The sequence below is a fragment of the Lichenostomus cassidix genome, chromosome 2 (assembly GCF_008360975.1).
Source record: "Lichenostomus cassidix isolate B80296 chromosome 2, HeHo_3.0, whole genome shotgun sequence".
NCBI lineage: Eukaryota > Metazoa > Chordata > Aves > Passeriformes > Meliphagidae > Lichenostomus > Lichenostomus cassidix.
Window position 1 is genome coordinate 126,798,635 of NC_139482.1, and position 124,702 is coordinate 126,923,336.

At 39.8% G+C, this 124,702-nt stretch overlaps 3 protein-coding genes across 4 annotated transcripts; 1 reads left to right on the forward strand and 2 right to left on the reverse strand.

The window, feature by feature from the left end:
* Window positions 1-5,462: 5,462 nt before the first annotated feature.
* TMEM64 (transmembrane protein 64) lies at window positions 5,463-17,453 on the reverse strand. Its single transcript, XM_085053169.1, has 3 exons — window positions 16,189-17,453; window positions 10,464-10,619; window positions 5,463-8,074 (listed from the first exon to the last, which is right to left on the reverse strand). The coding sequence occupies exons 1-3, from the start codon at window positions 16,954-16,956 to the stop codon at window positions 7,880-7,882; spliced, it is 1,119 nt and encodes a 372-aa protein (XP_084909295.1). The 5' UTR covers window positions 16,957-17,453; the 3' UTR covers window positions 5,463-7,879.
* Window positions 17,454-47,263: 29,810 nt separating this feature from the next.
* NECAB1 (N-terminal EF-hand calcium binding protein 1) lies at window positions 47,264-101,882 on the forward strand. Its single transcript, XM_085053170.1, has 13 exons — window positions 47,264-47,328; window positions 50,686-50,710; window positions 59,490-59,598; window positions 72,273-72,298; window positions 74,591-74,688; window positions 85,823-85,959; window positions 87,212-87,324; window positions 89,714-89,790; window positions 93,879-93,932; window positions 95,353-95,465; window positions 97,461-97,538; window positions 98,550-98,641; window positions 101,513-101,882. The coding sequence occupies exons 1-13, from the start codon at window positions 47,287-47,289 to the stop codon at window positions 101,539-101,541; spliced, it is 993 nt and encodes a 330-aa protein (XP_084909296.1). The 5' UTR covers window positions 47,264-47,286; the 3' UTR covers window positions 101,542-101,882.
* Window positions 101,883-105,424: 3,542 nt separating this feature from the next.
* C2H8orf88 (chromosome 2 C8orf88 homolog) lies at window positions 105,425-115,802 on the reverse strand. 2 transcript variants are annotated; one of them, XM_085053171.1, is made up of 6 exons: window positions 115,647-115,802; window positions 113,492-113,597; window positions 112,618-112,694; window positions 110,901-110,985; window positions 107,340-107,446; window positions 105,425-105,687 (listed from the first exon to the last, which is right to left on the reverse strand). In XM_085053171.1, exons 2-6 carry the CDS (start codon window positions 113,577-113,579, stop codon window positions 105,649-105,651), a joined length of 396 nt encoding a protein of 131 aa, XP_084909297.1. In that variant the 5' UTR covers window positions 113,580-113,597; window positions 115,647-115,802; the 3' UTR covers window positions 105,425-105,648. The 2 variants fall into 2 exon arrangements, with proteins under 2 accessions (XP_084909297.1, XP_084909298.1); XM_085053172.1 differs by having other exon boundaries at window positions 113,492-113,583; window positions 115,647-115,780.
* Between the last annotated feature and the right edge of the window lie 8,900 nt (window positions 115,803-124,702).

Here is a 124,702-nt window from a genome sequence, read left to right on the forward strand (position 1 = left end):
CATTTGGAGATGCCTTTCTCCTCATCCGTGATATTCATGCACAAATAACTCTTTTGCAATATAAATATGCACAGTGCATGTATTTCATTACAACCACAGCAAAACAACAAACCCAAGGAATTGTGTACTTCTTTGACCTGCAGGGCTGAATGTAAGAACATGACCTTTTGCACCTCTGCTCTCTGCCCAGTCAAATGTCCTAGTGGCTGTGCCAAGCCCCCAGCACCAGTCATCCACCAGCATCTCCTGCTCGTTCCTGCTGAGCTCTTGCATAGCAGAAGGGCCTCTGAGGCAGCTGTAGTCCCCAGCTTCCATTCAGCTGCTGCCTTTGACTACCTCATGGGCAGGAAGAGAAGACAGAGCCAGAATCTTCCCAGAGGTGTTCAGTGACAGAAGCAATGGGCACAGTCTGCAACATGAGAATTGCCAACCAAGTATGAGGAAAAAAAGTAATCTTTCACCATAAGGTTGGTCAAAGATTGGACCAGGTCACCCAGGCCTGTGGATCCTCCACCCTTGGAGATATTTAAGCCTCACCCAGATATTGCCCTCAGGAGAGCTGATCTAACTGGATATGACCTCAGCAAGACTAGTTGACATCCTTTCCAATCTTCATTACTCTATAATGCTATGACCTAGGGACAAACTGCTCTTCTGGAGCTTCAGCTGGTCAAAATGATCTCATTTGTTCAAGGCAGAAGTTCTCAACTTGGATATGATAATTTTTAAGTATTGGGGAAAATAAGAGGGTTTTTTTTTCCTAGGAGAAAACTAATCTTTTACTTAGGCAAATGTAAACACACATTACATCTGTACAGGGCTTCCATCAGAGGTACATCAAATATTGTAAATATCATTAAGGGCAACGGTATCCATTATCAAAAAATGCAGGTGCATCTCCCATCTTTCCTTTATCAAGTTCCAAGCTGGTTAGAGCTGCTGCTAAGAGGGAGGGATTTGCTCAGGCTCATGCCATGTTACTGCAGCTGCACCTTTGGCCAGTTCTGAGACACTTAAGTGGCTCATACACAGCACAGAGCATAGGAAGAGAACAGCAGACACTTCTGTAGTACACATAACTCAAAAAACTGAATACTCAAGGACTTTTCCCCAAGAGAATACAATCCATGTGATACAAATCTACCCATGCTTCACTACATGGCTGCCTTTCCTTTACTTACAAAAGCAAATTTCTGCCTTGTCTCAAGGTTAATATTCAGTAATCCTTATGAGTGTGCATTTTCTGCATTGTTAATACATTTTTCTGTGACTCCCTTTCCTTTTCCTATTCAGGTTTTAGCAAGTAAAAAGGATGATAAAAAATACATTTAATCCATACTTTATGGAATGACTCACTGAAAAGGAGAGAATGTCCTCTAATTATAGCTGCCAGGGTTTTTACCTCCTGCTAAGTACACTAATACTCTTTTCACTAATTGCAACTTTCCCCTTCCTCCTCCAAATTTTCAATTCTCAAACTGCTTCTTCATGGAAACATTTTTTAAACTCATTACCATAAGACTTTTCTCCATTGCAAATACCAAAGCCTGAGGAGTCCAGAGTTCTTTCTCCAGATCCTGCCATTTTCCCACCTCCAAGCTCGTTTGCAAGAACACTATCATACCCAACTTAATTTAAGGAAGCATCCATTGCAAGAAGACAGAATGTCTGTCATTAGACTGACTGATGTAGGTGGAAAGAAGACAGATCGATTTCTCAGCTGAAAGGAGATAGCCACAGAAAAAATCTGCTCAATGATGGACAAGCATTTATACAGAGCAGAATCCTCTATTTGCCTGCAAACCAAACAAAAACCATACAACATCTGATAAACTGCTGTAGCTGCAGTGGGGGGGGAACGAGCATGCTGTAGTCAGAGGAATACATTTCAACTCTGCACAAAAATCAGCTATGCTGTGGCTAAAACCTGGAAAGACACACGTCATGTTACAACCACTTCAGCCTTCCTGTAAAACACAACACAAATGCAACACAAAGCGCTTGTAAAGCATCAATTTATATGACCTTGGAGCTGCACATGTGCATATGGCTATGGTTTCCACAGTGGTGAAACCCTAAAATTCAGCACCACATGAAAAAGGTTGGAAATCAGTGATTTAGTGCAATGTCAGCTGCAAGGAAATCCCTGCATGGCTACCACAGCACTGGTCCCTCACAAATTCACTGACTGGAGAACCCCATGTCACACAGGAGTTGCTGATTACTACAGCTGTCTGAACAGAAAAGGCATCATTTTTGTACCTCAATTTACATCCATGGGAGAATATATAGAATATTAATTTACTGGTATGAATTTTACCAGCTATGAAGTTTTCTTGGGTGGCAATGTCTGGGGGCTTCTTTTGTTATTATTTATTTTGGCTTGGTTTTATCATCTTTTTTTTTTTTTTTTTTTTTTTTTTTTAGCTCACAGGGAAAGGAAGCTACTGATGGTGGTTTGAGGATGAAAGACAGAGCAACCTCTGGCTTCAGCTCAGCAATCTCTGCCTCCCCAGCTGGTGGAAAAGCAAATAGCAAGTGCACAGCTCTTCCTCCCCAGCCACCACCTGCGCCAGGCAAAGCAGAGCAAGGCAAAAAGGAAGCCTTTCAGGCAGGCAAACCATCTGCCATATGCTGCTGCTGCATAAGATATCAAAAGGGCAGCAATAAATGTTCCACTTTTGATGAGATCAAGCCACTGCTTCTGGTTTGGACTTCTCTAGCTCAAGTTTAAAAAGCAGGCCCTGGAGGCAGAGGTGTGCAGAGCAGCAGCTCTCCAGCATCTGAGATGCTCTTTCTTTGAGTGTTTACTCCAGCTGCTTCCAAGGCACCATCCCCCATAGCTGTAAAAGACATCTAAAACATTCATAAAAAGTCAAGGTTTAAAGCTGCATACTGTTGCCATTTCAGCATTATTTGCTTCCATTAGTACCACCCCCACCCCTCTTCACCCCTAAAAATCCAACCATAAAAACAACCCTCTATTATCTGGGTACTTCATCGTCTATTCAAGCAAACTGTTACTCCCTCACAAAAATCAGAGAATTCATTAGTCCATTCCCCTCACCACCTACCATTTCACACATTAAATGGAGAATATTTGTGGTCTCAAGCAATCAAGTTTCTAAAGCACAGTGAAAATTTGTTATTAGAATAGTTCATCACCACAGGCCTTTCCATCCTTCCTCCCAACCGCCCACCCACAGACTTTAAGGGAAACAGTTGTAGCTCACTGGGAACAGAGGGAAACACCTCACATTCTGCAAAGGGAGCTCAAAACACCACTTGGTACACAGATTTGTATCCCAGGTGATCTTGCCCTGTTGCTGGGACAAACTAAACCATTCTAATTTACAGAAGTTAAGAGGTCTAAAAGTCAAAGCACGCTATAATTCTCTAGGAGAGAAAATGCTAACCTGCCTCTAGGTGAGGCTACCCAGGTGCCCTGCCCTGGAAAGAAACAGAAGTTGTCAAAGGATTTGACAATTACAAAACCAAGGCACTTAGATGTATTCAAAGTTCTGTCAACTGTTATGGTTAATTTAACTCTTCAAACTGTGTCTGCTGTGCCCAGGCGATTATTTCTCCTCCTTCCGCTTGAACACCTTGCAGCTCTCTAAATTCTTCCTCCTGCAGAGGAGGGATGGGGAGCAATGCACTGCAGTCACCAATGCCAAACTCTGCTGGGCTGGAGACTGTATCATGAAAAAAGACTTGTCATACTGACTGGATGATCCAAGTTCTACATCTGCTTCACCAAAGCCAGTGCTTAATTACCTTAACTGACATAAGGTTATGTGTGCTACATCTTGGAAACACTGTGTCCCAAAAAGGATGACACCCAATTTAGTCAAGTCTAAGGATCAGGCAGAACAAACCCTTCTGATGTCTTGCTAATGACCTTTCTTCTAAAACAAAGCAAATCCCCGGCACATTAAGCCTGTTCTGATTTCTTTAGCAATGCATCTCAAGTTCTAAATCATTAGAAGGAGAGTTAGAGGATTTTTCACTCTCACAACAGCAAATCTGGCCCAAGTAATTTTCCAAATGAGTTGAGAAGCCAGAGCCAACCACCCCACATTAGTCACTTGGCTAGCAAGGAGGACTTGACTTACACTAATGAACTTAGGACTTCATTAAAATGTAATTTTAAGTTTAGCAATATACCAGGATGATCTATTGTATTAAGGGGACAGGATTGACACCACGGACTCAGCGTCGTGCTACTTATCACTAATAAATTAATATAAATTAAAAATCAATACAGCAGGGTAGTGGAAGACAAATGCTAATGTCCATGAAGAGAGAATTTGTTAGACTCATCATCCCTGTGCTGCCAGGCACATCACTAATTCTCCAGGACTGGAGAGCACAGAGAGAAGCTGCTTTGCACAGCAGAGCCAGAATTTGCATCAGCTTTCCCTCTGCAATCAATTCCTATCCCCTCATGCCCAAACCATTATCTTATGCAGACAGGAGTACCAACTTTGAATTATTGTGAGGAAGCCTGTCCCAGAGCTACTTGAGCTCTTTACTTCTGACATTATAAATAACCACAATGTGAATGGGAACACTGTTAGATTTCCTTATGCATCATATCCTAGATTATTTGCAAGGTAACTGATGACTCCAGTTATCTCAGTGAGTCAAAATCCAAATTGTATCAGCCTCAGATGGAAAGCTGAAAATGAATGCAAAGAATCCGGTATGTGACAAAAGCCACACAGCATCCAACAGCAGCTTTTCCATTCTTCAGACTTGTCCTCAGCAATGCTTGCTCAAGATATTGTGCAAAAATCAGTATGAAAATAGTATATAAAGCTCTTGTAAAAAAAAAGGTTTTTCTCACAGATGCTTAGTCTAAAGTTAAATTTTGACAAATTTACTGCACAGTTGCACTTACCACAAGGAGGAAGGAAAACTAATGACATGTAGCTGGGATTCCTTATATTTGACCTGCCCTTTCAGTATCTTTCATAGACAAAATGCAGAAATTTCACCATCATGACAATGCAGAAAATATTCTTGAACGTGACTTGCCACATATTGTTGAAACTACATTCACAACCTTGTGGGTTTTGACTGCACTAGGTAGCGAGCCTATCTTAAAAGAAAATAATAACCACATCACTTTTACCACTGCTCAGAAATATCAATCCTCTTGCAATTTAGTGGCAGGTTTCTTGTAAGCACGTGTATGCCTATTCTTCTATCAAAAAGGCAGCTGCAAATACCAAACCCTTAAAGTATTAATAGAATTAAGCTTGTATTTAATAAACAAATTAAAAATCAAGTCTATTTCCCTTGTCAGTGACTCCCCACTCATGGAATTCATCCTTGAAGTCCAACTCTTTTCTCCTTTGATGCAGACAATTATCTTTGTATGCACGCATAAAGATGAGACTCCACTGCACCTGCTTTCCAACTACATCACAGTAACTTAAACATTTAATACATATTCCTTTAAAGAAATTTGAGTGAATTTATTGTATAAAATTATGATTGGCATGGTACAGAAAAGTTCCTTTTAATGCACATTTCCCATTAACTTGTACACAAATATTACAAGTATCAAGCAAAATGCAAAAGTCTTAAGAACTAATTCCATACTACAAAAGTGTTCACATAGTGAAGTTACTCTGGTTACAAAATGTCATGGAAATAAAAGCACTTCAAAATACATATTTGGGAAATGTTTTGAATAATCAACGCAACCTTAAGTTAGTTAAAAAATGCAAAGAAAGAGAGATCTTCTTCAAAACACTATTGTTCATTTGGCAAGATGGAGCAAAGTTCAGGTCAGTTCACTGAAGGACTGCTCTTCCCAAGAAACAAAAAAAAAAAAAAAGAAAACAAAAGAAAAAGAAAGAACCCTTTAGTTAAGAAAGGACTCAATTATACTATGATGACAAATAACGCCATCAAAAAGTTATCTGGCTCTCTTGTTTTCACACAGGAGCTGTCAGAGGCAAAGATGTGTAAATGAACACTTCCAGGTATATACAGATTGCCTTTTCAAAAACCAACCAATCAAAACAAAACCCAAATGAAACCAAAATAAAAACAAACAAACAAACAAAAAAAAAAACCCCAAGCCCCCAAAACAACAGAAAGGAGACAATCTGAACTTTGTAGTTTTCATTGAACTAGTTCAGTTCTTTAGGTTGCAGAACCCAAGAACATCAATCTGCAAAGGATACATATTTAGGGAACAAAAGGGAACTCCCACTACGAAGGAACGCGCAGGTGTTTGGTTCCGCGAGTGCTGCACATCCTCTCAGTAAGACTGTTAGAGGGTCTCATTTCTCTGCTTCCCAATGGCCTTGAAGACCCACTATTCTCAAGAAGACAAAAATACTTGGACCTTAGAAACAACCTTACAAAAAGGAGGCAGAGTCATACTGTTAGAAAATAACACAACATTTTGAAGACTGAAAACATCCTTAAAAATCACACAAAATAACTACAAAATAAGCAATACTTTACATTATTTTTGTATCAGATGACTTGCGTGTGTTTGAGCTGTTGAATATTGGTATGTATATCTACATGGAACTCACACATACAGAACATTGTGTTCAGGCATAATTATTGTTTTTCTTTTGGACACACACAAAAGTTACTGTCAGGGTATCCAGTCTATTCAAATGCAGTGAAAAACAGTCCACAGCAGGCGTAAAAGGAGCAGTGTCCAATACAGTGTTGTCTTGCAAAAATGGAGTCAGAATTCCTGAGTCTCAGAGACATTGCTGTCCTCTCTGTTACTGGATTATTTCTTTTTCCAAGGAGAACCTCTAATTTTCATTTCTTCACTCTCATGAAATTTGTAAGAGATTGTGTCTTTTAAAAAATGTAAAACTAGTACAAAAGATGTGCCAACCAAAGTGAATTTTTAAAGCTTTTTAAAGGGAGAGGGGATTCACTTACAAAATAAAGGCCACCTTCTTGTAAAATTAGTACTGCCAATATCCCATCATTCTGTTTAGAGGAGACATTTAGCTCCTGGTTCTAGAAGCCTTACCACATGCAGCCATGTGAGCTGAAAAACTTCATCCTTTTAACAATTAAAAACATCATATATAGGACTAACTAGCCCTTTGTTACAATCACCACGGTGGCAAAACCAATTAAGTGTCATTCAAATAGTCACTGCAATCTAACTTCTGCATTTTCCCTTGTACTTTGCATATTACACAGTGTAACTTAAAATGTAATTTAAGAGCACTTCAGTCCCACAATGTAGGATTTAAGCTTGTGTGAATACATTTGCATGGCTCTGCAACATTTGTAATGACTTAGAAAAATACATTCAACCAAACTTTATATAGGGTTCTATTTTTGTTTTAAATCAAAAATGAAGGAAAAGCCAAATGGTCCCATCATTAGCTAAATAACACACCCCAAGTTCTGGAAGCAATTCCAAAGCAAAAGCACATTCAAGAATAACATACACTGAATCACATACTTTCTCATTCACCTTTATCAGTAATAAAATTCTACTGCATATAATTATTCAGCCTTATAAATAATGCTAAGCAGAAAAATATTTACCTCTGTGCTACTTTTTTGTTTATAGAAGCATTTCTCAGTTTATAGGAGCAAAGGAAAAAAACTAAAGTGCAGACTACAGGCCATGACAGGCATAATAAATGACCAAAGGTGCAGCCAAATTTGCATTTACATCTTAAGTTACTTTGCCATCTTCCTTGTCTTGCTAGAAGTCACCCCATGTGCAATTAAAGAGCTGGTCGGTTGGTTTGTGCCACAGTACAACCTGTAATCACTTGTAATTTTTTTAAAATCTGTTTCAATTGTCCATAGATATTTCTAGGCAATAGCTCAGGTTTAGAAAACCTTACTTAGTTATTAATACTTGAAATTACACAATATTGACACCTCCTCCAGAGAATGCCACTGTCCTCTTGTTGCAGTATGTGGTTGAGCCACTGATGCTTGGCTGACTGTCTTTAACAAGTGATGTCTTCATTTCCATCTCACACGCTACAATAGCTGCATTGAGTTCCACTTGAGCCCGGTGAACGACATAAAACGTGAGTCCTATGCTTATGACAATCTGCAAATAAAACAAGAGTGTTGTAGGCTGCATAGGCTGTGGGAATGAATACAAAGCAACTTGATCTGAACGAAACAAAATGTTATCAATGCAAAGATTCATGAAGGCATCTGTTTTGACTCAAAGCTTCACAGGCAAGACACTGGAAGGGAGATGAATTTAGCCTCTGAGTAGCTCTAAATCTACATATGCTAACAATGTAACCAGCATATCAGAACACAGACATTACACAGAACTTAAAATATTTACATAAATTGAAAAGATAGTTTCTTTCTTTCTGTTGAAATCCATACACTTGTCATAAAGCAATTCTTTCACTTTCTCTCCTCAATATAACACCAGTGAAATTTTTACCTGAGAACTTCCTTAAAAAAAAAGAGATAAAATTTTCAAATAAAAATCAAGGTGCCTCATAGTGAGAGTCCCTTTGAAAGAAGCACATTCCTCTGCCTCTTTTTAAGAATAATAATTAGCTGGAATTTGCAACTTCCTTTCAAAAAACAAAAAAAGTTATATTACCTACAACAGAACCTGAAGTTCTAAGTCTAAAACCTGAACTTCATTACTAACTGCTAGGGCCATATTTTGTTTAACATTGAGGACTATCACTTAAAACACCTGTCAGCATGGCATAATAAGATGATGGAATATTACTGAGTAAGACAATTGACAAGTATGAGCACAGGACAATTGCAGCTGGAAGTCCTGGCAGTCTCTAGCCCAACCTGCTGCTCAGAGCAGGGCTCAGAGCAGTCAGATCAGAACAGGTTGCTCAGAACTTTTGTCCAGTCAGGTCTTGAAAACTGTAAAAGGATAGAAATTTCACCACTTCTCTGGGCACTCTGCTCCAATGCTTGACTACCCTTGTGGTGGAAAAGATGTTCCTCACTAATTTAAGTCACAGATTTCAAAAGCTGGCCAATATACGAGTCATAATGATACTAAAAACACTAAGTTTTGAATAGATAGAAAAAATGATATTCTAAAAGCTTACACAAATATTTGAATTTGATTTGGTTTAGAAATATTACTATTACCAGTAACCTAGCTCCCCAGACAAGTAACTAAAAAAGTATATATACATAGACAACCATGAAATGCGAAGGATTTTCAGAGGTATTTACTAAATCAAAGTTCCATCAAAGCTCAGCCAGGCAAAGCACTCAGCAGACACCCAAGAGACGGTGGGAGAATGCAAATAATTTCTCCACTAAAGGCCTCCCCTTCACTTATTCAGTCACGTCCCAAGGACTCGTCTCAAGAAGGTTAGTACTCCTTTTAAAACATTCAGCCTATCCAGCTATCACTTACCTGAGCAACAGTTAGGTTAAAAACTACATAATCTGCAAAGGGGAGTCAATGTCAATTAAAATAAATAAATATATAAATGGGGGGGGGAAAAAGGAAAAGACCACTAAAAACTACTAGCCTGGAAAAAACATTTAATGACTAAAATAATACTTCATCAAGAAACCATTTATTTTCTCTTTGATCTATCAAGACTATCTGCCCCACACTTACTCATAACTTACTCATAACATATACTCATAACCCTGTTCCATGGAAGCCATAAATTATATGCTTTCTTTAAGAGCACACAAATTCTGGGACAAGGGGGGAAGGTATGTTTAAAATGGTCCTAGACTTAGTTTTCTATGTTAGCACTGTTAAACACCAGTGCTGACTGTAAAAACTGAGGAACAGAAATTACTGTTCTGCTAAATAATGACCTGCTGAAAGTCTGCAAACCATGGTAACTGCTAGTCAAACACATCTTGAAGTATTGTCACTGTCAGATGAGGTTTTAATATATAATATAATTCTGACATATCCATAACCTCTACACTCATAATGCTCCTACACTTAAGGCTTACACCCAAGATTTACTGACAAATTATTTCAAGAGCTAAGGTCATGTAAAGGTACTTGATATACTTCTCATTAATTTACTCACTTGTAAACTTAGAATATTCAGATTCAGGAATCAGGAAAATGGTATTTCTACAGCATTTTTAATCCTGAATACCTATGCAAAATGGAGATGCTGAGTACTAACAGTGAACATTGCACAGCTGCTGGGTCTACACACACATAAGCTTTTGTGCAGGGGTGGTTTGACAAGTCTAAAATTCAGCAGCAGATTACCCTAGAAGGCAAGAGAAGAAAACTTAACAAAAACTGTGTCAGAAAAAGAGAGCACTGAGTAAGTTTTACTTTGTGTTATGGTGAGGTGTGAGAGAATTACACTTTGCTAACAGCATAAAACTGTTTTCTAAAGAAAACGGTACACTGGGAACCCATTTTTCTAGGTATCTGGCAGTCAACAAAAATCACAGAGAGACAGACAATACCATTACCAAGGTCTGTGAAAGCAATTATTTTAACTGACCTGTAAACCGAATAAAAAATAGCCACTAACACTTTGTTCTGCAATCACATCCTCCATGGTGCGCAAGGTAGAGCCCAAGTACGAGTTCAGGAGCTGAGTAGGAAGCAGCCCAAGTGAAGAAGCCATCAGGTAGTTGGGTAGTGACAAATCTGTAATCTGAGTAAAAAAACAGAGTAAGAAATCAAACGCAGCGCCAACACAATCTATGTGTACAACCAACCAGACTACCACTTCCCGCAACCATCCTGGCAAAATCATGAACGAATATCCTACATTCCTTCACTGGAACTTTGATTCACACACAGAGGGAAGATAATACAACAAAAAACTATGTGTCTAGTTTTTGTCTGGCCTTTTTGAAGCTACTAGGTTTTGTTTCAGCTTACATTATGCAACATATCTCTGCAAAAGTCATTATCTAGGGATGCAATTACACTCTTCATGGAAGATACTTATTTTTACCTGGTGAACAGAGCCCTTGGATTTATGACAATTTACTTGTAAGAAGAAATTACTTTATCAAATGTGAAGGTCTAATGCAAGAATCTGTTTTGCACTTTATGTGTGTGGCAAAAAATACGAGAGGTAATTGTTCAAAATGTCACCGATCATTAGATATGATCCAGGTAAAAGAACAGCAGATAGATACAATTTTTCTGTGCCAGGCAAGTTAAGTAGCTTATTAAGATACACATGTCTATCAGTGATCCCTATGAGCAATATCCATGTATATCTGTACTAACATATATGGGTATCATTAAGATGGTCTACCATCTATATTTTGCATCACACTTCAATTAGTGAACAAAATAGTACACATGGCTATATATTTTATCAATTTCTCTGGAACAAACACTGATAATACTTTGGTATTTTCTTCTCTTTGCTGTGAAATTTCTGTTTTGCGTCAATATGTGGGCATATAAGTTTACATGGGAACAAAGCACACAGTATCAGCTAAATTAGTATCAGCACCCATTGGGAAATACTAAAGGCAAACGTCACGAGGTCAAAAGATATTTACACAAGCAAAATGAAAACAAGAGGAAACTGGTTAAATATGAGTATGAAAAGGATGATTTTGAAATAAAGAAGTCTAACAAATTTTCCAGACAATTCAGTTGATAATAAGAGAGAACTAATTAAGAACAGCCCTAACACTGAGAGCCTACATGGAAATTATTGACCTTGCCAGTTTTGTACAATGTTGAAGACCAAAGAATAGCAGCAATGTTACTCATTTCATCATTCTATTCTTAAAATAAACTTTAGTTACTGTGAAAGTCACAGTGCTGAATTCTCAGAGCTCTAAGCTTCATCAGTGGAAAGTTTTTGAGAGGAAGGGCAATGGAGGAGCAGAATGCAATGAAGCATGAAGATTAAGAATAATTCACTGGAACAAGATCCAATAAACCATTTCCAAACTTCACACTGCATATGATACTTCCCACAGACTGAACTATATACCAGCACCACAAATATTATATTTCCCTCTTTACACAAGATTAGATTTATAATGAAAAAGCATTACATAATTATGTCAGAACTTCACATTTGACCAATTCTTTCAAAAGACTTTTTTATTTTTAAACATTATTGTAATCTAGGCCATGTAATAAGAATGCACAGTCCAAACTTCCCATATCACCAAGGGAATGAAGAAGCTGCTATTAAAAGTTTCTGAAATACTAATGCAGAGGGGCAAGATTTGCTAAGTAGGACACTATCATTAAATGTAATGGAGCTGGGAAACTTCCCAAAGATTGCTATAACACTCCTGGCACCTCTCTCATTTCTGTAGATTTATTAAGGACACTTCAGTTGCAGAGCAACAGGTCTGCGCACCTGGATGTGTCCTGAAACAACTAGACCTCCTGAGCCATGAGAGAGATTGTTTCCAAGTGAAGGGGAGACTGCCAGGGGATACACTGAATTGCAGCTTGTGCTTCTCACTGCAATGAAAGCTAAGGAGAGGGTGAAAAAACTTTTAACTAAACTCTGGGTTTAGACCTACAGCTGCATCCCTTTACCCAGAATGCACAGGAAGTGGACAGCATCCCTGCCTAAGAAACCTGAGAAATCATCAATAAAACTTACAGCTTTCCATAGTTTTTTTTCTAGGAACTTTACCTGTTCTATGAACCTGCCACACTGGCACCTGCATAGCCAGGGTGCCCAACAGAGCCCACCAGGGCTCTGGTTTTGGCAAAAGCTCAAGCCAACAAAAATTATCAGTGAAATCCCAAAGCAAGCATGGATGCAACTATGTTATGGGCCACAAGAGAAATGCATTTAAATTGTATTTAAATTCAATTAAGAACTACCTAATTGCTCTGATAACAATAGCCAGAAGCTCCCCCACTAAGCCTTGGACAGGCTTTGTTCTGTGGAACTTTTGTGTATTCTTTGTGCCTGACACCTTTGGTTCAGCACTGTCAAAGAATAAATGCTTCTGTCAGGACTTCGCTGGGAGCTCCCATGCTTTTAGGGACTGTAGCACAGCTTCTCTTCCCTTAACTTATGGATCCCTGTTCAGATCATGTAGGCTTAGTGACCAAGAGCAAAGGATAACTCTGATGCTCTTTTTTTCTCAAAAGAAAACCCAAAACAAAGCTGCCCCCCCCAAATGCCCTCCCCCCCAAAAAAACCCCAACACCACATCCCCAAAAAAAACCAGTAAGTAAAAAAACCAAAGCAGCTGTCAGCTTTCCAACAACTGGAGTAGGCAGTGTGCATGTTCTTGCAAAGCAGGTACCATTTCTTCAACCCTAACTTCATTGTATGCATTTCTGAACCCAGAGATGCGCACTTGAACACTCAGATTTTTTAGTCAGATTGTTTCTTTCATGTAATATTCCTCTCAAAGAGGAGGGGAAAAGTATGGAATCACATCTAACCTATAATCTGGCACTACTAATAGCCAGTTTGCACAAATCTCATTGCAAGAACACACTCGTGGGAAGGAGATGATAACCTGCATACCAGGCCTCCTTACAGACTTGCCTTCAAAACACTCAAAGAGTTGCCAAGGTGAGAGAGCTGTGCGTGGGCAAACACATCAGCAAGAGCTATCAACCCACCCCAGCAGCCCAGGCCACCCTGGCATCAGCAGTGACAATTGAGCAAAACTCACTCAAAAGAGAAATGCAAACATGCTTTCAGTTAATAAGTTCCAAGTGTTCCAGAAAGGCAAGCAAATGCATTACCTCACCCCTCTACTATCAGTAGAACAACCTTTTAAGATGCAAGATCTTCATGTCTGGCTGGTGAGACGCTGAGGAATTTGTATTAATTTTCTTCTTGTGCTGTTTCAATTAATATTATTCCCTCACTAATCAAATCCTAATAAGCTCTTCCATCTTCCTCTGTACCCCCTACAAGTCGACCTCCTGAAAACCCTCAGCAGATGGTACATGCCACTGAACAAGTGCTTGTAGAAATCATTTAATCCCAGCCCTGCACATGACCCTGCTCACATCAAGGTTATGTCTTTCCCTGAACCTCATGTGTCACTTCCTTCCTTCTCTCATTTAAGTATTCTTAGTATCTCCAGTTTACTAATAAATATGCACATAGAAAACATGCATAGACCAGACCACTGGAAAATTAAAGCTGTGTACTCTTTCTTAAGCTCACTGTTCTTTAAAAACTAATCTTTTTCAAATTCATTGCTGAAGTTGCTAGCATGGGGAAATGCATTTTAAACTTTAAAAGAGTGTTAAGTTTTCAAGTGAGATTACAAGAGAATGACAGCTTGGTCTGTGTAGATAGAAAACTGTATTCTTTATATAACTTAAACTTGACTCAAAGTGAGAAAATGTCTTGAATTCCTAGATTTGTATGCAACACTTTTCAGTGATCTAGTAGCTCAAATTAAATGTTCTCAGTGAAAAACTGAGCACGCTGTGCTTTATTTGACAATGCTACAAAGTAGTAAATCAGGAGTAATAAACATAACTAAACTAAAATTAGCAGAAAACATCCAAGTTACTTGGCATAACTCAAGACTCTGGTTTCATCTCATTTCCCATCTATTATTTTAACACTGAAACCATCCACTTGGAAAGAAATTTATTTTGCCTGCAGAACATAAGGATACAAACCACAATGATTTACAGCATCATTTTAATATTGAACTGGCCCAAATACTCTGCTGGATCGCATTTCCAACAGAATGGTTATGCCAGGAAGGAAATAATTTTAACTTGGTAATTCTATGGTCTGTTCTTCAGATCCAATATTATTCTGTATCATCCACTGACTACTTTAAGTGACTTGCTGAAGCTGTGAACAACCAGAGCACAACAGCTCTCCCCACTTTAAGAGGCTCACAGAAGCTTCATCTGCTACACTGGGACCTTGGGCTCCAGGAGGGACTCTGCTCCCAGCTGGACAGGTCTAAGCCTCTTCAATCCCACAGTAATATAGGTTAACAAACAAAACAGCAGAGGTTCTGCTGCTCAGCTTCTCATTCTTAACAAGGAAATGGTTAAAGGATCTGCTTAAAAAGAAATTATAAGTTGCTACAGCTCTTATGGACAGAGATTATAGCTCTGGAGATGAATGCTCCAGTACAAACAGTTTTATACATAGCAATTTAAAATATTTGGTGTGGATGTTATGCCCCAAAAATAGCATGGATTAAATTTTACTTAAAAAACAAATTTGGTATTCAGTGACCTATTAATTGCAGCCAGATGATTCTGTCAAAATTAAGCAAGTGCTTCAGAAAGGTGCAGGAGCAGGACTGCAGACAGGGAAAGGAAGGTGTGCTATAAGAAAGTAGCAGACCAAAACACTTGTTTAGACAGTTACTTATGTTAAAGAACGTGTAAATAACTGATAACAAAGTATTTCACAATGCAGTTTGCTTTGTTTTGATTTCACCGAGTTAGCAGATACAACTGAAGCATAACACAGCCAAAATCAGATCCTCCAGTCACAGCACTTGGGAAGCAATGAGGGTCATGAAGCAATGAAATTGTCATCAGCAGCATGATAATACTCAAAAAGACCACCGTCCATGTTCTTTATTTTTCATCCTTTCAGATGATCAATGAGACCAAATGAATGTTGCAATCTTCACCTAAAAGTAGAAAGAACAGCAAGACTAACCCTTTTCCAGAATCAAGATTACACTTTCAGTGCCACTCAGTGTAGAGTCCCTTTTCAGGTCTGAGGCTACATACTGCTCTGCCCAAAACCTGCAACCTCTCGTGTGCATGGACTTAACACCCTGTATGGAGTTGCCAGATGCATGCTACAAACACCAACCACGACGAGAAAAATTTTAATCTGTCCACTTCTCTTTCCAATATGATTAATTATATTAAGTAGTTTACGAAGATCTGGCAAGAGTTTTCCTCAACTCTTGCCAGGTTTTAAAGTGGATCACTTTAAAAACACAGACACCTCATAACTGTTCTCCACAGATTTTGCTACGCAGCATCTTGGTGATTCTAACACCATAACACAGTCTTGAAAAACAAGAGAGCAACTCTAACGCAATGCCAGTGAGCAAGGTATCTCAAAAATGTGCCTGCTGTCCCTCTGCATGCACAGAGGAGCAGGCAGAGAGGGTTGTTTTTACTGCTGTTAAAAGAGAGAAACCATGACTTGTTCCCAGGGAAGGAGGCAACCTCCACCACTAACAGCAGCCACTATGCCGAAAGACATCCTTCCAGCACTTCTCTTCCTTGGCCGCACAGCCCATGCAGGGACTCACCGCGAAGACGGCGTTCTGCAGCCCGAAAGGGATCGGCGTCAGCCGCGCCAGGGCCACCACCTTGAGGCCGCTGCCGCCCTCCACGACACGGACGATGGCACTGAGCGTCCCGCTGCCCTGGATCCTGGTCCGTGCCCAGCGGGACAACAGCCGCTTGCAGGCCACGTGGGCGACAACGGTGCCGACGAGGACGCCGAACACCATCAGCCCTATGCCCAGCACGAAGCCGTAGAGGAAGCCGGCGGCCACGTTGAGCAGGATGTAGCCCCAGCCGCAGGGGAAGGACACGACGATGAAGCCCACGGTGAAGAGCAGCACGCCGGCCAGGCTGTCCAGGCTCTCGGCCCAGAGCAGCAGGTCCCGCAGGTACTGGCGCACCAGGGCCAGCGAGGCGAAGCAGAGGGCGGCCAGGACGCACAGGCTGAGGCAGCTCTTGCACCAGCAGGTGCCCAGCAGGCAGCAAGAGCAGCGCCAGCCCCGGGTCTCGGCCAGCCCGTGCCCGCCGCCGCCCGGCTCGGGCAGCTGGCAGAGCAGCAGCTCCGCGGGCGGCAGCCCGTCCTGCTCCGCGCAGGGCCCCAGCAGCAGCCCGCCGGCCCCCGCCGCCTCCGCCGGGACGAAGCCGACGGTGTCCTCGCCGCCGCCGCCTCCCGCCGCCGTCCCGGCGGCTCGGGACAGCCAGCGGCCCAGGTCCTGCCGGGCGCCCTGCGCCGCCGCCTGCTTCACGGCTCGGGAGAGGAGCTGCAGCGCCGCGGCCCCCGCGCCCCGCATCCCCCCGCGCCGGCACCCGGCTCCAGCGCCGCCGAGCCGCGCAGCCCCTTCGCTCCTCGCCTCCCCACGCAGCCTGCGGGCAGGGGCGGCCGTTCGCTCATCGCCCCGCCATGGCCCGGCTGCCGAGCCCGGCCGAGGGCCGGGCGGGGGCGGGGAAGCGGCAGCGGGGAGGGCGGGGAGGAGGGGGCCGCGCTTCGCCGCCGGCCGGCGGGCGGAGGGGCCGCGGCAGCCTCCGCGCCGCCTCCCGCCTCGGCCGCGCCGCCGGGGCTGCGGCGTTAGACGGCGACGGGGCCGCTCTCTCCGTCCCGGCAGTGGCAGCGGCGGCCCTGGCGGAGCGCGAGTCCCGGGGGGCGGCGGCAGCGGTGGCGGCAGCAGCGGGGCTCCATCTCCCCGCGCGCTGGGCTCCCGCTCCGCGCCGGGAAGCGGCGGTGCCGATGTGGCAACCCGGGGAGGGAGGAGGCGAGGCGAGGCGAGGCTCCGGCTGCAGCAGCGCCCGGCCCCGCTGCGGGGCTCGGCGGCGGCGCCGAGGCTCCGCCTCCCGCCCCGCCCCGGGAGCGCCGCGCCGCGCCGGCCGGGTGTGCCCCAGCGGGGCCCCGCCGCCCCGAGCCTCCTCGTGCTGCGCGCCCCGCTCGGCTCCGCTGCCCGCCGCCCGCAGGCCTGGCAGAGCCGGAGCCCGCAGGCTTCGGAGGAGCCGTGCTGGAAAGCGAGTTATTTTCCGTCAGGGGGGCGCGGGGTTCAAGCATCACTGGCTGTGCTGTTACTCTTGCGCTCCCCTGGCATGTCGGTGACCCTCCCTCTTACGTGAGACTTTGTATCGCAAACACCCCGGCTTTCCCCTCACCACGAGCGAGACGAGTCTCGCTGCCAGCGGCCGGGGTTTGAGCCGAGGGGCGATAGCCGATGCGCCCGGGCTCCGCGGCACATCCACCTCGGGTCAGCTTGGCTCACATGCCTGAAGGCTCGGACCCACTTTGGGGTGGTTTGAGCTTGAATTTTGAGCCATTGCTAGAAAGAAAGAAACAGCCTGGATACGCAGCGAGGGCTCCCTTTAGAGGCATGTTTTCTCGGGAGCCTCGCCGAGGCTCGATAGCTTCGTAGGTCGCTTTTGCTCTGGCGTTACTAATGGCAAGGTGCAGAAAGGGGCTTGTTTTCTTCACGACGCTTACATATACAATGTGCTCCAGTGGAGCGAAATTCCCCTGCTGGGAAATTTGCAAGCGTATATAAAACGAGAATGCATGTAGGTTGTAAAGGTTAAAGGGTGGTTGGAAACAAACTAACAAACAAATCTCAAAATGAAGAACACATCTTTAAGTACTGCGATTATGCACTTGCAAAATGCACCGTTAGAAACAGTATAACCTGGGCAATCCAACAAATCAGCCTAAGAAAATGACAGATGTCTTTGAGAACCGACAGCAGAATAAAAAAATCCTGCGGGACTCTGTACAGCAGGGAAATTGCAGATAAATGTCTCCAGCATAATCTGCTTTCTTGCTGTTACCTGTAACTGAATGTGAACATTTGATTTTGCATGTGCTCTTTGCTTACAATGCAAACACAGGCAGGGTGTATATCCAGAATTATAATAATGTCAAGAAAGCCCTGCATTAGAGTTTGTAAAGGATGATGGGCATGCTTGTACATTCAGTAAGGCATTTCAACAAACCGGGGGCAGCTGGAAATTCAGTAGAACAAGAAGACAAAATATTAATTTGTGGTTTTATACTAAGTTCCCGTATGTCTTTGATGTTGATTCAGCTTGTGTATATTTTTGTTCAATGCAGTTACTTTCATAAAACAGGAAAAAGCCTGGGTGGAAATGTCTATCAGAGTTGCATGCTTTATGCTGCTCCTCCATTGCTGCACTTAAAGTGCAGAACCTTGTACTCCGAGCTAGAATGGGTCTCTGGCTGCCAATCTAAAAGCTACAGGGTTCTGTGTTTATAATCAAAGAAAATGTACTTGAAAAGTGACCATGAAAGAGTATGAAGAACATAATGGTCTATCTAAGTGACAGTTTTGACATTGCACTCGAACCTACAAAAAAAAAAAATTAACTAGTTAGAGGATATGTTTTTCCAGTCTCTAGGAATGTGCAGGCTGAAGCTCTTTGACCTTATCCATCACCTGGGCTCCCTAAAATAGCTAATCCTGGCATTCTTCTGTCCCCTGGAGCAATAGCTCAGGAAGGAAAGACAACAAACAGATTTTGAATGACACAAAGCATGGTCATGGAGCATCTTTGGATAAACCTCCAAGCAAGGCCGCAGGAATTTAGCAGGACTTGGGTGGAGCTGGTTACTGCTCCCACACACACAGAGGATACAGCTACAGGGATGAGAGGCAGTGTCAGCTGGCTCCTGAGAGCCTTCCCGGCATGCTCTTACCATCTGAAGGGAAAAAAACAACCTCACACACCCTTGAAAATATGCCAAATTGGCACATCGCTAGACAAAATGCCAGACAAAATGGTCTGCCTGTCAGACTTACTAGTCAGTGAATCATAGGATATTCCTGTACCATGGATGATGCAGTTACAACGATGATATAAGCAAGGCAAGATCTGTAAGGAAAAGCAGTTATCTTTCTATAGACCAATCACTACACTTAAAAAACTAGGTAAGCTCTTGGGCACACAGCCCCTGAACATTTTGTCCTCCAAAAAAAGATAGTGCTTTTTGTTTGGCTTTTTTCCCCCAGGTAGATTAGTTGATTTAGTGAATAATTTGCAGCAAATGCTGTCTAACCTGTTCTTTTAAAAAGCACAACTGGCTTTGTTACCTTTGGAGATTATTTGAAGAAACAGTAATAAAAAATACAGCTTCAGTTCATATGGGCTCAAAGTATTGCATCAACGAATACTGCTTCTACACTTCCTTAGACTGATCTAATTACGTAGATTCTCATTATTGCATCTGTCATTTGAGCTGATTTCTTAACTTTCTTTATAATTAATTTTGGTATTTTTCAGCAAATACATGTAAAACCCGAGAGGCACAGGGTAACAGCTGGAGTATTCTTCTTCAAGAAAAGGAGTTTCTGTAGAAAGATGCTCTCACAATGAAGTAGATTGTAGTGGATATTGAAGAAATTTTTCCGGACAGGTGATTTTTCCAGGCCTACAATGTAGGCCGAGGATATTTCCTTGTCCTGGCACAAGCAACTGAGAAATGAGATTTGGGTTTTGAAACTATGATTTGTCTCATTTTATATTTGAAGGTCCATTAGCATGCAAACACACCCAACTAAGCATGTGAGTCATATTGAAATGAAAGACATGACTCATTTAGGTCCATGCAAATGGTCCACACTGAATGAGGACCCTGAAGATGTGGAGCAGGATACATTAAGCCACAAAACAGGAGCTAAAATAATCCCGAGGCTCCTGAAAACTTGCCATAGTTATTTCTGAATTGCTCTTTGGGAGTGAGAAGCAGGACTTTTTTGAGAAAATGATATTAAGAAAAATAACACCAGTGTACTTCTAAATGTCTGTTAGTTCTGCCACCATTACTGTGAGGATCCTTTGGTGCGAACTGCAATTTTGACTAATTTATGTCAGGAGTAACTATTCTTAGGCCACAGCAGGCTCACTGGAAGTGCCTTCATCTGGCCTGCAGTCTTCCTGGCCATACATTCCTTTACATCTATTTGATGGAAGGTGGATGTAAACTGTGATCTTGCAGGGAATACATTTTTGCTCTTAACAGAGTATGAGTTGCAATGATATGGAGGGAGGTATTAGCAGGGGTAAGTCATGACTAGTGAAATTATTCTGTAGACCAAGTCAGGTCTGCAAGCCATAGCTTGGGCCCCACTGATTTGGACTGATGTATTTCAAATACATGTGCATTCACAGTTTTGTCAAAGTGAATGACAAGAGTGCTGAAGGAAAACAAGTTATCATGTAGCATTATATGACATTGCTTGAATTCTCAGTGAAAGGTGATAGTTCTGAAGTTACTGCATCAGGAACAGGAGGTGTAAGAGGAGAAATGGCACTATTAGAAACTTAGGATCATGCAGTGTTTTAATTTTTTGGACCAATATCTATCTAGATGTAACAAATTTTGTATTACTTTCACCAGGAGCTACCTAGAAAAGATCTTTAAATAAAAGATACAAACATAAAAAATGAAATACCCATAAACCTCATTTAATGTATCCCTGAAAGAGTTTTTAAGTCTTGGGGTGAGAATCCAGATTGTGTTATTTTGCAGCTTGATTTATTAGGTGTCTACAGAAACTTTATTACTTGACATATAAGCGCAGCCTCCCAGATAACATGATATAATAGTGTTAAAAACACTGAAGAATTTGATATACTATCATAAACTCATATAATTCAGAAAATGTGTGTTTATTTTCATACATGCTTCTAGTTAAGAAATATGATTTATACAATGATTTTACAAGAAACATTTCAAACCAATTTGATTACAACTCTATGAAAGACATGAATAAAAATTAAATGCAGTAAGCAATGTGCTGAAATATTTACATTGAAAATTCCGAGACATCGCTCTGATATTACTTATTATGTAAGTAGTGACACATCTAAAACAAGTCTATTTTAGTAGAACCGAGGATTTTTGGTATTCCTTAGAGTGTCCTAGCCCAGACAGAGCACATGAGAAACTTTACACAGCCTTGCACATAAGGCAAAAGTAACAGGTGTATATTTGGTATATCTTTGGCTGCCTTCACCTGTTGCAGTAATAGAAAACTTAAGCTAATTAATCTTAAAGACTCACATGGAATTCTTCCTTGGAAAAGGATATCTTCAGGTTGGCAGAAGAAACTTCTGCCAATTTTCATTCCATGAAATGAAATTACTATTTTGTTGCCAAAAAAAATGCATTAGTCAGAGGCTATTGGTGTAATGCAGAATAGCCCAAAGACTGTAAGTTACAAAATTTCTCATGAGGACTAGATTAACATAGGCAGCCCTAGGAAATGGCAAGCTATGGAAAAAAACCCCAAGTCTTAAATTAATTGTGTCTTCCTGAACTGCACAATGCAATTAGATGTACCTCAAAACATCAGCTGAGTAATTACTTCCTTCTACCAGGACCACAAATTAGGAATCTAGATTTTCATGCAACAGAATACTCGAGCCAATTCTTGGGAGCACTAAGATCTAGAAGGTGTGTTTTCAAAATGAATTTTGAGTATTATGAAATAAGGCACAGTGAGAAAAGCATATCTGGGGAACAGGGAACTCTCTTGGTGGACTAATTTATTGAGGCTGTTTACTCCCAGATTCTCCTCCACTTTGAAGTGACTAAAAGAAGAACTGTAAATATATTCCATGCTCAGGGTGCTTTTACTGGGAGCGGTGTAAGCAAATGGGAATGCTAGCATATCCTTAATGTCATGCTTTCATCAGTTCCCACACATCTGTGTCTTTTTAGCAATATAGTTTGATATTCTCCAGCAAGTTATCACATTCCATTTGATACATCTGCAGTCCCATATGTAAAAGCTATATCTATCTATTTTATATATTTAATTTTAAAGTATATTACAGTAAGTTGCAAAGCAGAGAAAAGTAGCCTGCATTTTCACTTTTGTCCATGGCAAGGGTACAGTCCTAGCAGGTTATGGATTGGAGGTCAGTTTCTCCTAATATTTTTGGCTCAATGATTTCATAAAAGTATTTAGCATGAAAGGTTAACCCAAGATCCAAAGAGTCTGTTTTAACAGCACAGTAACATTTGACTGAGTTTTACTATTAAGCTTTATTAAGCAGCTTTAAGGTTAGCTTCAAGTCCGCACTGAAGCAGACAATCAAGTTTGTGGGTTGGATAAACAAACATGTATTTAAGTTTGAGGGTATAAAGCAGGCCATCAATTACAGCAGTCTTAGATCAGAAAAAAAAGGTTATGGATTTATTTCTTCATGTTGTCTTGGTTTATAATTGATTTTTACTCAGGAAGGTTTTAGCAGCCCTTCTTCATCTTTGTTGTTATTTCTTTGTTTGGGAAACCACAATATGGTAACTGCTGGCAGGCATTGAGCATAGCAGGGGTTTATGCCTCTGTAGAAGCATGAGAACTGAAAAAAATCTCAGCTTCTAAAATCAAAGGCAGAGCTTGTCTGAGTGTTACCCTGTATCAGGCGCTGTTTATATCAGTCTGCATGTTTATAATCCATATAACATATCTACTGAGTTATTTATTTTTCATAGTTTCCAGATAGACTAACTGATGAGTTACAAATCTCTTCTGAGAGAACATTCACATTTTACATTAAACACTGATGAAAACATTATTTGAAGCCTAATTTGCCTCCCATTCTAACTGTTATGACCCTAGCCCCAGGCAAAAGAGCATTTTAATTAGAAGCTCCAAAAATCAAGAGTTCAGTAGACAGCCTGGCTCTTCTTTACTGTGTAGTTTAAAGGAGAGGTAGATTATGACTGGGCTTGGTTAAGCCTCTTCTTAAAGGTCTCACCTCCTACGTGCCAAGACTGTGAAGTGGAAACTCCACTTCTTGCCTGCTTTTTCTAGGCTCTGGTGTCTACACCCCTGCTCCAGCAGCTGAGACTAGGAAGACAGTGTGGGTACAAGAGCAGCAATCCATTGAATTTGCAGCAAAGACTTTGCCAAAGGCTTGGAGTGTCCTGTCTTTCTTTTGAAGCATTCAGTTGTCCTCAGCAGGCTTAGTGGGCACTCAGGAACTTGTAAGAGGTGCTCGTCATCAAGCATCTTGGGAGACAGACACAGAATACAAATAAAGGAATGATCAGATGAGACAGAGAGGACTGACAGGACTTAAAGAATGTTAGTGTTGGTAGGAAACCACATGAAAAAGGGCTGTGTGTTCTTTTCAGTTTTGTTCCCCCTCTTCTCCAGTCACAAGAGATCCTGTAAACATAAAAATGCCTTCTAGTTCTACTTGAGTGGAGTTATACAGAAGAAAGAACAAGAAACAGGACTGAGGGTCTGGGTCTGTGCATGAAAGAGTCTGCTCCCTCAGGCCCCAAACCCACTCCATCCAGCACAACCTCCAGGCACCCTTTCCGGCACTTGAGGGCAGCTTTTCTATAGCAGGAAGAAGGAACATATGATGCTGGAAGAGACAACTTTGCACACAGTAATAAAGATTAGTGTGTTTGCTAAATACAAAGCCTGTGTAAAGAGCAGATCTCTATTACAGGGCACACGGCTCAGGCAAGTAGGAGTCCAGGTACGTGGCATTTTGGACTTTTGAAAACAAATATTTCAAAATTGTACCTATTAGTGGGCTCAACAGAGGAAAAATAGCTGTGTTTAAAAATATTTAGACATGTTGAAACTGTTTACTGACTTTGAGACTGGCTTAAAATGCTCATATATTGATACCCAAATGCATATGTTTAAACTGAAGTTATTTAGTAAACCTGGTTCGAATGATCTCGTTAGATAAAAGCAGAGGTTTCCAAACATGGTCTTTCAAAGACTTAGCAGCACTCAGATTTTGGTCACGTAAGTAGATACATTGGTCTGCCATCTTTTGATGGTATTGTGGTCAAAATTGTTCTCTCTACAGCCAATAAACCCCAGAGGAATATTGTAAACAGTTGCATACAGCATTATTAAACACACAGAAAAGGCAGACATGTCACTGATAGACATTTTCAGTTGAAGACATCCACAAAACCTGAAAATATAGAGAGATTTCCATGGATATGCTCTACAGCTCATCTCTTCTTCAGTTCTTTACCTGGATTTAGAGTTTATTTCTGAAGATGGTTGTCTGGGGATTTGAGCCATCTATACCATTGCTTCTTAGTCTTTATTATAACAGTTTCAATTTTGCCAGTTTTCACTGGGCACAATATTTTTTTTCAACTGTCTGGCTTTTGCATTCTCAAAACACTGTATAAGCATTTTGTGTTGGATATATTGCCTCCATCTGTGCCTTGAAGCACTTAAAATTACCTTTATAAAATATGCATACATTAAATCAAGCATATAGTCCATTTGAATGAATCTGCTCTAAAGTGCTTTCCAAGTCATCAGGCAAAACAGATAGCCTGAAAACCCAGGCGTGGCCTTAGAAAATAAACACATGGGCAGCATATCAAAGATAGTCCAGGAAGATGTTCTCAGCCTCAAATGCAGTCTTTCCCCATTATTACTCCCAAAGTAACAGAGATGATGATGTGAACCATTGCATTGTGCTACTCGTTCCCTTGGTGTGCAGCACCAATTCACACATCAAGGTGAGGTATTTCAATTTTTTTTTTTTTAGTTTGCATAAAGTAGGAAGCTCAGTGATGATCCACAAAAGGCTGGCTCCCTGTACATCAAGACTATTTATACATGTTAACAAATAAAGGCATCAGCACTCACTGGTTATAGATTACATAACTTTTTTTGTAATTCCTATAATTTTTTGTAAAACAACATATTGTTATAAAAATTTTTTGCAAAACAACATAATTTTTTGTAAAACAACAAATTCCTATTATTATTATTGTATCTCTTGCTCATCATGCTAATTAGTGTGCATGTGCATAACTGCTGTGCATAACTTCCCTCTAGTCGAGTTTGGGGTCTGTTTTGAGTAGATGCAATGAGTCAATGGTCACGATCTGCTACTTCCAGAATTGCCTTTCCCCCAGTTACTGCTCAGTTCTGCTGATTTCACTCCTGGTGGCTCTCATCCAGAGAGCCCATTCATCTTGGGATTGTCTTCCTTTTTTATTAAAAGATTAGCCAAGCACATAACATTCACAATGCAATTGCTTAATCATAACTGTCTAGCTAGAGCTACTAGGTAACAACTAAAAAAGAAATTGCAAAGTTTGATTCAAATCTTGAGGGGCTTGATATCATTTGTAGAAGTCCTGACTTAAGCAAAGAATTTCTTCTTCATTGAAAGAGCACCTTAAAAGCTTTCTACAGCATTGAACTTGATATCTTCATAAAACCTGCAAACGTTTGCTTTCTTCACACCTCTTGTGATCACAAATAAAACAAAAGGTTTAAATACAGGGAACTAGTACCACATCTGGGATGAAAATCAGTTATTTTTTCCTGTTATACAAATTTCTATTTTTGTGAGTCCTTTTCTTCCCTTGAAAGATGTAAAGAAGACTTTTTTAAGTTAGTTTGTGCAATGGGAGGGATTCCCAAAATTTTCTTAATGTTTTTCACAGTTGTATTAACATACTCTGAAATCACTCTTTTCATGTTGTTTGTATTCCTTTGTGAAACAACTTGGGTTTTGGATATATAAACACCTTATACTGCTCCATGTTTAGGAAACTGTTAGCTCTGTCATTCTGTATGGTCTCAGTGGTAACACTTAATATCATCCTTTATTCTGTTTCCAGTCAATTAGAGCAGGAGGTTCACCCCCATTTCCCTTCTTCCCCTGTCTCCTTCCTGGCATTTTGCCCATGGCCATGGAGTAGCAGGCGTGTGTTATCAAGCAGTTACACCAGTTGCTTCAGGCATGCAGGTCTCTTCAAATTAACTTCTTCATGCCCCTCAGCAGCTGTTGCTGCTTTATCACTTTACTGTCAGATGGGCAGCTCGCACCAGTCCTAATCCAGGACCAGCTGAGATGCCATTCCATCCTTACAGCAGCACCCCCATAATATTCCTTACTGGAAACTGGATAACTTAATCAACTGTGATTTTTTTCAGCAAAATTTAGTTTAGTTCTTCATTATGTGTGTTATTATTTGTCAAATAATACAGGAATCATTTAATAAAAAAGGAAATATTGAAGAGCTATTATGTAAATATGTATGCACAATTTTTAATGAGTTCTGAATGAAACTCCACACCACTCCAGCTGAAGACTTGATCTGATTCAATAGGGCATTAAAGTAGCTATAGAAGAAATTATCCTCCTTGACAGCAGAGATTTTGCATGAGCAGAATAGGGAGACACGGAAGCAGTCAGGCTTACTTAGCCTTCAGTGTAACAGAAGGCTGCTTCAACAACAGAGGTGACAAAGTAGTTGTAACTGTGCTGCATCCAATTACAAAGTGTCTAATCATGAAGAATTATTTAGGAGTTCCCCAAGGAGTTAATTTTAGAGAGTACTGGAGATTTTCTCTAAAGACCTCTTCTAACCTGTCACACTTAAAAGCATTCCAGCTTCTCAGATGTGCTGCTCAAGGGAGCTCTTTCTATTTTATTGGTACCCACTAGAGAAAAATAAGCAACAGCCAAGTCATAAAAAGGTTGGGGTTTATTACTCAACATTGCAGAAATTTGCTGTTTCTAACCTCATTGGGAAATTGCAGGGAGGTGAAGATGAGTGGATGAGCTGATTCACAGGGGAGTATGACTGATTGATGGCAGGAAATAATGACAAGTCCTGGGGAAGCACATAGGAGAGAGAAATTTCAGTGAAAGGAGAGCTTTAAAGGGAAGCGTTCTATTTTTTTTTATTTTTTTTTTTAACAAAAGCACCCAATACCTTCATTATATGCTTTGATGTGCTCAATTTTGATGAGGTTATTTTCAGAACACAGGAAGCTCTCCTTTCTTTGGGAATGTGAAAAGGCTGTTCTTGCCACCCCTGGAAACAGCAGTAGTATTCGCAATTCATCCAGAACTCCTGAGGAAGTAGATTCACATATGTAGCTTATATTTCCTTTTTGACAACATAAAACCAGCTGGTTTCATGCAGTTTGCCAAGATGAGTGTAGACTTGGTCACCTGTGGCTGGAGAAGGTGGATGTATAGCCCACCTGACTGGATGATAAACTGTTCCTCTTCAGGCCAGCATTTAGTTCAGAGCAAAGCACATGTAAAAAGCCTCAGAATACTTCCCCACATGTTTCCTACCCTCTCACAGACTGTAACTGTCTCCGTGGTTTGGAAGCAAAGTTGAAGAGGGAAGCTGTGATTTCAAAGCAACACAACATGAGGGAAATTATCAGTGTGGCAATGGGGTCTGCTGTGCCTGCTGTCCTGAGGAAGAGTGATAGAATTGCTCTGCCAGGGTAAAATACATTCAGATACAGCACATGTTTGGAAGAGATCTCCACTTTGTGGTCTGCAACAGCATCTCTGCTTTACTCTGAAGTGAGAGGAAAAGAAGGAAAATTTGGTCAACTGAGGGGACAAACTACAGAGCCAAGAGATTTCTTTCTCAGAGCTTGAGCAAGAGGAAACTAGAAAGGGATGATGAAAATGCTTCACACAGAGATGAAGGAGAAGGAGGAGATGGAGACGAGGGAGAGGGAGAGGGAGAGGGAGAGGGAGAGGGAGAGGGAGAGGGAGAGGGGCAAACATGGGTAAACTTTCTGGCTCTTCCTCACTGCTGACATATATATGCAGTACTGCACTAAGTCCTATCCTTTAAGATATGGATTATCAAATAATCATAGATTCTCCATTTTCATATTTTTTGCATTAAATTTAAACATACACTGTAATAGTACAGCTAGTGTTGCTAACACAGTGGTTATCTTTTATTTCCTATATTTCTGCAGCAACACAGTTAAAAATTAAAAGAATTAACCTGACTTTAAAACAGAAGATCCTCCTGTAAAGGAAAGAATCTCATCAGGCTTCTGAACTGAACAGTCCTATTTAAGTGCAGAGGAGACCAAAATTAGTATGTGCAAAAGAGCCTGTACTGCTTATGCAGCTTCAGAAAAGGGGAGTTGCAGCAATGGGATTACTCCTGGTGCTTACTTCAGATATCACTTTTCAGCTGATGCAAAAAAGAAATAAAAAGAAGAAAAAGAAAATAAGGACTGTATCATCATTAAGATTTTAGTTAGGGAATTGGAAGGGCTAAAAATAAAACAGGAAATTCTTCTTTTTTTTACTTCCTGAGCATTTGTTAGGTAGCCAACACAGCTCCTGGAAAAACACTTGTTTAATACTTGGACAAAAATCAAAAGATACATTTGAAGGCCATGTCTTTGGCAGCTCTCTTCAACATGCAGGAAGGCTCCTTCAAAAATGTTACAAGCCAGTCAATCTAAAGATGCCATGTATCTTTTTGGAGAGATTCAAAGTGAAACTAATCTGCTTAGGGCCATCATGACCCAGCAATAATGTATATTGTCTGTCCTCATCTCATGTTCAGAATACCAGCATGACAATCAGATTTTCCCAGAGAGCATATTATTAATCTTTGCCCTTTGTAATAAACTCTTGGTTTTAGCTGTATTGGACACAATATGAGCCCAGGATCCTGTCAAATACTCATCCTTTATGGAACTCACACAGCCCAGCAAACTGGGAGTCTCTTTTGAGACTGAAAAGATGTGCATTGTGCTTTCCTTTAGCTTAGGAGAAGGAAAATGCTAATAATGCTACAGAAAGAAGTGTGAATTGCACAGATTACTGAACCCTGTATGTGAGCAGCTCTGTGCTGGCTTCAGGCTTGTGGTTGGATGGATGCACACACTGCAGCAGGTGAGACTCCCTCCCACTTGGCTCTGCTGGTGGAGCTCATGAATTCCTGAATTAGGCCAGGTTCCCTCTTGGGAAAAACCTCCAAAATTAGCAACTTTAATTGCATTACTCAGGGAGATTGTGGCCATGGTGAGCAGGACAGTCATAGCCATGAGTGAAACCTTGATAAAATCTCTCAGTCTTTTGCCCACCTCCAGGTACTTCTTAGAAAGCTTACCCACTCCAAGTAGCTATAATTAAGGAGAGTTACAGTTTTGTATAGCATTAGACGTCCAGCTTTAGGGCTGGGGACTGAAGGAAAAGGCAATAGGGATACTTAGACTTGGGGAGCCTAGAGAAAGAGCAGTAGAAATACAGCCATCGAATAAAAGAAGTGCTTGTGTTTTATCTAGATTCTGTTGCCATTTATATTTAAAATAATCTGATTAGTTCAGATTATTCAGCACCTGGCATGTTCCCTCTGCTGCTTGCAAAATATGAATTATTAAGCTTTATTCTTTGTGCTAAAGGACATTGGAAAGGGAAGCCATGGAGAAAAAAAGCCAAGAGAGTAGGCTTTTCTCTATTGGGAAATACTCAGAATACTCAGCAATGTGTTTATAATTTCTAAGTACACCTGAAGTCTACCAGAGATCTGAATTTCTGGCCCACAAACATGACATATTTTAGGAACTGCTCAGTCAGAAATGATGGGCAGAGCAGATCTCACAGGAGGGCCAAAAGGTGAGGATGGCTGCACCCTGGTCATATCCTTAGCAAGGGAGAAAATTAATGTTTCTGTAATTTTGCTCCTGATTAAGTATGAAGTCCTAAGGGAAACAGAGTGTTTTAATGCTGTTTCCCTGCTCACAGAAGATGTTTCCATGCATAGTTCTGTTCATATTCTGCTGTGCCAACAAATGTGTATCAAATGTCTTTCCACTGATGCTTTTTTTTTCAGAACCTCTGCCAAACCTTACAAACCATGGGTTTTTTCTGTGTTGACAGACAGTTTGAGAGACTATAAACTGTAGTGCCTGCAAGATACACACAAAAGCAAAGTGAAGAGAGGAATAAAAATCTCTTGCCTGCTTTGATGGCAAAATTGTCTGTACAACAAGGAAGAATAAATTCTTTTGTTCTTTTCTTTCAAGTTTCTACAGCTGCCAAACTCATCCTCCGCTAAACTTCAGTGTTTAAAAAATGCAATGACTAAACTCCAAGGGATTTTGATGGTGAATTGAAGTCCTATCTCTCTAGTTCTGAAGCTAAATTTTCCAAACCAGCATATACAGCCCATTTTGTATCTGGGTGTAGAGGTTCTCCCAGTCCCAACCTCAGACCTTGTCTTCTGTATGTAATGATTTTTCCTCATATTTGCTTTCTTATCCAACCAAGAACGACCTCCATCCTTCAAACTAAAGATGGAGATGTTAACTAGTACTAGTTGAAGTTATATGTATCTTTTAGTTAGACAAAGGACTTGCCAGTGGAACCTGGGAAAAGGAAGGGGGAAGGAAGAAGAGGAAAGGAGAAGAAAGAGTTTATTTGTGGAAACCACCTCATAAGCACCAAGGATACCTCTGATTGCTATTTCTGAAGTACAAATCCAAAGGAAAAACTTCCATTTAGACCTAAAAGTCTGAGTGAAATCAGTACAGCTCCCAAATCATTAGGCCGTTCTAGAAAAATTTCACTAGGCAATACTCTCCATCATAGTGTTGTTTCCTTATGTAAGTTATATTACTCAGCAAAGTGAGCAGAAGGAAAGGGTCCCTGAGTTAAGAAGAGAGAAAAGGGAGAACTCAGTTCCCACTAATACTGTTAATTGATATATAATATATGATAACAAGTAAACAGTTACCATCTTGGTAATTAAAAGGTAATTGTCTAAACCTATGGCTGTAGTGTAAATGGAGATGTGCTAACCCAACTGAAATTTGTGCAAGTATCATCAGCAACTAATCATACCCTTCTTCTCTATAGGTTTGCTTGAATTTGCTTATTTTGGAAACAAAGCAAAGCTTTAACCTCATTTGTGAAAACTGTATACACAGCAGAACTAGCCAGTATTTTACTCTGTCCCATGACCTACTAGTAAAGTTCCCAGAATCAGCAGATTTCCAGGTGCAGACGTTTTGACTGGTGGCAATATACATGACAGAAATGACTCATGGATTGTAAGATTAATAATAAACTTACTAGCTGTGATGTGTGCCCCAGTAATGTATTCCAGGGGTACATATTTACTATTTTACACCAGCACATTTCTGTGAGGTGCCCTGAAGGTCACCAGCATTAAACATAAGACCACAGTCAGGTTCAGTCATCATTTACAACTCTACAGATCTAGACTGATGTCAACTTATCTGAAAAAAATACATCAACAAAAGAGAGAGAGAGACCGAGAGCACTTGGCTTTTCTTCTGGAAAGACACAGAACAAAAAACATTAGTATTATCTTTCCCATAAGATTTTACACAAGCAGAAGTGATGGAAACATATAGCTACTAATTCATCATCCTAGGAATTAATTTCTAAATTTTACTATTTTATCCACTGAGACTCTCAAATTATTTTTGTTATAACATCAATCCAATTAGAGTTTGTAGAGAAGTTCTGACTCCATGAAAGTTGTGCTCATTCTGAATGGGAACAAAATCAACTTTTTATAGTTTCTTAAAAGACAGTTTCTGGAAGAGATGCTGTTTCAGGATATTTGAAATGCATTACCCTAAGATAATTAACTAGTAAAGAGGTTTGAGTTTCAATCATGGAACAATTTATTCTGAAAAGGATCCAAATTAATCACAATGACATTGTTAAAATGCTTTTCAGTTCTTTTCATCACAGAATTTCATGAAAAGCAGTACATTTTTCAGATAGTTCATTTTCTAATGAAGCTTCATTTCCCAAGGGAGAAATTTTCCTACAGGAAATTTCTTACCTTTTATCTTTATCCTTTGTTTTCTATGCTCTGTTCATCTGACACCGTTATACAAATGCTGGACAGACACTTGCACCACTACCACTAGCACAGTTTCTAGGTATGAGTCTCTTTCTCCATCTGTCAGTATGAAAGTGTATTACAACACCGACATTATAGCTCAACGTATTTCACAGATGGAAGATTGTCCAAGGGTTAAATATTGATACCAAACTATACTGGTAAATGCTATAAACCTACCACACAGCCCAGCTGTAATCCAGTTTTTTCATGTTGGAAGTGAGTGCTGGCTAAATGAGGCCCTTCTGCTTTTAAAGAGCTGATCAGAGAGAAATGGGTAGATTAGGAAAAGAAGCTTATCTAAAAAAATTAGAAGGGAGGAGTAAGGCCTGAAGTTGAAAAATACATATGCAGTATCTCAATTAACAAGAAAAAGCTTTCCAAAGAATGCATGTACTTGAAGCACGGTAAAAAAATTAATTGGTTCTCTTGAGGTTAATAGGGAATTAGAGAGAGGATGGAGTTGCAATGCAGACCTGTTGTGTAATTTCCCTGCCTGCTTTTACAATTGAAGTGGATGGAGATTTGCTTTAGCTGGAAGCCCATTTTCCCAAACACAAGGAAAAGAACTGAGAAATAATTCTCAGCTTTCAGAACAGGCAGGACACAGCAGAGCCAAAGGGAATTGAAGTAAAAGGTTTGTGGGTGGGAAACTGTCAGAGGTAACCACTGACAAATATTTGCCAGTCTGGTTTTAGTAGATTCTAAAGTAACAACTGTTCTGAAGGACAAGGGAAAAAATTGTTACGCAAATACCAACACAAGTATCAAGGCTTATTTGCCAGAGATTACTGACCTTTACTACTGAGCACACATATGAAAACCTGACCTTTGGCAAGGAGATGTAATTAGACAGTGTGCACACTGCCAGCAGTGTGGCTTTCGCCCTGAAGAACAGCATGAGGAGCAGCAGCAGCTGGAGTGCTCTGTGGTTACAGCGTGGAGAACAGCACATTCTGGGCATGTGTCACCTATGCAACAAATAATGCCCATTGTCCTCGGGCAGAGAAGAGGGTGCACACAATCTGTGCAGCTCAGGAACCTCGCCACTGGGTCACTGGGAGGCTACAGCTCCCAGTGTAGGAGCTGTAGGCTCTGGTCTTCTGCAGATGCACCTTTGCCCTTACTCTAGGTAGTCCGGAGGTGGCAGAGGAGTTATTCCCAGGCTGCAATGGGCAGTGGTAATGCTCCTTTACTAAGGGCTGCTTCAGATTCTTTGAAATGTCTTACACTTAACTTGCTCCCTTTTCAAGTGAGATCCATCCTTTTCAAGTGAGATAAATACTTCTGTTTACTGCTCTACTGCCTTATGTTCCTCATCGGTGGCAGCATAAAGGAAGTAAGGATGGTAAATCTTAGCTGTTAATTAAGGCTATGCTGAGAGTCAAGGACTCTGCCATAAATGCCCATTTTATTGCCCCATGCAAGAAGCAAGAAGCGAGTGTTTGAGTGTAAGCTGCAAAACAGGAAAGGAGAATTTATATAACTCATCCCTCAGTTATCCTTAAATTCAGCACAGATTTTCCTCTAGTGCTTGCCACCTCCCAGGCAGACTCCTGATTTCCATTTATGTCTGCTGAGCAGATATACAGGACAGTGAGGACCAGGATGGACCCTACAGTGCTTTGCAAAGTGCAAAGCAAGAAGGTTTGTGGGAAGGAAGCTGGAGTGGAAATAACATGACTGCAGAGGCAGCTGAAGGAAGAGACTCCTCTGGACCAAGACCCTGGGGCTATGAGGATCTTGTCTGTAATAGATAAGAGACATCAGTTGGGATCCTGTGAATATTTACAAAAATAATAATAAAAAGAAAAAAATATGTCTGCCACATATCTCCATAAACTTTCTCATCTCTGCAAAGGTCACAGTCATTAAATCCTCTCTCAGTCAAGAAACTGGAATTATCTAAGAATAATCATATTGACAAATCAAATAGCTGAGAAAAGACAAATGGGGAAATTATTAAATCTGCCATATTTTTAATTTTTTATGCATTGTATCCATCACAGTCTCTCATCTTGTATTCATCAAAATTAAAGCTCCCTCATTGTAATCTCTTCTGAAAATAAATCACTTTGTACCTTCAGAAACAGAATCAGGAGCTAACAGCTCTGAGTTATTAAAAATGCTGCAGTTAAACAGAGTGCTTTTCAGCAGGGAGGAGTGTTCAACAGACCGTGCCAGCTTCTGCAAACACTGCCTGTGTCTCTCTCCCTCTGTAAGCACTTTCCCTGCTTTAATTTGTGGCTTGTAGAAATTGATAGCCCATTAGTAGGTATCTTAGGTCATCATCCTGTTAATAGCTTCCATGGTTTAATCAAATACATGACAAATACTGCTAACCCTTGTTAATTCCCAAATTCTTATCCATGAGAAAGGCTTAGTGTGGGCAATGCTCTTTGTGCAGATGGAGTTTGTACATGTATGCATTTTATTTCTGCTGCTCTCATTTAACCTGTTCACACCCTTCAAATTGTAGGAATTGAAATACAAAATGGAGGGAAAGAAAATAAGATGGGAACCAGATGTGACTGATAAACCTCTTTCCATGTACCACAGCTTTCTAAGGACTAAACAAAATTGCTGAATGTCATGCAGAGGGAAATAGGAGACTAGCTTTGCACAGCTTTAACTCTCTTGTTTTAATGACTGGTTAGGCAAGATTCAGAATTTCTGAAATGTTCCATGTCAGAACCTCACTGGCCAAGACAAAGCAAATAAAACAAAGTTATTCAACAAACAAACAAACAAGGTTTGTTATTCAAACCACCTTCATGCTGTTTCATCATATGACAATTTTGATTTTTATTTAACTATGATAAGATCAAAATGAGTTAAAATTAAGATAGGCATCATTTTTATTTCACAAAATATAAATAATAGATTTATAAACTCTGTTTTCTGAAATAGTAACATACATTTTCTGTCCCTTTTACATGTTAAGGTAGAGTATTTGCCAATGTCATTTTAACATTTTACAACTTTTGTCAAATCATTATTCACAAACATGTTTGATGGTTTACTTGTTGAGTTCTGAGCAAACACTTTAATGGGGAAAATTGGAATGATTATTCAAATATTTATTCTATTCAACTAATTCTGGTTGAGAGCCAGCAGAAGGCACATTTGCTGAAAATATACTGTTCTAGCACTTTAATTCAGAGAGACTGGAGAAAAAGTACCTAAAGCTTTTGGCTAGATAATATTAGGCTGCAGTGTAAAAAATAAGATCTCAAATGAAGGAAGAGTGTTTGTCTCATGGCAGATTTGTGTTCAAAGTGAAGACCAGAGCATGCCTGCAGCCTGGGTCATTTTCCTTAAAAGGTGAAAACCATTTGGATTTTGTATGCTTTTTACAGCAAAATTGCACTGGATGAGAAGAGAAAAATAGCAGATCCGTGAAAGTTAAGAAAAAGAGTTGACTACTGAAAATAAAAACCTTAGAGGCATGTGCTATTCAGAGACTCCATAGCAGGGCCCACTGTGGGCACAGCTCTTGCCCCAGAGCACCTTAGCTCTAGACCTTTGCATGAGCTATACCTGTCCTGGCTTCTCCAGAGCAGCAGCATTTCCTAAGGCTGTAGCTTGTGCTGTACCTGATCTGTAGATTAATAGAGTTCAGCAATCTCAGCTGGTAATCTCCTGCTTTTCAGGAACATGATATGGATACTTATTTACACTTGCATTGCTGCTCATGAATGTAAAAGCAACTGTGAAGGGAACGAAAATAAAAATAAAAAATGAGACTCGTGGGAACTCTGATTTCTAATTAGAAACACTGCACATCTCTTATAATTTTGGCTCACAGAAGTTAATAGAAAATGACATCAAAGGCAGCATGTGTTTACCAATGGCAGATCATGCCAAACCAAGCTTCTTTGATGTGCTGAGAGATCTGAATAGGAAATGCAGATCTCATCTATCTGAATTTCAAAAAAAACATTTAATGTGCTGTCACTTGGGACCATATCTGCTAGATAAATGGTAAAGGAACCCACAAAAGAACTGGAAAAATGCATGAAGTTTGGAACAGGACAGATGACAAACTGATTCTGTTAAAAAGAAAATTACTGCATTGGAAAGAGGTTAGTAGAAGAGATTCTTGTGGGATTGTGGTGGGCTATTCATCATCTCTAACAGCACTTTGTTCCTACCCCCTCAACCCCATAGATTCCTGAGGGATTTTCTTACCCTCAGCTGCTCCAGGGCTGCACAGCAAATGAATGCTATGCTGCCCTGGACACCGAGCTGCATCACCCAGCAGGTGGGAATCAGTGTTGCAAGGCAGTTCCCTTCCTGCTGGGGAAATCCTCCCCTGGGCTGCACCTGTGTGCTCCAGGGAGGGCTTCAGTACCCAGCAAGAGCAGGGAAGGAGATGCCTCCCACTTTCCTTGAGCATGGGCACTTTCAGAAGACTTTTCAGGGCTGCACTAACACCACAAAACCTTCTGGACTCAAGTCCAATTGACAGCACTGCCAGGCCATCTTTCAGCTCATTAAGAAAATATGTTCTTGTGCTGGGCAGAGAAAAAGAATGAATGCAGAAAGGTAGCTTTCATCCCTACTTTAAAATTTTTTTTTTTAATTGAAATTGGCATGATATGACAAAGCATAAGGTTGCAATATCATTCAGGAGGAACTAGGGAACTTTAGGGCATGGAATCAAAGCAGTGTGATGAACTTTCATTAAACACATTGTAAGATCCTGCCCCTTGGACCTGCAGTGAGATTTGTTACAGACTGCAAGTGCATCATTTGGGGGGATGATGAATCAAGGATTTATTTTCAAAGAAACAAAGGTACCTCAAAAGTATTTTCTGAGCTCCTGGAGCAGTTCCAGCTGGGGGCTACAAAGATGATGAGGGGACTGGAGCATGTCTCTTTTGAGGAAAGACTGAGAGCTGGGCCTGTTCAGCCTCGAGAAGAGACACCTGAGAGGAGACTTCATCAATGTCAATCAGTATCTGAAGGGAGGGTGTCAAGAGGATGGAGCCAGGCTCTGCTCAGTGGTGCTGAGCAATAGGACAAGAGGTAATGGGCAGAAACTGGTGCACAGAACATTCCACCTGAATATTAAGAAGAAATTCTTTACTGTGCGGGTGACCTCACACTGGAACAGATTGCTCAGAGAGGCTGTGGAGTCTCCCTCACAGGATATACTCAGGAACCATCTGGACACAATCCAGTGCCGTGTGCTCTGGGATGACCCTGCTTGAGCAGGGAAGTTGGGCGAGATGATCCAATGTGGTCCTTTCCAATCTGACCTGCTCTGTGAATCTAAACTAATTTTAGCAAAGAGGACAGGATATGTAATGACATTTTCCTTGTGACCTTTTTCTGAAAGGTGGCGTAAAACCCTTGTCCCTTGCTTTGAAAACAAGAAGCATTTGAGAACCAGTGCACAGAAGCAGAAACAATGAGGGAACTGACAGCTTCTTTTAATGAGAGAAACACAAAAAAGTTTAGCTTAATTCATTTAGCAGAATCAAAGCTGAAAGAAGAAACAATTATTCTCGGTGAAGCTATCAAGACCAAACCTCAGGGAAGGAAAAGGACTTTTATCTGACACAGCAAGACATGGAAATAAATTGGCCATGAATACATGTTTAGGCTGGAACATTGTGGGGAAAATAACTACCAGGAAGCAGGGTTGTCCCCCAGTAAAGGCAAGAAAAAGCATATGCAATTTTAGGACAGCAGCTACTATGAATAGGGGAGGGCCACCTTGAACACCACCATTCTGGAGCAGGAAAAAGAAAGCATAAGAAGTCATAAGGCATTTCTGGTTTGCAGCTGGACATGCAGAAACCAAAGGGATACCAAACTGCATGGCAGTTAAACCACTTCATCTCTGAATGGGAGAGCATGCTCTCAAAGCAGTATGTTAATACTGGGATTAAAAGGCCCTTCCTACATCAGAGCAAGCAATTCCTTGGCTCTGGGGTTATAAGTGAAATTGGAATCACATCTATCTGGCTGGTTTAGACCCATCTGCTCCTGCTCCTAAAAGCAAAGAACAAAAGGAATGGCAAGAAGAGCAGCAAGCCCCCAGTAAGGTGCTTCAGCCAACACTCAGATCCACGGCTGAAGCTGAAATGCAATGTCAGAAAGTTGGCTGTAAATCCTCTGTGTTGGAAAAAAATGCAGGAATTAGTAGAAAAGCTTACATGCACTTTTGCTATGAATGATTGAAACTCCAGGTAGGAAATAAATGCAATTTGAAGATTAAAAGATCTCTGGACATTACCACAATGACATTCTGACATGCCTTGCTCTCTGTGCCTACCAAACCAGTAGCTAGCAGACTTGAAACTGTTTTGGACATGTGTCTGTCTGAGAGGCATCCTCTCCTTAACAGAGCTTACCTTATTGGTACCCCTGCTTAGGGGGTACCATTTGAGCAATCCCCCCTTGGCTGTGGCTGATGACAAGCTGTTGCACTTCTGATTAATTTCTCAGCTAAAAAACTTTACAAGCTTTGTGCAGACCACAAGATGGCACAGATGTAGTAGCTATATAGAATTGCATAAGGCAGCCCAGCATGACTAGATTAGAAATAAAAGTTAGCATACAATGAAATACCAATTAGGATTGGAGAGGAGAGAAAAATATCCAATTTTGGTGAAAAAACTTTATTTCTGCTTGAAGGACAGTGTTCTCTGAGCCTATAAACAACAAACAATACTGAAATCCTTTATTTTCAGTAAACAACTCCTTATGTATTTACAATTAAATAACTGAAAGCACAAATTATTTTTGAACAAGGTAATCAGTTTTGCCTGAGATCTATCAGAATCCTGTGATTTTAGATTATTTTCAGTCAAATGGTACAATCATTATGGAACAGCTTTTTAGTGATCTATTTTTTTTAAGCTGGAAAATCCTTTAATAACAACAAACTCTATCCTACAGACAACTCCATTTGCAACCATATTCAATTTTTGAATAGCAAAAGAGTTTGAGAGCAATCCCTAATTAGATGTCAGATACCAATGACCTTTTGAAAACAGCCTTTTTATGATATAACCACAAGGCAATGAAGGCACTCCATGATACAATAAAGTTAGTGATGTGAATTTATAGGTTTCAGATTCACTGCTCTGAAAGCATGCCACAAGGGACTGGACAGTATAGGTTTACTGTCTCCAGGATGTTTGCTTTTATTATCACTTAACTGCTGAGGAAATTATTTGAGGTAAAGAGAAGCAGACATATATCCAGAACTATGCAGGGAGGAGTAATTTAATTATATCTTTGTTATGGATTTTTTAAACAAAATATTATGTCATTTATGTCATTCACCACTGAGTTTTGCCACTTGTCTTGCAGCTGTTAAGCATCTAGCCTAACAGACTGATATTCCATAATTAAGATTTCTAGGAACGTCTGCAATAAAATATTAACTTTCTATTTGTATGCTGCCATGTTTGTCAATAATTGTCACAAATGTCAGGAATTTGGGGAGGTCCCTTTATGGCAGAATAATCAAAATCTAAATATACAGTAATGTAAATACTTATATATGTCCACCAGAAATATCTATATCTATACCTAAAGAGAAGAAAAATAATATCTTCTTTATTCAAGTCTGTAGCAAATCAGAATTCCTTATTAGCATTCAAATGAAAAACTGACTTTTCCAAATTTGCTACATTTCATCTAAGCAAACTGTTATCTGACTTGAATAATGAAAAGACTCACAGATGCTTTTTTTTTTGTTTTATGAGATCTGAAACTTTAATTAACAATTTTTTTTTTTGGGTTGACAACCTTCCTTATGTAAGTAACTGGGAAATGCCTGTGACTGTTCTTCCTATGCCTGAGATAATATTTATAAGGAATATCCTAGTAAGTAAGAATTTAAGTCACTGACATTCACTAATAATCACAGATACAGTTTACAAACAGCCTGAGGGATTTGAATACATAATGTTCTTCCTCCTCTAATTCTTCCCATACTTCTGTTATTATCATCCACTGTAGTATTGTACCTATTCAGGACTCAGTTCTCCAAATGCAGAATGCAGGTCCAGGAAGCCTGTAATGATGGGGGGACAGGGAAAGGGGACAAGGAAATAGAAAAAGGAAAATTAAAAGAAACTGAAAAAGAAGAGGGAAAGGGAAACAGAAAGGGGAAAAAGGAGAGAAGAAATGTTGATTCATTCCCTCAATTCTCATGATAAATGAAAAAAGTCAACTTCTTATCTCATACTGTTAGATCTTCCACTCACAACAAGTAGCATTGCTCCAGAGCTCAACAGACTTGACACCAAAGAATACAATCATTCTTTTCTTATGTTGATGTAACTCAGCACAGAAACAAATCAAGAAAATGTATAAACTGTCTGTTTGTTTTTTAAACTGAGGGTAATAAATAGTCTTTAAATTTTCTGAGAGGGTACATACCCCATATCGAAAACTCAATCCCACAATTCCCATTAATTTTGAAGTAATTTGTGCAATCAGTCTCTGAATGCTTAAAACACCTCTCACAGTGAAATACACACAATGTCCCTGTTGTTTTATTGCATCCTTTGGTGATTGCATTTTGGCTTTTGTAGAGAATACACATCCTAAAATCGTGTTTACCGTTGCCTGTTTATGTTGCTGTGAGTGACCACATTCTGAAATCATATGCCTATCTGTAGAATTTTGTTTCCCTGCCTCTGTCTTTATTGGTGAATGTACTGATGAGCCTTCTCCAGGCTGAAGAGCCACAGCTCTTTCAGCCTCTCCAGGCCAGCTGGAGGTCAGTCACCAAGTGATGCAGCACAGGGACTGATACTGGTACCAGTATGTCGCTGTTGAGCAGCTAGCAGAGTAATGAAGGCACCAGTTCTCAGTGGCAAGAAGGAATGACCTTTATTGTTTTGATTTCATCACACATATAGAGTTCTCAAAAGTCACCCAGATTGGTCAGTCAGAAGCCTTCCCCCAGGCCTGATTGGCCAGGCCTGCACTGTCCAAGTTCTGGGACACTGTTCCAATAACATCCAAACTTTATCTTTATTTATAAAACACAAGAAAATTTCTCATGGGAAAAACCTGTGCTAGCCACACCAGTACTATACAACATCTTCATTAAAGACAAGGATGATGGGACAGGGTGCACTCTTAGCAAGTTTGCAGATAATTTGTGGATGCAGAGGCTCCTAGGAATACCAGTGCTACTAAATTCTTTGTCTAGGACCCTATAGGATATGGCCAGCAATGTAACCTACTTGTCTTTGGGTTGGGCTAGCACTGAAACAACCCCCACAGGTTTGGGGCCAGGATAACGGCAGCATTAGTGGGATATGTTTGTCCAAATCACTTACTGCAATTCTCAGTCTCAAATCCCATCTCTAAGTAGAAATTCTCCAGGAATATTTTAGGTAGAATTTCTCCAAAGAAGCACAATATTCAGAAGCAGGCCAAAACTTTGACATTCATTACCAGAAATTATTTCAATTTCTAGTACAGAGTTGAATTTGGACAGAAATTGCTCCAAAGCTATACTCTGTTGGGATTAAAGTTTTTGTTTCTGCCAATTAGAAGAAGTGATTCTTTACTTCAAGTAGATATCTATTAATTATTATATTAATTATTGAACTACTAATCATATTAATTATTGTTAAAATCGGTAGGAGATAAAATCACACCTCTCCCACCTTTTTTTACATTTGGTTGCATAATTCTTCTTAGCCTAGGACAGAACATGATAACAGCTGGAGAGCAAACAGTCCTTGGCACTGAATTCTCTGGCAATATAAACTTGGTAAAGATTTTTTTAAAATAGATGATGCCATATTTGCTCTTTCTGCAAGAATTCAATTCCCCCCAAAAATCCACTGAAAGCCAAACAGAGTCTCATCTACAGTTGTAGCAATATGATCAAAACGTCAGTCAGAAAGACCTTGATGAGTCCTTGGCTTTCCTTGAGGTGAGAAGTACCAGGAGATGTTCCACAAGGCTGAGAGCATTGCCTGACTGGGGAGAGGGTTTTGCCTGCAGATTCTGAGCTGTCAGCATGGCTGCAAGAGATGAAGTCACTGAATTGGTATAAGCCAGGAGGTAATTTCAGACAGCTTCAACAACTGCCAGGGATTTTCAAACTGACAAGCAAAGAAAAGAGGTGGAATCATCACATGAGGTTCTGTTTCACAGGAGATGTATACCTGAGCATCAGCCTGGGAGAGGTAGAAAGAAAATTCTTCATTTCACAAAACCATTGGAATAATACAATTTTTCTTAAAAAAAACCCTCAAATCCAGCTACAGAAATGAGTTTGGGATACTCTTCTCAGATCCATGATCTCTTTATTGGATTCATGTAATTAAATCTCAATTGAATCAGAAGGACAATGGACTACACCTCTGAAAATATTTGGGCACCTAAAGCAAGAGCTCAGGCCCTGAGGCTTTGCCAAAGTCAAAACTCTGACTCCATGTCACAGGTCCCAGACACTCTCCCAGATTGCTGTACTGTCTATAGTATGTGTATATATGCTCATTTCTGGCACAGGTGTGAGGCACAAGGCCTTTGCATTTTTCTCAGTGGCAGTCACAGTAACAAAATATGTTATGCATAGGTTGCCATTGGCAGGAGAGCACATAGACATGGAAAACACTGTAGTTATTTACGCACTCCAACAAGTCTCAAGCCTTTGAATAAGTTAACCAGACTCCTAAGAGTACTCTGTAGTCAATGGCTCCTTCTGAGCCCTTATAGACCAGGACCCTTAAGACTGGAATTAACTCTTTGGGGGAGTCTCATTTCCATGTTCAGCTGTGTGGGAAATTGTTCTCCTGGGTTTGACAAACAATTGGTGACTAAAGCTTTGCAGTACAAATAACCCTATGATCTCCCCTCTTAGGGGAACGGAGCAGGGGTGTGTGGACTGCCCAGGACCACTGCTTACATCTGAGCCTGACAGGTACTGTGAACTGACTGACTCTCTTTCAGTTTGGATTAAATATATGTCATGGTTCAGGAATGGTACTTCCCACTTCAGTGTCCCCTCCAAAGCTCTCCAAAACCACACACCCACTCCCCTTTCCCCTCCCTTATCCCGATTCAGTGGGATGGCATTGAGAATTGGAGACACAAAAGGCAAAGATCACAGGTTAAGACAAGAACAATTTACTGGAAAAGGAAATGAGATAAGAAAATGAACAGTAACAGGAGCAATACTAATGAAATAGGGTATAAGAAAAGAAATTATTCACAGAGAGATTAAAAAAAAATAGTCATAGAAAATACCAGTAATATAAAACACCATGTTTTCTTGATCAGGAGGAACCCCTTCTCCCTGGACAAGTGTCCCATTGCCCTGACCCCAGCAACGACATGAGGTGGTTTAGAATAACCTCCATGCCCTAGCCATGACCCCTCCCAACTACTGCAAAAAATTAACCCTGTCCTGGCTAGAACAAGGATATTATGAAATAATTTTTAGCTGCAGACTAACAACAGCAGTTTTCTGCTACCTTTTTTTTTCTGGAAATGTTGCAAATACAAAGAATAAAAGTACAATTTTTTCATTGTGATTTTTGTTTTGTTTTGCTTCTGACCCCTGTGCTTTGATCTTCTCCTTTATTCTTTCTCTTAGATCTTATAAGTAGATGTCTGCCTTATCCACCCAGTCTCACAGCAGGCTTTTTCTCAACATGAGCCAGAGTCTCTGCTGGATGCCCCTTTACACTCCCTCCTCCCCCTCAGCTAGTGCAAACCCAGCCCCAGCAAAGCACCCTGCTGCCTCCACAAATGTCCAATTGTTTTGAGTCATTAACCACTAACGCTGTCTCTCACAACAGCTTTACAGTATATTTATTTTCCTGGTGATTTAGGAAAGAGCTCCAATGCATGCAGACTGCATTCAGGCTCACCTGCTGGTGTTCAACCCTGTTGTCTGCACTGGCTTGCCATTGGACTGCCCTGGGGCTCCAGTACAGCCTGGTTTTGCTTCCCACCACCAAGTGGATGTGGGGCCAGAGGGAAAGGAGAAGTGCAGGAAAGGCATGGGAGAAGACTCAGGCCTTGTCCCAGGAGGGATCAGGATGAGGGTAAAGTGAACTCCCAGAGCTGGGCACTTTGAGGTGATTTTTATCTGATGAGCTATACGTAGCCACATACTCCTGTATGGGTGGCTGACCTAATGGTTTTCCAGGCACACCAATATTCCTTTTGACATTTAGCATATCTACCCTTGCTGTCACTGGCACAGTCATATGTTTAGGGAGGAGGACTCACTCTTTCATCATCAGAGCCTGATTCCTAGAAAAACAGAGCTGTAAAGATACTGGGTCCTCACCTGGGTCAGATTAGTCCATGTGAAAGACACAAAATGATGGAAAAGAGAGGAAAAGAAAGGTAGCCTCTTGCTTCCTCTGTTATTGCTCATATTACAAGCCATGGCCACAAACACAGTGAATCTGAATTTTCTCTGGTTTTACTTTATGACCAAGAAAAGTTACAAGGGAGCAAATACAGGGGCAGCATTGGAGTACTCAAACCGGAGGCTGATCTGGGGTTAGCCTACAGAGCACCAGACCAGATGGTCAAACCATGACAGAACAGAGGTTTTGAAAGCTGGAGGGAGACACCATGTAATGCTAACTCAGCCCTTTGGAGAAGTACCTGTCAGCTCCTGCAGTGAAAAGTAAAGGCCATAAAGCAGATCCACTCCCTTAGCCAAGTGCAAATAGTACTGATCTTCTGCTGGAAAGGTTATATTTTGACATAAGCATTACACAGAGTTTTTCCTGTCAGTTAGAGGCAACACACTTGGAGTGTGGAACCATGGAGTGATTTAATAACTCGATTAGACTCTTGGACAGCTTGCATTTCCTCAGTAAAAAGGAAGTTTTGATCTCTATCTATCTCAGCACTGATGGCTCTTGTTTCACATCACAGTCCACTGCACAGTAAGTGGAAGCTCTTGCTGCCAGCTTTCATTTGTTTGTTTTTCCCAGATTAAAGGGCAAAATCATTACACACTGGCTGACCACTTCATTTCACATGAGCAAAGATGCTGGTAAAGTAGGCTGGGTTTTCAATAAAAGTTTAATGATTTGACACACAGCTAGAAATATGCAAGCCCTATTAGGTTTTATCCTCAGACACACAGAGAGCAACTTTTATTTCTTGTAATAGATGGTGAGCAGCACAGCTCTGTGGCTGCAGAGGTGAGCATGTCACAGGGTGCTGACCTTTGCTGACCTCACCCGGGCAGGTCACAAAGCCATCATCCTCCTAGAAGGGCAGGACCTGTACTCCCTGCATTCCCCTCTCCTCACATCATCTTGCTCAGAGACAGAGGCAGATCATTGAATTAATATGGAACCTAGTAAAATTCAGAGCTATGGTCCTGCTTGTGTTGTTAAAACTGAGATTTATTATTATTATTATTATTATTATTATTATTTCAGGTAATTTTCAAGTAGTATAAAAAGTATCAGTAACTTACACATATACTCTACTCACATCTTCCTAATCTAATGAGAGTCCTATGAGTGATTTTTGATTCTTATGTTTTAATTTTTGACCTAAAAATATCAAGATTACACAATTTTTTCTTACAATTTTGAAGGAAGATTCCTCTAGACAAACAAAATATTCTCAGTGAATGTTAAGGTTAAACAAAAGGGAAAGATACTGGTTCTTCATCAAAAGTCTTTTTATTCCAAGATATAAATTAGTCAAAAAAGTTAATTATGTAAATTAATGTTGTTGTTATAAGAGTTACCAAAACCAAGCCTTCTATAGTCTAAAGAAACATTTTCGTATTTCCAGTCAGCCTTCTGGCTCTTGAGACAACCTTTGGAACTTTTTCTTCTTTCCTCTCTCTGGAAAAAAATACATTCCCATACTTCCATCATAAAAATCAGATTAAATAAAAGCCTTTCACCATTATTAAAAAGCAAAAATAGCCTGAGATGATCTTTCTATCTCTTTTTCAAGCCGTCCTTATGAATTGAGACAAAAATTGCTCACCCTGTGAAATGCTTTGTCTTTCCAACTGGGCAGTTCTCACTCCCTCTCTCAGGTTTTCCTCTGAAATGTAGAAAGGGAGGTGAAAGCAGCAGGAAGTCCCAAGGCACACCGTGGCTGAGGCTTTTCTTTCCTGAAGGTGTTTTAAAATAAAAACTTCACTCTAACATTTAAGAGTTAATATAGTATGTAGTAATCAATAAATGTCGTATATAAGATATACTATTATTGTAATTAATGATGTATAATCGCGATGCCATCTGCTTGTGCTGTGTGGTGGGAGCACAAAGTCAAAGCCCCTGTTACACGATGTCCATGCCATAACCTCTTGGCACGGGTCTGAAATAACACGAGGGAACTCCCCTCAGGACTCCTTTCCCGTCCCTGACCCCGGGACCTTCCCCACTGCCCTCACCCCGCTCCTGCCCCATCCCACAGCTCCCCGCTGGTTCCTTGAGGAGCACCAGCGCTCCCGTGTCCCCGCAGCCCCTGAACTTTGGCCAGGACCCTTGGAGGGATATTTTATGTTCTAGGATCTTATTATCAAGCCCGAGGGCTTTTGCAGAGCGCAGCTGTTGAGGTCTCCGCATGGCAGTGAGGAAGCACAGCGACTCCCCACCACCCTCCTGCTCTGCCGACACTTCATCCCAGTGCGCTCCATCCATCACCACATCATCGCTCTGGGGTCTTTCCTGAGAAAAACCTCCCCGAAAGCGACTGTGCTGAAGGGGAAAGCAGCCAAAACGATGGTGCAAACGTGGCCTGCCAGACTGCAAGACCCAAGTTTCTTTCATGGAGAGAAAGCGAGCGTGGCCGTGAGGGGCGTTAAGGATGCAACAGGGTGTGTTGGGTGTCCCTCCCGCCCCGCCCGGGAGCAGCAGCCACTGCCGGCCTGCTCCTGCCCTTCCCGGGGCGGGATCCAGGCCAGGCGGGGAGGGCTCGGTTCCCGCGGAGCTGGTTCAGCTGCGGGGGCTGAGTCGGGCGGATGGCGGCGGAGCGCGGAGAGGGGCTGCGCATCTTCCGCGATGTGAGTACGCGGCACCCCGGCATCAGCCCATCCTTCCGGACAGTGTCCGGGGAGGGGATACCTGGGTTGTTATGTTTTGCCTTTTTCTCTTGTCCTTTTTCTCTCCATCCTTTTATTTTTTCCCTTTTATTTCTTCTTTTCTTCTTTTTTTTTTTTTCCCTTGAGCTGTTATCTCGCCTCTCGGTGGAAGGGGGTGAAGCCCAGAGAGACTGTGGATTTTTCCCCATTCCCTTTCCTTTTTTCTTTCCCCTTCCTTTTTCCCTTTCCCTTTCCCCTTTCCCCTTCCTTTTTCCCTTTCCCTTTTCCTTTCCCCTTCCCCTTTCGCTTCTAATGGCTGCATGTGTGAGGAGAGCAGGTTAGTGTTTAGGGGTGGCTGGGAGAGGTTCTGGGTGAAAACAGTCACCTTTCAAAATTAGTTGCTTCAAGTTTTATTGTTTTAATTGGGATGGGGGAGGTGGGGTGGGGGGCTTTTCACTAAAGAGTTTCTCACCCTGTAAAAGGTTTTTCCCCCCCCCCCAAACTGTGCAGGCTCCTTCCCATCCCATTAGACCCTGATGAATTTGAGGTGCCCAAGGTCAATGGACAGAGAATCCTGAGCCCCTCAGCCCTTTGAGAGTGAGCCAGGGAGGTGCCCTGATGTGCATCTGGCCACACAACCCCCAAAGGTGCTGTGTTAGACTGTCACCACGGGCTCAGCATCTTGCAAGGTGCAGCTGAGAAGTTTTTTTGTCCAAACTTGTGCTGCACTCAGCATTTCTTTGTTCCAAGGCAAGTCCCGATAAAAGGCAAACTCCCACCCAATGGTCTTCATAGAATCCCCTGACCCTGGTGAGACTTATAAATCTTGAAACCAGCTCTACTACCAACTCTGATCTGCTTCTGACCAGCTCTTGTACTGCTGTTATTCCACAACATCAGCTGGAAAGGGCATGTTCTGTATTGAAGGACTCTTTATCTAGACGTTTTCTCTAATGTCCCCACTTTAACTTCGCTAACCTTCCCCAAAATTATTTCAAGCAACTCTCATCTGCTCATCTCCTGTTTTCTCTAGCCTCCACAGGAAATTATTTAAATAAGACTTTTTGTTGTCTTCTCTTATTTCAATCCAAATGTATATTGAAAGTGCGGGGGGGGGTTGTTTTGTGGTTTTTTGGGTTTTTTTAATCAGAGATACCACTTGTAAAAGAAATGGGAGAATTGCAGTCATACATCATAAAAACAGAAGAGAAATCTAAGTTGCCTGGAAAGAGCTAAAAAATATTAAATGGAGCCAACTCCCCAATTTAACTCAGCACTGGACAGGAAACTGCACATGGTCAGACAACCTGATAAACTGAAAATTTTTGATTTTGTTAAAGTAAAAAAAAAAATCAGAATACAATTATTGTTTAATTTTCAGCATTTTCTAAAACCAGCATCAGGTTCATATTCAAAGGAAAGCAGATACCTTTCACAAACCTGTGAATAGGAGGGAGGGAGGCTCTTTCTGTGATTCTACTCTTACATCTGGAGGAAAACCTTAAATCCAAACCAAGTCTCTGCCTGCTTTGAAGCAGGGATTGGACCCTGGGCCTCCTTCCCGCTGTGAGAGTACACTCCTGTCACAGATATTTTAGATATTTGGGGGTGTGTAGGTGTGTGATTGCTCCTCAGTGAAGTAGCCCCACTTATATAAACACTTATCTTTAAATTAGACTAGGCAGCAAGAGTTTTGTGGTAAGGCTGTACAGAAAGGGCAGGTACTGAGGTCCTGATCCCACTGGGGAATAGAATCATAAAATGGTCTGAGTTAGAAAGGACCTTAAAGATCGTCCAGTTCCAACCCTGCTGCCATTAACAGGGACATTTTCCACCAGACCAGGTTGCTCAGAGCCCCATCCAGCCTGGCCTTGAACACTTCCATCCACAACCTCCCTGGGCCACCTCTTCCAGTGCCTCAGCACCCATACAGTAAACATTTTTTTCCTAACATCTAATACGAATCTACTCTCTTTCAGTTTGAAGCCATTCCCCATTGTCCTGTCACTACATGCTCTTGTTAATAGTCTCTCTCCAGAGAGAGATCTAATGAGATTGATATATGATTTCTAAAGCAATGGTTCTCCCTGACCTTCTGTCAAAGTCCGTCTCATGAGTCTAAAGGATTATAATATTTCCTTAAGGTTTGGGGGGTGGTGGTGGCAGTGTAATTAATTAAAACAAATTAATACAGACTTTACATAATCATTAAAAAATAAAAAATACATAAACTACTTAATTTTAAACAAATGTTTTTAAATTACTTATGCAGAAACTTTTGCCACTCTTGACCCATGTTTATGGCATACTTCTATTTGATTGAACCTACACTGCTTCATCCCTTTAAAAGTCCAATCCTTATACTGAAAATTGAGTGTATGATTTATTTGGATATACAGGGAGGGAAAATGTCATTTTACTAAGTATACTTCATAATTTATGTGCTGTAAACTTGGTCTAATGCAAAGTTCAGCTCAACAATCACCTCTGAAGTCTTGGATGTGGGTCACAACTCTGTTAGTTCCCTGCCAACCCCACCCTATAGAAAATAGTCTCAAAGGTGCTCCAGCAGAGCTTGGCACTTGGATTCATCTTGCTTGGTTTCTGTTCTAGGAGCAGAGCAGTTATGGCATGTGCTGGAGAAGCTGCTTAAATGCTGCTAACGTTTTAATAAACCAGAGAATGTTTCCATTGCTGTCAGCTCTCAAAAATATGTGTGCCCATTTTGCAACACTACTGATATTCACAGCAACAATAGAAACTATATTTGGAATGTTTGCTTTCTTCCCTTGCCTACATTTGTAGCAGCATTGCCTGGATGACTCCCCATTGCAGTTCAGGCTGGAGTAGCCTGTGGCACTGGCTACTGAATCTGATCCCTTTATGCCATCCAGCTCCTCTCCTGACTTATCCCTTTGCTTCCTCCACACACACAAACCATGAGTCTTTCTCACCATCTCAGATGCTCAGCACATCCTCCCAGCCATCATTCTTTCTCTGCTTCTTTAAGCCACTTCTCTCAACCCTGAATCATCATGGTAGCCATATGGTATCAGGTTTTGTGCCTGAACATCATCCTTATAATCCATAAACAAACTAGAAAATGAAGCTGGTTCTTGTTATGTCTTGGTTTTTAGTGCACACAGCAAAGAAGGAGTTAAAGAAAGCAGTAAGCTGAGGGAAAGAGAGACACATTAAGAATTTTAAAATTTTATGCAGTCTTGTGAAAATGTGATGTAGAGCTCAAACTATAAATGTGCATTAAAAAGAGCATTGTTTGTTATTAACCCGTACACATTTTAAAAAGTGACTGTTCTCTCTGTCTTTCTTTTCGTTTAGATATTAAGAAGAGCAGACAAGAATGGTAAGATTGCTCACATGTCTTGCCTCCTCTCTTTTGAAAAAAGAATCCATCATTCATTCAGCATTTCAAGTCATTCTTTAAACATCCTAAGAGAAAAAACAGCCATCCCTCCTGTCATTTTATGTTTTCTGCAGGTTCAGTGTCATGTATTATGTTGTGCTCTGATTCTCCCTTCTTTAAGGATAGATCTTGTGCTTTCACAATTTGGCCATGTGTGTTTGATTTGCACTTTTTGGTGCATGTGGGTGGTTTCTTAATGACACTTTTTAAAGTGTAACTAAGAAAAGTGACACTACTTTTTAAAAACACCATAGGCTACATGCAGAAATCAGACTTGGTTTTGTATTTGTTCAGTGTGTCAGTAGGGAGAATAAAGCCTTGAATCCAACTATATTTATAGCACAGAAGTAATTATTTTTTTATCAACGAGAGAAGCACTGCACAGTGTCAAACTCCCAGATCAGACAGGTCCAATCCTGACAAGTAATTCCCAGCCCAGTCAATCCTCAGAAAACAGATATTGTGTGCATTCAATAAAGAGAAGGCAGATGGATACCACTGAGAAAATCAGTGATGATGACTTACAAGGAAGAAGTCTTGAACAGCAAGTGGCTACCGTATAGTTTGATGTTATAACTGAGCATGTTGAATAACCATTTACTGTTGCTGAGAGGGAAATCTCACCTCCACAGCCAACTTCTGGTTGCTATTTCTGCCCCAGCTCATATGCAGCAACTGGCACTTCCCACAAGACCACAGTAGGCTCCTTCAGAGAGCTCAGGAGCCACAGAATCCATCACTGTGAGAGTGTTTTGGTAGTGTTTTCTCTGTCATCTCTCTCAGTCGGCTTGCCAGTGGCCTGCATGGGCAGTGATGGTGCAAGAAGAATTCCACCATGAGGGCTGGGATGGGAAGGAGAAGGACTTCCCCTTACATAGTGCATTTCTAGCTTAGTTACCTGCCAAGCACAGCCAAGCTCTGCTGGCATCTCCCTCAGACCTCCTCGTGGTGTTTGGAATAAGCTGTGTGAATCTGCCTTCATGGCTGATGAGGCTCAGAGCACAAGGAGTACTGCAGAGCTCATCATCCCCCCGGAGTCTGAAAGAGACCCTAGAGCTTTGTGTCCCTGCCCTGGGCTTTGGGCTCATGATGTCCCAGTCCTGGTGGATCCACAGCACTTGGGTGGTTAGGAACACTTCCAGTCCTGATTTGGGTTTTCCCCAAAACTCAGCTCATTTCTATACATTGCTATGAAAACAGGGGAACAGCTCACAGGATCAGTGACAAACTTGCTTGTTCCAGAGCAATATGAAACTGTATCAGCCCCAGAGACTTTGGTCACTGGCATTCCTACCTGTATATGGTTTCTTTACATGATATTATTGGCAGAAAGTGACCAAGTTCAGTCACTTCAGTTCTATTAATTTAAGTCCATTAACTTGAAATTATTTCAGCTCTTAGGCCTTAATTGTGTTTGCTCAACCATCAATTGCCCATGGGACTTTTACTTTGCTAATCTAGCACTGCACAGGCTTGTGCCACACTGATAGAGAGATTTGTTTCAAGGCTGTAGAGTTAAATACATTTTCAGAAAGGTTATTGGATATGTGAACACTGACTGAACATATTTACACTGTTGTCAACATAGATTATTAGCTTTGGTTAATGACTCACACTTTCAGTGTCACTTTTCTACCACAGAAAACCAAGTTTTGCCTTTCAGTAACAAGTGTGACACTACTGTCCATGACACAGCCCTGTTAAGTTCTCCCATATCCTTTTCATAGAACTTTCTCTGCTGTATTCATTCTCTTTGTGAGATTAAAATACCTTCAGAGAAAATAAAATCAAAAACTTTGCTAGATTCTTGCTAGACAGCAAGGAAAAACTATATCCAAAAAAATGGATCAAGCTGATAAACAGGAGTATTGTAGAAGGTAGCCTTTTTTACTATGAATTCGTGGACTGTGGGACTTCAGGTAAGCCTTTCACAGCAATGAAAGACAACTATTCTTGCAAAGGCAATATAAAATAAGAGATCAAAAGAGCCAAGAAATTCTGCTGAACTGCTGCTACTTGGAAATACTACAATGATTTATGACATCTGTGTTTAATTGAGAACAACCTTTAACAAACAGTCGTGTGAAAGAAGTCATACAAATGGCTTCCTTCTTTGCCAGCCCAGGTACATATATCTTTCTGTTACTGTTCTGTTTCTGGAAATATCAGCTATGCAGAGAGTCCATGAAAGGATCAGCTTCCTAAACTCTATCTGTAGTTTCATATTTCATGGCTCTGCAGCTCTGCTTTGTGTGGAGCAGATCCTCCCATAACTGAAAAAGTCATATTTTTTTTAAGGGAGAACAAGGCATAGGGAAGGATTTTTAAGAACTATATGGTTCATAATATTGACAAAAGCAGCAGAAAATCCTGAGGGGAAAAAAGCAATTTCATAAAGGTGAGATGCTGCACTATGACCTTTTTGGAAAGGAGAAGTTTCAGGACTGTATGTCCTGAAATGAAATTTTGGTCAGGTTTACTTTGTAAAACTCCATGTGCTAAAATGATTTCACAAAGAATTAATTTAGGAAAATTCCAGCTAAAAGGAAAAATCTTCATTTGTTTAATTTCTTTTGCTGTTTAAAACAAAATCAATTCATTAAATTCCTCTCAAAGAGTAAAATCTTGTCCCTAGCCTGCAAGGGAGGGAGTGAAGAAATATAGACAACTGGAACTGCCAAATGCAGTCCTTTTTAACAAAGAAAATTTTTGCCTCCCTCATCTCACAGGCAACAGTGCTTGCCCCACATAGAGGTGAATGCAGCACTTGAATGTACTTGTCTGCATGAGGTGAATCTTTTATCTCCTGATGCACCAGGAGGAGCATGGTGCACCCTATTAGCCTTGCAGTGACCTGCAGCCGAGTGAAACAGTATCAGTTGTTGGTGAATGTCACCCAGGGGCCTCTTCTGACCATGCAGCAGTGACATGTGCCCAGTTAGAACTGCCTCCTGCTATGATTCCCTCCTCTTAGCACAGGAATGAAATCTCAAATATAAACTACATTGCAGAAATCCAATCACAAACTGTCTGTCAAAATGGATGGGAAAAAAGAGGTAATAATCTACTGAGAATGTAACTCTTGATCTTGCAAGGGTAACAGTCTTCCTTCAGCAGGGGGAAGGTGCCTCAACACTGATGGTTCAACACAGACCAAAGACAAGAAGCACCACAAAATAACTAGAGAACAGTGCCCTGCCTCTGCTGGCATCATGTTAGCGGTCATGTCTCTTCCCATCACTCTGAGGAAGAAGACCATTGCTTTTGCCTTTTACCAGAGTCTGTCTATTATCTCCTGCTCTGGATCTCCTCTCCTGTTCTGGAAACATGCCATGCTCTGGCATTTGAGATTCCCCTTGACACTTTTCAGTGTGGAAACATCCATCCAGTCAAACCTGAAGGCAGTGACCCCCAGCCATGTCCCCCAGGAGGAGAAGCTCAGCTGTCTCTCTACTCCACAAAATTCAAATTGGTGTTTGATTATGGCCTTGTTCCAAACTTAATAGCTCCTGACCCCAAGCTGGTGGATACCTCTAAGCCCTAAGGAGGGCAGCTCTAATATGAAAGGTTTAGAAAAGATGGCTTATATATAGATGTTTTCATTGGTTTGCAAATACAAGTCACCTATTCTGAAAAAAACACTGAGTATAACCTATATCTCAAACATTCCTAAAGTTCCTAAGAGGAAGATATTTGAAAACATCATTGGTAATATCTGCTACAGAAGCAGACATTTAAAAAAAAAACTGAAAAGCCTGAATCATAAGCAACACTGTAAACAGTATGCTGCAGGCAGTCAAGAATGACTGCAAACAAATGAGGGGAAATTTAAAAATTTGACTAAACAAAAGAAGACTAAAGCCCCATAGACTGACAAACATGAATATCAAACAACCAGCAGAATCTTATTAATGTCAAAATCAGTGCATTTATGTCTGGTTTAATTTTTTTTCTCTGACATTTCAAACAAGCACTCACTACAAGCATCCCCCCCCCCCCTAAAAATATATATTTTATAATGTATTTGAACTAAAATCTATAAAATGAAAAGTACAGTCAGATGAGACTAATTTTTGCATTGCCATATGTCTTCACTCAGTGCCCCTCTTGTCCATGATATAGAACAGGGACACCAGACTTTTAAATGTAGAATTCTCAAACTGTATAAAATATTGTGATAATGTATGCAGTATCAAAATTTTTGTTGATTACAATAATCTGCAGATTTCAGCCCAGCTCTAAAGCTGGGCAAACATTGGCCCAACAAAAAACTGTGGGACATAAATAAATGATTCTTTAAAATAGGGCAAATGCAGCAGTAGCACCCTGTCCCTTTCACTGGTGTCAGTGACCTAAGGGATTGATTCACAGATCACATGCTTTTGAGTGGCCCAAAAAGATTTCCACAGGATAACCAAAAAGCCACTAAACTTCACCTGTATGATCATCAGGAGGAAATCTTGCAACTCTTACTCCAGAGTCAGTTTTGCAGAGATCAGATTAGGTGAATAGAATCCTATTCATAATTTATTGGCAGTGCCTTTGCAGGATAAACACTGACTTTGTGGGTGAGCCTTCTGCCAGCTGTGTTGGCTCATGTGTCTGTAGGTGAGATTTAGCTGCTTGTCAGCTGCCTCACTGAAGCAGTCCTCAGACTGTGACTTCTCAGTGGCTCTAGCTTGTGTACCAGCGTGCCAGCCTACACCATGCCAGAAGATTAAGGGAATATGCCTCTGAGAGGCAGGGAAAGCACCTTGGGAAAGGGATCTCTTGAATTTTCCTTAAAGTGAACTGTCAGATTTGGCCTGCAGGCGCTCAAGATCGTTGATTTAGTGGAATAAACTTTTTTCAAGAAAAATTTTGGCATTATATCAAAGAATGAAATGCCCATTCCTGGTTTTCAGCTTTTTTTATCTAGGCCAATATCTCCTAACCTGGGGCAATAACATCCTGACATCTCATGAGGTCTTCAGCTAGCCCAGAGACTGCCTCAGAAGCTCTGCTCAGTGGCAGCTGCATCAGTGCATGGGCTGTCCCCTCCACACAGACTGGCCAGGTTGGTCACAGCATGACAGGGTGACCCATCTCTGCTGTGACCTTTCTGGAGAAAAACAGCAATGGTCAGGAATCCCTTTGGGAAGCTCTATGCACCATCATACCCAGAAGGGCCAGGTCTGACTGGTCCAAAGTGGACATGTTTGAGCTATAAATTGTACTCAATGACTTTGCAAAACACATACTCTGAACAGAAGCCAGAGGACAGAAATTCTCTGAATGTAGCATCCCTGATTTAAGCTCCCAAGTTACTCAGTGAATGGATTAGTAAGGAAAAACCCTTGCAGTACATCCCCCATGAACCCTCACCACACTGCTGTTTGCTTGCTGACCATCTGGATCCACTGCAGACATCACCTTGGCTCCTGTTTCAAAGCCTAGGCTCTGTCTGGAGTTCTTCAAGTGCTACAGGACTCTGTGCTTCAGATCCCCAAAAATATTTCTGTAGAGATAGTCTAAACCCTCTCCCTGTTAGCCTAGTCCCCTTGGAATCACTTGGTTACTTGTGGGAAATTTTTCTAGCACAACAGATGGAATAATGGCTAAAAATCCTTATTTCTGATTCTATCAACATACAATACAGATGAGAGTCAATAAAAGCTTAGTGCATTTGCCCAGACTCTTTAAAGCTTCAGCCTCTGTGTGCTTTTTCTGATGCAGCCCCTTATGACTGGGGCCTAGTGGATATTATTAGCATACTTGCTTTGGCACACTGAAATTTGTTATATTGGCAGCTCTTTCCTGGTCTGATTCCAGCCTATGTGCCGTGTGCCAATAAATCCTGTGGGTTTAATCTTTTTGCATCTGGTTCAGCCCATCTATGCCTGTTGTGATGTGTCCCCTCCACTACCTCGTTGTCTCTGTGTATATGGCAATACCTTACAGCACTCATCTGATCCAAACCTTTTACAGCAAGTGTGGACTGCCAGTTCCTTCCAAAGGGCAAGTCCCACAGCAGGTTCCCAGGAGCAGGTGAGCTGGGAGGAGCACTCATGTTTGCACTGCTTTCCCACTGTGTTTCCTTCAGCCACGCAGGCAGCTGCGGCTTCAGTGAGGCACTTGAAGGTTTTAGGTTCCTCAAAGGCAGATGGATCTCAAAAAGCCATGAAGAGCTGTCACAACACCCATAAGATATTTAGAAACTGAGCTCCCGTCAAGAACTGGGAGGGCCTGGATGGTGCTGTGTTTTGGCCCTTGGCTTTTCCATGGCAGAAGTGACTGCTTCATTTTGAGAACTGTCATTTCCTAGTCCCTGTTGAACCTTCCTGGTGAATAAATACTCTCTGCCACAGGGAATTTTTCTATTTATTAGTTTTAGTTGTAGCTATCTCTTCTTCCTTTGCTAACTGTTGGCCTATAAGGGCAGGGATTTGTGCTCATATAGCCCTAAACAATCTCACTGCTCTGATTGCATGTTACCAGCCTGGAGGCAGGCTGGGCACTGTCTGCTTGGGCCAAGACAGTGCTGTGGGCTCAGCTTTTCAAATCCCTTCCTTTTAAGGTGAATCCCATTATAAGCTTTAGCCAAGTGTGATTTTCCCCTCTGATTGCCATAATGTCTTACATGTGGCTCTTCAACAGACAGGTGAATTTTACTAAAATAAATGTGAGAATGCAATTGTAACCTGAAGGAAGGCTCCTCTGAGAGGACATTCAAACCACTGTGTGAATATATCTCTAAATTTGTAAGTACTATGTGGGGAGATGCATTTTATTGTTTATATTGTTGTCTGCCAGCTGGGAGACAAAGGAGAATAGAAAACTGTGTCTGTTTATGAAGCAACCCTTTTGAAAGATGTCAGAGAAGATAGACAAAAGCAAGCAAGTCTTGCAAAACAGCTTCTTAGATAACATTGCCAAGGCAAATACAGCTGAAGGTTGATTTCTCTGATGGATGCATAGCTTCAGAGAAGTTTGCCTTTCATGACTCATCCTTCCCCTGTCACTTTGCCAGTGGCAAGGATTGAAAGATCTCTAATAGAGGTTTCTGCTCAGCTACCCTGTAGCACTTAAACCAGATAGTCTTTATCTGAGCACTCCAAGGGCAGTGAGCTGTGCCCGGGGAGGTGGTGCTGAGGATATGTAACACAGCCTTTCAAATAAAAGCTATTCTTGATACCTGGGGGAAAAAGAACTGGCTGGGCAAATGTGTCTTGAATTTAACAGCACGTGGAGCACTTGTTCAGTGTTGGGTCTGAGCTTCATCTGAGCACTGAGGAAGCACAAGGGTCACTGGCAGCTGAGCCCTCCCCAGCTGCTATGGCAAAACAGTTACACTCACAAAAAATCAGAGCAATGCTCTGGATAATCAGAGGGGGTTTTTTTAGTAAAGGTAACTGTAAGAAGTCTGTAAGTACCAAATATGTTCCAAACTCCTTGTGTTTTGCCAGCAACAAGCTCAATGATTTGTCACTCAATGCCAATAACATTCAGAATGTTATTGAGAATAAATAGAAATGAACCAAAAGGCAACTTTTGTTTTTAGATTATAGAAATTTAAAGAAAATAGCTAAAGTATCTGATCTGGCTGATGGTGGATCACTGATTTTCTGGACTGCATTAAAGCCAATGATGCTGAAGGACTGAAATAGACTTGTTTCAGGTTTTGTGTCATACCCCAGGCCCTTCTATGGGTAAACTCATATGTTTATCTCAGGAAAGTTGCCAAAAGTCACTAGTTTCTTGACCATGTGTATAATTTGCATGCAAATCACCCTTCCCAGCAAAGGATAAACCTGCAGAGGTGGTTTGATTACGAAATTGATTGTATCTGGAAAATCAAAGGGAAGCAGAGATGTGAGAACACACAGCTCAACACACTCAACATTTGATATTCCTTCTCTGTAACCAGAGCCAAATGGCAAATGTCTTTAGATTCTCAGCTAGGTAATCATTGCAGTTTTGTGCCATCTTGGTTTCTGGCTCTTGTAGATCTTTACATTTTATTTTGATTGTAATGATGATAATCTCTAGCTACAATCTTTCTTTTCATACTAAATATTTCAAAATGGAGCAGACATTTAATTTGTACAATTTTGAAACCTCTTCAAGATATCTGAAGCCATATATTCCAGTCAAAGGAATTATGAAATAATAGCAAGTAAAAGAAGAAGGAAACTTCTCAGCTCTACTCTTCAAATCTGCCTGCTGTACTACAGCATGCAGTTACAGGATTTAGATACTGCCTTTATAATAGATTCTCCACCACTATAAAATTAAGCTACAATACATTGTAGGTTTGTCTGGTGCTTAGGACCTCTTAGTCTTACCCTCTATGGTCATTTAATGTCCCATAAGGGATTCAGTATGTTACTGAAGGAAGAGAAAGAAACATGGGAACTTAAATTTAGTGCTACCCAAAAAAGAGTTATGAAGTATTAGGCTATAAAAATATTCTTTATGCTTCGTAGAAAGGCTCAATCAATTTAGATAAATTATTACTTAACTACAGTTTAATCTTGCAATTTCTTCTAAATAACAGGAAAAGGTGGATCTTTATTTGGCTTTTGTTTGCTGATTATCACCCTTGCATTTAAAATGTAAAGTTTCCATATTTAAACTGAAGACCTAGAGGTTTTTAGCACTTTCCTCTTCTACTTCATGAAATAAACAAGAAAAAAATATGAATGAAACTAAAGCAATTTCCATTTCTTGATTGTTTCAGATGATGGAAAACTGTCCTTTGATGAATTCAAAGCTCACTTTGCTGATGGAGTTCTGAGTGGAGAAGAACTGCATGAACTTTTTCACACCATTGATACACACAATACTGAGTAAGTGTCCCCTTCTTACAACTCCAGTGCCACTCTCTGTACCTGAGAATGGAAAACAGACATCAGGCTGATTCTAGAAAACAAGTCTACATAGAAAACTGCTTGAAGGAAGCCAGCTGGCTTCCAGGATATGGCTATAAAATGTACAAGTGAAGCGTTTCAAAAACTTGCTGAAATATTTGCATGTTCCAATAAATATGATTTGGGTACTGAGAACACAGGGTGGAAATTGGATGCCTTCTGTATTCCCCCACCATGGAAAGAAAATGAGCTGTGGTCTCCTTTTCATTAAATATTCATTAAATATGAATTTCTCAATTCTTGATCCCACTGAGTCATACTGATGAATACTAGTAGCAGATGTTGAGAAGGAAATAAAATAAATGAAGCAATTACATATAGTAAAGGGCTGAAAAAGACATCCTGTCTGGTGGCATGGAACTTGTGTTGGTGCTGTCGCTTGGGCTGTTTGGATATTCCCATTATGGTTGGGTTTAACAAGGCCACAGGGAAATAAGCTGACAGGAACTTGATGAAGTTCAAAAAGGAGAAGTGCAAAGTTCTGCTTCTGGGGAGGAACAGCCCCATGCTTTTGTGGAAAATGGAACCAAATTAAATGTAGTTTTGTAGTAGAATTCACAAGATTTTAGAGTTTGTGCCAAAAGAATGTCCTGAAGGAAGCAGAAGAAGTGCTACTCAATCTGTTGGACTTGTGGGGAATGAAAAATACTACAGGATTTACAAGGTAATTAAGGAGTGGGGTGATGGAGACAGGGAGGTGGTGGACTCACCACCCTGGAGGTATTTGGGGGATTTGGGAGTGCTGGGTTAACAGTTGGACTTGATGGCTTTAGAGGTCATTTCTAACCTGAACAATTCTATGATTCTGTGGTTCTATGCACCAATATTTGCTGCCCCCCCCCCAGCTGGAAAGCAGCTTGGCAGAAAAGGGTATTGGGTGATCACCAAGTTGAACATGAGTTAACAATGTGCCCTTCTGACCAAAAAGGTCAATGGTATGAATGAAACAAAGTCAAAAACTCATTTCAGAGCCAGACTCATTTGTACAGCTTTGGGCTTCCTCATATGTACTACATATCTACATAAATTTGGTTTTATTTTGGTTTATTTGGCTTTATTTTACCATAATTCCATTTATCTGCATTTGTCAGGAAGCATCCTGATAAGGCAGAAATTCTTCATACTAAGCAAGATTTCTAAAAGAAAAAAGACAGATATTCTACATCTATTTTTCCTTTCTTTTTATTTGTAAAGCTTTTTTAATTCATAAAATATTTTAATTTGTATTATTATCATTTGTACACCATTTTCCCTTTAACAGAGAATATACAGATCTGAAAAATATGCAGAAAAGTGAGGATAACATTATGTTTTCCTCCTGGTAGGCAGGCACACCTGAAGAACAGGTACAATTGGCAAATGCTACTGCCATTAACTGAAAACAGGTAATAAAAACCAGATGCCATAGCAGCCATCTGAGAGAGAAATCATTCTCATTATCCAGGAAATGACTGGCAAAATCTGGGCACACAAGTCACAGAATATATACTGTGAAGGGTTCAGTTTTCATGTATTGCAGGGAATGGAGCAGGTGGAGGACTAAGATAAGCTACTAAGTTGTCTTTTCCAACTGGAAGAAAGGGTGCTTTGTATTCATGGCTTAATATTTGTTACAGAGGAGAACCTAGATATAGATAAGAAAACATACTTGAAGCTTGGATTTAAAACAGCAACAATTTAAAACAGCAACTCAATTTTTGAGTATTTTTTCATGAAGGTTTTAAGTGATAAAAGGCTTTAGAGTAATTTTGCAGCTGAAAATTATTCTACCAGGCTTGATCTTTGTCTTTAGCACAAGCAAATACATTTTAAAGGTTTTCCCTTTGTGAGCTTTTGAGAAACCTGTCAGCAAGATGTCACATGCCAGATATCAGATGGATATAGCAAAGAGAGACAGCTTGGACACTATAATAAAATTTCCTTGTTAGCATAGCTTTCAAAAAAAAAGTCACGTGAAGCAGATATAATGAGGCAAAACTTTTGTTCACTGGCATTTCCTGAAAAGGGCAGGTTATATAAAATGTCTCAAATTAACGAGCTGGCTAAGAAAAGTAGCAAAATGTTCATTGAACCTTGAGAAGTGTTGTAAGGTAAACACTAGGAGAATCATGTACGTATCAAATATTCCCTAAACCATCTATTTTGAGATGTTTTCACTTCCAAATTATCCAAGGGAATAAAATGAAAATTATGCAAATCAGAAGTAGTTTATGGCTGGTTTTTAGTAGGGGAAGGCAAAGAATTCTGCTCAATTTTGTGGGCAGTAGAAGGAGATTTGCACAGGAGATTAGTTTGTCTCTCTTATCCAATTAAAATGCAGATACTGTCAAACTCTGGGCAAATCTTTTATCTTCTCTCTGCATCACTTTGCTATTTACAAATTGCAGACAGATATTTCTATCCCAGAAATATTTGATAAGTGTTGAGATTATACAGCAATTTACACTACATGTAAATGACTAGGACAGACGTCTAGGGAAGCACAGCATGATCCCTTAGTTAGTTTCTTGGAGTATCTCAAGATTTTGTAACCAGCTTGTCACAAGAGCAAACTTTGGGTTGTTTCCACCTGCATTAAATCCTTTAGCTCTGCCAGCATTCAAAACCTCAGTCTGTGTGCATCAGCCTTTGTACTTCAAAGCTTGAAGATAAAAAAAGAGATATGGCCTTGGGGTGGTAGCCATGGACCACAAACTCAGGCAATTTGAATTCCCTTCTCAGCTATATGGTAGCAATCTTTCAATAAAATATTCAAAGCATGAAAGACTTACACTGGCTTAACACTTTTAAGGGAACTAAATTAAACAGGTGCTAAACCCCACTATTACACAGGCCCTAATGTCAGTCTTGCTGAAAAGAGATTTAGATTATTAACTTCTAAAAAGACCAATCCAAGCTAATGCAATATGCTTGTCACAAAGCAGATAGGCTGTGGAAGACTGCTAAAATCAGTAATTACCATTTCCAATGTGATAGCAGGGCAAGTAACAGAGGGTTTATGTTCCCAGTAATTCAGGTCATGTCTGCCTAACTATGATCTCTGCACCTTGGTATTTGAAGCAGTCAGGTGTTCTCTTTTTAAAAAGTAAAAGAAGAGTCAATTGGTGCATAATCACCAGGAAAAACAGATGAGTAAGAATTAGTTACTGCCACATGAAGTTTCCAAGCCATAGGTTGAGTAGGAGTTTATTTTGACAGGATGAATTTAAATGTACAATTTGTCTAGACCCTAAAGCACAGGTTATTCATTCAGGGTAGATCATTGCTTTTACTGAAAATTTGCATTAGCTAAGGGTATTTCCTCAGTCCATAATTTGGACCTCTATTTGGCAGTTTATGAATGCACTTACATGTGCATTTTATTTTTTCTTTCTATTTCAAAAAATCTACGTTAGCTTTTTGTAACATTTGAAATATTAAGTAAAAACCACTAAAGACACAGTGTACAAATTGGTTGCCTAAATTTTTTAACTTCTGTTCCTTTTTCCTTTGGATACAGCCAGAAACAAATGCATAAGACAACCAAATTAGGTGAAGTAGTGTATCCATGCAAAAAGGAATTTAATTTTTTTCCATCTTTTAGTGCTGCTATGATGTTTTACCTTTCTTGAAGTTATTTAAATTAATAAAAAAACCTATACATGTAGGTACTGACAATCAAAAAGATAAATTGTAAACAAGTAAATTTGTTGCAGGGTCTTCCTTTCACTGATCCATAAGCCAATATGATAATTTATAGGCCAACTACTAAGTACACAGAGTTACACAGAAATTGCCCCAATTGGCAGAGTAGCTTATTCCTATTTTCAAAGCCATAATGTGATTTTTCTTAAAAGCCGCCTATGACCACAAAGAAAGAACAGGACATTGGATCAATGAATGAGTCACTGTGGTGACCCAGTGAATGCCACTCCCCTGTTTGTTAATCAAGGCAGGGAGGTTATACCAAGAATTAATTAATACATTACATTGACTTTAACAGTCTTCAGGAAAAGAAGCAACTTCTGATTATTCAGAGACACTGTGCTTCAAAAGCTACATCAAGAGATGGTAGAATGCTTTGATTAGGCCATACAGTGAGCATTCCTGACATGTAATTAGCACAAGGTGACTGATTTATGGGATAGCAGTTAACCATTCTTCTGTAAATGCAGTTTCCAGTATTGCCATTACTTTGGATGGAAGCTGAAAGCCAATTAGGCATTTCACTTCCACTGAGAGTCTCTTCTATTTGTGCTTTCCAGGATCTCATGAAACCTTTGGGCAATCCTTATGTAATCACATGCCATTAATTAGTATAAAGAAGCAGCTGTGGAGAGTCCACACTCAGCTGTCCTCACTCTGCCAGTGTAAGGAAAGGCTTTGTGTTGATGCAGCAGTGATTAGGTTGGGGCTGTTATAGCCACATCTCCAGGTTCTTGTTTCCTACCATGCATTCCTACCTACTGCAAAGTAGTGTATTGTGTTTAAAGACCCTTAAAAAACCTCTACCAAACAAGTATAGGTGAGAAATCAAGGGCAGTGATTTAAGCTTCAGCCTGGAGTTGTACAGTGATCCTGCTCCCCATATTCATAATGGTTTAAGTGTTTTGCAGATAGCCCCAATATAAACACACTACAAAGATCTGGGCAACATCTTAACCTCATCTTAAGGTATCAAGAGGCCAAGGCAGATCCCCAGAGTTTCTTGAGCAGGAGGCAGGACCCCAGAGCAAGGGTTAGACCAACATGAGTACATGTCTGTGAGCAGGGAAGGGGCAAGAGGAAGAGCTTAACTTTGTGTTCTGAATTGACATGTATTTTGACATGGCATCAATGTTATACATCTGCAATGTCAGTTTGGACCTGGTCAGTGCTTGTCCTAAGACTTCAGAAAAATCTCAGTGCACTCTATTTGAGCTCTGAGTTAGCCATTCTGGAGGTCTGTGAGGGTGAAGGAAACCTAGTGTGGCTCCTCACCCCTCTCTTCTCCCCTGATCTCAGCTCCGAGCTACACAGTGCTCAGCAAGGCTCTGCAGGGCTGTTGGGAGCAATAGGGAAGGTGTTGGAGCAAATGCAAGTGCTGCAAAGGCACCAGAAGTCTTTCTGTGTTCTGACAAGGAGGGTGAAAACACACAGCTCGTGGAGGACGTGGTCTGCAGGTTGTAGTAATTTTGTTGCTGAAGTAATCATGGAACTGACTAGCCACATGCTCTGCTTTCTCGGAGCATTCTGGTTATTAACTGAATGCAAAACATCTTGCATGCAAAATACTGTTGAAGCACAGCTGGGTTTCAGAAGAGGTAGTTCTGCAGAAATGCAGCTGTTTTGTTTACATGTGTTATTTCCTGAATAATTGTACTGAAAGTAGAGAAAGGTATCAGCAGCACAACTCTTTTTATACATGGAGAGAAATACACAGGAAAAGTATGAAATTAGTGGCTTAAGGGGCGAAGACTGTAACAGCTCTTTTCTTTGGTAAGTCATCTCCTGCTTAATTTTAGTGTCACCTCTGATGAGTGCATCTTTCAGCAGAGCAAGAAACCTTGACATGGTTAATGGTTTAGCAAGTAAGTCTTAGCAAAAGTCATTGCAAATGTAAACCTCCCTTTTACTCTTATCCTTTACCCTTCCCTCCCCTCACTCATAACTTCCATGGAAATTGTTTTAGCATAATGGCATCCCCTGGGAAAAGGTGTCAGAAGATAATGAGAATATTTGGCAAAGTTACAAACTAGGAAGATATACAGAAGGTCTCAAGGGGATTCAGTCTGCAGCATTGCTGAAGAGATGGTGCGATAAATGCTTCACTGATTACTGACTCACAGGAGCCTGTGGGGAATCAGATTTGTTTTTCTCACTTTACTCATTGGCAAAATGAAGCCCTTAGTCAGGACCCTAGTTACAAGACAGGAGGGCTGCTAGAACTGTTGAGGACCTGGGGCACAGGCAGCCTCCCAAAGGCGGGAGGTCCCATTAAACCTTTGTGTGTGGCCTAAGTTAAACTATGCACAAGCCAGAGATGAGTTTGGGGAGGGCCTGAGAGCCTCAGTCACCTGCAGCACTGAGTATTTGCTGGGCATTTGGGAGAGTGCAACATGCTGCACACACAGCAGATGTAGGCATGGGATGTGGCACTATGGAGACACAGCTGCACTTGTGTGTGTGTGTCAGCAGGTGTCTGAGGCTCCTTCACAGTCAGGGAAGTCCCTGGCACCTAAGATATGATTGCACCTAATGCATTAAGCATTCAGGATGCTCACACCTGAAAATCTGCCCAGGGTGGAAAGGATAACACAGGAGAAGTAGTCAGGACCTGGGTAGTAGGAGAAATGCCAAAGTGTTTGAAGTAACACTAGATGCCTGTGTTATATCAAATTACTTCTCAGTCTCCTCCTAGCTGGTCTGTTAAACCCTCCCAGTTCCACTGAATATGACTGGGGCTCCTTTGCCTGGCAGGGGGGGTTAGACACCCAGCACACATATGGACATCTACATTTGAGACTCATCCCCAAGGTGAATAAACCTTCCTTCCATCTGCCCAGGTCTTCACTAGCAGAGCCCTAGTTCCCTCCTTGGGTCAAGAGAGAAAAATGCTGAGGTCATCTGCTCTAGCAGCAAACTCCATAAGGTGACAATTGGATGTTGAGAGTAACAGGTTGGTTAGCAATCCTTGCAGTCGTGGGAACCCATGAGCCTGGAGCCCAGTACTGTGCACTGAAACTAAAATGAAGGCATGTTATATGGACCAGAATGCTTCCTTCCAGGTTCTGGTTGTAAAGATAATAATGACAAGTCCTCAGCAGTTTAAGGATACTCTAAGTGTACTAATTATCTCTGCCTTGGATGGTTTACTTTTGTTTTAGTTCGAAGGCATATTTCAGTCTCAAGCTGTTGCTGATATTTCACAGTTCAATACAAGTACACAGAAAAAAAAGAATCTACTTCTAAATGCAATGAGGAAAATAAAATATTTAGTAAAAACAATATGAGATACAGACAGGCTCTTTAACTAGGTGAACCGCAGGTGAATAATTTTTTTAAGGGAATTTTTGAATGTAAAAATTGCAAGAGCAAAATAATACATTGGGTTTTGACCATTTTTAAAAGATGGATACTTTTAGATTAAATTAGAATTTCAGGCTCATGGCACAGCACTGGCATCAGAAAGTTGGGTTTACTAATATTTAAGAGATGTAATTGCAGCTCTTTGTTTAGCTCTCAGATTTTTCAAGACCATAACAAGTTTTTCAAGACAAGTTTCAGGAAACCAGTCTGGAAATGAAACAGAGACAAAGCAAGATACTGGTCAGAGCGAGCTGGTTGTACATTTTGGTATTTCACAGCTAGTGAATGGTTTACACAATCCTAATGCTAACAGATCCTCTGGTCAGACAGACAAGCTGCAAAGAGAATTTTGCTTGGAAATTTTCCATCTGAATGGTTATTTTTAATGGAAAATCCAGCTTTCTGCAGAAACAAATGACAATCCCTCTCAGTGAAAAAATCAAACAGTAACCCATAATCTGGGTTTCCCAGAGAAACACAAGAGTTTTATTACCCCTCAAAAATCAAGAGAGATTTTGCAATGACATCAGCCAACTCTTTGAGGATTCTCAGATGAGTCCCATCAGGCCCTATAGATTTGCAGGGATCCAGCTGAAGCAGCAGATCCCACACAAATTCAGGGTCAGCTGGGATCTGATCATTCTTGCAGCCATGATCCTCCAGCTCAGGGCACTGCGACCCCCTTGGTCCATCATCTACACTGAAGACAGAGAAAGAATGCATTAAACACCTCTACCTTGTCCATGTCCCTATTGGTGAGATGCCCATCCTCATCCTGTAACAGGCTGGTGTTATTTCTATGCTGCCTTTTGCCATTAATGTATTTAAAATACCTTTTTATTTCCCCCCACATTTCTGGCCAGCTTCAACTCCAGCTGATCTTTGGCTGCATGAATATTCTCCCTACACTGGCAAGCTGCATCTCTGTATTCTTCCCATGTCACTTGATCTTGCTTACACTGGGCATACACCTTCCTTTTCCAACAGAAGATGCCTGTTCAGCAAAGCTGACCTTCTGCCCCGTTTGCTTGATTTCTGACATTTTGGAATTGCCTGCTCCCGTGCATTTCCAAGGAGTAGAATAAACCAAAGCAAACATTTTGTTTGGTCTAAGAAAAAATAATTTAGTCTCAGTTTTTTTTAAAAAAACATTTTGTGACAAAACCAGAAATTGAACCATTATAATCTCCTATGAGGTGAAAACTGTGAAATTTGCTCTCTGTGGCAAAGGAGCCACCGTGATGCTGCATCTCATTTCCCCATTTAGGTTTTTGTCATTCAGACTGTGAAAAACATCAAAGCTCTGCAGCTCTTGTACAGTGCTCTACAAATTTTAGCATACACCACAAGTTTTAATAGCATTATTAAGCCCCTTTTAGCAACACAAAGGCTGTTATAGCTGGGGTGGTTAAGGTGACTTGTCAGCTCTGTAGTCATCGAATCCCTGTGAATCATTACTGAATGCAAAGGACCAGAGGGTTGTTTTTCCAGCTGAGTTCTTAGTCAGGAAAAAACCGCCCTGTATTCTTTCCTTCAGTCCTGCCACAGGCAGAGCAGTAAGTGATGATTCTGAAGTTATCACTTGGCCTGGAGCTAAGCAAGCTAGGCAATTATTTAGTGAAGTGAAATGTGGGATATAAAAAGAGCTGTGACTCTGCTGCCCATGTCAGAGCCCAGGGAGCCAAGCTGGCTGCTGCCTTTGAGAGCCCAGGGGGTGCACAGTCCGGATGGATCTGGGATTGAAAAGTAAAAATTCCCTTGGGACAGCAGCAAGTTTGCCTCCTCGGGGACAGGGGCTCTGTCCCACTTCTGCCCCTCCTTCCTCCTTTCCCTTTTCTGTGACAAGAGGTCAAACCTGGGCTTACTGCAGCATTGCATCCCATTGGAAGCAGTTTTGCCTCCACTGGTAAGAAGCCTTGAACAAACCTGAACAAAAAGGTGGTCACTGTTGCAAAGAAGCTGTGAGGCAGAAAATCCTTAAAATGAAAGTGCACACAAAAGACTCCTTTGCAAAACACCCTCAGTAGTGTTGGAGCACTTATTTTGCTGACTTAGAGTGGGATGGTACACAGGCTTTCTTGTTGCAAAGAGCTCACAGCTTTTTGGCTGAGATTGCCCATGGATGCCTATTCAGTTACCCTTGCATAGTTTAAGTAACACTTAATTCCTTTCAGTCACAACTTATATGCTTCCGCTCAACAGTAGGCAATATTAGCTTCAAACTTTCATCCCTAAAACCAAATTTAGCAAAAAGACATGCAAATGGGACCAAAAAGAGAGTTAATTCAAGTTTCTGAAATAAATCCTTCTCATATCTGAGAATGACGAGATCTGAAGAAGAAAGTGTTATCCTTCTCCAGCTGTAAGTCATGACAATGATTTTCCTAAATGAAGTTAGTTCATAAAATCTTTCATATTGTATTGGATTCTTCAACAAAGTAACTGCTTTATATTCCAGATTCCGTACTCTCTAAGATATCATTGCCTCTTCTTGTGGTCCAGGGAAAGCATGTGGATCTTCTGCTGGTTCCTCTGCCTAGGGGTGCCTTTTGTAGCATAGAACAATGTGTGTCAGGTCAGTGGATGGATCCATGGATCCACAGCAGTGGATGACTGGAATAGCTTTAACCTTCCTTCCTCCCTGGCTGCCCCCAGTCCAGCTAACTGTAGTGGGCAGAGTAAGATCACAGCTGCTTTGCAGTTCTGCATTTTGGACCACTTCCAGAGGTACCACGAATAAGCACTTATGGCACAGCTCATTCAAGTGAATTTGCTTGTTTTTCTGTCACCTACCAACAGATATGATCAACTTTTCAGTGATCAGGACTGCTCAGTGTAATAGTCCTTTAAAAATAGCTCATGTTTTTAGGTAGAGAACATTTTAGATAGACAGATAGAAGGGCTGCATCTAGTAGTCAGAAGGCAAATTGAGAACAGAATTTTAAAAGTTATCATGCTGACAAGATATGAGTGCACATGAACCCTGTGCTTTGGTTGCTTATCATGATGGAGGGCTGCTGCCTGGATGTGAGTCATCCAGCAAATATTGCTAATAACATGTTCAGCGTTGCCAGATTATAGGTCTAAGCAGAAGCATCCTTGGCATATGTACCCTTTGAAATGATGAACAGATGCCTGCTCTAAACCTGAGTACAGAGTTACAGAAACAGCCCTCTGGTGTGCACCTCACTCCTGTACTGTTAAATACTTGCCAAACTTCTTTAATTGTTTCTGTAACATCTTGCAGGGAGCTCAGAATTGTTGGTACGCAGCAAAAGAATTTCTAGGTTTATTCACACTTGTGTTTGGAGCAGCATGTCATTATTTCCGAGAGAATTAAATAATCAGTGACAAAAAATTATAGCTTCCCTGTCTAGAACAGCATCCCCTTCAAACAGGATGCTGAGAACAATGAAGCCTTCAAGGGTATTTATAACAGAGAAGGAAATACTGGGTATGCTAGACAGAAATCCATGTTCTTTTTATCTTTTCTGTGTGTTTTTTCCCAGGCTTGCTGCACAAATTGCTTTAGATAACATTTTCTAGTTGTTCAGCTGTCCAATTCTAACTGAAAATGAATTTAGCACCTGAATACTTTTCCATTTTCACTTGTAGTCCATTTGCAGCTGTGTCACTCCTGTCAATAACAGCATGTTGAAAACAGGGATGCTGAAAGCCTCTGAGCCACTCCCTGTATCACTAACATGGTGCTGAGGATATTGCAGAAGAACAAGGACCAGAATGGATTTAAAAATGAAATTTGAAAAGGGAGCATGAATTTGACTGGTTAACAATGTGAAAGGCTGTTTTAAATTCAGTAATCAAGCTGTACATTAAGAAGTGCAGAAATGTCTATTACAATAAGTTTTTAGGGCAGATGATGGGAAGGAACAGAACATGCAGCAATGATGAAAAAAGAGTAGGCATTATAACAGCAAACTCCTATCATTTAACCCCATCATATTCTGTCAAGGCTTTTTGACTCAGGCAATTTTCCAGCTTTCAGGGTTTCAGTTTACATTCAAGAGGTGAACATCTGGACTGTTACAAAATTGACTGCTGAACTGCAGAAGTTTGGCCAGAGCCTTTTGCTCATAGATGCCACAGTGATCTGTGGTAAACAGCCTTAAGGAGCTGCTGGCACTTTTTCCCATCACATAGTTTGATAGTTTGTTGACCTAAGAGTTAAGTTTCACAGCTTCAGCACCAGTTCTTAAAGACTATGAATTTCTTTTACCTGTCATCAAGGTCATTGGAAAAATCAGGTGAAGGTCTCATTTGCAGCCATCTAACTTGGCCTGTTCTAATGCAGATAAGATCACCTTCAATTAATAAATGTTGTGTGAAAATCTCATTTACATTATCAATTAAAATGTTCAGAAGTTTTTGTAGTCCTGAGTATGCAAGTTTGTGATAATCCAGGATCCTGCAATTTCTATCAGTTTCTCTCCCTTGTGAAATAAAAGCCAGATGTATAGAAGTTAGCAGTGAAGAAAGTGATTTTAAGATAGCACTGTGTCATCATTTTATTAAAAGGTCAATTAAAAAATCCTATTAAAAAGATAAGTGAAAAAATACTAAGTGCAATCAGCCGTTCAATATTCACCCCTCAGCAAGATTCAAAGAGGACATTCATGCTTTTAAGTTTCTTTAATAATCTCTTTTCCTCCTTGGAAGAAAGGCAATATGCCAAATTTCAGTAATGAGCTGTAGGTTGATTTTTTTTTTTCTTTTGACTATTAAGGCCTTGCTTATGAGAGAAAATATCACTTCAAAGTTGATCAAGATGAAATCTTCTTCAAGTGAACGGGTTTGAACTGAACAGGATACTGCCCTGCATTTATGTGTTTATTTAATGTTGGCATGGGAATATGGCAGCACATCTATACTTTTCGCAACACTATTTTTGCCAAAGTTAGTAGTGGTGAAATTGTCTTGCATGGACAGAAAGTCTTAGGAATTATGTGTGCTGATGGGCTATGTCTGGTTTTATCCTCCTTCTGTACTGTCTCTCCCAAAGAACACTATGGCACAGCAAGGACTGCAAACAGGAGCTACTTATGGGGTTTCTTCTTCTGCAGCATGGGAGGCTGAGCTCTCTGAGCCTTGCTGTCCAGCATGACAGCCACAGAAGAGGGGTACAGGCAGAAACATAGAGAAAAAACCCCAAACCAGACATTTCTGGTGTTTAGATGGATTTCTGCCAGAACTGGGACTAAATGTATAAGGCCTGAGGAGCAGTGGCTGCATCATGATGCTCAAAGGCTGAACTTCAGAGCGACTTTGCAGTGAGTAGGAAGGTGCCAGAGGGAATGTGACCAGGAAGGGAGGCTGCACCTCCTGGAGCCACCAGCTCCAGAAAGGCTGCAGCCTTCTCTTCAGGCAAGCCTCCCCAAGGCAGCAGAGCAAGGCCAGCAAGAGCCATGCACTTGCATCTCCAGGGGGGCTTCATATCCCAGTCAGGCTAATATTTGAGTTGCACTATTTACCAATACAACAAAAAACATTACTAACCTCACTGACCTTCTCTACTCTTATCTTTCCAGCAATCTTGACACAGAAGAGCTCTGTGGTAAGTTCTTTTTTGGGAAAGAACATAATCTATGCCTGCAGCAGCCCTGTGCAAATAAACATGCCATGTGATTATTTTTTTCTGTTTAATCTTTGTAGCTCAAACAGAAAATAATTTCCACTCAGAGAACTCCTGGGAAAATGCAGATGGCTTATAATCTTTTCAGACTCTGTCATCCCCTACGTGCAGAATTTACTTCGAAAATAGTTTTCCTAATCAGTACTTCACATTCTCTGAAATTCAAGATCTGTTCTGATATGGAGACAGATAGATAGATAGATAGATGATAGATGATAGATAGATAGATAGATAGATGACTTGTGCTTTATTTCTCTTTTGTGTGAGATATTTTTCTAGTTAGTTTCTCACTTTAGCGCTTGTCAAATACCCCACAAAGAGAAAACTCATTACTTTCCTGCTACTTGAGCCAGGGAGAACAGCAAGTTTCAGGTGTTCTATGATCCTTTGTCACAATAAAACTCCTGCAAGGCCTAGATTTTGGCCCAATTACCCATTTCTGTACCTCATTCTAGGCTGTGAGTCATTTCCCCAACACCCTGTTTGCTCTCCAGCTTATCTTTCAGCAGAAAACAATTTAGAAAGATTTTTGCAGGTTCTCCCACAAGATGTCAGAAAAAAAACTACACTTGTCAAAACCAGCCAATTTCTGAGGGAAAGATAGTAGCCTGGTAAGTTTTCCAGTGATCAGCAATGTCAAAGACTTTAAAAGCTGAAAATAGTGTCAAGTTGAATACCAGCTCATTTACTCACCTGCAGGGTGACTCTACCTGTGGCCAAGAACCCACTACAAGACACCTCACCCTGTAGCTTTTAAATATATCACAAGAGACTCATCTGAAGTGAACTGGGCTGTGACAACTGCTTCTGATTGAACATCTGGCCAAAACTGTATAAACCTAGCTAAGGAAGAGAGGTGGTTTTGTTCCATAAGGGATTTACTGCAGTTGATGTTGCACTGGAGGCATACAGGCTTGCAGGGCTGAGGGTCAGTCCAGCACTGACTCTGCTGACTGTTTTGATTAAACACAGGCTGCTTCAGCTGCCTTTTAAATATTTCAAATGTTGCCACTGGGGTGTTTCTCATCCATGAATCTGGTATTGAGTTTACTCAACACATGTTTAAGCTTGTGATTATACAGCTCTTTCTGAGTTATCTCAGTTCACCTCAGAAATGAAGGTGAAAAACATCCAGTGTACTAATTCGCAATATGTTTTCATTCTAAATCATTTCATTCAACCTCTCAACAATACCAGGTCGTGTTGCAGTGTTCATGGTAATTTATACTTCCATGATTCCCCCGAGAAGCTCATGCTGACCTCTTAAAAGCCCCAAATTGTTGCTATTTATTATTTCAAAAAACTCACATCTAATCTCATTTCTTCCTGTCTGCCATTTAGATGTTGATTTTTGTGCTCTTCCAGGTGATCTGCTGCCTAAATGCCTTGTCTAACACAGTCTCTAAGCTTTAACATAATTTTCCTTATTTTTCACACTCTTTCCTTCCTGTGTTTCCCTCTGTTTTATTTCACCACATCAACCAAATGGGAAATGGTTGATTGCCCAGGTTTGCTCCTTCCTCTTGCTGTAACACTTCTCATTGAGTTATGCCACCTGGTTTTACATCAGCTCTTTCTGGTAAAACATCCTTTGCTTTGACAAGCTACACAAGGACATCCTGCAATTTGTTATTTCCATGGTTTTCATTAAAAAGAATTTTGCATGTATTGCATTTTTTTAAAAAATAATCACAGCACCTGGGACTAGAAGCTTATCTGGCCAACTCATGGGCTCTTCATTTCTCAGAGAAACAACTGGTCTTAACCAACCCTGACTCACAACAGCCCCCACTTGATCTCCTCTAAGGGTTTTACTAGAATTATTCATTTTTGTATCAATATAATCAAATTCACCACATACATATGAAAATGTCATTTCCTACTAGTAACTGTAGACTATTAGACTGAAAATTCAGTTTACAAGGACGAGGTAGACATTTTTGTTTTAGCTGTAAAATTGATATTTATTTGGCAACTCATTTATTGAAAGAAAATGTTTTGAAATACTGATTTTGGTATTTTAAGTATGCCAGGAATGACTTTGCAGAGAAAAAATACAAAACTTAAAAATAAAATTATCCTTTTTATTCTAACTCATTTTCCTTTTGTATTTGTAATGCCATAACTGAATTCAGACTTGATTAAGCTGATATGTAAGGAAATATTGATTTTTCAGGTCATTTGTAGGTGACGTGTGGTTTTGTCTTCCTTTAGATTATTTTTCAAAGCACTTGGGAGAGTATGAAAATGTTCTATCTGTCTTGGAAGACTTAAACATAACCATACTGAAGGCAATGGACAAAACAAAGAAAGTAAGTAAAAAATGTGATATTTTCTTTAAATTGTATATTTTGTTTATTTGAACAGTATTTCCAGTAGTTTTCTTATCTAAATAAAGTTACTAATTTGTATTTAAGTTCTTCCAAAGATACATGTTTGTAGCAAAATCCAGTAAGATTTGACAAGTAAGGCTTGTCAAAATGGTTGTACATTAAATCTTTAAAGTTCTGCCTGCAAAAAATTACAGTTTTGGTATAGCCAAATTTGTCTTTGTGAATGGTCTGAAGAATATTCTTTGCATTCTTCATTCATATTTGTTGTACCAAGAGGGTTCTATGTCCCCTGCCAAGGGTGGGTAAATATCATCACCAACATTTGGAAATATATCAAATTTGAAGAAATAATGTGGTGGGTTAGGCAAAACCTCCTGACCAAGAACAAGATTTCATATCCATTTGAGGCATTTTAAACAAAAGCAGTGGTGACAGAGCCTGCCAAGAGGAGGTCTTAGGGCTGTTGCCCACCAGCACAGCAAGGGCACCTTTACCCTGGAGGGAGGAGATGTTTATCTGGGGGAGAAGGTTGGTTTCTCCATCCTCACATCTGACTGGGAATGTGGCCATGCTGCAGGACATGCAGGACAGCTGATCCACCTGGCACTCAATTCATTATGGTCATTCCTGCTCCTGATTTCAGACCACATCCCAGCCATATGTCTGATCAAAAGTGTGTCAATGCATTGGGTGATTTGCTCCTCTTCCCTGGCTGAACTGTTAAATATTCTGTGCAAGGTGAAACAGCTTCAAAAGGAGAGGGAAAGCACAAACCAGGGAAGTGAACCCAGATCCTCCAAACCAGCCACAGATCCACACCAGGCTAGTCATCAAGTACAGAAATTTCAGCCAAAATTATTCACTGAGATCCTGTGGGGTCAAAAAACCCTGGGTTTTTTTTCAGTCAATCAATGGAGAGCTCAAAGTGTAGAAAGCTGTGCTTCTATAGTGAAGCTGTTATCTTTGGTGTTCGGGTGTTTGCAGGAGTAAAGTACTCATACATTTTACATGAACTGCTGAAATAAAAACCTGAAAGTGTAGCTTATTTATTTAGAGCTTGAGCCAGGAAGCTGAATGTCTCTCCATTCATGCTCTGTATCTTCCACTCCTAATGAAGTGAATGGGCGCTGACTCACTGTCTTGTTGAGCTGGATATTAAAAAGCAGCAGATTGGTTCATTTTAGCTATGCATAATTTACAAAAAAATACCCATGTGCATAAAATACTGCTGCTAAAGGCAGGACATCATCTCTTAACAACTGGAAGTAAATAAAAGACAGCATTTAACAATTACTTCTGAAGTTTATTACAAGGAGGAGTCCATCAGACTAATCAGATTATAAAATGTATATGCTGGCATGACTGGAAATATGGATACGTAAATCTGGAATATAAATGAGTGTTTCATTTGTCTGCTTGAAGAACCCATCTAAAATATAACCAAAACACAATTTCTTTGTATTTTATTTTCCTAACTGAAGAATGAAGCCTAATGGGTTTCCTGTCTTTCAGGAATACTTCTGATGACTATTTGTTAGAGATGGCAGAAATGGAGAAAGGCTAACACTGGAAAAACACTTTTAATTCCATTTAGTAGAAACCATGAGTGAACACAGTCAAACAAAAATGCATCCTCAAATATTCTAAAATAAAGCTTTCTGCCAAAGATATGCTCAGCCACTACAGCTTTGTATGGAAATTAAATTTGCAATTCAAAATTTGGATTATTCTCAACAGGAATTCAGTTCTCAGGGAACAGATAGGTTATGTGACCTGACTACTTGATAAATGATTGGATATATATTGCATTTATAATTGGATAAATCATTGCAAATATTAAAATTTCCATCTTAAGTTTCCATCTTAAATAAAGTTCAAGTTCTACTGAGATCTGTGGTCTAAAATCTGGACTACAACCATCTAAAATCAGAGCTGGAGGTGCAGCAAAAGTTAGTTAGCACATTGAGATAGCATGGACGAAAGATGTTCATCACTCACCAGAGACACACAAGATGTGAGGCAGCTCCTAACTCAAGCTGACTCCCTGCTCATGCAAACAGGTGCTTAGAAATGGTTGGTCTGGTTTTAAATGGCCATCGACATGCATCCTGAGCAAGGCTTGGGGTTCCTCTCCTAATGGAGCATAAAACTTTGTCACTGTTCTGCCTCTGCAGCCACTGAGTCCTCGAACAGTCACTGAGTAGTAGCAGTATTTATTACTACCTTCTAAGCCATTACCTAGTAGGAAAATTCATATATAGAAAAAAGTCTGGAATTTAAGACCTACACTGTGAGATCCACAAGGACATGGTGTAGGTACAGTGGCTGAGTTGGTTTCCAATGACCCAAACCAAATTTCCAAGGACAAAGTTGTCCTATTAAAAACCAAGAGTAAAAACTGCCGAGATTGAATCTGAACTCTACCCAGCAAAGCATGGGACTGATTACAAACCCAGTCCCCAGAGCTGCCATGAGCTTTCCATCCCCTCTGACTCTGTGGATTGAAGAAAACTCAGCACCTCTAACTATCAGTCTCTGCTAAACTTTCCCAGAGTGTGCGCCACTTCAGGCGGGGAGTGGATCCATTCTTAAATATTTAGTGGGAAAAGGAGCAACTTGGTATTTTATTGATTTATCCAGCTAAGAATCAGACCAAAAAAAACCCCACCACTCAGTCTTTTCTATAGAAAATACCTGCTTTCCTATCAATTAAAGTTGCCCATACTCAGTACTTTGCACAAGAGGCAACTGCAGAATTGGAGCCCCAGAAAAGTTCCTCAGTTCCAGTTTCCATGGAAACCCTTGAGAAGGAAGATGTGTCAGTCTTCAATGAAAAGCATGGATTGGCATGTCTTAAAAACCTAAACCCCAATCTAAATGCAGGGTGCAATCCTTCAGGAGCAGGCTATTCCAGCATGGGTCCACTGCAGGGTCATAAGCTCATGCTGGCTACTCCAGCACAGGCTGCTTTCTCCATGAGGCCACAGGTCCCAGCTGTGCAGGCTTCCCACAGAATCAGAGCATCCTTTGGGCACATCCTCCTGCTCTGGTTTGAGTCTCCTCCAGGGGCTGCAGGGGCACAGCTGCCTCACCATGGTCTGCACCAGGGGCTGCAGGGGAATCTCAGCTCTGGCACCTGGAGCACCTCCTGCCCCTCCTTCTACACTGACCCTGGTGTCTGCATAGCTCTTTCTCTCACATATTCTCACTCCTGTCTTCTCTGGCTGCAATTCACTTCTATGCAGTAATTTTTTCCCTCTTCTTTTGTCTGTTATCACAGAGGCAATACCAGCATCACTGATGAGTTCTATTGAGCAGGGGGAAGCTTCTGGCAGCTCCTGACAGAAAACATCCCTGTAGTCCCTCTCTTCTGCCCTCCCCAAACCTTGCCAAACCAACTGAACACAATATCCCACCAAGAGCAACTATGGACTCCTGGATTTAAATCAAGATCAACCACATTGCCCACATCATTCCAAATTGTTTCCATGAATAGATATTTTTCCTCAACAGATTAGCAGGAGCCTTGATCCTGCAAGGCAATTTCAGCATGATTTCTGTGTACTTTATTGCCCTCTGTAGTTTGAAAGAGCTGTCAACCAAGCTTTCTTGAACTGAGTTTTTCTCCAGTCTTCCAGTCCACTTCTATCTGAAAGTGAAACCATTGAGTCATCTGTGGCAGAAAACATTCCAGTGCGTTAGCAGGTTCAAAAAACTTTGAAACCAGACTTCCTTTCAGTGTTCTGGGGCCAGATTCCTCCTTCCAAACCAAACAAAATAGCACCTGGGAAGACAGGAGGCTCTGGGGAGCGTTGGAACTGTTTATGCTCCATTGCTTGATGGGAAGGTGCTAAGCTAAAAATGCAGGGAAATGGATATAGCCAGGAACATTTCAGCAGGGAAAAGACTGAGTAGCATTTGCAAGCTATACTTTAATACAAACACCATCTAATCAGAAGACAGTAGGGGAGCTACACTCCTGTTTTGGTGCTGGTCTCCCTGTGTTTTATCCTTACACCAGGAAGGAAAAATGTCTGAGGAATTTTAGAGAGGTTTTGGAATTTGATATTTGATCATTTCTCTCCTTAGGGTGGAGAGTCTGCATGAGTTGCTTGTACTGGAATGCTGAGGACAGGTTAATCTTTGGTGTCCCTTGTTTTTCTTGCACCTGCCAAGTTGGTATCTTCCAGATCAAAGTACTGTCTGGGTAGCTCTGTTTATTGCATTTCTTCTTCATCTGCTATACAGGAAGCATTAAAAATTAAACACTCAGCAAAACTTTACAAATGCATTAAAAGGTTTGTTTATCTAAGACTTTTTTTCTGACATCTTTTATAAAGCATGTTTAGTTAAAATATTTAATCTTTTTTATTACCCACATGAACATAGCACTTTCAGCAAGCTACATTTTTATTACATTCTGTAGCTTGCAGTCACATATAAATATAATTAAGAAACATTTCACAACCCACAGCTCTGAAAATAAAATCTGTCACTTAGGAATTATGTAGATAGGTAAAAATAAATAATTTGTTTAAGGTGCTCAACATCTCAGTTCTATTAACTTGTGAATATTGAAAATCAGAAGCTTAGAGATTAAAGAGTATGTCTTCCATAAGTTACCAGGCTGTAAGATTGTTGCTGTTTGTCAGCTATTTGGTAAGAACAAGTTTTGCACTATCATTTTTATTTCTGGTATTGCTGTAATTTATTGCAAATCAAACCTTCTCCTGGTGGTGAGCTATTTTGTATTCAATAACTTAGCAAAAGCTCATTTAATCACCAAAAATCTAATTTCCATATGAAATTAAACTGACAATATAAAAGTATTCAGGGGTGTAAACAGTTATCTAAAGATATTTTAGAAGATCTGATATATTCAAGGGTGTCCAAGATGTCTCCAGAGTGACAAAGAGCACACAGGACCTCTAGGAGACCCTGGGGCAGGATGAGACCTCCTCCTGGGGCAGCAGCTGGAAACCAGATGGGTCTTTGTAGGGCACCAGACTCCAGTTTAGATATTTGAACAGCTCTGAGGTCTCTGAAGGGCTTTTTTTTCCTAGAGGAACTGTCTCACAGACGAAGAGCTGGTGGTGCTTACCCTGATCTGACAATGTCTTTTGACAGTCATTACACCCATTCGCAGTTCACTTTTTTCATTGGCTGAAGAGAACTCCCCTCTGTTTCTGACTCCTGCCTTCAGTTTCAGTGTTGGTAAAAGAGTAACCACAGTGGGCTGGTGGCCAAGTGACTGTGCCAGGGGGATTTCAGGATGGGACTGCTTCCTGCTCCACAATTTCAATGACTGTTGGCTTGAGCCTCACCTATTAGTCTGCTATGGAACTGATAATGGTCTTGACATAGAGAATATCAGCTCTTAACTTACTGGAGTAACAGCTGGAATTGAGACTTTTTGCACTGGCACAATGGGAAAGTGGTGAGAACTGGGAATCATTGAGAGTAACTGAATGTGGCAGAGCTGCTTCCTCAGAGAGCAGCTCTGAGTGACCACACAGCTGTTTCTTTTCCTTGCAAGTGCAGTGTCTGTGCAGCACTCACACTCACTCAGCCTCTGAGCTGTCTCAAAAGTGACTAAAGACCACCACAGCTGCGGTAAATGCAATCTCTGGCAACAAAAAGCTTCATATCTGAGCTTCTACTTAGATTATATTGGATTTTCATTTCAAAAGGAAATAGTGCTATAGATTCTAAGAAAAAAAAAGTAAACTGAAACTGGTTTTTATAATTAACAGTGCTTATAAAGATGAAACTTTGATCCAGTGAGTAAGAGCATAGCTTGACCTGATATAACTTTATATCTGAAGTGCAAATCAAATTACTACAAGGCAACTGCAATCTCCTGAATAGACTTGGACAGGACTTTTGAAAAGCCAATGGAAAACATTTATCTTTCTTCCACAGATGAAAGCCAGAAGGTGCTTTGACTACAGCAGTTAATGCTCATTTTTTCAAAGTGATGACCCTGAATGCACACTACCCTTTTAAATACTGAGGTACAGCTCTTTTTTGGAGGCAAAAGCACTGCAGGCTTCTGTGGAAAGGAATGGAAAACAACATAGGAAAAGAGGGATGGGCCTGTGCAAGTTTTCTCCTTTTCAGACTCTCTAAAAGTCTCACATTCTTTGCTTTGGAAGGACTTTCTTCCCTCCTTTTCAGCTTTTATGAAAGACACCAAATGATCTATCTGTGACAGCAGGGGACCAGACTAGGTGAACTAGCAAAATCTATTTGAGCAGTAATTATCAAAACTGCTTTATTTAGGACTGGTTTTTACCCAGCATTTACATATGCAAAACAAAAACATTAATTTTAGGATGAAAATGAGACAATTCTTCAGTGAAGCTACTAAGTTCTCAAACGGCCTTCCAAATCTTTTTTGGGGAAAAAAACCCTAACTTCTTATTACATGTTGCTTGCACAGACTTGGAAAGGGGAGTGTGTGGTGTGCAACAGCATGATGCTGGATTTAATGACCAACACAGCACGTCTAATTATCTGCTCCTATGAAAGCATTCATTTTTCTGCTTTGCTCAAAAAACCCCAAAGCTAAGCAAAGTCAGTGCAGCCTTGTTATTACTTGAAATTTTCTCGAACAGTCTAAAAATAGGAACAAGTAAAGTAAAAGAGAAGATTATAGGAGCTGAGAGAGTAACACAGGACTTGCAATTTAGTTACTGATAGTGCATTTATGGTAATTATGGAAATCACTGCACTCTTGAGGGTTGATACCCATTATAAACCAGAATACCTAGATTTTTTAAAATTGCATATTTGAGTAATAGTAACAGTAGCATTTTTGTAAATTATATCTCAAAACAAAATAACTGGGAAGAAAGTTAGATAAGCATATGTTGACAATAGTGTTCAACAACTAACATTCTGTTTGAGTAAAAATGAAGTTTTAAATTGCTCTTTTGTTTTCACAAAAACTGTGTTAAATTGGCTGGCATCCGTTTTCGTATGTGATTAGAATTTATTACTATTTTTCACAGAATCTAGTCTTGTTCTCTTTGAAACTGCCCTTTTTATAAATGCACCTTTCACAGAATGGATGCAATGAATAGCTGCTGCACAGGAATAACAGGTATTGCTCAGTTTATGTTGAGTATTAATTTTCATGCACTGACTTTGAAAACAGTTCATTTGCTCCTTTAGGTTTATCACTAATTCTTTTTCAGGCCAATTAAAAATCATAGCATTAATAACGTTTAGAAACATTTAAGTTGCAAAAGATCCTTAAGTTCATCAAGCCCAACAATTAACCTCCTGGCACTGCCAAATCCACCACTGAACCATCTCTCCAAGTGCCACATCTACGCATCTTTTAAATGCCTCCAGGGATGGTGACTCAACCACTTCCACAGGAAGCCTGTTCCAGTCAGTGACTGACTTGACTGTGTCTTAGCTGGAGAGAGGAATGCTGGTGATAATGCTAAATATATCACCAGTTCCACCCTGCTACAAGGCAGAGAGGACCCTATGAATAAATGCTATTTTTATCTGGGGACATAATTAAATAATGTTTTGGAATTTTTATTTTTATTTATTTTTGAGTTTGGGACTATTAGTGCAAGTCAAATCAAATGAAAATAAATTTAAAAAGCTGCAAGCAATTAATTCTGAGCAGTCATGCAAGGATATTCCAGAGATTCACACCTTTCCCCTTCTAGCTTTGTATAAGAGTAATGAAAACTCTTGGGAACTTCTTTGATGCTCTTTTTTGTGGAAGTTTTATACCTCCTGGGTCAGAAAGAGACAATGCTCAAATTTTTGCTAGCAGTAGAGAAGATATGTTTAATAGTCAGAAATAAAGATAAAGCAAAACAAAACAAAACAAAAAACCTCTTAATTTAATATTCATACCTCTAAATAGAAATTACTTCACAGCAGAAAAATAAATATTTAACTAGCCATTCTCCTCTTGATACCTATCAAAACCACCAGCAGCTTTGATGTTTTCTACTTATCCTTACAACCTTCTCCCTGGAGCAATTGCATTACACATTTCCCTGCTACCTGCTAATATCAAACACAGCCAAAACAGTTTGTTGTCTCTACGCTATGCGATGCACCTAACAGCAGTTAAATAGGAGTTACTTTTTATCCATGCATGGATTTTGTACATACTATTATTGCAGTAACAGCATATTACTCCTTCAGTAATCCCAGTACAGGGGAGTGATAGACTGTTTTGATAGATGCTATTACAAATGTGTGACAATATTCTTTCTAATCAGCCATGACTGCCTATTTTATCTCATTGCTGTTGACTTAGCACTGCAAGTGGTTAGTAGGAATCGTCAGTGTTCCAATTCCCTAGGTAGAATTTAAACACATAATTTGTGCTAAATACTTGGATAAACTTGTAACATTTGTGCCATATTCGAAGTTGAATCTAATTACTGGGCACACTGTGCCTTTGATCACTCTTACAGTGAGGAGGCTGCAAACGTCACATTTGTGTGAAGTCAATACATTGAGCATCTCTGGATATGGCTTCTGATGAAATTATGACTTTATTATGATGCTGTTTTGATTTCTTCCTACAGTCTGAAGAATTAGATCTTAGGGATTTCACTTTAGTGAAGTTATTCTGACTAACTTTATATCCTCTGTTAAAGTTGTGACCCAGGGCATTGTCCCACTAATTTGGGATCTAAACACCCAGGGCAGGAGACATTCCATGATAAAGGGAAATATAAATAGATTATTCCTTGCTGAGTTCTACTCAGTGATAACTGTTTTTCAGTTTACTTGAGGGTATTTTCTGTAAAGATAAGCATAAATATTTTTTATTAAATTATTTTTAATATGACATACAAAATAGGGAACAGAAAATTGCTATAATATATCAGTAAGAAGTGTCTCACTCCCTCTCAAGGAGCTGCTCTTCTGATAAGTGGAGCAGTAGTGGTGTCAAGTCACCCGGGGAGAGGGCTGAGGTTGGCACCAGAGACTGAGAGGATCAGGAGCTGCTGAACCTGTGCTAACCCTGAGATGGAGACTGCACTAGGAGATTGCTAAACCCTGCCTGTTCTGCCTTTATAAAAGGACATCTTCTGCACTTTTTAAGATAGCCTTTAGACACTTTTAAAGACCACAGTGACCTTTTCCATGGAGAACTCACTAATTGTGTATTTTCAGTTGCATTAAAGGAAACACAAATCTTTGCTGCACACAAAGGTCACAGTTGCCTCTTGATGAGGAAAATGTGGAAAATTACCCTCATTCATTCACAATCAGTAAAACTAACAAGCAGAACAATATGTTAACACAGACTTTTTTCATTTGGACTGCCCAAACTGTGGTGCAGTACAATGTATATGCTAATGAACAGCAATTTACAGCTAATGAAATTCAACAAAAAGGCCATTTTTCTAGTTTGTGTACAGACACCATGCATGGGTCCCATTACTGACTGGTGGCAAATATACTGACAATACAAATTCTGGGCATGCCAGTTAAGTTGATTCTACCATAACATAAACCTAATAAATTGATACAGAAATGTTGCACCATTGTGCATTTAGTAAAACACAAAATAATACAAAGTACTTTTCCAAGGAAATAGAGTGGTGTACTGAGACCAAAGCATGGTTAGTAATTCCTCAATGGTGAGAGCCAGGCTTCAGGTTTAAATTGAATTGTAATGGACAGCCTTTTTCCCTCCATGACTTGAATTAGAATTATTCAACTCATTTATATATGCTGAATACTTTCTTCCATGATCTTTGAAGAACATTAGAAGGACAGGTAGGACTAGTTATCTTTCAGTGGGCAGGAGCTGAAGCTGCCCAACATTGCTGTGACCTCAGAATGGCCAGACTCAGCCATTCTTTAAAGAAAACTGTAAATAATTTGTAATTATTTGCTCAACTACATGCATTAAGAGAGTTAATTAAGTAATTCCATATAGAATAGTTGTAAGCACTAATTTTGGGTAAAATATACATAAAGAAAGAGTCTTTGATAATTCTAGACTCCCACAGATGATGTTAGCATCCTCCTACCTTTCTCATCTTTACAAAAACACCTCTGGATAACTGATAAGGTAACTCTAAGACATATCTAAAGATCACAAGGAGCTCAACACAGTAAGCAGAGGCTCTAAAGGTCTGCTCTATCCTATTACATTCATTAATGCAAAAACAAGAAAAAGGGTGTTCATTTTATTGTAAAGATGTCCCTCCTCACAAAGCACTACCTACATGTTACAGCAGAACCACAGAATCACTGTATGGGTATAGTTGGAAGGGACCTCAGTGGGTTTTTGCAGATCTGGGATTGCCAGAAATTTCAAATTTGACCCCAGCCATAGAAATATGATTTATTGGGCCATGGAGACAACAGGCATAAAAACTGATTTCTGAAATTATCAACACAAAAAAAGCATAAATTTTTTTTAATACATACAATATATTGCAATAGTCATTATTTAAAGAACCACTACAGACTGCTAAGTATTGGTGCAAACTTTGTAACAACAAAACTATAGCTCAAATAATATTTAGATGCATTTCATGAAATTGCAAAATATACAGATATATGGTTTCAAAATAACTAAACAAATTAAAGGAACAAAAATCAGTCAAATTCTGTTAAATTCAGAAGGCAAACTCTCCTGCACAAACAGTCCTTCAGCCAACTGCTATTGGGGTTTTTCAGGGAAGTATCATAAGGATGTGCCCTGCTCAAAGACTATTCCCATAATCACTGTCTGAGACAGGCCAGTGGGCTTGATAAACATCTTTTCAAAAGAGTGGATCTGAATTAAAACTTTAAATCCAATTCTGCAGCTGTCAGTCTTATTTTAGCTTTTCCACACTTTAGAAGTAATGCAGTGCTGCCATCAACTGGAGTTAAGGATGTAAAGAAAACAGTGGTTTTCAGTAGAAACTGTGTTGTGTCACTGTGTGCTTGGGCCTCTCAGTTTGAGTGGGAGTTGTGTCTACACCTGGAAATTCAGAGGTCTTTTTGTCTATAAAGAAAGATTGCTTCTATGATTTGTGTATATTAGCATAGAAACCCCTCGTGTATTTCTTACCTAGAAAGCAAAGCCTGACCTTTTGGGGTTTTTTCATGTAATTGATAGGACTATCAGGAAGCTTCCAATCTGGAGCAGTTTGTAACTCGCTTTCTGTTGAAGGAGACACTGAACCAGCTTCAGTCCCTCCAGAGCTCCCTGGAGTGTGCCATGGAAACCACGGAGGAGCAGACCCGGCAGGAGAGGTGAGCAAACCCCTCTCAGCTGCAGGGAAGGGGGTGAGGAGTGAAACCACTGTGAACCTCTAAGACCACTTTATATTTCACCCAGAAATCTGATATAGGGAACAACAGTAGAAATAAGAATACACTTTTTACTTTATATAGGAACCCACTATTAGGATTTTTCCTAAAATTGAATTCATTTGATCCCGTGGTGGGCTGCATGTAGGACAATCATTAAGGCTCTGCTGACTTCTTTTTAAATCCCTGGATAATTTAATATCAAACACAGAAACCAGACCACTGCAATATGGAGAATTCTGAAATTACTAAGATGACTGAGAGTCTCGTTTGTTTTTTCCAGCTTCTTGGGATTTTTTTCATTTCATTCCTGGTTGCACAATGACCTCTATGTTAAAAGAAGAAATAGTGAGGCTTTTGCTTGTCACAGCTGCTTCCTAGAAAACAGCGGCATATTCTTGGTTAACATCTAGCCCTGTAAACTCTCAATCACCTGGGTAGCCTTCATCAGTCCAAGTGGTTTAGCTGAATGTAATACAATGTCCTCAGTGATGAGGGTTTGAAGGATCAAGGATCAAAATATTTTTGAAAAGTTACTTGGCTATATGGATTTTTTCCTCAGTATGCTATTGTTGAAGATGGTAGGGAAACCAAAATACAAACGGCTGTGTTTTGTGGACAAAGAAAATCTTAAGGATACTCAAAGGCCAAGATCTTTCTGTTGAAAATGTAATTTTCTTGTTTGTTTTGCTGTTGGGTTTGAGGTCTCTTAAGTAAAGGAATAATACCCTGGGGTTTTGACCCAGCATCTTGACTGTAGGAATCAAGCAGGTTTTGAAAGTCTGAGGGTTCTCCAAGCATGCACAGTGTCTGTGTATCTCCATTCCTGCCAGCTCCTCTGCAGTGATGCTATGAAACTCCTGTGAATGAAGAAAATGTGAGTGATTACTTAGGTCAGGTCAGAACCACATCATGGACAGACACTGACCTTGAGATTTGTCTCCCTAAAAGATTTAGGTTTATGCCAGCTTAACCCTCTTCTTCTTTTTTCCTTCTTTCTTTTTTTAAACTTCTTTAATGACCTAACCAAAACTAATGAGTATTAGTGAAAATCCAGAAAATAATTCAGTGCTCTCAATAGGTATTTCTTTTTATTTAACTTGAAAGGAAACATAGGAGCACATTTTGTTGAGAACAGAGAGAGGAGAGCTCTCCCACAATTTTCCCTTAAGAAGTCTCCTATGTTTCTGTGCAGAAAAGATCCAACAAAACCAGAAGTGCTCTCAATTCAGTGGCCAGGAAAACGCTTAGCTCGAAGGCTTCAGAGGAACAACAGCCTGTCATCAAATAACCCTCATTCCAGCACAGGTATGGCATTTCACATTTTAAAGACATTTAAAACATTTGCATACACACATATACAGAAAATATCTTTTATATCTTCCTCTCAAAAATTTAATTTTGATGTATAACTAACTCAGATATTTTACTGACAGAACATAATTTCAATTTAATATAGAAGGTATTAACTCAGAACTGAGGCAACTGAGAAAAATTAATGGATATCCATAGATCTGAAATGATAAAAGAGAAAAACTAAATTGTGGTCCAAACCTGTGTTTTGGATCGAGTCAACATTTTTTAGGTAATTTTTGTTGCCTAGAGATACGAATGAAAAGGTGAGGGCTATAATTTATTTACAACCAAGTTCTCTGCCATCACTTACATCCCAGCTGAGGGGAATAAAAAAGAAACAGAGAGGGAAAATAAAAAACCTGAAAGGAAAGAAAATTTAATTTAGGATAATACAAAAAAACAAAATCTGAAGAAGGATTTCTGCTTCGGAAAATGATAGAGTACTTTGGCAAATGGGATTCTTTGGAAGCAGTGACATTAAGCATGAGGCTGGAGTGAAGGCATCTCCATGCCTACTGGTGTGTCCCAGAATCAAGGCATGAAGATGACTGAAACAACAAAATATGTGATGGGCCAAGCTCACTTCTTGACCAGTCCTGCAGATCTCACTGCTTGCAGCCACGTGCTAACCTCTTCCTTTTAAACCTCTCCTGAGGACCTTTCTGTCACTCACATTTGTGACTCACATCCTGCCACGTCCCAGCACGATGCTGTTCATGGAGTGCAGTGATGCAGGATTGTGTTTGGTCCCTTGTGAGTTGCTGTTGCTCCTAACAAGGAAGGTCAGAGAGCCTTGTAGCTGCACTAATTCAGAAGGAACCCAAACAAATACAAGCTCTACCAAATCCACTTACTGTATTGGTGTAATCTTAAAGAGCTAACATTTTCCTCCACAGTTCTACTAATAGCTGACAGCTGTCAGTTTCCTACACAAGATTTGTGTTTGTCTTGGCACTTGGTCTTCCTGCCTGCTGCCTGCTGCCCACGTGCACAGTACCAATGTGGTATCATCTGCACTCAAGCATTTCTTTAGCCCATGTATTTGTTCAGGTAAAGCCACACCCTGCCTCCTCTACAGATCACAGCTGTTGTATGTTCTCAACATTAGGATTTTGTTTGGTCAAAACATATGTAAGTGCCACAAGAACTCTCAGCTGGAAAATAAGCAGGTTAATGAATTTGCATAACAAGAGCATGCATTGAAAACTCTTCAGTTTCTGATAAATAGCCCTCCTCTCTCCTTAGAGCAATCATACTTACACTGTGGGTGATGTCATGAGCTGCTTTAATAATGCATGTATTTGTTTCCTTGAGTAATGTCCTTTTCATTTGGTAGACAATTTTTATGAGACTTTAGCAAAGCAAAATTCTCCAGAGACTTCAGAGGGACTCACAAAATCACAGAATATCCCAAACTGGAAGGGGCTCATGAGGATCATCAACTCCTGGCCCTGTACAGGACCATCCCCAAGTGTCACACCATGTGCCTGAGAATATTGTCCAAATGCTTCTTGAACTCTGCCAGGCTTGGTGCTGTCACCACTTCCCTGGGGAGCTGTTCCAGTGCCCAACCATCCTCTGGTGAAGAATTTTTTCCTAATATCCAACATAATTCTCCCCTGACACAGCCTGATGCCATTCCCTAAGGTCCTGTCACTTGTTACTCTCAGAGAGAGAAGAGATGGCTACCTGTCCCTACTCTTCCACTCATGAGAAGTTTCAGACTGTGATGAGGTCTTCCCTCAGTCTCCTCCAAACTGAACAAGCCAAGTGACCTCAACTGCTCCTCATATGGCTTTCCCTCAAGTCCCTTCACCATCTTCATAGCCAGAGGCTTGTGCCTTTCTACAACATCTTCACCCTTGCTATATGACATCAGATCAGGTTGGATGTGGCCCTCAGCAATCTGATCTAGTGGAAGGCTCCCTGCCCATGGCATGGGAGTTGAAACTAGATGACCTTTATAGTCCTTTCCAACCCAAACCATTCTATGACTCCATGATTAGGTCACTACACAGGCAGGAATATACCTGCAGCAGAGATGGAAAGCTTTCTTCAGTTATCAGTATGATTTCAAAAGCACTGACGTTAATCCAGAATGTAGTTTTCAATCTGTATTAGCTTTCTATTGTATCTTAAACAGAAAGAAAATCATTCATAGAGTCAAATCATGCTTTCCTTTAGTTTTACCTTAATAAACATTGAACCAGTTGCAACACAATCTTTGAGAAGCAAAATAAATTGCAGAGTAAACTTTAGATTTATATAAAATACAGGAATACACTACATACAAGCAATTTAGTAACATTTTATAAATGTTTATCATTTATCTTTTCCAAAGGTTGGATTGAGGAAGACAGCCAGTGGGTGGTCCAGATAAACAGACTCCAGAAGCTAATTGATAGACTGGAAAAGAAGGTGTGTGGGCTTTTTTGCCTGTTTGTTCCTTCACTCTCAGTAAAGCAATCCTTTAAAACAAATGTTTGCAATGCCCCACCTGCAGTCATTCCAATAAATGAGTGACACTCCAATATCATGTATGAGAGATAACACTCACTAAATGCCTACATTTTTCTTCCACCTCCCTCTTTCCTATTTCATGAGACCATGACATGGTTTTTCCACGCTTCCCTTTCCCCTTCCCATCACCACAGATTCAACTGTTCATAAAGATGTGAAAAGCTGCATTATTCTATGACTGGAGAATTAATGTATTTAGTTATGCTTGTTTTGGGGAACATGCTACAAGCTTCCTCTTTCAGGATCTAATATTTTCCTCTTCCTCTCCAAACTTTCCCATGGACGCTTGACAGAAACTATTGTTTCCTCCTTTCCCATCAGAGAATACTCATTTATAAAGATTAAAACACTTTCCTTGTCAGTGCAGTTCAACCAAAATCTGATGCAAATCCTGCCTGGGAGCTGCTGCAGCACCTCCCAAGCCCAGAAACCACCTGTGGTTTCCACACCAAAGTGGAGCCCTCCAGGAGTCAGACAAATGAACCATCTGAGGCAGCAATGCAAAGGCTTCCCAGGGCTTACAAAATCCTGAGCCACATCTGTCAATACAGAAAATATTTATTCTTTTTAATTATTATTCAGACTTGATTGCTACCCTGGTGTTCAAAAGCTGCCTTATAATCTGCATGTGATGACTTCCTTTTTTTTTGGAGAAGAAAGAACAGCAGAGGAAAAAGTAAGGTTATAAATTCCTGAGTTGTTCTCTACATTATGTTCCCTATTGAAGGACAGACAGACAGTTTCAGATAGGCACCATGGGAGTGGCTGAATTCAGTGGATGATTTTGGGACCCAGGGTGTTTCTTCCTCCTTCTTCACTAGAGGTGAGGTTTTAGGCTGAAGTGCTCTCAGATCCAGGAGTAGCTCCAGTCCCAGCTGATGCTGCTTCTCCCCACAGGTCAATGCTGACCAGCAGTTAGACTGTGCCTGTACTCCAAAGACATTAGCATGGGTCTCTTCACCAGCACCCACACCAGGCAGCACTTGCAGGAACATGAAACAGCCTGATCTTGTTCTTTCTTCCCCCCTGATTGGGATATTCCCCCATGAACATTATCATCTAGTATTTGTGCCTGGTCCTATACCTCTTACCCAGGCACTGGCTCAGACAAGTAGCAAGTTACATCCTCAGAAAATAGTTAAGGATTTGACCAAAAAAAAAAAAAAAACCGAATAAATGATGGTGACTTGGCACAGGCTCAACAAAAGAAGCATTCTGACCTTTCTCTGCCATTGCTCCCTCCCAAATAAAAAACTGCCCCTAATTACTTTTCCCCTTTGGTCCCAGTTTGGTATGTCTGTTCTCTCAGCCTTATTACTGATTAGCTGCATATGGTCACCCCCATCACTGCTGGCCTTGCTCCAAAGGGAGCCCAGTATTCCCTTTGGTTCTCCCTGCAGTCCAACAGTCTCTCGCATCATTTCTCCTTAACCAGCTGTGAAATTCACCCATTCCTTGTGGCACTGTCCATAACCTCTGTCAGCTTCTCACTCTGCTCCGTAGTCTGCTCAGTCCAGTGAGCTCTGGCCAGGGAATACCCATGAGCTTCTATCCAACTGCTTTTTCCCGGAGGTCATTTCTGCATGAGAAAGGCAATTACACAGCAGTTGCTGCATAGATGACATTTTAGTAGCAACTTGTTTTTTCTGAATAGATATAAATTGATTTTGAAATGTCAAAGTCCACCATGAAAGGTAAGATTGGCTTTACTCCTCACTCTGCTTTGGAAAAAGCAGATCACTGCCCTGCCACAGTTGCTACCTGACATGGACTGATCCCAAAAGAAAACATTTAAAAGGGTGCTACTTAAAAAAAAAATTAACCTGGCATACAGCAATAATTCAATGCAAATGTTACAGAAAACAGACAAACATTTTGTGGTAAATAAACTTACAACAAGGATGTTATAAAATTATCAAATGACAGAGAACCTCAGTCTGAAAAGGAGCTCAGTACGAAAAGAAAACAGTGACAGGGCATAGAACTCCCATAATTACCTCCTTTTCAATATAAAACTTGATTAATAAAACACAGCAATGTCTAATTTTTCCAGTAGACAGCCTATCTATATCCACCTTTGCCTAACTTTGCATCTGCTTGACTTTGTATCTCACAGCCATGTCTGACTGTGAGAGGTGTTAAATACCAGCTGTCTTTCAGCAGCTACTACAGGCCCCTCTTTTTGACTTTGCCTTGAAAGAGATTAGAAAGAATTGCATGATCGCAATTGACAATTGAAATTGTTGAAAAGACAATTTCAGAAGCCACCACTTCTCAGCTGAGGTGAGGTAGGACTGCAGAGGCATTTTAAAGCCCCAGCTCTTAGCTGCATCAGTTTTTATTTCCAGGCTGTGTGGTACTGGGCTGGCAGGACCTCTGTTCTGCATACTGGGCTACTTCATTCAGGCTCAAAAGCCAAGCATGAGCCCTCTTTGCACAGAGATGGGGACCATGTGCCAGAGCTCACAGGCTCTGAGGTCACACAGGCTGTGCAGAGCCAGGTCTCCATGCAGCCATGCTCCGCCTAATGACATTACTGAAGAACTGCTATAGATTAACTCCTTGAGAGGGCTAGCAAGATATGAATCAGTGCTCCTACTGGAAAACTACCTGGTGATGGGTAGATTTAGTGTTATTTAAGTCTTCTGCTGTGTTCTTTCAAAGGGGAATTCAACCACAAATCAGTTTTGTAATTTGTCTCTTTTCACTCTAGTTCTAAATTTACTTACTCTAGGAAAGAATTATTTTCTTGCTACCTTTAGAGAAAGTTTGCAGTATGACTTGAATCATTCCTTTTCTCTCTTTTTCCATATGTTTCCTAAGAAAAAAATGGCAGTGAAAGTATAGAACTACAGGAATGCACATTTTTCCCTCAGTCTTTTTATCTGAAGTGTCTGCAGTGACAATAAAGCTGGCTGTCTTTCCCTTCACACACATATCTCATGCTTTTCTATCCCCATTCTGCAGGAGATGTACAACTACACAGCAGTTTCTGAGTACTTCACTCCTGCCTTACTCTGCCACCTGCTGCTGGTGGAGGCCCTCTGTTCATTTGAATTCTGCCTGCACATCTCTTGTTGGCTTTTCAGCGAGTACAGCATCTGTGCTGGCAGAACAGCTGCTACCTGAAGTTAATCAATCCACACCCACACTGGGAGTGGAAGAAAATTTTTCTCTTTGCTGCACTAGAACTGTGTTCAGTGAGAAACAAAGCACCACTAACAAAGAGTGTGTTTTGCTCTAGCTGCTTATTGCAAATCCATCCATTTTTCTTTCAGGCACATAGATATTTTTCAGAATAATCGTAATGTCACTAGGTTAGGAGGCACTGGATGTGCCTAGCAAGTAAAGAATGATTTTGTGCGCACCAGTGGTTGATGTTTATGTGAATCACTGATTCCTGAAGTTCACATCCAGTTTGTGTACCAGGTGTACTGACAGACACACCTGTTTGCTGCTGCCCAGCCCATCCTCACAGCAAGGGCAGCACTTCAGAAAGCTGACTTGGACCATCATGCACATCTCCTTCAATGCTAGAAAACAGCCCTTTGCAACCACATATCCCCTGTAGGGAAGTTTCTTCTGTGTAAAGTTTTATGATTGCACAAGAGTAGCTAATAGATCATTTCAAATTACCATTCTTGCTCATCTCCACAGTCCATGTGACAATTTGAGAGGATGTCTGTCTTTTCTCAATGAAGTCCAACATACATTTGGGAATAAGCAGATTTGTTAAAATGAAAAATTGCCTGCCAAGCACCATAAAAAATACTTTACAAGACAGCCCAGGCTAGAATTAACCACTGAGGCATGTAAGATCTTGTAAACAACACTTGTGTTGGACTTAGAGCTAATAAAGAAGGGATTTAGTTATAACTGCTCAAGACAGAATCTAGCTGTTGGAATAGTTTGTTAGAAATGTAAGAGCAGAATAGGGCTGCAGTACTGACTCCTACAATTTCTATTTTCTCTCAATTGCCTTAAAGGACCTAAAGCTTGAGCCATTTGAAGAGGAAGTTTTGGAAGAAAACGCAAAATCTGTAAGTACTTTCCAAAATAATGATTTTGACTTTTGATTTTGGACATCAGGCATTGAGAACACACTCGGTCTTTTTTGCTAAAAAACAATCTAAAAAATCTTTATCCTCACTTTTTCCAGTGTCAGGAATCCATTTCAGTTAGCAAAATACACTATGCAAGAAGCAACAGAGCAAAACTTAAAATATGTGGGAAAAACTTCTATATTAACTTTTTTCTCTGTTTTCAAAGGATAGAGTGAGCCAAAACCTTAATTCACATAAGGAGAAAAATTTGCTGCATGCATGCTTTAAATCATAGTTTTACAGCTTCCCTCCCTCGAAAAACTGCTATAGGAAATCTTATCAGGAAAAATGGAATAGTACCTAGTGCTAAGCAGTAATCAATATTACAACCTACACAACCAAAATCGTGACCAAGAATAAATGTACTGTAAATATGTTTATGTGCCAATATTGATACATTAGCACTCCTAAATTCAGAGCTTTGAACCTAAAAAAATGCAAATCAAATACACATGAAAAAATAACCAAAATACATGATCCATTAAATTGGATCATTATTTTATCACAGGAGTTCCACTAGATTTTTTTAAAACGAGATTATGCAGTACTGCTACACCAGCTGCTTATAATCTGTGATATTACAGTATTAATAATCAAGGCAAAAACATAATAAACAAGTAAAAAACCTCTACAAGAAATTAAGTTGTATTCATGAAGAAGCCCACAGTGTTGCTTTAATATTCCATTAGTAAAGTCGACAAGTTTCAATAGATGAATCAATAAGTAAACTATTTGAAAGAGCTAAATGATAAGTATACCCATTCAGGATAAATAGGTCTTCTGTGCTGCTGAGGGTTTCCACAGTCCTGTTTATAAAGATTGTTCATTTTCCTGAAGAACTGTGGAAAGAAAACCCCCTCTCTGTTCATCACTTAACAGGGGCTATCTTAGGCAACTCGCTCAAGTGAGAGTCAGGGCTCTAAAAGGTAAAAAGCTATGAAAGAACCTCAATGAAAGCAACAATGCAAACAAAGCAAGTGGAGACTGTGGGGACACACTCTTATCTCAAACCTCACACCTGCTAGCATACAGATTCATAAAGGAAACACACTGACTTTATTACTGAATATCTCAAAGATCAACCTTTGCTTTGCCCTCTTCTGAGAAGACTGTCTCACCCAGAGTGAGGACAGCTGTCTGAAATGAACACTCATGCCTAGACATAAAACCCATGCCTGAATATTTCTGCTTCTCCACTTTGGATCAATAAAACAGGAAGTGCAAATTTCAAAGGAACTTTTGTGGGCTTTCTTTGATGATTGTGGTTTGTATTGTTTCATGACACACTTTTCTGAGTTAAAAGTACAAGAAGTTCAGAGGAAGATATGGCAGTAATATTGTAATGGTTTTGTATCAGCACATAATGATCGTTCAGCATCAAATGTCTGTGATAGAAGAAAAAGTGGAGGAATTCCGTCTGGCTCTGAAGCAGTATGTGGAATCTGCATCTGCTCAAGGTGGCTGCTTGCAGTAAGTACAGTGTTATTGTCCTTAGGCTGAAGGAAGGAATATAGTCTCATTTCTTGAATAACTTGGATTATTTATGAAGAGAGAACCTATAACACCTTTCGTGGTGGTTTATGTGTGTGTGTAAGACAGAGCTTTTCAAAGACAACTAGAACTAGAAAGAGATGCCAGAATGTGCAGTTTTAAATACTATCACAAAATGACAGTACTATCCCAAAGATATTAAAAAGTCTTTTCAGGCTTGTTAATTTTGCAGGTCGTCAATTCCTGACTTCTGGAAGCTCCTAGGCTGAGACTCTTTATTGGAAAACTCATTTGCCATCCTTCATTTGTGCTCATCTGGCAGTGGTGAGCAAGTTAGTTGTTTGCAACTTCCCCGCTTTGCAAGTTCTCTGCTTTGAAGCTTTCAGAATCTTCCCTTTAGGTTATCTTAGTAAAATTTTAATTCATAATAAAGAATTTGAAAAATTAAAAAGTAAAATTTTCAATGAAACTGTTTTTCTACTTTGTTCCTTTTAGAATTAAATAAATTTTAGCGGCTTACCACTGTACCCAATTTCTGAATTTAACATAGTGGAGAGATCTACTACATACTACAGACCATTATGAAAAAGAAATTTTTGTAATGTGTACACAATACAGGATCTTCCTATGTATTCAAGGGCTTCAAAGACTGCCTATCAGATCCCTAATTCAAGAGCCTTGTTGCTATGAGATTATCACATTTAGGATTTTATCAGCAGTGTTCACACAGACCAGAAAAATTAAATTAAGCTGAAAGAAGAGTGATATTTCTGCAGTGGTTCACTTGTAAAGGTAGACAGATGAGGAAAATAAAATACTCTTGTTGGCCAAGAGGTAGGGAAAAAAAACAAATGAGAAGCCCTCCTGGCCCCCTCCCAGCAAAACACTGTAGTCACTGCAGACTTGTCAAGGAAGAGAGATTACACTACTTCAAAATGCAAGTTAACAAATGGTGGCAGAAAGTTCTTTCTTTCCAGGCATTTGATAAGTCTGTAATGCTACCTAATGGATGGGTTTTGCTATAGCTATAATTGACAGTAACTTGTTTTTTCCAACAGCTTTTGATATTTTTGCCATTTTACCATGCACTTACACATACAGCAGGAGAAAACCAATAAATCACAAAACACTGCTTACTACATCATGAAGTATAAACTGAGAGCAGTTTTCAAGCACATAATTAGTGAAATTAACAATCTCACACTTGGGCACTCAGAGAAATCCGTATATAAACTTTCTGTGCTATTTATCTAAACACCAATCTGAGTACCCAAGTACATAAGCACCCTACATGCTTTAAAGCTTTTATGGTCAGGATAATAAGCATGTTGAGTCTGGGCAGAGGATCAACAGATATTCTTGTGGGCCATTTTTCACCCTTGATAAACTGTTACTTGAATAACTTAAGAACAAGTAGTAGTACCCAAAACATTATTTCAAAAGTGTATCTGCAGCAGATATCAGCCTATCTGGTTTTATACTCCATTTTATATATATATGCTTCATTTACTCTATTTACTTTCAAAGCACCTAAATTCTATGACACTTTGATGCATCTCTCATACAAAAGCATAACTTCTACTTATTAGCTGATCTTCCCTGAACAGCTGTTTGATTAATTTTCTGTTTAGCATTTCTTTAGATAAATGACACTATTGGAGCAATATGAAAAATTAGTTTCATGATAAGTGTAGTAATATAAAATATTAATTAATAAAAATAAAGATACTACAAGGATTTTTTAATCTCAGATAATTTGCAGTATATGATCACTGTGATCACTCTTTTTTAAAATTTATTATTTGGGGTGTTTTTTGGCTTTGGTTATGTTGTTTTGTTTCGTGGGGCTTTTTTAAAAAATCACTGTGTTTGGTCCTACTCATAAGCAGTTTGGAAAAAGCTGTGTATGCCCAATAATTTTTATTTATTCAATAAATGTGTTTCATTAAATTAGTTCTATTGTACAATTCTTAGTGTTTCCATACAGAAGCTTCCAAGTAATTTCCACTTCATTGTTTATGAGTTCTGGGAAAACAGCAATGCCTGGAAGAGGTAAGTGTCAGGGCTTTGGTGACTTTTTTTTTTTTTGTAATACATAAAGTTTTGAAGGTTAGAAATCAACTGTGTAGAAAGACTGAGTACAAATCACTTTAAATACTGCTAGCTGATCTTTTGCTAAATATATCACAATTAATATTTCAGAACAATACTTCAGTTGCTAAAGACTTATATATACCAAACCACAAACAAAAATGTCAGAAAGGTGATTCGAAACAGAAACAGTCTGAAAGTGAGTATATGTAGATATAGCATTAGATGGATGTTAGTTCATGAGAGACAAAAAACCCAGGAAGACAGCAATATTACCAGAGCTTCATGGCAAAGAAGAAACAAAAATACCAAATTATTGAAACAGAAGGTGTGCCACCCCACAGCACACTTCAGGATGCAAGTAGTTATGGGGAGCTCTCCCAAAACTTCCCAATCCCCATCACAGGAACCCATCCAACAAACTCCCAGAGTGTCTGTTTTGGGCCCAAATTGAAGTTATAGTGATTAAAAATCCTACAGCTGAATTCTAGCCTCCGGCAGGCAGATGATTAAGAAATTGAGTAGAGACAAAAAGATTGTCCTTATCCACATCTAGTTTAAAACAACTCTAACAAACCAACCCTATGATCCTGAGTCTGTAGACAGAACCTGTTCTTCGGGAGATGGAGAAGTCTCTTGAAGCTTAGCTGCTTTCCTTCGACGAAAAGCCCAGTTTTACTGGTTTCCTATCACAAAGACTCAAGAGCACTGGTTACACCCATCAACACTGTGCTGGGTCACAAACAAGAGATGAGCATCAGAGTGACAGTGAGCTGCACAGAAGGAAATCTGTTTTTAATATAACATGCAAGCACTTCATAGCTTATCTGGTCTCCTCTCCCACTATCACTGTAGGTTTTGAAGCACAGAATCTCTGTTACAGCATGAATTGTAAAATTGCTAATGCTCATTTTTAAAAAATTGAGGCTCTTTAAAAAACTTGTTGTATTTTTATTTTTTACAATTACTTAGCCAGCTTCAAATGAATTACAGCAAGGCATTCCAAAGAAGTAATATTGATTTCTTGGAAACTCCAGAGCTCATCACAACAATGCTAGTTCCTGGTAAATACCAACTTTTCACATTATTTTGTTTGTTTCATAGAAAAGGTTTTACTATATGAGTATGTTCCACATGCAAGACCACCGCATAATATCACCCTCAGTCAGATCTTCTTTGGTAAAGTATAGAGGAGAAAGGGACTCCAAATGTTTTTTATTTTAACCACAGGAACATAAAATGCATCAGCAAGGAGAAGAACCACAATGTTTTATTTTACATAGTGTGAAGCTACACTAACATACACTATTGAAGAAAATATCTAGAATAAACAATACTAATTGTGAATGGTAAAATAGACCCTGTTTAAACTTTTCAAGGAAAAAAATGTGTTCTGATTAACAGTTCAAATTATTCCTACTTACATTGACTGAAGGGAGCCTTAATTACTAGTAATTGATATTTACTAACCTACTTATTGTACATACTTCCTGCTACATTAAAAAAAAACAAGTGGTAAAGATTTCAAATTATTATTTCTAATACAAATCAGTGAATATGTAACATCTTCTTTCTCCTAGAAATGAGAGTTCAAAGACACAGTAGAGGTGCAGGATGAAGCAAAGAAAGCATCAGTCCCATATTTACAGAGAGAGGACAGCAAGTTGTTTATTTTTATTTTAGGGAACACATATCTATTACAATGAAGCCCTAATTTTCTGTATGTCTGAGTACAGACTACATTTAAAATACTAAAAGCCCACTTAGTAGAAAAATAAATGTAATCCTGTACCTGGGGTTTCTCCTTAAAAGGAATCAGCCAAGACATCTTCAGACCTCATAAGCCTGATCTGGACACAAAATTATATGCCAGGGATTCCTGCAGAATCAGGAGATTGCAGTTAATGAACCAAGAATCTCTGTAAATCTTGTATCTTACTGGGATATTGCTGGATTTAAGAGAAACTTGACTGTAGGAAACAATGAAGCCTTTTCCCAAAATTGTATCCAAGAGACTGCATATGATCCAGCAGTGTTCCAGGGCAGTTTATTCACGGGTAGCGTACAATTAACAGAAAATAAAATGCAAACATAATTTTTAAATGTCTAAATATGGAAGTGTCTGAAATTGGATTCCAAGTACTCATTAAAGCGTTTACTCTGCCTGCTAAGAAGGATTTCAGTCTGCAGCACTCCATCCTGGCAGACAGTTGCCATAGAAACAGCATTTCTCACTGTGCTCTCCTTGCTGGGGTGGGGGGCAATGGGAATTAATGCACTCACAGTTCTTTGTACAATTTTATACATTACCTGTAATTTAGAAATTTGTGCAGTGATTTGAACTGTTTCATGGAAAGTGCTTCCCACAACTGATCTGTACAAATCATATTTGTGTTTGGAAGACAGAAAATGTTCTTGAAGTAAAGAATGGTGGCTGCAATCCTACCAGTACAATTTACAAAATAATTTTAGACACCATAAAGTGATATCGCTGTAAAATCAGAAGAAAAAAACCCCTACCTGTCTGCAATTAGAACACAGATAGGCTGTATTCTGAAAACAAATTTACCCTAGCTGAGAAACTTCCAAACTTCTTTTACACATCCAGGTAGCTAAGAACTGAATCAATTGCAAATTGTAATCTGAATCTGATTTGATCAAAGTTTACAACATGTAAGTCTTTACCAATTAATTAAAAGTAGTAAGGATACACTTACATGGCCAAGAATGTTCAGGAAGACAAGTTTTCAAGACTGTTTGATCCAGTATTATCCTAAAGAAAATGAATTTACCATCAGTTAATGGGATCCACAACCTATTATAACCATTCATACACCCGTTAACTCACCCAGTTACTTCAGCCAATCTACCATAGTGGCATGAATTACCCAGTTCACCTTCAATGAATGTCTCATTTTTACACAAGATCTGAACTTGAGGATCCTAGAGAGTCTTTGGGTGAAGAAAACATAAGCTAGGGGAAAACTCTTCAGCACTTCAACTCTTAAAGCACTATAATCCATGAAATAAATAGTTAAATTGGCATTTCTGGGGGCTGGAATTCACTAATCCACTAATGTTCTAGAGACTACTAGGCTGTCATAACCCAAATTCAGGAAGTATTAAGTATCTTCTCATCATTTTTCTTCATGAAGAATAATTTTCACCTAAAATTGCATTATTTGAAGCACTTACGGATACATACACAAGAAAAAAGTTCTGTTAATGAATTTGTGTAGGGTGAAACCCACCCTTTGCTAAGGGCACTTGGCATCTCAGATACAGCAACAATTCCTTTCTTTCCTTCCCATCTCTATAAATCTGGTGGCTCCTCTCTGCATAAGGTTCCATTTCAAAAGGCCAAAGGCTAGATTGTGGGGAAGAAACACAAACTGGTTTCATCCCAGCACTGTCTATGATCTGGTAATTACAGAACTTTTTATGGGAATGACATTTTACAACTCCATCAATTCTCTTGCTTTTGAGGACAAAATGCTATTTATCCTCAGACTTGTGTAAAAAACCCACCAGATTTGAATAATGTCACCAGGAAAGCGAGTCATTAAAGGTAACACAACCACCCAGGGAACATAGTGTTCATCTTAAGTACTGACACCCACAGCAGCACAAGACCGAGGATTTATGTGGTTTGCGCTCTGGGATCTGGGTGCTTAATTCTATGCAACTGCACCTATGACACCTTAATGTTTCTTTGGGTGTTATCAAAAGGACATATAATTCTTGAGATAAAGCCACCTTCCCACCACTTATATTCAGACCTCCAAATATTCTGAGTATTTTGTCTCACCAGTATCAGCTGCATATATAAACAAATGTTTCTCTATATACGTTATAACTATTTTATTTAGGATTTTTAGCAGAGGTCAAAAGAGAAATGCTATTTATGTAAACAAATAAACTCTTCTCTCTTTCAGCATCGTGGTGGGTCCTCAATAACAACTAGAAGCTGTGGTTCCAAGTAATGTTAATGTTGTATTGTTTTTCATTACACTAACATTCATATTGCTGTGTACAGGTGAATTTACAATGTGATAATGTTTGTTATTACGGATGGGATCTTTTCCACTTTATCCTTTCTAAAATCTGGAAAACTGTGTATTCATTACCTTCTCTTCTTGTGACTAGTTCAGTGAAATGATGCATTCTAAACACTGAAATAAGAAAACTGTGATAAACTATTTATTTTGTATATACAGTCTAAACTGTCACAAAAAAAGCATGTCTTGTATGATTAAATATTTGTGAAAAGTTTTATTATTGCATTAATAAACAACCATTACTTAACGCTGCTATGGTCTCCTTTTACAAATGAAAGAAGTATGAACCTGAACACACATTTTCATACATATCTGCAGAGGAGCTGTAAGTCATTAATTAAAAGAATAAACATAGGGACAACTCTTTGTGCTAATACAGAACTTCCCTCAGGATATTTTCTGCTCCCAATGAGACAAGGCAGCACTATCTTCTCTCAACAGACTCTAGCCCTTGCTCTCGCAAGAGGAAACGTATCTGCCTATCTGTTGTCACTATAGATCCCCAGACTTAATATTTCACAACCTCCGTGTCCTGACCACTCAGAAAATATTTTCCTTAGATCTCTGGCAGATCACTGCAAAGTCGTTAGAGAAACTGCTGTTACAGCATAAATAACCATAAACCTTGAGCTGTTTGGAGGTTCTAGCAGGGGAGCAGGGCTACTGTGTACCCTTGACCTATGAACAGCATCATCTCCATGGGGGAGATCACCCTCTTTAACCCATGTGCAGCTTTGGTAGGGACACACATGGAGAGTTGAGGGAGGAAAGGGACACCAAGCTAGCCAGCCTGGTCAGCTCAATCAACCTGCTCATCAGTGGGGTGACATGTCACAGCCAGACTGCTCTCACATCCAGGGGCCTGAGGGTCCTGGTGGATGGCAAGCTGAATATGAATCAGCAGTGCCCTGGCAGCCAGGAGGGCCAAGTGTGTCCTAGAGTGCATCAGACACAGCATTGCCAGCTGAGCAAGGGAGGGGATTGTCCTGCTCTGCTCTGGGGCAGCCTCACCTCAAGTATTGTGTGTAGTTTTGGGCACAACTATATAAAAGAGATATAAAGCTATTAGTGTCCAAAGGAAGGCCATGAGGATGAGAAAGGGCCTACAGGGGAAGCTGTATGAGGAGCAGCTGAGCTCACTTGGTTTGTTCAGCCTGGAAGAGACTGAGGGGAGACATTGCAGTCTGCAGCTTCCTGATGAGGGGAAGATGAGAGGCAGACACTGATCTCTTCTCTCTGGTGACCAGGGACAGGACCCAAGGGAATGGCATCAAGCTGTACAAGGGGAGATTGAGGTTAGACATTAGGAAAGGTTCTTTACCTGGAGGGTGGTTGAACACTGGAAGAGGGAAGTGGTCACAGCACCAGGCCTGACAGAGTTCAAGCAGCATTTGGACAAAGCTCTCATGCACATGGTATGAGTCTTAGGGGGTCCTGTGCAGGGCCAGGAGCTGGACTTCGATGATCCAAGTGAGTCCCTTTTAACTCAGGATATTCTATGATTCTATCAGACCTGGAAGTAGCAATACTCGATTCCCTAACAAGTCATGGTGTTGTGCCCTACATCCGAGGTGTGTCCACCAGTCCAAGGACACAGAAGTAACCACTGCAACCTCACACCTCCATAACAGGTTTAGAAGCTGTACATGCAACATGACCACTCCATTCATTTAGCAGTCTAAGCTTATAAACAATACCCAAAAAGTAACTTTAAAGTCATGTTCAATCAAATACCTTCTTGTCTATTTTTATTTCTTCTCAACAAAAAAATCACCATATGAAATTGCAAGTGGAGAATTTAGACTACAAACAAGCCCTGTTCACTGCAGTAAGGTCTTGTATTCCAGAAATTGTGATGAGGACTGAGCTCAAGATTAAGAAAGGCATCACATTTAGGTACCTACACATGACCAAGGCAACTCAGCTCCTATTTTATCAGCAAGTTAGTTGCCTAAACAAAGGCATCTAGTGCATGTGAGAGTAGGGGTACTGTAGAGTACCCCAACTGGTCTCCAGCTCCCAGCTGAGGACAACATGAGTTACCTCTAGTTTTTGTCTGTCATTTATTCCAGGCTCATGCAGCATGTGGACTGGAATTCCAAATGAGTCACAGATGACACCAGATGCCTACCTTTAAACAACTGAATCAAGCCCTTTGCCAATTAAGTTCATGAGGCCTTGGCTCTCGTGGATGTCAGAAAGGGATACCTGCACATCTAAATTTACATGCCCATGTTAGAGACAAATTTCACCTTTATATGTCTTAGTAACTCTGTGAAAAGTGAATGTTTTTAATACTGAAGTCCAAGGCTTTCCCGTACTGACATGATCCAGCTACTGCTCTGTCAATTTTTAAAAGGGCACTGAAATTACCCTCACAAATGACATCAGTATAAGTTTAAAGGTTTCTTGTCTTTACCAAAGTACACTCATACTCCTGAACAACTGGCTGCTGTTTTTTCTATGCCAAGATGTCAGTCTACTGGATGGCATGGTTTTTTTTGTCACTACTGACCTACCAACAAAGGAAATACAGTGACATGTGACACAAATTCAGGGAAAATCCTGAAGTGAAAAATCACACACTACACCTGAGGTTTGTAACATTTTTCCTTTTCACTGAGAAAAAAAAGTATTAAAATTATTCTTAAAATAAGCTGCTTTAGAACTTCATGTCAATTAGGTGCTGGAAGGGTGAAAAAAGTTGTAGTAGGTCATATGTCCTTATAACAGTTATTCACCTCTGTATATTTACTAGTAGACAAACACTTTGATGAATCATACACAAGATGAAGTTTGAGAAGTTTCACTCAGGAGCTTTGAGAGCTACACACAGAAACTGTGTTTGACACATACTGGGAAAAGAGATCCGTATGACCCACCCTAAGAAACTCCCAGTGATTAAAAACTAACCAACAAAAAGATTTATTTGCCTCACTCAGGAAAAGAAATCTAATGTCTATCAAATGCAACTTGACAGGTTTTTGCACTACTGCAATTGCTATTTAACACATTCTCATTTAGCTTTCATTATTATTTGTGACAAGAGGGTAAAAAGTTGCCTGCAGTACCCAAATTATATTATTATAGGTCAAAATACAACTATATAAGTTAATTATATTCATACAAAACAGTTATTATTGATGCCTGTCAACTGAAGGGTGCTTTCAGGAAGTACTGGAACTACTGTTTGCCACTTCACTATTAGATACTATACTCATTTAAGCAAAAAAGAGAAAATTAACTAGGCATTGGTACCCCCATAAAGACATATGATTAAAATCTCTCTTGTTCCTCAGTTTTTCCCACTACTTTCACTTTTCGAAGTCAAGAACACTGGGTAATTACTTACAAAGAACTTAGGAGCAATTATGTACCAAGAACTTTAAGGAATGCAATGCATAAGCAGGTCTCCTGTTCTGATCCATGATGACAGCAGATTTCTCATGTTAGTGAAACTTACTAATAAGAGACTTCATACTTTGAAAGAAGGTATGTGTATCCACAAAATATTAAGGAATATCTTGTGTCAAGGTCAAGATTTCAAATTAAGAAGAAACAAGTCAAATTATGTGAAACCCGCCCCAAAAAAAAAGCCTAGACAAGTAGATACCCTAAGACATCTGAGATTTGACACAGCCAGTATCTGTTGTTCCACCTTTACTTCTCAGGTAGGGAATTGGGAGCAAGCAAAAAGTCCCAGTCAAGTATTGTTTTAGAATTTATGTTCAAGCAAAATATATGGCTGCATAACACAAACAATTCAATGACAAAATTCTGCCACACCAATATGTAAAATTATTTATTTTCATTTTAATCATATGACCATTTCAGTCATCACAAAGGTTTTTTTCTTAAAGCATTTGGGCAATTACAGGAAGAAACAGGCATTTTCATAGGTTTCACAGGGTCGTACTTCCATCTGCAGGCACCCAAGTACCTTCAAAAATCTTGAAGACCTACATCAAATGTAGCTCCCTCATTGATGGATCTCTGATCTTCCAAACAACATGTCACTTCTTGGAGATGTCAATGAAAGGTTTGTTTTTTACCTGTAAGCCAAACCAACCCTCAAATTACTTCAGTTATAACAGATCACTTAAAGCTTTTATTTGGGTCTGCTTTTAACTCTTTTCTACTCAATGTACATTTCACAATTTGTTATTTTTATTATAGCAAACAGCCCTATTTTCATTAATCATAGAGACTTAATCTAATCTTTTTCTAGAAGACTGTCACAACACAGTAACATCTGTTCAAATGCTGAACTATGTATTGGTAGCCCTGATCCCCAAATCCCAAAAAACCCCTAGTGTCCTTCAGGACAAATGCAGTCCACAGCCCACCAACTTTAACAATTGCATCTCCCTTGTACAAGTCACTCTAGGAAGTTTTCTTCATCTGAAAATATAACTTTTACTCATGAATGGGCACATAGTTCAGCAGTGGCTTCAAAAATTCAGCACTAGGAAAGTCTTAAGATAGGTATGATACTCAACTCAGCAGCAAACTGTTGAAAACCACCTGCTCCAAAATACAATCTCACTGACACTGTAGGATTGTCTGTCATTAGAAATTTATTTGCAGGACACCTTCGGCCACTTTTAAGCATCATTCATTTAATTTACACAAGCATCTCATTAATCCCTATGGTTTCTGTGCAGAAAAACGGATGTCGTGATCAGGCAACACACTGAAATTTTGGCTGAACCAAGTGATCTCACTGATTTAATTTCTGTAGGAGCCCTCCTTTTTCCTATGAGTGTAACCATGTGAAAGCGTACAGATTATCAAAATTTGCCCACTTAAGAAACACAGGTGGAAGGAGAGGGGGAAATAAAAGAGCTGGAATTTCCCAATCTGAAAGCAGGTTTTCAAGCAAAAACAGCTGTCATCTTGAGGACAAATAGAAAGACATAAAAAGTATGGTTAAAGAAAGCTCATTATGGTCATGTATGAGTTAATTTTTGTTTTTCAAAGGACAGGAATTTTTAAAACTTAAAAACGCCTCCAAATGTGGCAAACATAGAAATCATGTGGACATACTTTTCCATAACAGGAATCCTACTTCTAGCAGAACTACATTCCAATGGTCTCAAAAGCAACCTAGTGGATAGTCTAATTTGATATGATAATGTTTACACAGATTTTCTCACACTTGGGGTCTGGAATGTGATCCAGTAGATGTTTTCTCCTAGCATATGAAGTATTTGAGGTTGATTTCGTCACAAACATTAAGTTAGCACACATGGATATCCTTCACATTCATCATTCATTTATATTAATTTCTCCCCAAAACCTAAGACCAAAGATAACGATAATACAAACTACATTGAGCTCATCAATAGTTTTGTAGTGGACACTGATGCATGGACAACTAAACACTGAATTAAGACTTTTACCCAGCTGGAAATTTATCAAGATTGTTCTCTTTTATTTTGAAAACATGGAAACAGATCTGATCTTTTTCTTGAAAACAAATTAAAAACCCTTTTCCTTTATATTATACTAACCAGGGTAAGATGTCAAATACCAACTGGAAAAGTTTCATACAAAAGTTGTGCTGAACCGCACAATCTGTCCTTGGAAGATTTTACCAGTTTGGCAGACTAGTCTGAAGGAAAATGTTTCCTGTCAAATGGCTTATCAAAACCTCCACAGATTATTTTATAACTTCACTTAATACCAAAAAAATGGCACCTACTGGCTTTTCAAGTACAATTGGATGATCAGGAAGAAACTCTGGCTTCTTCTGAGAGAGAGAAACATTTGAAAGCTTCAGAAGGAAATCTCTGCTGTATTGGATCCTTTCTGTAAATATACAGAATCACTAAGTGCAACATCATTTAAGGGATTAAGACTGGGAATTCAGAAAAATTATTTGGTTACTTATAGAATGGTAGAAGTGCTGCATGTGGAATATAAAAATCAGTTTTAAAAACAGAAATAATTTAAGTCTTATCTTGCATCAGGAAAATTTGTAGTAAATTACAGAACATTTCACTTAAATTTAAATTTAAATTTAACAAACTGACACAGTAAATCAACACAAAAGAAGAAAAAAAGGTGAAGCCAACCTTATACCAGACAGACTCCCTGTATCTTGTTCTAATTAACAGAAACACCACAAACTGGTCTTGAAACCCACAAGAAAATCGGTGTATAACTCACACCAAAGTGAAACATATTTCTAAGGGAGAGATAACAAAAATGGGGTTTCTTTTTCCTTTGAACTAGTAAGTTAAATGTCTTTCAACACCTAAAAGTAATGAGATCTGCTGCTTGTAAACTGGCAAGCAGATTAACAGCAGTGAAATAGTTCTGAGGGGTTACACTGAATCAATAAGAGTCAGGGCCTTAGCTCAGAAGATGTAGGTTTCTCATTCGAGTTTATAGCACGATCTCTACTATGACAAAGCCTTGGATACAGTATGTCTAGCCATGTCTGTATTTTAAGCTGGTATTCTCAAACAAGAGCAGAAACAAAAGGAAAGGAATTAGGCAAAGAAGGAACACACTTTATCTCCGGTCCTTGATGACAAAAAAGTTTATTCATTTAGGAATGATGGGCTTCCTCCAAGATTGTTACACTATCACCTGACCGACTACAGGGTTTTTTTTAAACTGTAGGATATTGACAAGAGAGAAGCTGATGACATCAACTGTAACTGGAATTTTTTCTTGCCTTTGAACACAAACAATTGCAGTAACTGCTGAAGCTACAGGAGAGCATGTGGGTAACTTTGAAAAGAACAATTTAAAGAATACAGCATGTGTGAAAATTTACAGCTTGTTTCCTCCCCCCTTAATTAAAAACCTGTGAAGATGATGACTTCTGTACGGCCTTTGATATGGTCCTCTGCAACATCCTTCTCTCTAAACTGGAGAGAGATGGATTAGATGGCACGGACTGTTCACTGGATGCGGAACGGGTTGGACAGTTGCATCTGATCTCATGTTGGAACTAGTCCAGAGGAGAGTCCCTAAGTTGATCACAGGGTTGAAACACCTCTCCTACAAAGACAGCCTTAGATAGTTGGGGTTGTTTAGCCTGGAGAAGGCTCTTGGGAGACTTTGGGGTAGCCTTCCAGTACCTAAAGAGGACCTACAAGAAGGCTGGAGAAGGTCTTTTCAGAGGCATGTAGTGATAGGAAAAGGGGGAATGGCTTTAAGCTGAGAGACAGTAGGTTTAGGTTAGATATGAGGAAGATATTCTTTGCTGTGAGGATGGTGAGGCACTGGAAAAGGTTGCTCAGAGAAGGTGTGGATCCCCCATCCCTGGGAGTGCTCAACATCATGTTGGATGGGACTCTTGGCAACCTGGTGTACTAGAAGGAGCTCCCACACATGGCAGGGGGTTAGAACTTGATGATCTCTTAGTTCCCTACAATCCACATAGTTCTACAATCCAAAATGCAGTGGTCATGCCTGAATGTAGATCAGTGAGTGAGAAGTGGTATCCCTCACAGTTTCATATTTGAACCAGTACTACTGAATATCAATGACAGACAATGGGATCAACTGCACCCTCAGCAAATGTGCAGATGACCCCAATGGTATGGTTGACACATCTGAAGGACAGGATGCCATCCAGAGGAACCTGGAAAAGCTCAAGAAGTGGGCCCATGGGAACTCCATGCTGCACTTAAGCACTGCAGAGACAGACAATTGAAGCTATAGTACCACTGAAGAGGTATCAAATGGAAATTATTATCTAGAACCTTAAGTACAGCTGAACATAAATGGAGTTCTAGAAGAAATTTTACTGGGCAAGGAAAAAAAAGGGAGAAAACAAACGACTTATTTGTAAGCAGCAGCTGAGTAGCAGAACCTTTAAAGTTGTGTTACTGTGAAGGAAAAGATTACAACAATCAGCAAACAAACAAAAGCCCTTTGAAAACAAGTGTGAGAAAAAGTCTGACGTTGTGGATGGAGAATTGTGGAGTAGACTCAGGGAGGCACCACAGAGCAATTAACCAGTAAAAAAGATCCAAGGTGATGGCTTATCCAAGAGACCAGGATCTGATCAGAAGCCATTTAAGATCTTCTGGAACAAAACAATCTCTACATACCACAGGCAGAATCGATGAGAAAGGATCAGAAAAACATCACCAAACAGACAGAACTTCACAAATCTGACACCTAACTAGATCCAAAGAACAGCCTCTATTCTATTTATCAAGATCAAGAGTAGGAGAAATTAACTTGGGCTTGAAAGGGATACATGGCAAACTTATTTTCAAGTCAGTAACACATGACAGAACAGAATACTGCTCAAGAACATGAGATGGCAACCTCAGACTGACAAGAATAGGAAAGGTACAATAAAACTTAAAAGAATTCTTTCATTTTTGAGTACTAAGAGCAACAGAACAAACCACATCTTCAAAGATTACTTAAGGATTGGAGATTACAGACGGATGCCTCATTACAGGAAGACACAGACAAAAGAAATTGTGTCAATAACCTGGGTCACTGATGCAGTATCTGTGACATGTTGAAGAATGAAAAATTAGGTAGGGAGCAGGACAGAGAAGTACTGTGAGAATTCATTTGAAATCTGAGATTATCCCTTAATGAAAAAAAAAAAAGGAGTAAAACTTTGACTTGTTTAAACTCCCAATACTCTATGAGTACAGTGGCAGGCAGTACACAGAAAAAAGCATAAGGAGCAAACATTAAGGACAGTGACTGACACAAAAATAAACCATACAGGAATAATGATTTAAAAATTAATTCATATTTAAGCACCCAAATATTAGTATTTCAGAAACACCACAGTAAGAGTAGGACAAGGAAACCAAAATGCTGAGTTCTTAAATTGATTACATTCAATAGCCTTTATGCCATGACTGACCCCTGCAACAGGCTAATGCAACTTAAATTTGTACTTCTACACACACAAGCAATCTATACAGACCCAGGATTTTGTGTGAAGAATTTTTTTTCATGTTTAGGGTCTAGTTTTTTTGGGGGGTGGTTGTTTTTGTTGGTTTTGTTGGGTTTGTTTGGGTTCATTTAAAAACAGATACATCCCTCTATGCAAGCAACTCTACCCGTGGAAGCTTTCCACCTCAGTTATGGTCAACTTTTACACCTTTTCTGGAGTGTTATGTGAAAACCAGAAAAGTTTCATAATGCTCTCCAAACTATAAGTGCACTGGTTGATCAGAAAAAATAAAATGCAGCCCACATCACTTCAAACTTCAGGTGTCCTCCATCCAGAAAATACAATCCTGACACAGCCCCCCACGTAATATTTTACCTTTTTTTGCTCCTGATTCATGTTGTTTTGGTTGACCGAGCATCACAGTTTGAGTTAAGATCTTCACTTCAGTCATTTCGGGTGACTAAAATAGGAAAGACAGTTATGAAGCTTATCTCCTTTAAGCATATTAAAACAAGGATACTTGTTTCCTGGTTAAAAATAACAGCTGTAGCACAGTTTGATTTGAACCTGTAGAATGTTACTCTTTATTATATACAATAAAGGAACAGTTCAATAAAACAAACCAGATGAACATATTTGAGAGACATATTTTACACAGAATTTTACAGAGCTATTGCTAGTTTTAAAAAACAATAGAATTATCCCCTCCTTTTCTATTATCCCACCTAGACTGCAGCCACAAGCTGCTACATTCGGGAATAATAAAGGCAGGAAGGACTTTCCTTAAGACCAAAGGATGGACTTGGATTCTGTCCCTTAGCAAAAATGATTGTTTCATAAGCATAAAGACCAAATATCCACAGTATAATGCCAAGTTTTTTCCAGCTGCCAAAATACTGGAGAGTGTTTTGGAAACTCAGAAAGCAGTTCATCCTCAACTGTTTGCCTTAGCTCTGAAAAGGCTCTACAGGTTTGGCTAAGGAATCATCACATCATTCTGAGTCAGATGGGAAGGGGACAAGAACTGAAAATTGCTCACCAAGCAATAGGGCACTACTCAGATGGTATCTGGGGTACCCATTAAATAGTTCATGGTCAAAAGTATCATTAAAAAGCCTTTTCCACATACTACACTAAAGAAAAAGTTTAAAAAAATATTAAAAATACAGCTACACTTTTATCAAACAAATGTAATATGCAGCAACATTGAGCCAAGTACTGATGAAACTGAATATTACAACACTGATGACCAGAGGCTTATTTAAAAGGGAATAGTTTATTCTCCTCAGTAACCAGTGCTCAAAAGACAAGTGTGCTAATTTCCCTATGTGGGATCAAAGGTAGGTTCCCAACACCTTGACTTTTTTTTTTCATTTTTGTTAAAGTCAAAGGCAGCTTGCAGAAGCTTCATATAATAAAGAAGGACTACAGGATTACTAAAACTCTTCTAAAATTTAAAGAAAAGCAAAAATGAAGGAACAGGCATTTGTTCTAACAAAACCAAAAACATTTGAATGTTTTTTCCTAAAAAACAACATTCAAATCAGAATCAACATAAAATCAAACTCAGATTATGAAACATTAAGCATTCCAGTTAGAAGACCTCAAACTTCATTTTGCAGCAAAGAGCTACAACCAATTTCAGGTCTGAAGGACAGATTTATACCATGTCCAAACCCAACCATTTCTAGCAATAAAGCATGAAGTTTTATGCTTGCTGTCTCAAAAGAATTTGTGCATGTGCTAACAAAGAAAATTCTGATGTTATTATTTACACATAATAAGCAAAGACAGAATACATGCACTCAAAGTTTAAAAGAACTGACTTAAATTCAATGAAGACTAAAGAAATGCCACACAGACTTTCATAAGAAACCTAAATTCCTAAGCTGCATTTTTCAGCTATTAGTGCATGCAAATACCAGGGAAAGGCATTCCTGAAATTCATAATTCTTTTCAACAGCTCTGACACTGCTGGTTTAAAACATTCAGAGTCAAGAACACTCCTAGCTGGAAATAGTTTTCATTTGGTTACACAGTGGATCAGCTGACCTCCAATTTATAAATAACCATATATTTACTCAATACTCACCCAGTTAACCTTACTCTGCAAACATACTTCAGTGCTGCTGGGTAATTCAGTCCGGATGTTTAATGCAATGGGTGATGCTGGTGAAGATAAAACATGAAGAAAAAATAATTTCAATAGACTCCACAAGATTATTTTGTGATACTTTCCCCAAGAACATTCCTTGCTGCACAGAGATTATATGGGCATTTATTCACAACTTAAAAGCACCACATCAGCACCCCTTTTCATTTCTTCCATAAAATTTATGCAAAGTAAAAATTTATGATGTCACTTAGCTTCAGTCCACACCAGCACAGCTGATGATTCTCTGGCCACCAAATATTTCTAACTTAACAATAATAACAGCTGTAATACTGCAATATCTAGGAAGCATATAGAGATTTAAGAACAAAACAAAAATATTAACACCTGACATAAATACTGCATGATTTTTTTCTTAAGCTCTTTTCGTCTTTTTGTTTTAAACTTGTATGAAAACTAGGTAAGAACAATGCAGTGCAGTGTACCGTACTTGCAATAAAAACTCGTCTATTTGTTAATTATGTGTACTTTATGTTTTCAATAGCAGGAGTCAACTAACCCAAGAAATCCAAATTTAACAGAGAAGCCTGATCCAAATTTCTGAAGCCAGATCTCAAGATGTCAAGCTAGAAAAACAGCATCAATGAGTTCTGTACAAACCTAATACAATTTGAATTCAGATTCTATCAGAGAGACAGTGTACTGAGATCAACACACAGCAAGATATTTATTCAATCTAGTTTGAACATAGTAATTTAAAAAACAAAACAAGATACCTTATACATCCTTGGTTTTGCCCTAAACATAACCCAAACTTTGGCAAAGTGAACTGCACCTTAGCTATACTACTCACCTTGTTTAGAAGACAGCTGATGCACAGGTCGTGCTGGCTGAAGGGACTTGCCAATAAACTTTTTTGCTTCTGTAACATTTTGAAACATCGCACTTCAAAAAAGCAGCTGAAATCATTAGCATTCAGTTTCACATATGGATGTTAAGCAAGAAGAGCTATCTACCTACTCCTTGTTAGCTGCATTTGACAAGGCAATATTATATCTGGGCAGGAAAAAGCAGAAAGGTCTGATGCATAGATGTTTTTAGATGATTGAATATGCTGGATAAAATGTGCATGAAGACAGAATGAGACACCTCTCACATTCTTCCTTCCAACTAAGCTACCCTAGCTGCTTCTCAAGATTTTTTCCTATATATCTATGTATACATTTGGAGAAAGGAAATGGGAATATGTGATGGAACTAAGGCATCTTCTAACAATTTACTTCAATGGGTTTTTAGTTAATTAACATCAGCATACCCCTTACATTCTGCTGTCTGCACAGGAATTCCTTACGTAAACTTGCAAAACTGTTTTTTAATACCTACTGTAGTTAAATTAATACAGTTTTATATCTTCCCACTCAGTTTAGCTACTCTAAAAGCATCAAATACTGGTAAGGTGATGCTGGGCTGAAAAATCTCACACTTTCAAGTAAGCAATCAGTTGGAAAATGTTCATTTGTATTATCTGTATTTTAATGTATCTTCTTCCCACTCCCATCTCTTTCGTCAATTGGGAAATTCTATGATTTGAAGGAACCTCAGCTTCTTTCACAGAACAAGAATACCAGAAAGAACAACAATAAAAATGATACTGAATTTTTTTTCTGTAAATAAGTTTACAAGACAAGGGAGTAATTGTTATAGCAAAAAAAATTTAAGAAATTATCACAACTGCAAGAGTTACAATGACATCCATTTTCAGTACTAAACAGGAAAAGAGAGGTCAGACTATTTAAAATACAAACCAGTATTGTACCCCACTTTAGTTGGTCTTTGCATTATTGAAGAAAACTACAAATTGTCCAATAATTTACTACATTATAATTTTTTGAACATTTCTAACATAGTCAAGTAACAATTTTCCTACATGCAAAGTTTGAGCCCACTCAGGTCTAGAAACCAAGTTTAATGGTCACTGTCTGAATTAGAACAACTTAACTAAAGCTAGGAAAAAACCTTCTGGTTTGATTCTCTGATTTTCCTACCTGCTCATCTTAAAAAAAGAAGACTTAAAAGCTGTAGTCAAAAGCAGGAATGCAAATTCCTGCAGCTGAATTAACTTCAACTACAGATACGGATAACATATTTCATTTTATGCAGATTAGGAAATCTGTATAAATCATATTTATCCTAGATACCAAATTTCCACAGAAAGCAATGCAGTAGCAATACATCAGAAGAGTGAAACAACCTCCAACAAACAGGGAAGTTTTCTTTCATGCCTGGACTACAAATGATATGCATGCTTTTTAAAAACGGGAAAACATGTTTAAGAGGCTGGCTAGCTTCTAGAATGCAGCACATCTGTATTTTTTTGTTGCGTTCTGGCAGTAAAAGCAAGTTGAGTGGTGACAGCAAAACAACACATTTTGCCCCTCTTCCCTCACACTCCCCCAGGAAGAGGCTAGAAAAGATCTCAACAAGTTATCTACCCCAAATTCTTCAACAGCGTTCTTTCTGACCACTCCCAAGGACAGCGGAGAAAGAATAATTTTAATAGCTGAGCAATAAACTGCTTCCATGAGAGACTACTGCAGCAGGGACAGCATCCCAAGAAATGCGCCTCGCGAGGCCACACGGCTTCCCTGCGGTCATTGCCCAGCAGAAGGGAAGCCTTCTGGCACCACCAAACAGGCCCAGCAGCAGCTCTGCAGAACCCGCGATAATTTTTATTATCTCGGAAAACTGGACACTGACAGCAGCCATCTTACGAGGGCCCATCTCAAGCGTTTGGAAGGCTATTTCCTAAATACGTGGAAGCGAATTGACGCTATTTTCGTGAAAAATCCCCACGAGTAACCAAAAACTGACCCTCCTGCCTCGCCCGAAATGACACCGCACTCGGAGCCCCACAGCCCCTCAGAAACTAAACCTCCCTCCGCCGCCCGGCACCTCGCCCCCTCCCCAGCCGCCGTGCCCTGCTGTGGGCCGGGGGATGCCCAGCCCACCTCCAGCCGCCGGCAGCACCCGTGCCCCGCGATCCCGCTGGCCGTGGGTCCGCTGTGCCCGGTCCGTCCCTCAGCGCCGGCCGGGCGGGGCGGCCTTCGCGCGGCGGCTCGGCCGCGGCCGCGTGCCGAGCGGGGCCGTTCAACGTCGCACCGCGGGCCGCCCACGGCCGGGCGCCTCCGGGGCTGTGCCGCCGCTTCCCGCCGGTCCGTGGGATTCGAGGAAGCGGGGCACACCCGAGAGGTGCCCTACGAGGCCCTACGAAGGAGCAGGAGAGGCGAGATGAGCTGCTGCTGCCCAGCTCGCTCTGCGGTTAGACTTGAGAGGGACTGTCCCCCTCTCTCCTACTGTGGGAGTCGTGTTCCTCAGGGCCTTACAGTGGAAAGTGGGAGAAATAAGCGACTTCTGAACACAAATGTGAAGCCACCTTAGCTAACCTCATCCAGAAAGCAAAGGGCAACCTGCAGGCCTTGGAAAGCTGTCAATGAATTGGGACACTGCCCTCACCAATGTGCCCCATGCACTGGGCAGGAGTGACCAGAGATCAGCCTCTGCCTTGTCAGTTACAAAAATCATGATTCCTGCACACTTTGGAAATTCAAATGTATTTTTTGTCACAACATGTAATCAACAATAACAATGGACATGCCCTGATAACTCCCAGAGGAGCCGACTAAAAATCCCTGATGTCAGTTTGCTGGACTTCATAGTCACCTCACTTAAGTATACAACATTACTTAAAAGTCCTTAAGTTTTTGTTGATTATTTTGATATATATTTCGTATCACCTAGTAAGAACTCCAGAGGTTCAAAATAGGAAGGTAACATCAAGTACATAATTACATAAATAGCAAGTGCTTAATTATTAATATCCAATGTTAAGATGAGTCCTGGCTAGTTTATGAAAACTGTTGTATTGTTTCCATCAAGCATCTTGGTTCTTCTCTGCTGAAGTCTCTGAATTTTATTAACACAGGTTACTGTCCCTGAAAAAGTGGCTATTTTATACAGACATCATGCTCCTACGGTCTTCTAACACACCATCTTCCAGTTAGTTTCCTGAACAGTTCACACATAATGCACTATCACCTTCTTTTTGCAGACACTAATGCAGCAATGTTTATACTCAATGTCCTGTTTCTTCTGACCCACCATCCATTCTCACAAGATTGTCGTGTAAAACAGTTGCTCTCTTGTTCATATCAACCATTCCCTTAGCTACAGAACTAATTATCAATTATTAATATGTAAGTGCGCATAAATATTAAATGTCTTTGGCTGTTACTCCAGAACTGTTAGTGATGGGAAGGCCAATTGGGAAGATGGGGATATTAGGGCTGGTAATGGCTGTTTCTGGAGGCACTGACCATCCCAGCAGGAGCAGTTATCACCTCACACGCTGCTGCCCGTGAGTTGGCAATAGCAGCACGGCCGGCTGTCCAGCGCCTGGCGTAAGGAGCACTGGACTGCAGCCATTTCACTGATCCCAGCAACCTGCTCTCTTAAGCAACTTTGCCTGTGCCTAGAGAGAATCGTGCTTCTGACTGTGGGAGATGAAAACATAAAGTGGAAAAAAATGTTAGCTTATCAGTCGTCTCTCAGTTTGTCTGGTGCAGGTAACCACACTGCTGGAAATTTCTACTTCATTTGGTATTACGTTCATACATTAAATGATGCTAATCTAGTGTTCTGTCAAATACCTCATATATACAATAATTTGAAAGGCCAATGACAGGTCTAGCCAAGAGAGATTTATTATATGTTGCAAAATATAAATATTAAAGGTTTTACAGCTGTGGAATGTATAATGCATATATGTAGGAAGAAAACCACCCCAAAACCAACTGGTTTTTCTATTTGGTGAACTTACCAGAGAAATTATTTATTTTTAACATACTGATTGTGTTCTTAAAGGCTGTAGATTGCAGAAAGTGACAGAGTCACACTTGCTCCCTCCACTAGATACGGTTCAGCAAAGCAGAAAACATTTATGAAAGCCAGTATCAATATTGCACGTGTAAAAATGAGCAATTGCACATCTAAATGAGCGTGTAATTGTAATTACACATGATTTTAGCTTTGTAATGGATGGCACTTAACAGCAAAGTAATGGTTTTGTGCTGAAATGAAAGGACTCTTGGGTCAGCCTGAGGGCAGACTTGTAGCTGCAAGTTTAAAAAGCCATTTTCACTGTAACTTGATAGTCAGCTGTGCAGCCAAATGTAATCACTCTATTTGCATATGTAATTGTGATTCGTTTAGCAGTACTTTTTTGGGAGATGTTTTTTTTTCCTAAAGCCACTAAAGCAAAAACAAAAACAAACAACCCCCCCCAAAAGAAACAAACAAACAAAAAACCTAACAACAAAACCCCCCAAACCATTATTTCCAACATTGTATGCTTTATGAAGCCAGTCAACAGAACACCTAGAGATAAGAACATACATGTAAATATATACATGCACACACAGAATATTATAGTTGTACTTTTGTGAAATGGCTGCTTTCAGCTAAACTAGTGACTTGTCATGTGGGGGCAGCCCAGGGAAAGAACACAAAAGCTTTTTTACCCCCTGACTGTTCCTGAAATAGAGCTACTTAATATATTGAGGTTCATCTTTCAATGGCATTGAGAATACAGAATATTAATAATGAATATTAATCTTGGTTTTTTTTACTACAGAAACTTTTGAATTAAAAGTGGGAAGCTATTCCTCTATTTAGTGCTTACCATGTATAATCGGAGGAATGATTATAATCACCATATAACACTATATAATATATCAAGTATATATTTTTCACATGTGAAAATTCTTTCAAGTCTGTCAACTGTCAGGCTTCTCAAATAAGAATTTTGTATTTTCCTTTAAAATTAATTTTCTGGTAATATTACTTGTTCCAGATTCCCAATATTTTTCTTTCAATTTCTGATTTCTTTAAATGTGGAGAAAAAATCACAATGACATGAATCAAAAGCACTGTGTAAGTACCAAAAAAATTCCCAAATGACAGATAAAATTAATTTTATAAATAAAATATATATCAAAATTAAACATTCACCAGTTTGGGGCAGGTCTGCCTTGTTATCCCTCATTGCTGAGGGACGGCAGTACTGAATTGCAGAGGTTAATTACTGCGCCTGAACTGAAGTTGCATTCAGGATGCACTGAATATTCTCAGTAACTGCAGACACTGAACATCAGCGTTTCAACTGACATTATTTTGTAGGCTCTGAAACACCAGCTGCGTGTCCTGTTTCCTGAAGGGAATCACAGCAGCCGCAGGCAGGAGGATTAAAAGGCAGAAAGGCCCATGAAACCTGTAATCTCTGCTGTCAGAGTAGCTAGGTAGCTGGGTCCGTGCTTACTGCCTGGACCAGCACAGGCACTGCACCTTTCTCAGTGTTGCCCTTTTGTTTTGATGCACAAAACTGTGTTTCTGTTGAAGAATTAGCCTGTGGAGAGCATAGCTCAGATGCAGAGCTTGAGTTTGCTATGGTTGTATTGGATAGTGGAAGAAGATGCCATGGGACAGTTGAAGCCTAGAGAATGAAAAATGATAGACTGCGGCTAATAGCTTGATGAACTAGCTTTGTATATATAGGAGGTATCAGAAAGTATCAAGGTATCTGCTGTTTGCTTTTTTTTTTTTTTTTTTTGCATTAGCAGAAGCAAAAGGTAAAAAGAAGTTAGGAAAGATTTGTGGTTCTGCTTAGAATCAAAATTCATCTATCATTATTCATTACAAAGTCATATCATCTATGTACACATACACTTAGCAGTAGATGGATTAAACAAAAACAAAAGACAGAAAAAAACACCTCCATACAGTTCTCTTGGGTGTTTTTAGATATTCACAGGGAAAGAGACACACACATTTAATAACTAATTATATTCCTATACAAGTTCATTTTGCTTTGGGAAAACTGAAATTCTGAAATCATGGCTTAATAAATTTAGTGAAAGTTTTGCACTTTTTTTCTGGACCAGAATTTCACCTGTTATTTGTATAGATTCTTTTAGTCTGAATTCTTACATCTGCTGCATCTATCATAGCTGCATTACAAGACCTTTATATATGCTGGAGTAAGTCTCTGAATCTGAAAGAAAAACTTAAGAGAAATCAGCTCATAGTCCAATGCAATGAAGAATTCTGCTTTCCAGTATTTCAGTCATGGGAGCTGCGTTTAGTTCATAGGCTGATTGAGATTGTTGTCATAGCTTTTAATACCACAAGTATATATATACTCTTATTACTAAGATATTTCTACCTTTAGATTCAGACTCAATCAGCATGATTCAGCAAATGGCCCAAAACCTCTATTGATAAATACAGATGCAGTAGAATGTGGACAGAATAGTCAGGACCAAGAGCATAACAGGGGGAAAAAAAAAGACCAAAATTTGGAATGTGACATAAAGAAACAAAACATGTATTGACTGTGCAAAAGGGTAGTGATTATAAAAAATATACACATTAAAACTGTGCATTCTTGCTCTTTTGGATTGAGGTAATTGTTTGTGTAATAGCTGTGACATGGTTATCAAAATTGTTGACAATTTTAGTTTACGTGCCAAATAGGAAATACGATTTCAAGTTAATACAACTGTTTTGTGTTCAGATGTATGTATATACATGAGATTAAGAACGACCTAATTGAAAATCAATCCTTCATAAATTAGTCCTTTCTTATGCACCCTGGGAAATAAGATTTGCTTTTTCACCTTGAAATATATTGTAAAATTACTAAACACTTATTGCTAACTATTGGAATGGAATAATTATGACTTCATTTAGCTTTTACTAGATGTGAGGTATGGCTGATTTTTAAGGAATCAGAATAAAGTTCCTTATTTATATTGCTATTTAAATTTTTATTTATTTACATGACAAAGATTAATATTTCTATAGCTTTTAAGTCAGTACCTGTCTTACATCAGTTCACTATTCTTCTAGGTAGTGAATATCTAGTAGCTTGCAAAGATGAACTAATAAGACAGCAGTCAGTGTAACTTCAATGCTTATTTGATCTTTCTGCATTATGAAATACACTGTCTCCATTTTAGAAGAGGCAGGGGATGAGTCTTAGTCTTGTCTTAAAACAGTTTGGAGCACACACCTACCTCCTGCACAGAGATAATCTGGCTGCTATGTGTGCTATTGAAGACAGTGAGAATGTAAGAAAGAACAAAATTTTGTGCTTCACTTCACTGTGTGGAACTGTGATCTCTTGCCATGTGAACCAGCATGAGAGAACCAAGACAGTGCATTGAAGCAATCTGAGAAACAGCAGTTCAGAGGAGTGCAGAACAAAGTCTAGCAAGTTTTGTCTGTCTGCTTAGCAGCTGCCTTTTCTCTGCCAGAAATAGCAGTTTCATAGTTAGGGAAGTAACTCCTGCCTGTGCAGGGACTCCTTGTGATAGAAACTAATTGCCAGAAGCAGGAGAGCTCTGGCAAGAGAACACTCGTGCTGGGGTGCACTGAGGGAAAATGAATGCATTGTGTGCCTTGGCTTGGCATTGCCTACTGCAGATCATCGTGCTAAAAGGAGCCAGAAACTGTGCAGTTTATGCTCCAATACACCCACCGTTTACTTTCAGTTATCTAAGCTTGGACCCATCAAATTTTGGCTGTTTTGTATCTCAGGACAGCAGGTTGTTCTGGCCAAGAAGGAGCTTTTTCTCACCCAAATGCTCTTGATCATTTACTGTGTGCCTCTTAAACATAAAGGCAGGGAAAAAGCAAAGGTCATCAAAAAGCAAATGAGATGAAGGAACAGCAAGCCAGACACAAAAGAATTGTTGCTGTCATTAACCAAACATAGTAATAATTCAAAAACTCAAGAACTCAAGCAAAAACACACACAGAAAGGAAAAATAATACCTAAAAATCCTGTTTTGGAACTGAAGCCCTACAACTACTCCAGGAATATGAAAATGTTTCTTTTTCTGTATAAGAACTGAAAAATGAACAGTTGAAGTCTTTGATGTTTTTGACAACAAACACAAATCGTGGCCCCCTAATTGGCAAAAACTTCAGGATTTTAACCTCATCTTATTAACAATAAAAAACATACATCCAAAAAATCAGATCACCTTCTCATTTCTGTGTAGGAAATACTATTGATTAGTCTCTGAGCATAAGTTTGCAGAGACACTTGGCCCCACAAGAAATTTACAGGTGTCCCTTTGTTTTAATTAATAAATCTTACTTTCTAGGGCTTTAGAAGTATTACGTTAATAATACGTCTTGGTCTGGAACAAATATATAGCAGTAAATCATATCTGTCTGTTTTTTATTCTTCTACCACATCTTATACTAGAAGTTTTTTAAAAATGTATTTTTATGGAGCTTTAATCTGGATTTGGTGTTTATCATATGAGTGTAGTGAAAGAAATGTGCAAAACAATTTGCCTGTTTATATAAACTGTGTAAACAAAAAGACATTTTCCCTCAAAGTTTGTAAATACAAAAGATATTTTTAAGCAAGTATTTCACTTTTCATGCTTTTGACTGCCACTGCCAACCAAAACCAGCATTATGAAAAACCTGTACTTTTCTGGAGTAATCTTTTTAATAACCTATTAATAGCAGTTTAATCAACAAATTTAACCCATTTTGAGATTTATTTAGTTTTTAATCCAAAGGTTTTAATTAAGCACAAGAGCATTTTAGGAAGTTGAGACTTTGAGGGTGTCTTCTCAGCCATTCTTCAGAGAAGTCTATCATTAGGATATCAGTTTCAATGAGGAATTGTCATGTGAGCTGCTGTGACCCTCTCCCTGTCCCACCTCCCCAGTCAGGAAAGTAAACCAGGGCTGTCAGTATCCCACTCTGAACATTAAGCATGTGCTGCCCTGGATCAGGAATTTATTGTTCAGTCTTACCTCACTCCTGGAAAGTGACTTCAGGGACTCCACACTGGGGTCAGTCTCTTTATCAGCAATACATTTTTTACAGGAGAATTCTAACTTGATATCCTGAATCCAAGCAAAGTTAGCAATGTGGGCATCATTGAAACTACATTATATAGTTGTACTAAACAGAAAATGTTCTATCACACTAGTCAAAGAGTGTCAGAAAAAGGAGTGGTTGTATTCATTGAAGCACATATTCCTCAACAATTTAGAAAATATTGTAGACTTAAAGAATGACAGAGATTCCATAAATAATAATGGAATAGGAAACTTAAGGTTCAGTCAGCTCATATAAATATCTCATTAAATCAACTCACGCCAAGGATTTCCTTCAAGCCAAGGTTAGGATCTGCTGTTACTTGAAAATTCCATTCAAGTTTTCCAGCTCAGCCAGCCTATGTGCTTACAAGTGTGGGACCAAAAGCAGTTAATCCTAATAGGGAAGTAAATTAAATTTCACAAATATAAACATTGGAACAGTAAAATTTATCATTATCTTATTCCTCTGCCTACTCTCAGAAATCCAATCAATATAAGCAACACTTTAATGCTGTATGAAAAAAACATGAGCTTCTGTGGGCGCAACAAGATTATGCATTGTGTGGTGGTAACACTGTCCTGCTCCTGTCACTGTAGTAAGGGTTGGCTGCTGTGACAGCCAGGCTGCTTCTCTGCAGTAGAGAAGAGCAGAGTCCCTCCCACCCAAGCAGTGCCTCGCTGCCTGTGTGTGTGACAAACATTGTTGTTCCCATGCATCAGGGTGAGCTCTCCACACTCTCAACCTGCTCTATCTTCTTAATGCTAAAGCGTGGGAAACATCAATCGTTTTCAAGCTTTCACTCTGGATTTCTAAAAATAATAGGTTGTTTTCAAGCCAACTGCATTAATTTTTTTCATTTTTAAACTAAATTGAAACAGAAGGGCTGCAGAGCGGTTTTGTTCTGCGTTAGTGACTTAGTTTAAAATCACTATATTTAAAACATTTTGTTTTCTGCTTTCTACTTCAAAACAAAAATAAAAAAAAAGTTTTATTCTTACTATTACTTTGTTAAACTGGAAAAAAAGCATTCCTATTAAGCTTTCTATTACAGATTTAATACCAGATCTATGTAGTATCTAATAACTATACCATTTTTGCCTTTGTAAAATAAATTATAGTATGTTTGTACATCTGGGGTCTTATTATCAATAATAGCTGCTACATTATGTGTTCCAAATTTGGAAAGAAAAACACTTTAAGGTTGTGTCTTCTTTTCACTGTTAACAGACACAAAAGGTGTTACTTGCTGCAAGCTTCCCAGTCCATGAAATCCATTTCCTCTGATATTGGTAACAGGACATTTTAAACAAAACTGGATGTGGATTAGAAATGCAGATTTAAATGTTTTTCAAGAAACCTATGGCCTCTGTCCTGTTCAGCAATATGCAAATAAGATTACTTTAGAGTTTTTCTAATCAGAATAAAATTTGTGAATTTGGGATCAGTTTGGTTGACCTATGAGTGCTGTATAGGACAGTAGATGCTTACAGTGACGAATCTCCCATCAACCTTTTTGGGGCTGGTAAAGAGAGCTGACTGCAAACAAGCTTAGAAAGAGATTAATGCATAAGACTTTTGAGTAACACTTTTGTGTGTGCATGCATCTGTGTGAGAGCCAGATCTCTGAGGAAAATCTAAGCCATTTCATAGCAGGCTCTGATTTGGTTTTTGGAGTTGGTTTTTTTTGTACTGTACATGCATTTTTAACAACTTCTCTTAGCTCCATTAGCTCCCTAGTGTCCAGTTAGACAATCTAAATATAACATTAAATACAGCTTTGTAAGTGACATTTACTCATTTATAATTTAAAAACCTGCAAAAAAATAAGATTGCCCTTGTAGTTCTTGTTTCGGCCCTCACAGGGCGATTTAACTCTACAGTTTATCTGGGCTCCACTTTTCCTGGAACACAGGCTGTCCCTGGGTGCTGTCAAGTTCAGGACATATTTGCCTCAGGGTCCCTCAGTCACATAGGACAGTGTTGATGGAGGGAGATTGTAGGGAAGTGTGCTCTTAATCACAAAGAGGAATGTTTTGCTGCTACAGGGAATCCAGATCCCATGACCTGACACAAGGCAGACTGAAGCAGACACCGTCAGTGT

What these genes read in the sequence shown, in the direction of transcription:
- TMEM64 (XM_085053169.1), bottom strand. Translation starts at nt 16,956, where the DNA reads ATGCGGGGCGCGGGGGCCGCGGCGCTGCAGCTCCTCTCCCGAGCCGTG. An exon ending in TGCAGAACGCCGTCTTCGCG is followed by an intron (nt 10,620 to 16,188) that starts GTGAGTCCCTGC and finishes TTTTTTACTCAG; the next exon opens with ATTACAGATTTGTCACTACC. An exon ending in ATTTTTTATTCGGTTTACAG is followed by an intron (nt 8,075 to 10,463) that starts GTCAGTTAAAAT and finishes TTTTATTTGCAG; the next exon opens with ATTGTCATAAGCATAGGACT.
- NECAB1 (XM_085053170.1), top strand. Translation starts at nt 47,287, where the DNA reads ATGGCGGCGGAGCGCGGAGAGGGGCTGCGCATCTTCCGCGAT. An exon ending in TGGAAGAAAACGCAAAATCT is followed by an intron (nt 93,933 to 95,352) that starts GTAAGTACTTTC and finishes GTTTTGTATCAG; the next exon opens with CACATAATGATCGTTCAGCA. An exon ending in CACAACAATGCTAGTTCCTG is followed by an intron (nt 98,642 to 101,512) that starts GTAAATACCAAC and finishes TCTCTCTTTCAG; the next exon opens with CATCGTGGTGGGTCCTCAAT.
- C2H8orf88 (XM_085053171.1), bottom strand. Translation starts at nt 113,579, where the DNA reads ATGTTTCAAAATGTTACAGAAGCAAAAAAGTTTATTGGCAAGTCCCTT. An exon ending in TCAGCTGTCTTCTAAACAAG is followed by an intron (nt 112,695 to 113,491) that starts GTGAGTAGTATA and finishes TATCTTCACCAG; the next exon opens with CATCACCCATTGCATTAAAC. An exon ending in TGAATCAGGAGCAAAAAAAG is followed by an intron (nt 107,447 to 110,900) that starts GTAAAATATTAC and finishes GTATATTTACAG; the next exon opens with AAAGGATCCAATACAGCAGA.